Here is a 144,179-nt window from a genome sequence, read left to right as displayed (position 1 = left end):
AACGCAGGAGTGTCACGATTACTACCGGTCACGTTGTTTAAGTCGGCAATTTCGTTCGTAATACCTCGCGATACACTGTTCACAGTCTTTCGTGGCATTTTTGCTAAAGTCACAATTATTCACAAAAGAAATAAGCACAATGCAAAAACAACACACAAATACAACAGAGCAACGAATTGCCGTTGACCTGTAGAAAGAAAGTCAAAAGATTAGTAAAAGCGTAGCGCCAAATCCTAATTATACTTAAGCAAATAAGAGCAGATATCAGACTCTCAACGAAATACGATCCTGGACTGGGTGTCGCCAAGTGTAACCTCCCCACAAAAAAATCTACTGACAATGACAATTAAACAAAAATTAGCAATCTGACTCAAATATAAGTTCTTCACAAAAAATTAAAGTCAATTCAGTGATAAAAAAAAAATCTCAGTTATAATGATAATTCAATTAAACCGAAATATCGGTCTTTGGCCCTGTGCAAATCAGAATTAAACTCTTACCTCATTGTAACTGCCAGTCAAATTTCTGCTCTTATTCTTGCGCACGGCTTGGAGGAACTGCATTGCAAATAATAATATTCCTTTTTTTTTCGTGATTTAACTGAAATTTTTCTTTAACGGAAGTGGAATGAAATGGGAAGTGCAATTGAATAAATTTTGTTTTGTAAAAACTGCTTTGGAATAAAAATTATTATTGGGGCACTTGTTGGAGATTAATTACAATAAATAAACTTTACATTATCTGAAGATTACCTTAATTAACAATGTACCTCATTCAGCATCTTGACCAGAATGCCGACAGACTACATCACACAACCGCACTGGGCTGCTACCACTGACCGACCGCTCTGCATGACGACTACTAGCGTACTCCACGCAACTGAACAGAGCTACAGACTCGCAACGACTACTGACAGAGTACTCGACTGCATAGCGACAACTAGCGAACTGCTCGCAACACTCGCGCGGTCAAGCGCATACTCTCTGGTCAGAGACGCTGCAATGCCTCGCCATCGCTGCTACGTTACATACGTGTTTCAGACTGGACTCGGGAAGCTGATGTTAATAGTGCATTTAAGGTGGTAAAGGCGCCGTTATCAACACCTCACTGACGAGGACCACTTGGATTCCGAAATTAGTCATCTGAAGTATGTGTTCCGAAAGAACGGCCGCGGGTCACGTGATATCAACTCAGCGTTCTCCAAGTAAACGAAATGTGAAAATGTTGAACAATCACGTGATGAATATCCGATTGCACTCCTTCCCTCCTGCGGTGCTCCATGCCACAAAATAGGCAGAGTCTTGGGAGAACGATTTATCAGATTTACTTTACGACCTCCTAAGCAGATGCTTCGCCCTGCTAAGGACATTCTCGGCCCCAGGATTCCTGGGACTTACAACATCCCTTGCAAGTGCGGAAGCTATTACATTGGTCCGTCCATCAGCAACGTGCCCGACAGCTCTGCAGAACATCAGCGGCATATTAAAAACTGGGACCTGGAGAAATCTTCAGCTGCTGAGCACAGTCTCACAAGCAATCATAAATTATTGCTTGGCAAAACCAACGTTCTGTACTGAACTCTCAAATACTGGGACTCTATAACTAAAGGGGCTGTAGAAATAAGAATGTCTGTGAAAACCTTCAGCTCTGATATAATCTCAGCGGCGCATGGAAGCGAGCTCTCTATACAGACAAGAGCCAAAAGTTTCGCTACGGCGGGAGCGGTGACTCCACCAGCACATACGTTGACGCCAACTGCGACTGCATGGCGTAACTATTGAAACGTCCCCTTAGAAAAATTATTGAATTACTGTGCTGATAAACCTCTTACATTATTTGATTTTCAAACAGCTGAGCAGAACTGAACATAATACACATCGTCATCGTAGTATCATAAAAACTCAGCCAAATCTCAAAAACGTCGTAGCTTTCTGCAATAATTACAAAACCTAAAAAAAATTCTCTCCTCATTTCAATAGTGTCATCTACCTCAAATGTACTTTAAAAATCATAATCGCATACCAAATAAATAATTCAAAGCTCTCATAGTATCACAAAGGTTCCGAAAAGAATATGAATAGTTCACAAATTACAGACAAAATACCAATTCATAAGTGTGAAGTTATCCAACGGTGTAATTACATAAACATCTGTCACTGATGTAGTAAAATAAATGTTTGTCTCTCTGTTAGATAATCAGGTAGCTGTGTAATTCTGTGGTGGAGAAATATGGTACCGATGTGTAAAGTTGTATAAGCAAATACCACATTAGCTAGGGCTCCTTGTGCTTGCCAGACACATGGTACACAAAGTAAGCGTGTACCCCCCTGAGGATTAATGTAATTATACCCTCAGGTGTTACAGATTACAGCAATCGAATGAAATGTGTCACGGAAAACCTTTGTATCATTGTAATTCAAAAATCTTTAAAAATAAATGTTTTAAGTACAAAATTAATCACTCAAATACGTGTCCCTTACCGTTACATGTGCGTCTTTTGTAAGATAATTTTGTGGAAGTGCATAGTTATCGTCCTCCGAAATCTAAGTTCTACAGAGGTCAATGTACTTATCTCATCATAAACAAAAGTGAAATGCTATGCGTATAGATATCGTAGTTATTACGTACATTACCGTGACCAAGAAAGTACTACACTGTAACGAATTTTTGTGCTACAAAAGAAGCTGTCTCATTGTAGCTACACCACAAAAGTTACTACTAAAACATGTTTTACTTTCCAGAAGAATTCAGACAAACTGTGCAGATATAAAGCAGATACAGTACAAAAGCAACAATGTAAATTGTGTCCCACATTAGTAGCGTCGTGGTATAATCGTGTAGCTGTCAAAGAAACCAAATGCCAAGTCATCTTTAATCTCACAGAAACTACTTCAAATAAGGAATGTCTTTTCAAGTAAACCAAAATGTTGCATTAAAATCTCATTAGCAGTATATGTTCTAAGTATGTAAGCCTTATAGTCGTTACGTAATCGTGCAACTAACAAGCAAGAATGTACACACACAGTAACACTGTGTCCTCTGTTCACTATCACAATGCAGTGGTAATTACTGTCTAAATATGTTCCCTAGGTTCTAGACTGGATAGTTAAAATCAAAACATTGTAGCATGATGACAGTTTCTAAGTGTGACAACGCGTACTAGTAGTGTGAAGTGAAAAATTTTATGGCAAAGACTAAGTTGAAAAACAGATTATCTCTCAATAAACGGTTTTACATGTGAAATGTGGTGCAATCCTTTACTCTTCCTAGTACGCAGAGTTTCAACTTCAACGCAATTATCATGTGGTATACGTCGGATTCTGTAAGGTCCATTGTAAATCAGAAAGAATTTGTGACTCAAGTGTTTCTTCTTGTGTGACAATGAATGAGCTTTAATGAGAACTTTCTGACCAATATATAATTTCTGTGCATTTGCTTTACCGTGTAGTTTTCTCCTTTTGTCTGCTGCAGATTTTATATTTTTAATAGCCAAATCAGTTTTGTCTTTGTGTCGAAGTTTACGTGTATTCGGGAAAGGTACAAGCTCTGTGATGCTGTTCGGTGGTTCTTCATTCTTCAGTACAAGAATAGGTGGTAAAGCAGTGGAGTCATGAGGCATTTCATTCTGCCAATGCTGATGCTTTCTGTGACAATAAAGTCTGCAAAGCTTATTGATTTCTTTAATAATCCGTTCAGACGGGTTACAATGTGGTGAATACAATGAAATAAAAGCAGGTTTGATTTTACGGTTCCGAAGCATGCGTGACCAAACAGCAGATCTGAATTGCGGTCCGTTATATGAAATGACTTTACTAACGTGTCCAACTTCACGTAAGAAATATTTAACAAAGGCGTTGGTTACAGACCGTCCAGTCGCTTTACGTAACGGTATGAAAGAAACAAATTTTGAAGTAGGTTCAACAGCGACTAGAACGCACGAAAATCCATTCGATGTTCTGACAAGGGGTCCCAAGAGATCAACAGCAGCAAATTCTTTTAATTTAGAAAGAATGATAGGAAACAACAGAGCACGGTGTGAGATAGTAGATGGTTTAGACTTTTGACAAAGCTTACATATAGGTAAGAGTCTTCGAATTCTCTTCTCCATATTGTTAAAATAACAAGTTGTTCGAAGAATATGATAACATTTTCGTGGACCAAAATGTGCGTAGCTGAAATGAATGTACCAAATGAGCTTAATAACAAAATAGTCTGGAATGCAAAGTACCCATAACTTGTAATCAACAGTACAGCGTTTGAAGAGTATGTTGTTTCTAACCAGATAATAATGCCGAATCTGTGTGTGTGTCTTTTCATGCCATTTACTTTTGATGTCTTTCCAAATCGGATCTTTATCTTGTTCATGAGCAATGTTCTTTAAAGATGTAGTGATGAAGTTTTGAAAGACGACTTTCTGAATGTAAAGAATTCTGCATTTTTTTCTCGAGGTTGCCTTCTGTATTACTTTTCTCAAGCCCAGCCGGTGCGCGTGACAGTGCGTCCGCAACAATGTTCTCCTTGCCGGGAATGTAGACTATTGTGAAGTGGAATTCTTGCAACGTTTTAACCTGTCATGATTTAATTTTGAAGACATAAGAAATTGTAATGCATGATGATCACTGTATTCTTTTACGTGCTTACCAGAAACAAAGAAACGGAATTTGTTAAATGCCCAAATGATCTAAAGCTTCTAATTCAGTAACGGAATAATTTTTCTCAGGTTTTGTTAGCACTCGGCTAGCAAAAGCAATGGTTTTCTGAACAGTAGTGTCATTTTCTATGGCTTCTTGAAATAAATGGGCACCAAGACCGACTTTAGAAGATTCAAAATGGCTCTGAGCACTATGGGACTTAACATCTATGGTCATCAGTCCCCTAGAACTTAGAACTACTTAAACCTAACTAACCTAAGGACAGCACATAACACCCAGCATTCACGAGGCAGAGAAAATCCCTGACCCCGCCGGGAATCGAACTCGGGAACCCGGGCGTGGGAAGCGAGAAAGCTACCGCACGACCACGAGATGCGGGCGACTTTAGAAGAATCCGTGCTAAGGCAGAAATCTTGTGACAGATCTGGATGAGCTAGTATTGGCGCGTTAAGTAGCGATTCTTTCAAAGAACTGAATTCCAATGTGCTTGTTCGTCCCAGTTCCAAATAGTATTTTTTCCAGTGAGAGAACAAAGTTTAGGTGTAACTAGAATTTGCGTATTCAGAAAACGACGGTAAAAATTTATGAGACCTAGAAAACTGCGGACTTGTTTTTTTGTGTATGGAACTGGAATGGCTCTGATTGCTTCTAACTTCTCAGGATCCGTCTGAATGCCTTCAGAAGAAATAATATGTCCCAAAAACCTCACCTTTGACCTACCGAATTCAGACGTTTCCAAGTTAACTGTAATTCCAGATCCTGCAAAAATACGTAACAAATTGTTGAGGATGCGATTATGTTGTTCCCATGAAGCTTGTGCTATTAGAATATCATCCACATATAAGGTGATGCGACGTTTTAACAAATCAGGTAATATGGAATTTAGCGCGCGAATGAATGCTGCCGAAGATATGTTCAAACCAAAAGGAAGTTTCCGAAATTGATAACAAATGCCGAAACAAAGAAAAGCGGTGTATTTTCTAAATTCTGGATGAAGTTCGATCTGATAAAAGTTGGACCTGAGATCAACAGATTTGTGAGTCCTTTACGCCATCGTTTGCGGCCTGTCTGTTTCAGGAATGATGATAGTATTCATTTGTCTCGAATCTAAGACAAGCCTGATCGATCCATTTTTCTTCTCAACAACTTGTAATGGATTGTTGTATGAGCATACTGCTGGCTCAATAATGCCCTCGTCAAGCATAGATTGTATTTCTGTTCTAACACGGTCCCTATAATGTGCTGGATTTATGTATGGTCTAACTCAAAATTTAGTATGCTCACGAACACGAAATTGGTGTTGATATCCCTTGTTTGTTCCTGTTTTGTGAGTAAAAACTGTGGAATGTGCTTGTAAAATCTCAAAAAGGTCCTGCCTATCAGTGCCATTACAGTTCTCAATTGTTTGAATTTTATTCTGAATTAACTCATTAGTATCTAATATGCCGTCGATATCATCCCTGTCAGTACTTGCAGAGTGATTGTTAGTGTCTAGTTACATCGAAAATTCTCTCGTCATGGTTTTTTAGAGAATCTTCAAATTTCAAAGCTATTGACTTACTTTCTTTCTCTAAACTTATTTCAGTATCGTGAAAGTTTAAGATTGCTTTGTATTCATTCAAACAGTCTACTCCCAATATAATTTCCGTCGACACTAATGGAACAATGAGAAAATTCGTAGAGAAGCTGTGGCGTTGACAAAAATATCTAAGTTGGTTTGTTGGCGTATATCTACTCTTTTTCCAATGATTGTACCTTGTAATTTAATCTTACGTAACGGAACTGTGGGGCAATCGTTCGATTTCTTGCATTTGCTAAAGGCTGTTTCCCTAATTACTGAAATGGGACTGCAAGAGTCAAGTACTGCCGTAAACTTTACGTCATTTACTGTAATGTGAATCACAGGATATGCAATGTTGTTATATTTTACGTCGTGTTCCTGGAGTAAGATGTGCCTAATGTCTTCCATTCTTACGTAATTACTAGCCACGGCAGCTACGCCGTCAGTTTCATAAGTACGTTTTGTGGCAGCCAGCAGTGTGAGTCATTGCCTATTGTCTCTTTGTTGGCGCGCGTCGTTATTGAGATTTGGGGATCTAACTTCAACAAATTCACCTTGTCGAGAGCGCCGTGCCCTGTTTGAATCCCGCCAGTTCTGATCAAATTCAGGTCTGTCGTTTTGTTGGTAATTTACATAGTTTCTTTTTTGTCGGTCATGTGGTGGAGAATTTCTCCCGGAATCGTAACTATGTGGTGGACCATTGCGTCTGACGTTATTCTGTCTCCCTTGATAATAATTATTTTGCTTCCCATATTGCCTGTTTCTCTGATTGTCTCTCTGATAGTCATTACTGTGGAGAGGTGCTCTTTCCCTGTAATTGTTACTACACTACCAACGGTTGTCATTGGGGTGGTGTGTGTTTTGGTCACGATTGACGTTGTAAGAATAGCCTTGTCATGTCCAGTCATTATTTCTTTCATCATGGAATTGTGACGGATGTGACCTGTAATTGTTGTGCTCTTATTTTCGCGTCCCGCGATTATAAGTATCAATTTCCAGTTCTTGTAAGAGTCCCTGAAAAGCTTCAATGTCGTCTTTGCAACGTCCTACCAAAATAATATGTCGTAAATGTTCAGGCAATTTGATTAAGCAAATGCGGATGAGTTCTGAGGGGCTGTATGGGTTTGATAGGTAGTGATTCTTGTGCAACATGTCTTCAAAATATTTCACAAGACTGGAAAATTCAGATTGTTCGAAATGTTTCATCATTATGATGCTATGTTTTACTCGGTCTTGTGTAGCTTGAGACCAATATTCTGAGAGGAAGGCATGAAAAAGTTCTCCTTCACACTGACAATCGTGAATGACCGATCGCATCCACACAGCTGGTTCATTCTCTAAGTAGCCACGCATAAATTCTAATCTGTGCTCCAATGACCAGTTGGGAGGAAAACAATGAGCGAATTGATGAAGCCACGCTTGTGGATGAATGTCATTGCCAGAATTCTTAAATGTTTTGAATTTACGTGTAGTAATGAACAGCTTATAGTCAAACTCATCATGTCGGCGAGTGGCATATCGGTCATTGTTACGTCGTGTCGGCGGTTCCATCTCAAAATTCGGTGTACCTTGCCAATTTATTTCATAATTTCCGAAGTGCCCTGTGTTATTATTTTGTGGCTGTTCCGTATTTCTATGCCCCTCTCCCCATATTGGAGCGTGAGTGTCCTCTGAAATATGTAATTCTTGTATTACCTGTGTCAACTGATCTTGTACTTTCCGTATTTCTCTTTGGTGTTGCGTATTAATTTGATTCTGATTTTGTTTGAATTTCCTAATTTGATCGCACTCTTCTGTGTCATTAAAGACTACCGGTCTTGTGTCATTCAGATTATCATTTACCTTCGTAGATAAATTATTTAGCTGATCCGAAAGTTCGACCACTTCCTCTGATAATGAACTAATTTCCTCCATGTGTCTTTCTGAACCAATTTTCAGAGTATCTACTGTGTCCTTTAAGTTTTCCTGAGTTTTTGCAAGTAGCGTAACCAAATTGGTAGATGCAACTGAGTCAATATTAGCTCGCAAGGTCTCATGATTTTCATGAACAATAGTTTGCAGTTCTTATATGGCTGCTTCTTGATTCAGTAATGCATTTTCATGCCGCGAAAAAGTAAGTTGAAAACGCTCACAAATTTGTGTTTTTACATCATTACAGACTTTTTGACATTTAGATTCGATGTTATGCAACTCAGTAGTTAAATCTTCACGTGTTCGTGAAAGCGTGGTGTCTAACTTTTGAAGATTTTGTTCCATTGTGTCTAACTTTTGAAGCTTTTGTCCCATTTGTTGAATTAATTGTAATAACGATGCACTGGTGTCTGAAACATGTTCCTCAGTGCTATTCGGCAGTGCATTTGAACCGGCAATATTCGCATTTTGAAAAGCAGAAAATCTGTCTTGACTTATTTGAGAAAACGGCGAGGACACAAAACCTAAATCTTCAGTATTTGCAAGATTGTGTTTTGTCATTTCGGATTCCTGACTGCGCTATTGTTTGCGCCCGCTCCATTTCCCTATGCACAATTACCAAATTACTACTTTGAATGTCTGTTAATTTACTACACAGTAGTGCTCATAAGCTACGCTCATCGTCACTATTATTTCTCAGTTTATTTTGGAGCCTAGTGTTATGTTTTTCACATGCCATTTTTGTCACAATATTTCACACGATAACACGGAAAAGCACAATTTGAAGAGTAAAATAAGAAAACACATTAACATAGCACAGACAATAATATCTAGTTAATTGCAATTGTTTTACTGTACAACAATGAAAAACTACAACTACAAAGGAAATTCTCTCTATCATTACGCGCTAGCAATAAACAATAGCTATAGTAATTACACAAACTACAAGAAAAAATCAGAAGATTCCAGTGAGGTATCCTCGGGTAAGGGTTGACATATGAAATGTCCCCTTAGAAAAATTATTGAGTAACTGTGCTGAAAAACCCCTTACATTATTTGATTAGCAAGCAGCTGAGCAGAACTGACCGTACTCAGACATTTCGCTCTTTACCTATTCTGATCAACACTAAACTGACACACAATATTTTCAGCGCAACGCAATCTGACTTTCAATAATCCCTACATAACAATGGCCCTGACTATCATTAAACTATACCTTTCACAAATCACTTACCTCATAAAAATCTTCGTTACTCGAACTACTGCAATACAGCGAGCGCCAGTACTGCCACCTAAATAAAAGATTCAAACTACTGAAGGCACTAACTACTGATAGGCACAGTTAGCAAATGAAAGATTTTGATAGAGAACAAACAATGTATTTACCGTAATAGTGTTCAAAGGTCATAATATATAGCAGTTCATGACATCCAGTGTTACAAATTTACTGTCTCTGATGGACACACGTCCATATCATCCGCTCTCAAAACTCCGCCATCTCTCTTCCCACATCCACCACTGCTGGCGGCTCACCTCCAACTGCGCAATGCTACGCGCTGTTAACAGCCAACTGCCCAACACTACAATTGCAAATTCCAACAATGCCACCCAGCCACAGACTGCACACAGCACATCCAGTGATTTTCATACACAGCGCTACGTGGCGGTGGCGTTACCAATATAAGAACCTAGACAGCCTTCTTACACTATCGACCAATTAGAAGCCGTCTGTGGGCTATATAAGGCTACCACAGCAGTTGTTTTGACAGTCAGTTGCTCCTCCCGGAAACGATGGTGAAAATTCTCATAGGCTCGAGGCTTCATTCTGAACTGACGCAACAATAGTGCTGTCACGAAAGACATCGTTTTCATATAATAATTGTGCAATAGGAGGCTAAGAGCAGCTGGATGTTCCGTCTGTGATACTGCAAAAGATATTACAGGAGTACAGCCACTGTACGTGATTTGCTGGCAGTGGTGGTCACGAGAATTTGCGGTCGGTAGAAGACTAGGCCATGTGGCACTGCCGAGAGGTAGGACCAGCGTGTTCGGCATATGGATCTGGCGTGTCATACTGCATCCCCAGCAGGAATTTGAATCGGTCACTTCAAGGACACCTCCGATCCTGATGGCTTGTAGTGTGTGGTGTCAAACGCAAGCTCAGTGGAGGGCAGGAGGAGGTCTGTTATGTTTTCTGATGCAAGCTGTGCCTGGGTGTCAGTGTTGGCCGTGTGTTGGTTAGAAGGAGCCCAGTTGAAGGCCTGCAACCAACCTGACTGAGTGCTAAACACACTGATCCAAACCTGCGGTTATGGTTTGGAGTGTGATTTCGTATGACAGCAGGAGCTCTGGAGGACTCTCGTGGTTATCCCAAACACCTTGACCAAAAATCTATAGATCAGTCCGGTGAATGTACGTGTTGTGCATCCGTTCATGAACAGTATTCCCGGGGGGGGGGGGGGGGGGGGGGGTTCCAACAGGATAACGTCGCCCACAAACCGCTGTTGTAACCCAACATGTTTTACAGACTGTCGACATGTGTGGCATGGCCCTCTCGATCACCAGATCAGTCTCCAACGGAGCGCATATGGGATATCACTGGACGATAACTCCAACGTCATCCACAAGCAACATCAACTGTCCCGACCAAGCGTAACAGGCGTGAAACTCCATGCCATAAAGTGGCATGCGGCACCTGTACAACACTGCACGCACGTTTGCTTGCTTGCATTCAACATTCTGGCTGTTACACCGGTTATTAACGTACCAAATTAATAATTCTTAGTGTTGCAATTTTTTCCGTCATTGTATTTAGTGTACTCAAAATAGGCAATATATCATATCCGCTATCGTATCAACATTTCCAATTGTGTTTAACTCTTTGACATGTCTCTACCAACGCCGCCTGGCAGCGATTTTGTTGTTTTCGAAGCTTGTAGGGCCTTACAGTTGCCAGTAACCTCCTGAAATATGTAACATGCACACCACTCCATACTGGTCGTATGAAGCTTTACCACACGCAACGGTATGTGGTTCTTGTGAACTGCATATTTGTGTTTGCTTGTATTTTAACCAGCGCCACCGTGCTATTCTTACGTTCTCTCTCTTTCATAATGGTGACTAATCAACACGCATCAGTATATCAGTCACCTACCGTGCAATGAATGCTTCACAATAAGATATAAATTTTGAATCAATGTCCATTTCAGAACTGTTCCTTCATGATAACCATCTGACATCACGACGTTTGGCACCCACAGCACGATAATTTACTCTAACAGAACCTATTGCGGAGGCGCGGTTCTTTCCGTCTCTAAAGAGACGTACCGGCACCTACCTGTGAACATTGTCTCAGCGTATCATCGGTAGGGAAACCGAGCGAAACCTACTGTACTTTGACGTGAACCAGGCTGCAATTTAAGTCACTAATCTATATTTCAGGAGAAAATTTTTTCACTTAATGAAAGGTTGGAAATTTTGTCCTCAATTAATATACTCTGAAACTTAGGTAAACAAGTATCACTGCCAAGCCCGTGCTAGTCTTAACACAGTCACTCACTATCCCTTTCACTCACGTTAGCAAATTCATGGTGTTGCATATCCCGAAAACGTAATAGCTACAAAATTACTGATTGTTTTTGATTGAAAATGCTCACCAAATATAAAGTCTGTCGGTACCAAATGCAGTCACAGTTTTTAGCCACCGACTTGCTCAATACGCCACGCGGAATATATGTCTTTTTTCGTCACAAAATTCACTTAAAAATTCCGAAATTTCTACGCACCCATCGGAATAATTATGCCGTCACTTTACAACACTTTTGATGTATGAAACACTGCTAGATCCGGCAACTTATCATTTCCATCGAAACAATTACTACACACGTCTGTTTCAAGGCTAGGCTCCGACTCCAGTCTTGAATACTCTGAGTTTTCTCTACCAGCAGAGAAATGCGCCGAAGAATACTGCTTTACCGTTGGTCAGTTTACTCAACAGCCAATAGCAAAATAACATTCTCCCGCGTCAATCCGCGCTTTTCATCAATAACCAATCGCAAAATGGTAAACCTAGCGACTGCACTTTTTATCGACGTAATTATCTAATATGCTGAAGTTTTGCTTACGCATAAAGTTATCTACTATTGTTATTTATATCTGAGTTAACTATCCCTTTACCATAAACTTACTTTACAAATCCATTTTACAAAAATCCCCTTTGTCCATATCCACACTTCTTCGAAATGTTCCCACACTAAATACCACTACATAACTCGTTAAACAATTATCTTCATATTAACCTTCAACCATACTCACGCATCATTCATACTGCTAAAACATATTTATATCATTTTACATACACAAAAAGACATAATAACATTTTATGAAAATTCTAGAACAGTTTGAAACGTCCCCTTAGAAAAATTTATACATGAATGGGCTTAAACTGACACACAATATTTTTAGCGCAACGCAATCTGACTTTCAAAAATCCCTACAAAAGAATGGCCCTGACTAACATTAAACTATACTTTTCAGAAATCACTTACCTCACAAAAATCTTCATTACTCGAACTACTGCAATACAGCGAGCGCCACTACTGCCAGCTAAATAAAAGATTCAAACTACGGAAGGCACTAACTACTGATAGGGATAGTTAGCAAATGAAAGATATTAATAGAGAACAAACAATGTATTTACCTTAATAGTCATAATATATATAGCAGTTCATGACAAATTACAAAACTCCGCCATCTCTCTCCCCACATCCACCACTGCTGGCGGCTCACCTCCAACTGCGCAACGCTACGCGCTGTTCACAGTCAGCTGCCTAACACTACAATGGCGAGTATTACAACAATGCAAAGCAGCCACAGACCGCACACAGCACAGCCAGTGATTTTCATACAGAGGTGGCGTTACCAATAAAAAACCTAAACAGCCTACTTACATAGCCCCCATGCTCCCCACAAAAAATTTTACAAATTGTTTTGGACAGTGGACGATAATGATTTGATAAAATTTTTTTTATAATTACAATGACAAAGATATCAATTGCACACACTTATTGATACAATGTTGGTCAAAAGCTAAACTTCCTCACAGTCCATAAAGACAGTCCTAATCGTTCATCACAGTAAAATAGCAGTGTTTTTCTCAAAATCTGAGCAGTAAAAGAAAATTCACACGGATGTAGTGGATGTCCATGCAGTCTTGAAGAAGTAGTGTTGTCCTTCCAACGGAAAGACAGTGCTGACTCTCGACATGCAGACAAGTAATGGGTCACAACAGAGCAAACCCACAGCTGAGTCATTCGAAGTTTTGAAGAATATTGGTAGGTAGGTCATCACAGAGCATAGCCATTGTAGTCCTGGTAGAGATTACGATGTTGGTGGGCCACCAGAGGTGCAGACCCACTGTAGTCCTTGTAGGAATAATGGTATTGGTGGGTCATCAAAGATGCAGACCCAGTGTAGTCCTTGTAGAGATGATGGTATTGGTGGGTCATCAAAGATGCAGACCCACTGTAGTCCTTGTAGAGATGGCCAGCAGCCATCTGTTGTGACTGTGCAGGTGCACAATCACCATTGAAGAGTCTTGCGGAGAATATAGCAAGTCCATAAACCACCACTTGTGCACTCACAAAAGAATTTTTTTTTTAATTGTCCATAGAACCAGCAATGCTGTTATCCAGTCCCTTGCTGAATTATTAACACACATGCAAACACTAACAGTCCCTACTTCTCACATATTGTCCATATACTATGACCAACAGAAACGTGTGCAGTGAAATGGAACTTACAAGTTAATAATGTGATGAACTGGTGTCAATTACAATTATATAACATAAGAATACAATTACAAAGGTACAAAATACATCATTAAAGAAAATAACAATACAGATAACATTTGTAGTAACACAGGCTTTACAAAACATTAGAAATAAACATATACATCAGTGTTACAAAAATAATGACATAAGTACATACATAAAGGTCAGAATAACTTTTGAAACATCACCTTCACATATGAGCAACAAAACAGAATAAATAATGCCTCAACATCTTTACAAAGTAAATAACATAGTATTAGAAAAATTCTACAACATTGCTCTCATCAGCAAAACACATAAAGACAGGAAAAACACAAATACACAAGGGTGCACAGACATATAGAGGGATGTCACAAAAGGCGAGGACAGGGTTTGTTTTACTGCAGTATTTTGCATGGAGATCTCCCTTTGTTCATCATTATTCCCAAAAGTACTATCTAAGCCTGCTTTCTGTATTCTGTTCACTTCCTCTTTCAAAATAGTTTTTCTCCACTGTACACTACCTTTTTTTTGCCAAACAATTTTCTTATATCTTCTCAATGCATTTCTTCCAATTCATCATAGTTAGTTTCTTATATAGTCTACCCTCTCTTAAGCTAACTTAAATCTACTGAGCTCAGATGCTAAACTAAGGGACGAGGCAATGCAGCAGCACAAAACAATTAATACAAACAGCAATGATAAAAAATACAAAAGGCAAAGCAAGCAGCATAAATTACAACTAATATAAGGCACTGTGCAGCAAACAAGAAAAATAAATCAGTAGTAAGACTGGCTTAACAGAGTAATACAAAGTCAAATTCAGTAACACTATGCCTGGCAAACAGCAGCAATTAATGCTATAACATATACCTAAGCATGACAAAGCTCAAGCAGAAAAAATAGTACACTAAAGACAACAATGCAGATAAAGGAAATGTATAATCGCATCTTAATGTCTATGTAATTAAAGTGGTGCAGGAAGTTATTCTACCAAAAAAATTACCAAGTACTTGATAAGAAAATTATGAATGCAGTTCCTGTGAAGGTTAATGTCTTTCTGTGCTCCCTCATTTTTTTGAAAAAAATTATTATTTACTCGATCTGTAGAAAGAAAATAATTATATTAGTACATCCATAAATTTTATTGTAACCAACGCTGCAGTGCAGCTAGAAACTAGATATTAAACAAAATAGGCAAAGCAAGGCGTCAAACGTCATTCACTAGCCATATGGCATTTCATAATGCAGTAAATAATCTTTCAACTAGCAAGACAATAGACATAAAGTGTTTCTCATCATTTCATTTCAGTAAATATCATAAATTAAGAACTCTACAGTGTAATCATGTTTTCAAGTTCGAGCATGTCGTATTTGCGATGCTTTCTACAAAGGAATGTCTATAGCGAGGATAATGGCCTCCCTTTTTTTTTTTCACCTGTGCCTCTGAAAGGCTTTTTTCCAGGCGTCTGTCATACAGCTGCCTACATGATGCGTCGTGCCCACGACGCATTACGTGAAGGTCACTTTCTTGCCGAAACATTTACGACACCGAATTCCACTACAGTGACAGTCTCATATAAAGATATTTCACAGGTCGAGAATTTGCGTTGCAAATGTGTAGAAACAAAATCCTGTGAATATAACAGTGTTCAAAAGTTTTTGTCGGCATTGTGATACATTCACGCATTTACACACATTTCATAACTCTTAAAGTACGATTCTCGGTTTCCAACAACCTTTTTCACAAACCAGAGTCCCTAACAACTACTCATTATTCCTTACCTTATTCGTCGACACTTCTTCAATATTTCATGATAACAGATACATAGCATACTCAAATAACTCATATAGCATCAGCTTATTGATCATAAACATACCTCAACAGCATAATACATACCGTCGTCATAATAATAACATCATAACAGATCAATCACATCTCAAAATCGTCTTAGCTTTCTGAAAATCTTAAACCTACAAAAAATTCTCTGCTCGTTTCAAAAGTGTCATCTACCTCAAATGTACTTTAAAAATCATAATCCCATGCCAAATACATTATTCAAAGCTCTCATAGTATCACAATGGTTCCGAATAATATGAGCATTTCACAAAGTACAGACAAAATACAATTTCATAAGTGTGAAGCTATCCAACTGTGTAATTACGCAAACATCCGTCACTGATGTAGTAAAAAAAAAGTTTCTTTCTCTCTTAAATGATCAGATAGCTGTGTAATTCTGTGTTAGAGAAATATGGTAACGATGTGTAAAGTTGTATAAGCAAATACCATATTAGCTAGGGCTCCTTGTGCTTGCCAAACACATGGTAAGTAGGCGTGTACCCCCCTGAGGATTAATGTACTTATACCCTCAGGTGTTACAAATTACTGCAATGGAATGAAATGTATCATGGAAAACCTTTGTATTATTATACTTCAAATATCTTTAAAAAAATAAATGTTTTAAGTACAAAATTAATCACTCAAATACGTGTACTGTAGTGCTAAACTGTGCGGCATGTTGTAAGATAATCTCTGTGGAAGTGTCATAGTTATCGTCCTCCGAAAGCTAAGTTCTACAGAGGTCAATGTACTTACCTCATCATAAACGAAAGTGAAAATCTTTGCGTATAGATATCGTAGTTATTACGTACCTGACTGTAATCAAGAAAGTACTATAATGTAACTTATTGCTGTGCTACGGAAAAGGCTGTCTCATTGTAGCTATACCACAAACGTTACTACTAAAACATGTTTTACTTTCCAGAATAATACATAAAACTGTGCAGACATAAAACAGAAACACCGCAAAAGCAACATTGTAAACTGTCACTCATTAGTAGCGTCGTGATAGAATCGTGTAGCTGTTACATAAACTAATCACTGTGTCATCTGGTATCTCACATAAAGTACTTTAAATCGAGAATGTATTTGCAAGTAAACCAAAATGTTGCATAATAATCTCATTAGCAGTACCAGTATATGTACTAAGCATGTAAGTCTTATAGTCGTTACGTAATCGTGTAACTAACTAGCAAGAATGTACACACACAATAACACTGTTTCGTCTGTTCTCAATAACAATGCATTCGTAATTTCTGTTTAAATAAGTTCTCTTGGTTCTTGACTGGATATTTAACTTCAAACATTGTTGTATATTAACAGATTCTTAGTCTGACAAAGCATACTAGTAATGTAAAGTGAAAAATTTTATGGCAAAGACTAAGTTAAAAAGCAGATTATCATTCAATAAACGGTTTTACAAGTGAAATGTGGTGCAATCCTTTACTCTTCCTAGTACGCAGAGTTTCAACTTCAACGCAATTATCATGTGGTATACGTCGGATTCTGTAAGGTCCATTGTAAACTAAAAAGAATTTGTCACTCAAGTATTTCTTCTTATGTGACAATGAATGAGCTTTAATAACTTTCTGACCAATATATAATTTCTGTGCATTTGCTTTACCGTGTAGTTTTCTCCTTTTGTCTGCTGCAGATTTTATATTTTTAAGAGCCTAATCAACTATGTCTTTGTGTCGAAGGTTACGTGTATTCGGGAAAGGTACAAGCTCTCTGATTCTGTTCGGTGGTTCTTCATTCTTTAGTACAAGAGTAGGTGGTAAAGCAGTGGAATCATGAGGCATTTCATTCAGCACATTTAGAAATAAGTGTAAATATCTGTCCCAATGCTGATGCTTTGTGTGACAATAAAGTCTGCAAAGCTTATTGATTTCTTTCATAATCCGTTCAGACAGGTTACAATGTGGTGAATACAATGTAATAAAAACAGGTTTAATTTTATGATTCCGAAGCATGCATGACCAAACAGCAGATCTGAATTGCGGTCCGTTATCTGAAATGACTTTACTAATGTGTCCAACTTCACGTAAGATATTTTTAACAAAGGCATTGAATACAGACCGTCCAGTGGCTTTACGTAACGGAGTGAAAGAAACAAATTTTGAAGTAAGTTCAACAGCGACTAGAACGTACGAAAATCCATTAGATGTTCTGTCAAGCGGTCCCAAAAGATCAACAGCAGCAAATTCTTTTCATTTAGAAGGAATGACAGGAAACAGCGGAGCACGAAGGGAGATGGTGGATGGTTTAGCCTTTTGACAAAGCTTACATATAGACAAGAGTCTTCGAATTCTCTTCTCCATATTGTTAAAAATAACAAGTCGTTCGAAGAATATGATAACATTTTCGTGGGCCAAAATGTGCATAGCTGAAATGAATGTACCTAATGAGCTTATTAACAAAATCGTCAGGAATGCAAAGTACCCATAGCTTGTCATCAACAGTGCAGCGTTTGAACAGTATGTTGTTTCTAACCAGATAATAATGCCGAATCTGTGTGTGTGTCTTTTCATGCCATTTACTTTTGATGTCTTTCCAAATCGGATCTTTATCTTGTTCATGAGCAATGTCCTTTAAAGATGTGGTGATGAAGTTTTCAAAGGCGACTTTCAGAATGTAAAGAATACTGCCCAACGTTTTAACCTGTCATGATTTAATTTTGAAGACAAAAGAAATTGTAATGCACGATGATCACTGTATACTTTTACGTGCTTACCAGAAAGAAAGAAACGGAACTTGTTCAATGCCCAAACGATAGCTAAAGCTTCTAATTCAGTAACGGAATAATTTTTTTCAGATTTTGTTAGCACTCGGCTAGCAAAAGCATTGGTTTTCTGAACAGTAGTGTCATTTTCTGTGGCTTCTTGAAATAAATGGGCACCAAGACCGACTTTAGGAGAATCCGTGCTAAGGCAGAAATCTTGTGACAGATCTGGATGAGCTAGTATTGGCGCGTTAAGTAGCGATTCTTTCAAAGAATTGAATTCCAACTGTGCTTGTTCGTCCCAGTTCCAAATAGTATTTTTCCAGTGAGAGAACAAAGTTTAGGTGTAACTAGAATTTGCATATTCAGAAAACGACGGTAAAAATTTACGAGACCTAGAAAACTGCGGACTTGTTTTTTTGTGGATGGAACTGGAATGGCTCTGATTGCTTCTAACCTTTCAGGATCCGGCTGAATGCCTTCAGAAGAAATAATATGTCTCAAAAACCTCACCTTTGACCTACCGAATTCAGACTTTCCCAAGTTAACTGTAATTCCAGATTCTGCACAAATTTGTAACAAACTGTTGAGGATGCGATTATGTTGTTCCCATGAAGCTTCTGCTATTAGAATATCGACCGCATATAAGGTTATGTGACGTTTTAAGAACTCAGGTAATATGGAATTTAGCCCGCGAATGAATGCTGCCGAAGAAATGTTCAAACCAAAAGGAAGTTTCCGAAACTGATAACAAACGCCGAAACAAAGGAAAGCTGTGTTTTTTCTACATTCTGGATGAAGTTCGATCTGATAAAAGCTGGATCTGAGATCAACTGAAGACACACTTTCACACCATTAAGATTTTGAAGAAGTTCTTCCAACCTCTGTGGCCAGTCTGTTTCAGGAATAATGATAGTATTGATTTGTCTCGAATCTAAGACAAGCCTGATCGATCCATTTTTCTTCTCAACAACATGTAATGGATTGTTGTATGAGCTTACTGCAAGCTCAATAATGCCCTCGTCAAGCATAGATTGTATTTCTGTTCTAACATGGTCCCTATAATGTGCTGGAATTACGTACGGTCTAACACAAAATTTAGTATGCTCACGAACACGAAATTGGTATTGAAATCCCTTGATTGTTCCTGTTTTGTGAGTAAAAACTGTGGAATGTGCTTGTAAAATCTCAAAAAGGTCCTGCCTATCAGTGTCATTACAATTCTCAATTGTTTAAATTTTATTCTGAATTAACTCATTAATTTCAAATATGCCGTCGATATCATCCCTGTCAGTACTTGCAGAGTGATTGTTAGTGTCTAGTTCCGTAGAAAATTCCGAACTGTTGTCCAACAGAAGGTAAAGCCGATTAATTTCTTTGTCATGGTTTGCGAGCCAATCTTCAAATTTCAAAGCTATTGACTTACATTCCTTCTCTAAGCTTTTTTCAGCATCGTGAAAGTTTAAGATTGCTTTGTATTCATTCAAAAAGTCTACTCTCAATATAATTTCCGTCGACAATAATGGAACAATAAGAAAGTTCAGAGAGAAGCTGTGGCTTTGACAAAAGAATTCTAAATTGGTTTCTTGGTGTACATCTACACTTTTTCCAAAGTTTGCACCTTGTAATTTAATCTTACGTAACGGAAGTGTGGGGCAATCGTTAGATTTGTTGAATTTGCTAAAAGCTGTTTCACTAATTACTGAAATGGGACTGCCAGAGTCAAGTACTGCCGTAAATTTTACGTCATTTACAGTCATGTGAATCACAGGATATGCAATGTTGTTATGTTTTACGTCGTGTTCCTGGAGTAAGATGTCCCTAATGTCTTCCATTTTTACGTAATTACTAGCTACGGCAGCTGCGTCGTCAGTTTCATAAGTACGTTTTGTGGCTGCCAGTGGTGTGAGTCATTGCCCATTGTCTCTTTGTTGACGCGCGTCGTTATTGGGATTTGGAGACCTAACTTCTACAAATTCACCGTGACGAGAGGGCCCTGCCCTGTTTAAATCCCGCCAGTTCTCATGGAGTTCAGGTCTGTCGTTACGATCATACCGTCTGTCGTCATGTCGGTAGTCTCCATAGTTTCTTTCTTGTCGGTCACGTGGTGGAGAATTTCTCCCTGAGTCGTAACTACGCACTGGACCGTTGCGTCTAAAGTTATTCTGTCTACCTTGATAATAATTATTTTGGTTCCCATATTATCTGTTTCTCTGATTGCCTCTGTGATAGTCATTACTGCGGAGAGGAGATCTTTCCCTGTAATTATTACTACTCTGCCAACGGTTGTCATACGGGTGGCGTTTCTTTTGGTCACGATTTACGTTGTAAGAATAGCCTTGTCATGTCCATTTATTATTTCTGTCATCGCTGAATTGTGACAGATGTGACCTGTAATTGTTGTACTCCTGTTTTCGCGTTCCGTGATTGTCAGTGTCAATTGCCAGTTCTTGTAACAGTCCCTGAAAAGCTTCAATGTCGTCTTTGCAACGGCCTGCTAAAATAATATGTCGTAAATGTTCGGGCAGTTTCATTAAGCAAATGCGGATGAGTTCTGAGGGGCTGCATGGGATTGAAAGATACTGATTCTTATGCAACATGTCTTCAAAATATTTCATAAGACTGGAAAATTCAGATAGTTCGAAACGTTTCATCATTATGATACTATGTTTTACTCGGTCTTGTGTCGTTTGAGACCAATATGCAGAGAGGAAGGCATGATAAAAATCTCCTTCACTGTGGCAATCGTGAATGACCGATCGCATCCACACAGCTGGTTCATTCTCCAAGTAGCCACACATAAATTCTAACCTGTGCTCCAATGACCAGTTGGGAGGAAAACAATGAGAAAATTGATGAAGCCATGCTTGTGGATGAATGTTGTTGTCAGAATTCTTAAATGTTTTGAATTTACGTGTAGTAGTGAACAGCTTATAGTCAAAATCATCATGTCGGCGAGTCGCATGTCGGTCATTGTTACGTCGTTTCGGCGGTTCCATCTCAAAATTCGGTGTACCTTGCCAATTTATTTCATAATTTCCGAAGTGCCCTGTGTTATTATTTTGTGGCTGTTCCGTATTTCTATGTCCCTCTTCCCGTATTGGAGCGTGAGTGTCCTCTGAAATACGTAATTCTTGTATTACCTGTGTCAGCTGATCTTGTACTTCCCTGATTTCTCTTTGGTGTTTCGTATTAATTTGATTCAGATTTTTTTCAGTTTCCTAATGTGTTCGCACTCTTCTGTGTCATTAAAGACTACCGGTTTTGTGTCATTCAGATTATCATCTACCTTCGTAGATAAATTATTTAGCTGATCCGAAAGTTCAACTACTTTCTCTGATAATGAACTAATTTCCTCCATGTGTCTTTCTGAACCAATTTTCAGAGTATCTACTGTGTCCTTTAAGTTTTCTTGAGTTTTTGCAAGTTGCATAACCGAATCGGTAGAAGCAACTGAGTCAATTTTAGCTTGCAAGGTCTCATGATTTTCATGAACAATAGTTTGCAGTTCTTTTATGGCTGCTTCGTGATTCTGTAATGCATTTTCATGCCGCGAAAAAATAGGTTGAAAATGCTCACAAATTTGTGTTTTTACGCCATTACAGACTTTTTGACATTTTGATTCAATGTTATGTAACTCAGTAGTTAAATCTTCACGTGTTTGTTCAAGTGTGGTGTCTAACTTTTGAAGCTTTTGCTGTGTTTGTCTCTGATTTTGTTCCATTGTGTCTAACTTTTGAAGATTTTGTTCCATTATGTCTAACTTTTGAAGATTTTGTTCCATTGTGTCTAACTTTTGAAGCTTTTGCTGTGTTTGTCTCTGATTTTGTTCCATTGTGTCTAAGTTTTGAAGATTTTGTTCCATTGTGTCTAATTTTTGTAGCCTTTGTCCCATTTGTTGCATTAACTGTAATAACAATGCACTGGTGTCTGAAACATGTTCCTCAGTGCTATTCGGCAATGCATTTGAACCGGCAATATTCGCAGTTTGAAAAGCAGAAAATGTATCTTGACTTATTTGAGAAAAGAGTGAGGACGCAAAACCTGAATCTACAATATTTGCAAGATTGTGTCCTGTCATTTCGGATTCCTGAGGTAAGCTGTTGCCGACTGATCGATCGATAATGCTTCCCTGTTCACTAATTGTTTCACTGTCTACACCATTGTTTGCAGCCCGCTCCATTTCCCTATGTACAATTACCAAATTACTACTTTGAACATTAGTTAATTCATTACTCGGTGGCGCTAACACACTGCTTTCGTCTTCACTGTCATTTCTCAGTTTACTTTGGAGCCTAGTATTACGATTTTCACACGCCATTATTGTCACAATATTTCACACTATAACACAGAAAAGCACAATTTGAAGAGCAACAATAAGAGAACACATTAACATAGCACTGAAAATAATATCTCGTTAATTGCAAGCGCAGCTGCGAAATACTTGGTGCAAATCTACATGCATGCCACAACTGTTTTACTGTATGAAAGGCTGCAACTACAAAGGAGATTCTCTCTACAATTTCGCGCTAGCAATAAACAAAATCTACACTAATTACACAAACTACAAGAAAAAAATCAGAAGATTCCAGTGAAGTATCCTCGGCTAAGGGTCGACATATGAAACGTCCCCTTAGAAAAATTTATAAATGACTGGGCTTAAACTGACACACAATATTTTTAGCGCTACGCAATCTGACTTTCAAAAATCCCTACAAAAGAATGGCCCTGACTAACATTAAACTATACCTTTCAGAAATCACTTACCTCACAAAAATCTTCATTACTCGAACTACAGCAATACAGCGAGCGCCACTACTGCCAGCTAAATAAAAGATTCAAACTACGGAAGGCACTAACTACTGATAGGGATAGTTAGCAAATGAAAGACATTAATAGAGAACAAACAATGTATTTACCTTAATAGTCATAATATATATAGCAGTTCATGACAAATTACAAAACTCCGCCATCTCTCTCCCCACATCCACGACTGCTGGCGGCTCACCTCCAACTGCGCAACGCTACGCGCTGTTCACAGCCAGCTGCCTAACACTACAATGGCGAGTATTACAACAATGCAAAGCAGCCACAGACTGCACACAGCACAGCCAGAGATTTTCATACAGAGGTGCCGTTACCAATAAAAAACCTAAACAGCCTACTTACAAGTTTATGAAAAAGATTCTATTACTTTAGTGCACTCTAGTGGGCACAATCGAAACTAAAATCACAGTCCCCCTATCCAAAATTGTCCTCTATCGGCTGATACATAAACTACTTCAACATCTGTCACTATCCAGCTCTGAGACACATCTCCCACTTAACCGCCTGCAAGGCAGGATCGTTATACTGCGCTACGCCTATCAGCTGCTCATGGTAGATGTGGCCCATAAAAGCACCATTTTCTCCAATGCACGATGCTACAGTAACTAAGCTTTTCATTATTCTGTGTCTCTGGTTATAGGCTGATACTGCTACTGGAAACCGGGCCGACACTATCTACTCTCCAACGAGCAACGAGATGGTGCCCACGTATCACTTGGTCGCGTCGCGTGCTGACCGTTGCGACGCCACAAACACGCTGTCCGACTCCACGGCGCTGAACGTTCCAGTCCCCTCACCGTATCCCACTCGCCCCCCCCCCCCCCCCCCCCCCCCCCCCCGTCTCTCGCTTGCTCTGCGTGTCTCTCAACTGTCCGCTGCTCCACCGGCGTAGGACGGCCGTAACGTCGCTAGTAAAAACGCCCGTGCATAAAAAGTGTAGCAAGTGCCCTTTCGCGGAGCGCTCTGTCACAAACCTCTACATATGTCGATACCTGCGACAGGTAGTACAAAGGTGCCCCTTTGCACGGCACAAATGCTGTAGGCGCAGTATTACAAACAGCCAAAGCTTTAAATAAAGAGTCAATTTGTGTCCTGTCAAATGCAGGTGACTGTATAAATCTCAACATCGTTTCAAGTAAAACAGACTATTATAGTGTCAAAGCAAATTCTCTGATATTTATCACGTTATATCAAACTAGGACCTAAGAGTCATTAGCAGTGAGTCCTCTTCTAAGTTCTCAGTCTTCATCCGAAAGAGATCTGGATGAGCTATTATAAAGACATCAAATGTTATATTTCTTAGCAGATATTAGGATCTTTGTTCCAGTTTACAGACACAGTAATAAAAATCAAATCAACTGTAATTTTAGAAGTTTTATAAAAAAAATCATTTAATTTATAAACGCTTTCTAGCCAACGTACTGTCATCAGGATATTACAAATACGTATAGTTCATAACTTGCTGATGTGGTTTTGCAACATATGTGAAAATATGAAGATATTCACAAAGAAGACGATTATACTTTTAAACTCTTTGGAATGGAAAGTGGTAAGGAATTCAGGTGGGAGGAGCATACAACAGACCTACCGAAACACTTATACGGTTCTTTGCTTCCAGTGAGAATGTTGTCTGACGCAGGCACTGTAAAAAGACAAAGTTAGACATGTTCTTATTTTCATTTCGTAATGTAATATTTTAGGGTAACTCATAAATGCAAGTGAATGTTCTCCGCTTCTAAATACGTAGAGTACAATTTATTGGTGATGTGAATTCAAGAATGTCTTAGAGAATCAATTCAAAGACCTTCATACAGTAACTGCTGTTTCCTAGTGTACTTATTCCTTACTGAAATTTGCCTTAAAATAGCTTATTTCTCATTCAAACCAACAAATCAGTTCACAAAATGTCCGCAGCTCTTGGTCTTGCGGTAGCGTTCTCTCTTCCCGGGCACGGGGTCCCAGGTTCGATTCCCGTCAGGGTCAGGGACTTTCTCTGCCTCGAGATGACTGGGTGTTGTGTGTCTTTCATCATCCTCTCATCCTCCTTCACACGCAAGTAGCCGTAGTGGTGTTAAAGAGCTTGTGGAGCGGCGGCCGAACCACCCCGCGAGGGGTCTCCCGGCCACCAATGCCATACGCTCATTATTATTAGTTCTCAAAATCATTCCATGAATATCGATAATCTTCCAAGAGACCAACAAGATGCTTAACGTCACTCGACTTATTCCACAGAGTTATCCGTTGTTCAGAAAAATACATTTTTAACAAAAAAAAATTGTCCAAATGGCTCTGTACACCATGGGACTTAAAACATCTTAGGTCATCAGTCCCCTAGAACTTAGAACGACTTAAACCTAACTAACCTAAGGACATCACAGACATCCATGCCCGAGGCAGGATTCGAACCTCCGACCGTAGCAGTCCCGCGGTTCCGGACTGCAGCGCTAGAAACGGACGACCACCGCGGCCGGCACATTTTTAACACTGTAAAATGTTTAATTAGAAATGAAGTACAGTCTAAGAGGAGCCAGTCAGATGTATAGGTGGGCAGCTGTTCCTATGCCACTGATGAATCTTCTTGCGTAAACAACTGCTGTGCTTCATGTTAACATTTTTTAAATTATAATCTGTCTAATTCTTAGCTTTGGCATTGCTTCAGTGCAATAATGCCATATTTCAAGAATGAATTGCTGAATGCTTTAGCTTTTCATTACATTTGTGTGCGATGACCTTGGAAGTATCAGTGCATTTTAGTACATATACATAAAAATTTTTGGAGAACACTTTCAAATGAATAGCTGAATCGTAAACATCCTAAATTCTCTTCGAAAACTATATACTAATAACGCGATATTTGAGATGTGAGATGCAACCTGCTTTACATTCTCATGATATCTGTGTCCAATGAACTTGGAATTATATATGAATTTGACTATGGATAGAGTCAAATTCGCTGAGAGACTTTTAAATTGATGGGTAAATGAAAAAACAGTGTAACTATGTACTGAAGAAACGTTACCGTACACCTATTATGTACTCTATTTTTATTTTTCTGACGTGTTTCACATTATCGATGGTAATCTCTGTATGAACAGCAACAAAAGTTTATCCAGTACAAATAATCCAATCTGGGATATAAACAAACGTACTTCTCGTCTGTCATCCTCTCTGAGATGAAAAAGGAGACCGCATACGATGGCGGAGTGGAAAATGCCACTGTAGGGACGGAAGGCCCAAAGTTTTGTTTAGAGATAAGAGCAATCACTAATCTGTCGATATGGATAGTAATTTGTGTTCGTGAATGGGACAACGACTGACTGGATCAGCTCTTGTCATGACTTTTCGTCAGGAATACTCATCGGTGTCGGATAGGTTCTGAACATGATCCACCGATTCCGTTCCTTTTCCCAGAATACCGAGGAATTGGACTGTAGCAGTAGAACTATGACAGACAACACGGTTAACGCGTTTCTCTGCTTACTCTTCCGGTTATTCGTCAAATACCTTGGCCAGCAGTATCCCCGCATTTTCACCGCGGAGTATATTGTCCATCATGAAGCATGTATCAGGAGTTATCGTGTTTGAATTGCCGACAACGCCCCTTCGCTGAGAAAACAAGCAGCTGTTCCAAATTGATACCCATCATCTATACGGTCTATTACATCACTACATTGCAGCTATAAAACATAGAGCCCTCTGCTCAAGATACATATGACGAATTGGTCCTATAGCTGTATTGAAGATGCATTTGTATTTGAAGATTTTCATTTGTATTTGAAGATGCATACCCATACCAAAGCAGTCTCCCATAAGTTGCCGTCGTTAAAACTGTCTACCTAAATTACTACAGCGAAGAGCAGGCTACTACGTTAGCGTTACAGCCATTAGGCATATAATTCAAGTTGTAGCGGTTACACTAAGTATAGTAGTAGTAGTATGGCATTCTGCCTTACGGCAGGTCTTGTCATGGATTAAACCTCTTCCACTTTTGTCTGTCCATAGCCAATCTTTCCATTTCTCAATATTTGTCTCCTTTGATATTGTCCACCATTTGATATCTTCTTTTTCCTCTTCCATTTTTCCCTCCACCATTCCTCCTATTTCTTCCTCAATAAACAGTCCCTCTTCATACAATGTCCAATCCAGTTCCGTTTTCACTTTCTGATGACTTTCAGCATGTTTCTGTATTCTCCAACTCATCTTAATACTTCTTCATTTCTTACTCAGTCTTCTCATTTCACTTTTTCCATTCTTCTCCATATCCACATCTCTAGTGCCTCCAACCTTCTTTCATCTTCTTTCCTCAATGTCCAAGTCTCCGCACCATATAGTGCAACGCTTCAGATGTAACATTTAGCAAGTCTTTTCCTCAGATCTTTGTTTAGTGTTCCACAAAATAATTTCTGTTTCATCTTGAATCCTTCTTTTGCCATTGCAATCCTTTTCCTAATTTCTGCTGAGCAGTACATATATTCTATTATTACACTTCCCAACAAACTGAAGTTATTCATTTGCTCTATTTCCTCTCCCCCTATTTTCATACGGCATTATCTCCCCTTTCCTCCATTTACCATGCTAGTCGTTTTCTTCTTGTTAATCTTCATTCCATATTCTTCTAATTTTGTGTTTAGATCATCTAACACGTGTTCCATCTTTCTTGCACTCTCATCCATCAGAATCATGTCTTCTGCAGATCTTATATACACTCCACTCCGCAACCCCCTCTACAAACTCCTCTCCTTCCATCAAAACTTTCACTAAAAATTTCCTCCATATATATATTGAACAGTGTTGGTGGTAAACAACAACCTTGTTTTATACCTCTTCCCAGTTCAATTTCTTCACTCATCACACCTTCTATTCTTACTCTTTCTCTCTGGTTCAAACATAAATTTCTAATTAGCCGTCTATCCCTCCTGTCAACTCCATGTTTCCTTAGGATTTCCATCAGTTTTTCCTATCTGATACAGTCAAAATCCTTATCAAGATTCATGAACACAACTTACACCTTCCTTTTCTTCTCCATGTCCCTCTCCCCTATCACTCTCAGTAGCCCAATGGCATCTCTAGTTCCCACTCCTCACCTGAAACCAAATTGTTGATCTCCTATTACGCAGTTCAGCTTTCCATTCAGCCTTCTGTTGGGGGTCCTCAGCAAGACTTTGGCTGCATGCGATATCAGGCTCACTGTTCTACGTTCCTCACACTTTTTGGTGTTCTTTTTCTCTTCTGTAGGTATTAAGATACTTTCTGTAAGGTCCATTGGCCATTTTCTTGTCATATATATTTGATTACACAATTCAATCATCTCACTTTTCCCTTCTTTTTCCAATGAGTTTAACAGTTCTACAGGAATCTCATCAATTCCCAGTGCCTTTCCATTTTTCATCTCCTTCATAGATTCTACAATCTCACTAGTTAGTATTGCATTTTCTTTGTTATCATCTGCAACTTTATATTCTTCTTCTATCCCAAGGTCTTCTTCACTTTGTCGGCTGTCTAAAGCGTATAGCCATTCTATACATTCTTCTCATCTGCTGCCTCTTCTTCCTTTTGTCCATTTTTGTTTCTCTTTTCCCTGAATGTCAAATCCATTGCTTCTTTGTACATCAAATCATATTTTCCTTCTTTCTCTAATTTATCTATCTTGTTATACTTTTCTGTCAGCCATCTCTCCTTTGCTTTTTCTGTCCCCCTTCTCGATTCATTATTTAACCTCCTGTAGTTACCCTTCCCTTCTTCTGCGTTTACAGTTTTCGATCATCCAGCTTGGTCATCATATCTGGTGTTACCCATTCTTTCTTTACTTTTTCCTCTCCTTGACTCCAAGCGTTTCCTTAGCTGCCTTTGTGACCCCATTTTTACAACGATCCCATCTTCCGTCTGTGCATTTCGTTTCTTGTTCTTTGATCATGATTTTACAATATGCATTCTCTAATTTTTCATAATTTCCTTTGTCTTTCAGTTTCTCAGAATTAATGTGCTCTCTCTTCTGTCCTTTCCAGGTTCTTTTCAATTTAACTAGAACCTCATCAGTTACTAATATATGATCTGAATAACTTTTAATAATAAGTATAGCCCAGAGACCCTCAAAAGAAAATTTTATGAGTCAATTGAGACACGCATATTAATGTGACTACCACTCATGTTCAATGTCAAAGTGCAATAACCACGGCGGATGGCAGCACTAGCGGTGGAGGGTGTAACACTTATATCGATTAGAAGTAGGTTTATATTATGTAACTGTGTATCTGTAATTATGGAGTGTGAGTTCCTTGTTATTTAAAGTCATTGATTTGTGACAGGAAAATTAGAGTATTGTAATATATAAATGGAAAAAGCAAAATGATTAGTTAAAATCATAAATAATTATAATATGTGTATATTTGTAAGAAAGATAAAGTTTATTGAATTCTGGTTCATGCTTAGGGGACTTGTAATTGTCATACATAAAAGGCGTAGGGAAGTCCTTCCGCAACGAAAGTGGCATGGCGTGATTGTAAAAGGTGGTTTCGGCGGTTGAACTGGGCGGCTCCTTGGTGTGAATGTGGCTAGCTGTAGCACGGTACACTTCGATAGTGCCAAGAGAGGCAATTGGAATTTGCTTTGCAAAGGATTTTTCCCTCGGATGTAGATCTGGCTATTATTTGGTATTCTCGGCCAAAAGGAATGGCTCTAATATGTTGAAAATCGGACGCAAGAAGAAATTTTATAGAGCATTCGAACATCAACAGCCGTGAGTACAGTTAGCCGCCATTTCGCTTGGCACAAAAATTTCGCCACAGCTGTGTACATGGGCCTGGACCAGTTAATTTGTGAATGTAGTTTTAATAATAATCCAAATGCTATAAATCAGCGTCTGGAACCATATCTTCTATGCTGATGACGAACCTACGCAGGGTCGTTTCCAAAGTGCTACTAAACGCGAGTATTATGTTTTAAATGAAGAATTCTTGCATTCAGGTATTTCAAAATGGTTTTTTATGTCTATCAAATGTAAAAGGAGTAGCAAAAGTTAAAGTTAAAACCACAAAAGTGAAGTTAGATAGGATTTTGCTAAAGTACTCTTAGTCTATGGCAAAGTATAGTTTTTCAGGAATACAGTGCCAGATTGTGTAAATGTTATTGTCTAAAATACCTGCTTCACAGGTGACAAAAAGGGAAAATAAAGTAAGCTCGTTTAAAAATGGTGTGGTCTTGATTTCTCTCATGAATGACTCCTTTTTGGAAGTTAATTAAGCTCAAGGTTGACTCTTTTTGTCTTGCAAAATGAATTATGAACTACTCCAAGTGAAGTGAAGGATTAGCTTTGCTTGAATTAGTCTTTTCTACTGAAAAAATCAGTGTTTGGGTATACTAGTTCATGGGTCCCATCATATTCTCCATATATTAGAATGATAATTGGATTATTACTGCTGCTAAGGATAACTGATCTACATAGGGTAGTATAAACAGTGCATTTATAATATTATTTGTCTTTGGGTTTTCTTCAGGTCAGTTAAGATAGAAGCCCCTCATGTCCATATTTAGTTCTGCACTTCATACAGTAACATTTCAATATTGGTTGAAGTAATGATCTTTAGCGTAGCTGTTATTAGTATGAGCTTGGTGCAGATTTGCTTTCCATAATTACTGGTGCGTGCGTTATTGATAACTGCGGCTACACACAGTTCAATGTTCCCTGTGTCACTTTGTATCCCGTGCGCTATTCAAAGGGAAATATGGTTTTTACCACTTTCAGTAATTCCCAAGGTTAAAGTCTGTTTAGTTTTTCCGTTATTTTCACCGCAGTCAAAATTATAATCGGATACATTTGTCCGTTAGATACATGCACGGTCAAAATTCAAAATCGTCTCAGAGGGTCACGTTAGCTTGTTTCACGGTACGCTTATGCAACATACGTGGCAAATTAGTGTTATACGTGGCTTTTCCCGTGACAGAGCTAAAGGTTTCGTTGTTAGGGAATAGTGACGTATAACAGGCTAGTGTTATAAGAGTATATCAAATATGTCGGAGGGGACGCAGAAAACAGCTCAGTCGTTGTCATATTGGGAGAACGGAGCGATTTATCTGACGTCCAAAAGGGCGTGGTCATTGGCTTTCCGGCCAGTGGTGGAAACATTTCCGAAACAGCTAAGTTTGTAAACTGTTCGTATGGTGTCGTGGTTAATGTATACCGTGCTTGGCAAAATGGCTCTATCCAAATCCATCATCGGGTCAACTGTGATGTACTATGGGCCATAAATGACAGGGGTGAATGACTTCTGTGGAGATGTGTACGGGCGAATAGATGTGCAAGTACTGAGCAACTGACCTCCCGGGTGATCCAAGGGGCCACAGTGTCTCATCGACGACTGTTCAGCGAACATCTCCGCAGCAGGCGGCTTGTTCATGCATTTTTGCTGACTGCTGTTCATCGCAGACGGAGGACGGAATTTGCACGAAAGTACTGGAACTGGACGTCCACTGAATGGCGATAGGTGGCCTTTTCAGACGAATCAAGTTTAATACTCCATCGGTCAGATGGCCGTTGGTGCGTATGGTGTGATGCCTCTAAGAGCAAATGGTCGAAGCCGTCGGAGAGAGCGTTATGGTCTGGCGAATGTCTTCGTGGTATTCCGTGACTGACTTGTATCGTCATTCTGGAACGGACCAATAAAAGTATTTATCCCTCCTTGCGGACCATGTCCACCCAAACCAAACAGTACGTAACTGTTTGGTTTTCCTCAGCACGACGGCGTCTACCAGCAGCACAATGCAACACAGATCGCAATGTACGTGCGAGGCTCAAAGAGCGCTAGGATGAATTTGCGTTATTGCGCTTGCCACCAGACTCCCAGGATTTTAACCAAATCGAGAATGTGAGGGACTTTCTCGACCGGGCTGTTCGCACATTGATCCACGACCGAGAAACCTGGCGCAGCCGGCCACGGCCCTGGAGTTGGGACTAGCTTCGCAATCCTATCAGCGCAAAAAGTTGTTTTTCACATTCTTGACAGGTGGTCACATTGATGACAGGACAGTGTAATATCAAGTAACAAGAGACAAGGACGAATTTCGTGACCCAGCTGAATGTCGGACCACGTAGTAAACGCAGCGAAGAAATTCTGTTGCCTGTAAACTAAAGTGTAAGTAGGCTGTTTAGGTTCTTATATTGGTAACGCCACGTAGCGCTCTGTATGAAAATCAGTGACTGTGCTGTGTGCAGTCTGTGGCTGGTTTGCAGTGTTGGAATTTGCTATTGTAGTGTTGGGCAGTTGGCTGTTAACAGCGCGTAGCGTTGCGCAGTTGGAGGTGAGCCGCCAGCAGTGGTGGATGTGGGGAGTGAGATGGCGGAGTTTTGAGAGCGGACGATCTGGACGTGTGTCCGTCAGAAAAACGAAATTTGTAAGACTGGATATCATGAACTGATGTATATATTATGACTTTTGAACACTATTGAGGTAAATACATTGTTTGCTCTCTATGAAAATCTTTCATTTGCTAACCATGCCTATCAGTAGTTAGTGCCTTCAGTAGTTAGAATCTTTTATTTAGCTGGCGGTATTGGCGCTCGCTGTATTGCAGTAGTTCAAGTAACGAAGATTTTTGTGAGGTAAGTGATTCATGAAAGGGATAGGTTATTGTTAGTCAGGGCCATTCTTTTGTAGGGATTATTGAAAGTCAGATTGCGTTGCGCTATAAATATTGTGTTAGTTTAGTGTTGATCAGAATAAGTAAAGAGAGAAATGTCTGAGTACGTTCAGTTTTTCTCAGCTGTTTGAAAATAAAATAACGTAAGATGTTCATCAGCACAATCATTCATTAATTTTTCTAAGGGCACGTGTCATAAGTAAATCATCAAGGACGAAACACAATCCACTAGACAAAGAGAGTATTCTCCGCTAAGAGAAGTTTACCAGTACCATGTGGAATATTGGTTATTTCCGTTCACATTTGAAATTAATTGCATTTAATTAATTGTAGATCGCCTTTTTGGTGCTAATAAGAACAAAAAAGACTGTTTACGCCGATAAAAAGTAACCCCCCAAATCATAATCAACAAATGACCATAGAAGCAATTGGTAGTACTAGAAGTGGAAGCCTAACAGGGGTCCATGACTCAACTGCAATGTTACTGCACCCTCGAGGTCTATGTGCACAACCTCGACTTTTGAACTTACCTGTTCTTACTTGTAGCGCAATTGGTAGTATACTGTGCTGCCCCAAATTAACTCTGTGATGAATTACTCTAAGACGAAAACATGCTGGGAGATGTTGGTGCACCTGCGAATATGTAGCAAACATATCGGGTAAATTTTTAATATATTATTAGGGTCAGAGTCCTTCAGCTTGGTAATTGTACTAGCCTTACAGCAATTGTGCAAAGTCAAGTTCGTTTATCAGAATCACGGAGTTCACGCGACCGTAAATAGTATCAATCAATACAGCACCACCAGCCCGAAAGTAAAACTTGCTCTTATATGAATTAACAAGTTTAAGCTGCACACGACTGCTATGCTGTGCGGCAAATGATTTATGCTCTTTGCCAAGCAGGACTTACAACAACGACAGGAAGGTTTCGAATATGGTAGCAATTAATAACCTGGTGTTTACCGAGACACGGAAGGAATATAAGTGCATCATGAGGCCATGAGGCCATCAGAACAATAGAATCATAATGCTTATGCGGTAAACAAGTACATAGGCCATATCGTTCCACTTACCGATAACAGTTGGATTGATGACGTAGCACACGACATATGCTTTGTAACAGATAATCGTCAGAGGTTATGTAGTCAGTCACAAATCAAAGTATGCTTTATGAACACCAAAAAAGATTCGCTTCGTACATGATTGTACTAGAATAGACGTTGTTCTCTTGAGCCGAGACCGTGCTTATTATGCCACAGAAGTGGAAGTGCCCTTTTCTTACACGTTAAAACTCTTCCAACATCCACCGCTTTCTCTCTGAACAATGGCGCATCACCCTCAGTGTCGATGTTTTCGATCTGCTGCGAAATCAGAAAATGTACTTTATGAATACTCACGCTCCTCGTAATATAATGGTTCAACTCGCAAACTCCCATGGAGACACTGTCAGTATAATAAATGACATAATTTCTCCTTCTTCCTAACTCTGACAGAAAGCAATGATATGTGAGAACGCCTTACATTTGTCTAACAAATTACATTACTATTAAACACTCTCGGCTGTGGGATGGAATGGCAGACTGCAGGGGGTAACAATAACAACATCATTCACAGATCAAACCAATAGAAGCGGAAAACTGTGGTCAGAGGATAAACCATAGCAACTTAGTGAATCAGTGACGTGAGTGACAAATTATTGCCAGAAAATCTTACTACAACTGTCTGGATTACTTCTCAAAAATGGTAGAAGCATCTACTCGAAATTGAAAATTATTTACAGCTGCTAAGTTGATGTATGTAAAAAATGTAAGACCAAAGAAAATTCAGAATCTTAGATACTTTCAATCAGCTGCCAGCTGCATCAACAAATTGAAATTCGACTATTAAAACACAACTGGGTGAAATTGCTTATTATACATATTCAGGATAAAAGTTAACAGCATTAAGTGAGATATAACAATAATAGAATATTTAAAGCAATGGCTTGGTTGGTCAAGACTCCATATGAACACAGCATGTTATAGTCTTAGGTGGAGATTTCAATTTACCAGATATAGACTGGGACACTCAGATGTTTAGGACGGGTGGTAGGGACAGAGCATCGAGTGACATTATACTGGGTGCACTATCCGAAAATTACCTCGAGCAATTAAACAGAGAACCGACTCGTGGAGATAACATCTTGGACCTACTGATAACAAACAGACCCGAACTTTTCGACTCTGTATGTACAGAACAGGGAATCAGTGATCATAAGGCCGTTGCAGCATCCCTGAATATGGAAGTTAATAGGAATATAAAAAAAGGGAGGAAGGTTTATCTGTTTAGCAAGAGTAATAGAAGGCAGATTTCAGACTACCTAACAGATCAAAACGAAAATTTCTGTTCCGACACTGACAATGTTGAGTGTTTATGGAAAAAGTTCAAGGCAATCGTAAAATGCGTTTTAGACAGGTACGTGCCGAGTAAAACTGTGAGGGACGGGAAAAACCCACCATGGTACAACAACAAAGTTAGGAAACTACTGCGAAAGCAAAGAGAGCTTCACTCCAAGTTTAAACGCAGCCAAAACCTCTCAGACAAACAGAAGCTAAACGATGTCAAAGTTAGCGTAAGGAGGGCTATGCGTGAAGCGTTCAGTGAATTCGAAAGTAAAATTCTGTGTACCGACTTGACAGAAAATCCTAGGAAGTTCTGGTCTTACGTTAAATCAGTAAGTGGCTCGAAACAGCATATCCAGACACTACGGGATGATGATGGCATTGAAACAGAGGATGACACGCGTAAAGCTGAAATACTAAACACCTTTTTCCAAAGCTGTTTCACAGAGGAAGACCGCACTGCAGTTCCTTCTCTAAATCCTCGCACAAACGAAAAAATGGCTGACATCGAAATAAGTGTCCAAGGAATAGAAAAGCAACTGGAATCACTCAATAGAGGAAAGTCCACTGGACCTGACGGGATACCAATTCGATTCTACACAGAGTACGCGAAAGAACTTGCCCCCCTTCTAACAGCCGTGTACCGCAAGTCTCTAGAGGAACGGAGGGTTCCAAATGATTGGAAAAGAGCACAGATAGTCCCAGTCTTCAAGAAGGGTCGTCGAGCAGATGCGCAAAACTATAGACCTATATCTCTGACGCCGATCTGTTGTAGAATTTTAGAACATGTTTTTTGCTCGAGTATCATGTCATTTTTGGAAACCCAGAATCTACTATGTAGGAATCAACATGGATTCCGGAAACAGCGATCGTGTGAGACCCAACTCGCTTTATTTGTTCATGAGACCCAGAAAATATTAGATACAGGCTCCCAGGTAGATGCTATTTTTCTTGACTTCCGGAAGGCGTTCGATACAGTTCCGCACTGTCGCCTGATAAACAAAGTAAGAGCCTACGGAATATCAGACCAGCTGTGTGGCTGGATTGAAGAGTTTTTAGCAAACAGAACACAGCATGTTGTTATCAATGGAGAGACGTCTACAGACGTTAAAGTAACCTCTGGCGTGCCACAGGGGAGTGTTATGGGACCATTGCTTTTCACAATATATATAAATGACCTAGTAGATAGTGTCGGAAGTTCCATTCGGCTTTTCGCGGATGATGCTGTAGTATACAGAGGAGTTGCAGCATTAGAAAATTGTAGCGAAATGCAGGAAGATCTGCAGCGGATAGGCACTTGGTGCAGGGAGTGGCAACTGACCCTTAACATAGACAAATGTAATGTATTGCGAATACATAGAAAGAAGGATCCTTTATTGTATGATTATATGATAGCGGAACAAACACTGGCAGCAGTTACTTCTGTAAAATATCTGGGAGTATGCGTGCGGAATGATTTGAAGTGGAATGATCATATAAAATTAACTGTTGGTAAGGCGGGTACCAGGTTGAGATTCATTGGGAGAGTGCTTAGAAAATGTAGTCCATCAACAAAGGAGGTGGCTTACAAAACACTCGTTCGACCTATACTTGAGTATTGCTCATCAGTGTGGGATCCGTACCAGATCGGTCTGACGGAGGAGATAGAGAAGATCCAAAGAAGAGCGGCGCGTTTCGTCACAGGGTTATTTGGTAACCGTGATAGCGTTACGGAGATGTTTAATAAACTCAAGTGGCAGACTCTGCAAGAGAGGCGCTCTGCATCGCGGTGTAGATTGCTCGCCAGGTTTCGAGAGGGTGCGTTTCTGGATGAGGTATCGAATATATTGCTTCCCCCTACTTATACCTCCCGAGGAGATCACGAATGTAAAATTAGAGAGATTAGAGCGCGCACGGAGGCTTTCAGACAGTCGTTCTTCCCGCGAGCCATACGCGACTGGAACAGGAAAGGGAGGTAATGACAGTGGCACGTAAAGTGCCCTCCGCCACACACCGTTGGGTGGCTTGCGGAGTATAAATGTAGATGTAGATGTAGGTGACGTTGCAGTCAGGAAAGACGCTCACGCAACTGCCCGGGACAACTGCCCGGGATACAATGACCGGCTCGGCGCGGCGAGACAAATTAAAAGTCGTACAGACCGGAAAAAGAGCAATTCTGAAACCTATAAAAAACTAAAACTAAATTACACAATTACAGACCTATTAATACAGAAAGCAATACGACTTTAGAAGGGACCCAGAGAGAGGCGTGAGAGAGAGAAGTTCAGGATCAACTGACAAGGCTGGATCCTACGGAAGATATTCTAAATGTTGTCAGCGGCCAAAACGTTGACTTAAGTGTTAATGAAAAGGTTAAAGAGGCCACTTCATAACATGTCAGACAGAGATCGGCTTAAACAAGAGGCTTAAATATTTCGCCAACTAGCTCCAAATTTTTTGTTGTTGTTGTGGTCTTCAGTCCTGAGACCGGTTTGATGCAGCTCTCCATGCTACCCCATCCTGTGAAAGCTTCTTCATCTCTCAATACCTACTGCAACCTACATAATTCTGAATCTGTTTAGTGTATTCATTTCTTGGTCCGCCTCTACAATTTTTACCCTCCGCGCTGCCCTCTAATAGTAACTTGGTGATTCCTTGATGCCTCAGAAAACGTCCTACCAACTGATCCCTTCTTGTAGTCAAGTTGTGCCACAAATTTCTCTTCTCCCAGTTCTATTCAATACCTCCTCATTAGTTATGTGATCTACCCATCTATCTTCAGCATTCTTCTGTAGCACCACATTTCTAAAGCTTCTATTCTCTTTTGGTCCAAACCATTTATCGTCCACGTTTCACTTCCATGGCTACACTCCATACAAATACTTTCAGAAAAGACTTCCTGACACTGAAATCAATACTCGATGTTAACAAATTTCTCTTCTTCAGAAACACTTTCCTTGCTATTGCCAGTCTACATTTTATATCCTTTCTACTCGACCATCATCAGTTACTTTGCTCCCCAAATAGCAAAACTCGTTTACTACTTTAAGAGTCTCACTTCCTCCTCCATTACCCTCAGAATTATCCTATTTAATTCGATTACTTTCCATTATCCTCGCTTTACTTTTGTTGATGTTCATCTTGTATCCTCCTTTCAAGACACTGTCCATTCCGTTCAACTGCTCTTCCAGGTCCTTTGCTGTCTCCGACAGAATTACGATGTCATCGGCGAATCTCAAAGTTTTTATTTCTTCTCCATGGATTTTAATTCCTACTCCGAATTTTTCTTTTTTTTTCCTTTACCTCTAGCTCAAAATACAGATGGAATGACATCGGGGATTGGCTACAACCCTGTCTCACTCCCTTCCAAACCACTGCTTCCCTTTCATGCCCCTTGACTCTTATAACTGCCATCTGGTTTCTGTATAAATTGTAAATAGCCTTTCGCTCCATGTATTTGACCCCTGCAACCTTACGATTTTGAAAGAGACTATTCCTGTCAACAATGTCAAAAGTTTTCTCTAAGTCTCCAAATGCTAGTAACGTAGGTTTGCCTTCATTAATCTATTTTCTAAGACAAGTCGTAGGGTCAGTATTGCCTCACGTGTTCCAGAATTTCTACGGAATCCAAACTGATCTTGTCCGAGGTCGGCGTCTATCAGTTTTTCCATTCATCTGTAAATAATTCGTGTTAGTATTTTGCACCCGTGGCTTATTCAACTAATAGTTCGGTAACTCTCACATCTGGCAACACCTGCTTTCTTTGGGACTGGAATTATGTAATTCTTCTTGAAGTCTGATAGTATTTCGCCTGTATCATACATCTTGCTCACCAGATGGTAGATTTTGTCAGGGCTGGCTCTCCCAAGGCTAACAGTAGTTCTAATGGAATGTTGTCTACTCCCAGGACCTTGTTTCGGCTTAGGTCTTTCAGTGCTCTATCAAACTCTTCACGCAGTATCACATCTCCCATTTCATCTTCATCTACATCCTCTTCCATTTCCATAATATTGTCCTCAAGAACATCGCCCTTGTATAGATCCTCTATACACCTCTTCCACCTTTCTGCTTTCCTTTCTTTTCTTAGAACTGGATCTCCACCTGAGCTCTTGATATTCGTGCAAGTGGTTCTCTTTTCTCTAAAGGTCTCTTTAATTTTCCTGCAGGCAGTATCTATCTTACCCCTAGTGATATACGCCTCTACATCCATATTTTTGTCCTCTAGCCATCCCTGCTTAGCCATTTCGCATTTCCTGTCGACTCATTTTTGAGACGTTTGTATTCCCTTTTACCTGCTTCATTTACTGCATTATTGTATTTTCTCCTCTCATCAGTTAAATTCACTATCTCTTCTGTTACCCAAGAATTTCTATTAACCCTCGTCTTCTTTCCTACTTGATCCTCTGCTGCCTTCACTAGTTCATCCCTCAGAGCTACCCATTCTTCTTCTACGGTATTTCTTTCCCCCATTCCTGTCAATCGTTCCCTAATGCTCGTCCTGAAACTCTCAACAACCTCTGGTTCGGTATGTTTATCTAGGTCTCAACTACTTAAATTCCCACCTTTTTGCAATTTCTTCAGTTTTAATCTACAGTTCATTACCAATAGACTGTGGTCAGAGTGCACATCTGCTTTTGGAACTGTCTTACAATTTAAAATCTGTTTCCTAAATCTCTGTCTTACCATTATCTGAAACCATTCAGTATCTCCAGGCTTCTTCCATGTTAACAACCTTATTTTATGATTCTTGAACGAAGTGGTGCCGCGCGGGATTAGCCGAGCGGTCTAGGGCTCTGCAGTCATGGACTGTGCGGCTGGTCCCGGCGGAGGTTTCGAGTCCTCCCTTGGGCATGGGTGTGTGTGTTTTTCCTTAGGATAATTTAGGTTAAGTGGTGTGTAAGCTTAGGGACTGATGACCTTAGCAGTCCCAAAAATTTCACACACATTTGAACATTTTCTTTTTTAACCAAGTGTTGGCTATGATTAAGTTATGCTCTGTGCAAAATTCTACCAGGCGGCTCTCTCTTCCATTCCCTACCCCCATTCCATATTCACCTACTGCGTTACTTTCTCTGCCTTTTGCTACTATCGAATTCTAGTTACCCATGACTATTAAATTTTCCTGTCCCTTCACTATCTGAATAATTTCTTTATCTCCTCACACATTTCATCAATCTCCTCGTCATCTGCGGAGCCTGTCGGCATATAAACTTGTACTACTGTGGTAGGCATGGGATTGATATCTATCTTGGCTTCAATAATGCGTTCACTATGCTGTTTGTAGTAGCTTACCCACATTCCTATTTTTTTACTCATTATTAAACCTACTTCTGCATTACCTCTATTTGATTTTGTATTTATAACCCTGTATTCACCTGACCAGAAGTCTTGTTCCTCCTGCCACCGAACTTCACTAATTCCCACTATATCTAATTTTAACCTATCCATTACCTATTTTAAGTTTTCTAACCTACCTGCCCAATTAAGGGATTTGACATTCCACGCTCCGACCCGTAGAACGCCAGTTGTCTTCCTCCTGATAACGACATCCTCTTGAGTAGTCCCCGCCCGGAGATCTGAATGGGAGACTATTTTACCTCCGGAATATTTTACCCAAGATGACGCCATCAGCATTTAACCATACAATAAAGCTACATGCCGTCGGGAACAATTATGGATGTAGTTTCCCCTTACTTTCAGCCGTTCTCATTACCAGCACAGCAAGGCCGTTTTGGTTATTGTTACAAGGCCAGATCAGTCAATCATCCACACTGTTGCCCCTGCAACTACTGAAAAGGCTGCTGCCTCTCTTCAGGAACCTGTAACGGAACTGAAATGATGGTGGGCTGACAATAATTTGGAGCCCGCGCGTCGGAAACGGGCGCGCTGGTGTGAGACTGCCAGGGAGTGCACCCTGATGCCATCTATTGGCGAAACTGGGAATTAGCGCTGCCTGTCAGACAATGCACTAAGCTCTCGGATTCAAATGTATTCTTTTCTTGGTAATTATAAGTTATTACTGTATGATTTAATGTTATAAAGCGCTAGTAGTAAATTATTATGACTGGTATGAACTCCAGGGTAATAAATATAAATATTCTTAAATACTAAATGATTTCGGTGAAAAGGTGGTAGGGGAACGCCCCCACTCTTGGTGATACGAGCGTAGCTAGAGGTAGCTGGAGACACAGGGACTGAACAGTGAAATGGCCTGGGGAGTGTTGACGTGACCGGACGTGCGTAACTGTGCTCACGCAAAAGTGATAGTGCAACAGCGAAGAGGCGAATATCGTCGCCGTTTGTGGAGTAGAACACGATGAATGGTTGTCGAAGCCGTCTCTATGCCACTGGTGCTGATTGTAAGAGTTCCTGCGCCCAGATTTTATGGCGGACGTGCAGTAGCTTATACGAGTGCTACAGCTCGTAGTTCCAGCCGCCATTAAGGGCATGAGGCGTGAAGAGCTGCGTTAGCCACATGCATCTCACCACCAGCACCGACACGTCTACCCAAGGCAAGACTGCTTGCAATTGTTAAGTCGAACTTTGTATACATGTAAAAGGAGAATACCAGTTTTCTTTTATGCAAGTGCAGAGGACAGAATATAGTAATGAGTAAAATTACGACGCATGTTGTTCATTGTAAAGTGTAGTGACCTGAAACATAGTGTAGTGAATTCAGACTGAGGCCACCATCGCCTCTTTCATTTACAATTCTTTTGGTTGTAGAATACTTTAGCGTATAAGAATGTTGAAAAGAGCAGTGGTCACACCAGAATGAGTCGCCTATTTATAGTTACTTAAATTTTTCTGAGTAACCTTTCAAGTAAAGTCACTTAACTAATTCTATAGCAATTGTCCAAAGAGTAATATCCAAAATCATTAAATAAGTTGAAGGATAGAATTTTGTTAACCTAAGTTGCATAAATTGTCTTTGTGGGAATTACCAAGCCAACTCACAGGAATTGAGAGAGTATTTGCTTTGTAGAATCACCTAGAATGATCAGAAATAGTAATATTCAGAATTAAGTTTAAATTCAACTCAAGCCGTTTCACTTTGAAACGAGCCAAAAAATTGATTTATTCTTTTCTCCTTCAGAGCTGGCGACCGTAGTTATAAGTATTTTCAGGAGGATTCGACGGTAAGTCTGCTGCTCTCATCGTGCTGATAGGATTATCCACTGCTGCTAGCAGTGGTGATTGGATACATAAGCTCACTACCAAGTTAAGTGGGTCAGGTAGGCAGTGTTACCGTGTGAACTGTAGGGCACTGTAGGCCGTGGATCGAACCCGTTCAATCATCACAGCTCTTTGGGAAATAGTCCGGTTAGGAGTGTACTAATCATTAGGTAAATACTGGCGACTAACGGTCAAAAATGTATACGCAAGTGAATTTAGCAAGGTCCATGTAGCACCCAGTTAATGTGGTGCAATGGCGAGGGTAGGAGTGGAGTAAAAGTGAGCTGAGCTTGTGGCAGCTGTGCTGTCTTCAAAGATTAATAACGTGAATTCACTACTACCTCTTACCATTAGGGCTGAGCTATTTACGGTTAAAATACGTAGCAGTAAGCGCAAAGGCGTGACAGCTACAAGTCCGTATCGGCTTTATACATACGGAAGTAGGAAGCGGGTCATTCTGTCAGTGGAGGGGGTTAAAACAACCGAGTCAGTTGAGAACATACCCCATTTACTGATGGAAAGATTCGGCGGTTCGGTCGCATGTGGCGACCGTGACAGGACTTACCAAGTTTGTAGAATAATGGCTGCAATAAAAGTGTTTTATATAAACTTGTAGTTTCAAGAAAATTTTAAATTTAAAATTCTGTTGTAGACAAATATACCACAATTGGTAAGTTCAAGACGACAACCTGCAAAGCAGCAAAAGAAAGTCCAATAGTAGGAGTTAAACAAGTAATATTTGGTTTAATAAACATCTCTATTAGGCACGAAATACAGCAGCATAAGATGGAGTCGAATAGTAACAAGCAAGACGAGAACATTACAAGGTCAGACTCAGAATTAGGGACCATAGATACTGTTGTAGGGTTTGAAAATCCTATAGATGAATCCACACCCACAAAACAGGAGGAACGGGAAGTGAAACCAGAGGTAGTGAAAAGTGAACCCAATGTATCTGTGGATGCAAGTCACAAGGGAGAGGATATGGAATTAACAAGTTTGTTAAATAGGATGATGACGCAAATTCGAGAAGGGAATGCTAGTTTGAAAGCAGAAATGGCTAGTCATATATCACAATTGGAGGAAAACCTATCTGGTAATATAAAAGCCAATTTAGATATTTTGAATACGCAAAGCCAGCGTATCACAGAGGTAAACAAATCAGTAAATAGAATTAGGGCTGAAATAACAAATGTTCAGAGAAAAGTCACAGAAATAGAGAAAAGATTTGATACCGAAATTCAGAGAATAGAGAAATCAGTGGAACCTTTGGTTAGTGAAAAATTAGAACCGATAACTGAAAGTAAATTACAGGTGATAGTACCAGTTGTAAAGAAAGAGACTGTTAAGGAAACGGCAGCTGATATTGAAACACTGCGCAATACCATGTTGAGTTTTGATGCACGTGTGCGGGAGCAGGAGAATACACTGCGTAATGACATAAAATTGTTAAGTCAGCAAGTTCAGAATCAGACGTTTCTTAACTGTAGTGGTATCCCATTGGTAATGCAAAAATCGGAAATACTGAGTAGGGAGGAAAAATACGATCCTCAAAAGAAACAAGGTGGATGGCATCCAATGGATTTTATAAAAAATTGTGAACGTGTCTTACCAACAGACATGTCGGATAAAGAAAAAATTAATTTAGTAATAGACGCTTTAGCAGGTCATGCTAAACGTTGGGGATTGAATTTGGATATCGACAATTTGAAGTTTACAGACTTCAAAGAAAAGTTGCTTGAGGAATTCTGGAGCACACAACAGAGAGATAGGTTGTGGAGAGAATTCGTTGTCGCCAGAATGCCAGAACATGGGCGTGGGCTCATGAAAGAATACTGTGAAGGATGGTTCAAGTGTTTGGAGTATCTTAAAGATCGTAGATCAGAATCGGAGATTGTGTGGGAGTTGTGGAAAAAGCTACCTGACGATTCAAAGCGTTATGTAGGAGGCACTCATCGAACATTCGATGAATTTTTAGAAAAAATCGAGAATGAAGATAGGTGGCGTGAAACTAGAGAGTTTCGAGGTTTCAGAAATCAGAATGGAATAGTAAAAGGTGGTAGGAATGAACCGCAAATTAACATGATGAGAGGAAGAGGTCGAGGAGGTAACTCTCAGCGAGGGAGAGGACACTATCAGGGAAACGGGAAGCATTATCAAAATCAGGAAAACTAAATACCGCGCAGGTCAAGGGCCTAACGCGCGCGGAAAGAAAGAAATGGCCCAAATATAGGGAAGATCGGAGTAGTCAGTACTATAGTAGGATAGTGCGTCGTTCGCCTGAAGAGCAGTTACATAAACGAAACTTTGCGAAGTATAATGTAGGGATACAAACAGAGGAGAGAGAGCAGGGAGGAATTATTAAGGGAAATGAAGTAGGAAAAGAATATCGGTCGGATGTGAAGGGTCACGTGAATTAAATAAGTACAATTCGATGTCAGAGTGACGAATTGATGAAGGAAGAGTCAGAGAAGGCGTTGTTTGTCGGTACGGATGGCAACTGTGCAGAGAGGCAGGGGCAAGGGAGGAGTGATGTGACTTATGGTAAAAGGTTCGTACGAATAGTCGACGAATCGCATCGAGAAGTAATTAAAGAGGAAAGGGTGGATAAGAAAAAGGGGCATAGTGCAGAGACGCATGGCGATTCAGAAATTACCTCGTATGCAGAATATGTACATCAGCTCAAAAGCCAGCCAGCACAATTAGAAAGATCTTCCACTCAAGTGATTAGTTTGGACCCGAATATGACAGTGTTAGAGAGCCATACCGATTATGATGTGTACCTAGTGACAGCAAGAGTACATGACTGTGATGAAGATTCTTTTAAAGAAATTAGAGAAAGTGTATCTAACCAAGAGAAAGAGTGTTGTGATCCCTGTAGTACTGAAGCAAATGAGTTGAGTGAGACTGGAATTCCATTAGTAGGGGAAAATAATGAAAGTAAGAGTGGCGAATGCACTATCCAACAAAGGGAAAGTAGAGAAATGGATTATAATTTGGGTGAATTATTGGAATCCGAAGAAGGTCATATTTCTAAGGAGGAGGAATTATCGTCAGAATCATCAGAAAGCATCCAGGGAGAAAAAGAAGTAGAGGAAGTTTCCGATTCCGCAACCGAGAGTTCAGGCATGACAGATTCGAATGAGAACGAGATGACATTAAAGAGCCTAGACGAAGGACTATTGGAAAAAGCGGTGAAAGAATTTAGGATGAAAAGGAGAAAGAAACCTCCAGATGGAATGGTCAGTATAAAAACCGGAAAAATAATATGGCAAGACTTGGCGGTGGAAAAGGATTTATTATGGGAAGATAAAGAAAGTATGAAAGAGGACAATAGGATGCAAACAATCCTGACCATTAATGTATGTGGGTACGATTTATATGTATTGTTGGATACGGGTGCTCAAATAAGTGCTATTTTGCACGCACTTTTTGAGATGGTCAAAGAGCAACGAGGAGTAGTCATGATGCCAGTAACAGGTGTTAAAGTGATAGGGGCGACAGGGAAATGCAGTAAACCTGTTAAACATCAAGTGATGATGGAATTTAAGATAAAAAACAAGTTATTTTCGAATGCATTTTAGTAGTTCCAGAGCTCAGTGCCGAGATCATTTTAGGCATTGACTGGTTAATAAAACAGAAAGTAATTATAGATTAAATAATCCAGGGAAGTGGAGAGTATGTTGGCCGGAACAACACACTGAAGTGCTGATAGATTATGTTCACTTGGCATATGGACATTGTGGTGCACGGAAGTGTACCGATAAGTTAGATGAATGCATTACCTTTAACAACATGGCACGAAGGGTAGCACAGAGGATAAGATCTTGTGATCTATGCCAAAAGGCGAAAGTAACAAATGCAACTAATCAAGGGCCCATGCAATCAATAAAACCTAATGAAGTATTAGAAATAGTAGCAGTAGATATCTTTGGACCATTACCGAAAACCATGGGGGGTTTTGTGTACATATTTGTAGCAGTTGAACTTTTCTCAAAGTATATAAAGCTATATCCCTTGAGAAAAGCTACTGCCAGAGCTGTGTATGATAAAATGGTGTGTGATTATTTTGTGAAAGTAGGGAAGCCAAAGAGAATACTATCAGATAATGGTTTTCAGTTTTGCTAAAAATGTGGAAGGATGGGATAACTGAGAAACAGGTAGAAGTGGTACATAACTCAGCTTATCACCCATCAAGCAATGCTGCAGAAAGATATATGCGTGAGATAGGTCGGTTATTTAGGACGTACTGCCATAGTAACCACAAGAAGTGGGACATGTATGTGAGTGAATTCGAAGAAATCATGAATTCATTAACAAACGAGAGCACTGGATTTACTCCAGAAGAAATCCTGAAAAAGACGACAAGTAAAAGTCTAGTAGCAGACATACTAGAATTTCCAGATAGAGTTGAATTAGATTATGATAGTAAAAAGAACTTAGTAAAAGACAAGATGAGAAAACAAGCAGATGCGAGAATTCGTCGCCATGACGAAAAAGTAAGGAATCCTAAATTCAAAATAGGTGATCTCGTTCTAGTAAAAACACATAATAAGTCAAGTGAAATTAATAACGAGATCAGCAAATTTAAATATATACACTCCTGGAAATGGAAAAAAGAACACATTGACACCGGTGTGTCAGACCCACCATACTTGCTCCGGACACTGCGAGAGGGCTGTACAAGCAATGATCACACGCACGGCACAGCGGACACACCAGGAACCGCGGTGTTGGCCGTCGAATGGCGCTAGCTGCGCAGCATTTGTGCACCGCCGCCGTCAGTGTCAGTCAGTTTGCCGTGGCATACGGAGCTCCATCGCAGTCTTTAACACTGGTAGCATGCCGCGACAGCGTGGACGTGAACCGTATGTGCAGTTGACGGACTTTGAGCGAGGGCGTATAGTGGGCATGCGGGAGGCCGGGAGGACGTACCGCCGAATTGCTCAACACGTGGGGCGTGAGGTCTCCACAGTACATCGATGTTGTCGCCAGTGGTCGGCGGAAGGTGCACGTGCCCGTCGACCTGGGACCGGACCGCAGCGACGCACGGATGCACGCCAAGACCGTAGGATCCTACGCAGTGCCGTAGGGGACCGCACCGCCACTTCCCAGCAAATTAGGGACACTGTTGCTCCTGGGGTATCGGCGAGGACCATTCGCAACCGTCTCCATGAAGCTGGGCTACGGTCCCGCACATCGTTAGGCCGTCTTCTGCTCACGCCCCAACATCGTGCAGCCCGCCTCCAGTGGTGTCGCGACAGGCGTGAATGGAGGGACGAATGGAGACGTGTCGTCTTCAGCGATGAGAGTCGCTTCTGCCTTGGTGCCAATGATGGTCGTATGCGTGTTTGGCGCCGTGCAGGTGAACGCCACAATCAGGACTGCATACGACCGAGGCACACAGGGCCAACACCCGGCATCATGGTGTGGAGAGCGATCTCCTACACTGGCCGTACACCACTGGTGATCGTCGAGGGGACACTGAATAGTACATGGTACATCCAAACCGTCATCGAACCCATCGTTCTACCATTCCTAGACCGGCAAGGGAACTTGCTGTTCCAACAGGACAATGCACGTCCGCATGTATCCCGTGCCACCCAACGTGCTCTAGAAGGTGTAAGTCAACTACCCTGGCCAGCAAGATCTCCGGATCTGTCTCCCATTGAGCATGTTTGGGACTGGATGAAGCGTCGTCTCACGCGGTCTGCACGTCCGGCACGAACGCTGGTCCAACTGAGGCGCCAGGTGGAAATGGCATGGCAAGCCGTTCCACAGGACTACATCCAGCATCTCTACGACCGTCTCCATGGGAGAATAGCAGCCTGCATTGCTGCGAAAGGTGGATATACACTGTACTAGTGCCGAAATTGTGCATGCTCTGTTGCCTGTGTCTATGTGCCTGTGGTTCTGTCAGTGTGATCATGTGATGTATCTGACCCCAGGAATGTGTCAATAAAGTTTCCCCTTCCTGGGACAATGAATTCACGGTGTTCTTATTTCAATTTCCAGGAGTGTATATAATGGACCATTTAAAATAGTGTCCATACCCAATGTGAATGCTTATTATTTAGAGTACCCATTAACAGGCAAACGCCTGGGTGTAAGAAACATAGTGGATCTCAAAAGGTATGAACCACGAATTCTACCAGATTGAAAATAAATATATAAATAAATATTGAAGTAAACCAATATGTAAATAGTTTTGTTTCTTTTGTTCTATGTGAAAGGTAAATGTTCACTAAAATATCTTGCAGTATTCTAATGAAACTTCTAGTTTAAGTGGAGACTAAACAGACTGAGAAAGACTGAGCTTCTAAGAAAGCCTTAATAGATGTGTAAATAAGTGTTGTGGAAGAGGTAGAAAAGTGAGGAGGTAAAGTGAAAAGGACGGGCAATAAAGTAATAGGCGCATAACGTGTGTTTTACTTGCCTGAGATAAAAGAAGTGTATTTAAATTTTTTGTAAAACAGATGTTTAAAGTGTACTGTGTTTAGAAGTAAGAAAATTGGAAAGAATATATGCAAATCATTTATGTAATGTTTAGCAGGAAAGATAGAAAGAATTGGTGTTTAATTTTAAATAAGTAATATAAGTACCGAGGTGTATCAGTAAGAAACGGAAAACCCTTGGTAAAAAGCTTAACGAAAATTTCAGATTCATTATAGGAGAGACTTCTTATTGAATTATCACTGTTACATACTTCAATAAGAAGTGGGGCATGTGTAACGGAACTGAAATGATGGTGGGCTGACAGTAATTTGGAGCCCGCGCCTCGGAAACGGGCGCGCTGGTGTGAGACTGCCAGGGAGTGCACCCTGATGCCATCTATTGGCGAAACTGGGAATTAGCGCTGCCTGTCAGACAATGCACTAAGCTCTCGGAGTCAAATGTATTCTTTTTCTTGGTAATTATAAGTTATTACTGTATGATTTAATGTTATAAAGCGCTAGTAGTAAATTATTATGACTGGTATGAACTCCAGGGTAATAAATATAAATATTCTTAAATACTAAATGATTTCGGTGAAAAGGTGGTAGGGGAACGCCCCCACTCTTGGTGATACGAGCGTAGCTAGAGGTAGCTGGAGACACAGGGACTGAACAGTGAAATGGCCTGGGGAGTGTTGACGTGACCGGACGTGCGTAACTGTGCTCACGCAAAAGTGATAGTGCAACAGCGAAGAGGCGAATATCGTCGCCGTTTGTGGAGTAGAACGCGACGAATGGTTGTCGAAGCCGTCTCTATGCCACTGGTGCTGATTGTAAGAGTTCCTGCGCCCAGATTTTATGGCGGACGTGCAGTAGCTTATACGAGTGCTACAGCTCGTAGTTCCAGCCGCCATTAAGGGCATGAGGCGTGAAGAGCTGCGTTAGCCACATGCATCTCACCACCAGCACCGACACGTCTACCCAAGGCAAGACTGCTTGCAATTGTTAAGTCGAACTTTGTATACATGTAAAAGGAGAATACCAGTTTTCTTTTATGCAAGCGCAGAGGACAGAATATAGTAATGAGTAAAATTACGACGCATGTTGTTCATTGTAAAGTGTAGTGACCTGAAACATAGTGTAGTGAATTCAGACTGAGGCCACCATCGCCTCTTTCATTTACAATTCTTTTGGTTGTAGAATACTTTAGCGTATAAGAATGTTGAAAAGAGCAGTGGTCACACCAGAATGAGTCGCCTATTTATAGTTACTTAAATTTTTCTGAGTAACCTTTCAAGTAAAGTCACTTAACTAATTCTATAGCAATTGTCCAAAGAGTAATATCCAAAATCATTAAATAAGTTGAAGGATAGAATTTTGTTAACCTAAGTTGCATAAATTGTCTTTGTGGTAATTACCAAGCCAACTCACAGGAATTGAGAGAGTATTTGCTTTGTAGAATCACCTAGAATGATCAGAAATAGTAATATTCAGAATTAAGTTTAAATTCAACTCAAGCCGTTTCACTTTGAAACGAGCCTAAAAATTGATTTATTCTTTTGCTCCTTCAGAGCTGGCGACCGTAGTTATAAGTATTTTCAGGAGGATTCGACGGTAAGTCTGCTGCTCTCGTCGTGCTGATAGGATTATCCACTGCTGCTAGCAGTGGTGATTGGATACATAAGCTCACTACCAAGTTAAGTGGGTCAGGTAGGCAGTGTTACCGTGTGAACTGTAGGGCACTGTAGGCCGTGGATCGAACCCGTTCAATCATCACAGCTCTTTGGGAAATAGTCCGGTTAGGAGTGTACTAATCATTAGGTAAATACTGGCGACTAACGGTCAAAAATGTATACGCAAGTGAATTTAGCAAGGTCCATGTAGCACCCAGTTAATGTGGTGCAATGGCGAGGGTAGGAGTGGAGTAAAAGTGAGCTGAGCTTGTGGCAGCTGTGCTGTCTTCAAAGATTAATAACGTGAATTCACTACTACCTCTTACCATTAGGGCTGAGCTATTTACGGTTAAAATACGTAGCAGTAAGCGCAAAGGCGTGACAGCTACAAGTCCGTATCGGCTTTATACATACGGAAGTAGGAAGCGGGTCATTCTGTCAGTGGAGGGGGTTAAAACAACCGAGTCAGTTGAGAACATACCCCATTTACTGATGGAAAGATTCGGCGGTTCGGTCGCAAACCACACGTTTGTCTGGCCTCTCAACAGATATCCCTCCGTTGTGGTTCACCTACGGCACGGCTATCTGTATCGCTGATGCACGCAAGTCTCCCCACCAACGGCAAGTTCCATGGTTCATACGAGTAAATACAGTGCGGGTGAATTTTCAAAGAACTGTTACTATTAACAGGCAGTCAGAGTAATGCGGCGTGCAGCTAATGGCCGTTAGGCAAGGGTAAGATGTAGACCCCAACAAGTACAACTCAGCAACATGCTCATATTTAGATCGTAGTTTGCTAAGAAGCATGAACTCACGATGTAACAAACGGTCAGAAAACTTGATCATATGCTGACGTAAGGCTGCTTATACTGTTAAAGAGGAAATATGTCTTAAGTTCTTAAAAACAGCCACGATAAGACGTCCATTACGGCCTGTACCGCAATACCAATTAGATAAGAAGAATAGTAAATGTTCACAAATTCAATCGGTCATAGTAGAATCTGGACCAGGCACAGCATTTGACCTCTCATGATGGAACGCCTTGCGGACCATTTCACAATAACTGCATATTATTTAACGACCGTAAGGTCCATATGAAAGGTCAAAGTACAATGAAGAGCCAAAGAAACTGGTACACCTGCCTAATACCGTCTAGGTTACCAGCGAGTACGCAGAAGTGCCGAACAAGACGTGGCAAGGAGTCGACTAATGTCTGAAGTAGTGCTGAAGGGAAATGACGCCATGAATCTTGCACGGCTGTCGATGAATCCGTAAGAGTACCAGGGGGTGGAGATCTCTTCAGAACAGCGCGCTGCAAGGCATCCCACATATGCTAAATAACGTTCATTTCTGCAGAGTCCAATGGCCAGCTGAAGTGTTTAATCTCAGAAGCGTGTGTCTGGAGCCACTCTGTAGTAATTCTGGACGTGTGGGGTATCGCATTATCCTGCTGGAACTGCCCAAGCCCGTCGGAATACACAATGGACATGAACGGATGCAGATGATGAGACAGGATGCTTATGCACGTACGGATCTAGACGTATCAGGGATCCCACATCATTCCAACTGCACATGCCTCACACCATCACAGAGCTTCCACCAGCTTTAACAGTACCCTGCTGAGACGCAGGGTGCATTGATTCACAAGGTTGTCTCCATAGCTGTTCACGTCCGTCCGCTCGATACAATTTGAATCGAGACTCGTACGACAAGGCAACATGTTTCCACTCATCAACAGTGCGATGTCAGTGTTGGTGGGCCCAGGCGAGGCGTTAAGCTTTGTATGGCCTTCGGCTCCGAAAGCACATATCGATGATGTTTCGTTGATTGGTTCGTACGCTGACGCTTGTTGATGATCCAGTATTGAAATGTGCAGTAATTTAAGGAATGGTTGCACTTCTGTCACGTTGAAGGATTTTCTTCAGTCTTCGTTGGTCCCGTTGCAGCAGGATCTTTTTCCGGCCGCGGTGGTGTCGGAGATTTGATGTTTTACTGGATACCTGATATTCACGGTACACTCGTGAATTGGTTGCGCGGTAAATTCCTCACTTCATCGCTATCTCGGAGATACTGTGATCCATCGCTCGTGCACCGACTGTAACACCATAATCAAAGTCACTTAAATCTTGATAACCTGCCACTGTAGCAGCAGGAACCTGGGAGTATGAATGCAGAACGATTTCAAGTGGAATGATCATATAAAATTTATTGTTGGTAAGGCTGGTACTAGGTTGAGATTCATTGGGAGAGCCCTTAGAAAATATAGACCATCAACAAAGGAGGTGGCTTACAAAACACTCGTTCGACCTATATTTGAGTATTGCTTATCAGTGTGGGATGCGTACCAGCTCGGGTTGACGGAAGAGATGGAAAAGATCCAAAGAAGAGCGGCGCGTTTCGTCACAGGGTTATTTGGTAAGCTTGCTAGCGGTACGGAGATTTTTAGCAAACTCAAGTGGCAGACTCTGCAAGAGAGGCGCTCTGTATCGTGATGTAGCTTGCCGTCCAGGTTTCGTGAGCGTGCGTTTCTGGATGAGGTATCAAATATATTGCTTTCCCCTACTTATACCCCCCGAGGATATCACGAATGTAAAATTAGAGAGATTCGAGCGCCCACGGAGGCTTTCCGGCAGTCGTTCTTCCCGCGAACCATACGCGACTGGAACAGGAAAGGGAGGTGATGACAGTGGCACGTAAAGTGCCCTCCGCCACACACCGTTGAGTGGCTTGCGGAGTATAAATGTAGATGTAGATGTAGAAGTGATATAACAACTACGTCTTGTTGTGTAATATAGGCGTTGCCGGCCGCAGCGCCGTATTCTGCCTGTTTAAATATCTCTGTATTTGAATACGCATGCCTATACCAGTTTCTTTGGCTCTTCAGTGTGTTAATCAATTGAGGTAGGGTTCGGACAGCACCTCCGCAACAAAGCACCATCACGGCACAATGTAAACAGGAGTCTCAAACTCACCGTCCAAAACAACCGCCTGCCCTAACACAGCGCTAAGTGGCCACTTCCTTCACGCTGCAGTCCTTCCAGGGACTCTTTGCTACTTGGAGCCCACCTTTCAACCGCCGAGGCTCCGTTGTCGCGTCCCGTATGCCCGAGCGGGCAATGATGGCTGCACAGCGGAAGAACCGACAATCCGGAGATCGAAGCGAGCCGCTCGGCTAATTAAGACGGACTAATTTTTCTTTCCGTTCTGCACTGTTTTGTGCTCTTCCTTCAGGTTGTAGCTGAGGGGGTGTCCATCCTGCTAGAGTTTCGTAGCCTGGCCTTCCAGACTTTCACATGCCGTAGTCTCAACTCCTGTCATGACGACTCGCGTTTTTTGTGAGCACGCAATCCCTCCTGTATTACAATGGCATCTTGTGGCTGCTGTCAGCTTCCATGAATTGGAATTATTGCATTCGGTTAAAATTCAAGTGTCTCGTAAACTCAAACTTAGAGACAAAGCGATTTTCACAATTTTAATAAAAATTATTATTACCTGCAATGTTTCTACCTGCTCCCTTTTCTTAATCATTATTTTATTATACTTGAGATGAGCGTGCCCTTTTGAGATGATATACCACTGCCACATCTCACATTAACTATCAACCGACAATAAATTTTCTGAAATTGTACATCTGGAGTAAAGCATCTTTAACTGTTGAGACACTGGAAAAGAAGACTATTTAAGAGTTTTAGATGATGTGCTACAAAGTGACGCAAGCTCACAGATAGGGTAAATGAGGAGCTGCTCAGAAGAATCAAGGAATACATGTCTGTGTTGAAAACACTAACTTCAAGAAGCGGTGGTTCGATATGATATGAAGTAAAATAAGAATAACTAACTTCCATAGCAGTAGAGTGAGCCACAAGGTGTAAAAATTGTTGGAGACGGAAGATACTAGGATACTGGAAATAAATAAATTTTGACGTTTCGCATAAGTTGAGAAGAATTGCAGAAATGATCAAAGGTTAGTGCGGCGACTGGGAGTTGATCTTCAGCGTAAGTAAATGTAACGTGTGGTTCATAAATGAACAAAATAATCAACACTTGTGGTGAGAAATCACTGGTAACAGTACAGCCGACAAATATATCTGAGTAACCATCCAGAACTACCTGATGTGGAACGACCACATTAAACTAGTTTGGGAAGCGATGCAAGGATGAATACCAGGGAAATGTAACTCATACGTGAAGAAGTACCTGACAGAACTCTCATCTGTTATCACACTGAGAACCTCGACAAGTTGGATTAATAGCTGAAAATAGACGTTTGATAGAAGATGGCGGATTTATTCACCTTCCTTAACATAATTTCAAGATTGCAACGGTGATTGTCAGGAATAACGATCCTTTCTGCTATCAATACGAAGGTACCGCTAAGGAAAAAGTGCGTAAATTCATTTGAAGGGCTAACAGTTTGACGAAATAACCGACATTCAGGCAACTGTAACGCACAAGTTGAACATCCAAGAAAGAACTTCTATGACAGTTTTACAGTGTAGCATTAACGTTTTGCGCATTGTACCTTAGAGACTATGTGAAACACATGACGCATTAAAAACACCATCTTAGCGTTTCTCCGATTTGTTACTCATCCACTCCCGACAATGTTTGGACTGAGAGGGTACACTTTCATTAACGCATCACATAACCGCGATGCCATCTTAATAAAAAGCGTCAAAGCTTTTTATGTTTATAATTAAGGGAGATAATTGCTTTTAAAATCAGTCTTTTGATATAAGCGAGTGACTGCGTCTGAGATCGCTCTTAGGTTTCAGATACATATTTTAACGGTTTTTGTGATAATATTTACTATATAAGTGACGTATTAGTGGTTCCTTCATTCACCTCTCCCTTTCTTGTGTTGTGACCTGATATTTGTGAGTGTTTCGTATGGAGCAACTTAACCTCTTGCCTGTGTTTACATTCCGCGCTGACCAGTTGCAGCTGTAGCGGCGCATCGAAAGCTAAGTACTAATTCATTGTTTGTGTATAGTGGTTTATTTAGGAACTTTAGTAGTCTTCAACCGGTGTTCTTGGTCTTTTCTGGTGAAATAATTTCAGAAGAACCTTTTGGGAACTGTTTTCAGCTTCGTTACTGTGTCATTAGACGTTTGATTCTCTTTCGGTATTAGTCTTTTGTTATATTCACATTTGTTGTTTACTAATACTGTTAATAATAGTAGTTACTTTCCTTGTAGAGTAAGTTTGTGATTATTGTAGTCAGGTTTTTAACATCTTCTTATTGTAGTAGCGCAACTTAGAAAAAGTAAAGTTTTACCATGAGTGAGAAGTGTGGGCTTTGCCGTAGGTTCGTGAGTAGTGGATTGCGGTGTGAGACGTGTTCGAAGTATTTTCACTGGGGGGAATGCAGTGGGGAAGCCAGTGGGCATTCTGGTGAGATCCTCTCCTGGAACTGCGGGTTACGTAGCAAGAGTAAGTTGATAGAGGAGCAGGAGCGTAAGATCTGTGCCCTTCAGGTGCAGAAGATAAACGCGCAGGAGGAGCTAGAAAGGATGAGTAGAGAGAAGGGGGTTGGGGAATGGGAGCTGGCTGTTGGCAAGAGATCTGCTAGGAGAAGAAGATTTTCAGATAGTTTTACTATTGGTGTTTACAATAGATATGACCAACTGTCAGAGTCTAGTGGAGAGGAATCTCTAGTAGCTGTAGATATAGGAAGTATGCAGCAGACCTCAGTAGTTACTGGCACAAGAACAGCTGCAAAGTCGAAGAGGAAGAAGAAGGTTCTGGTGTTAGGTAGTTCTCATGGCAGAGGTGTAGGCCAGCAGTTGCAGGAAGTGCTGGGGAGTGAGTACCATGTCACCAGCATTGTGAAGCCTAATGCAGGGTTGGCTCAGGTGACTGTTAACATAGGGGAGTTATGTAGGGATTTTACTAAAGAGGATCAGGTAGTGATTGTGGGTGGGGCTGGTAATAGTATTGATAGGGATGGGGAGTATAACATCGATGGTGACCTGGAAAAGATAGCCACTCAGACTGGCAACACGAATGTGCATTTTGTGGAATTGTTTCAGCGTCACGATCGGCCTCATCGTAATACAGCCGTCAGGAGTAATAACATGAGACTTGTGGGTGCGCTGATGATAGAAGGCATGGGTCACATTTCAGTGGTGTCGGTGGAGCCTATCAGCAGGACGGGTTTCACTAGACATGGCCTGCACCTCAACAGGTATGGGAAGGAGAGGCTGGCAAAGCTTATAGGTGGAAGAATAGGTGGGGTTGGTGGGATCACTCATGGGAAAATTCCTGCAGTAGTTGGTGTTAGAGCTGCACCTTTTTTAGATTGACGTCAGCTGATAGGTATTCCTGCTTAAGGGAAGTCTCTCTAACAAGAGAATCACTTTTGACAAAGCTTAGGTATCCGAGTAATGAGGGAATTAGTATATTTCATCAAAATATACAAGGTATTAGAGATAAAGTTAGTGAACTGCTTATAGATGTTGACTCTGAAATTATTGGTATATCTGAACACTTCTTAAATAAGGAGATAATTCGGAGGCTTCCTTTACCAGGATACAGGTTGGCTGGCAGCTTTTCGAGGAGCTCTTTGCGGTGTGGGGGGGTAGCCATGTATGTGAAAAACGGCATCCCATTTGAGTCAATTGATGTTTCAAAGTACTGCACTGAAAAGGTGTTTGAATGTTGTGCAGGTGTGGTTAAATCTAACGGAGCTAAACTTCTAACTGTTGATATTTATAGATCCCCAGACTCCGATTTCACAACATTTTTGCTAAAGCTAGAGGAGGTTCTTGGTTCACATTATAGGAAATACAAAAAGTTAGTTATATGTGGTGACTTCAATATTAATTGTATAAGTGATTGTGCAAGGAAGAGGATGCTGGTAGACCTCTTTAATTCATATATTCTTATGCAAACCGTATTCTTTCCAACGAGAGTGCAAGGGAACAATAGAACAACCATAGACAACATTTTTGTTCATTCCTCATTACCAGAAGGGCTTTCTGTTAGCAAAAAGATGAATGGCCTTTCAGATCATGATGCACAAATTTCAACTTTAAAAGATTTTTGTGCTGCAACATGTGTTAAATATAGCCATCAGCTGTTCAGGAAAGCTGGTCCAGTTGCTGTAGAGACCTTTGTAAACCTTATAAAGGAACAAGAGTGGCAAGATGTTTACAGCGCTGATACAGTAGACGATAAATATAATGCTTTTCTCAAGACTTTTCTCATGCTCTTTGAAAGTTGCTTTCCATTAGAACGTTTAAAACAGGGTACTAGCACAAACAGGCAGCCTGGGTGGCTGACTAGAGGGATAAGAATATCTTGTAGAACAAAGTGGCAATTATATCAAAACGTTAGAAACAGTCAAAATCTAAATGCAGCAGCCCATTACAAACAGTATTGTAAGGTGCTTAAAAATGTTATTACGATGGCAAAAAGTATGTGGTATGAAGATAGAATAGCTAAGTCTCAGGATAAAATTAAGGCCATATGGTCAGTCGTAAAGGAAGTTGCTGGTCTCCAGAGACAGGTCGAGGATAGAGAATCAGTGCGTAGTGGGAATGTCCGTGTTACTGATAAGTCGCATATATGTACAGTATTTAATAATCACTTTCTGAAAATAGCAGGTGAACTAAATAGAAACCTAGTCCCAACAGGGAATCACATAGCGCTCTTAGAAAAAAGTTTTCCGAGACTGTTACCTGAAATGCTCCTTCATGATACTGAAAAGAGGGAGATCGAGTTAATAATTAAATCACTAAAGACCAAGAACTCTCATGGATATGACGGGGTATATAGCAGAATACGGAAGTATTGTTCTATGTATGTTAGCCCAGTTCTCAGCCATATCTGTAACTTTTCCTTTAGGAGTAGTCGGTTTCCTGACCGATTAAAGTACTCAGTAGTAGATTAGATTAGATTAGATTAGATTAGATTAGATTAATACTAGTTCCATGGATCATGAATACGATATTTCGTAATGATGTGGAACGAGTCAAATTTTCCAATACATGACATAATTAGGTTAATTTAACAACATACTTAAGTTAATATAACAACTTAGTGAAGCCACTTTATAAAAAGGGAGACATTGATAATGTTGACAATATTAGACCTATTTCTATGCCATCGGTGTTTGCTAAAGTTATCGAGAAGGTTGTATATACAAGGTTACTGGAGCATTTAAATTCACATAATTTGCTGTCAAATGTTCAGTTTGGTTTTAGAAATGGTTTAACAACTGAAAATGCTATATTCTCTTTTCTCTGTGAGGTTTTGGACGAATTAAATAGAAGGTTCAGAACGCTAGGTATTTTCTTTGATTTAACGAAGGCTTTTGACTGTGTTGACCACAAAATATTACTGCAGAAGTTGGACCATTATGGAGTAAGGGGAGTAGCTTACAATTGGTTCGCTCTTACTGTAAGAACAGAAAGCAGAGGGTAATTCTCCGCAATATTGAGAGTGGTAGTGATGTTCAGTCCCAATGGAGCACTGTTGAGTGGGGCGTTCCCCAAGGGTTGGTGCTGGGGCCTCTGCTGTTTCTTATTTATATAAATGATATGCCTTCTAGTATTACAGGTGATTCAAAAATATTTCTGTTTGTTGACGACACCAGACTGATAGTGAAGGATCTTGTGTGTAGTATTGAAACAGTAATAAATAATGTAGTTCATGAAATAAGTTCGTGGCTTGTGGAAAATAATTTGATGCTAAATCACAGTAAGACTCAGTTTTTACAGTTTCTAACTCACAATTCAACAAGAACCGATATTTTGAAAAGACATAATAGGCATATTATAAGTGAGACGGAACAGTTCAAGTTCCTAGGCGTTCGGATAGATAGTAAGCTGTTGTGGAAAGCCCATGTCCAGGATCTTGTTCAGAAGCTAAATGCTGCTTTATTTACCATTAGAACAGTATCTGAAATAAGTGACACTTCAACACGAAAAGTAGTCTACTTCGCATATATTCATACGCTTATGTCGCATGGTATTACTTTTTGGGGTAATTCTTCTGATTCAAAAAGGGTATTTTTGGCTCAAAAACGGGCTGTTCGAGCTATATGTGGTGGAAGTTCGAGAACCTCTTGTCGACCCCTACTCAAAAATCTTGGAATTCTGACATTGCCCTCACAGTATATATTTTCTTTAATGTCGTTTCTTGTTAGCAATATTAGCCTATTCCCAAGAGTTAGCAGCTTTCACTCCGCTGCGGAGTGAAAACCACATTCTGGAAACAGTTCCTGAGATTATTGTGCACGTACAGACGGACGCGAGATGCGGACTATACCGGTATGTGCCATGTCTTTTAGTTGAAGTTTGAAACATATGGGGTTCAAAATGGTTCAAATGGCTCTGAGCACTATGGGACTTGACATCTGAGTTCATCAGTCCCCTAGAACTTAGAACTACTTAAACCTAACTAACCTATGGACGTCACACACATCCATGACCGAGGCAGGATTCGAGCCTGCGACCGTAGCGGTCTCGTGGTTCCAGACTGAAGGGCCTAGAACAGCACGGCCACACCTGCCGGCCGATACATATAGGAGTGAGTTGAACAGTTCGCGGATCAAGTCACTAGGTCACATCACAAGCAAAGCTACTTCTCTGTGCCTATTCGTCTCTGATGTAACTTCCACAGCCATAGCTTCGTTAGCTTCTTTTACAATCAAGACAACACTGAAAACTTGTGGCCAACTTTCTATCTTCTCTTTTGTGTGCATAAACTGAAGTCGTCTTCTCGCGTTCCCCTGTGTATGCAGGCTAATCTCAGGAACTGCTGCAAGGACTTTGACCCGCTTTTCACTAATAGATACGATGACTAATGAAGAAGGGTTTTAAGTATAATTTTTAAATATTTCGTAAGTTTATCTGAATTATGATGAATTAAAATTTAGTTGTGAAAGCGACAGTATTGCCACCCGGCGAACAGCCGCCATAGCTCGAGAGGGCAGCAGTGCTTCGAGACTGCAGTATAGCATAGCCATATAGACAGGTTGGAGTTCAAGCCGGATACGCCAGTGGCAGCTGTTGCTTTATTCATCCACACGCAGGCCAAGACGAGATGACAGCCTCTCCTCCATTTTGGTCTGCGAGCAATTCCTCCTGTTCTCTGCCCTCAGTGGCGGCCATACGGACTGGCAATATGGAAGACTCTGCAACGTCGCACGCTCAGTCAGTTACAATTATGTGAGAGTTTGGATTTTGTTCAGCAAGCAAGAAATTCTATCCAGTTGCTCAGGATACGAACACATGTAATACGTCAGTAAAAAAAAAAAAAAAGTAGCATTGCAGATTTTTTTAGTAACTGAACTAAGTAACAGAACTGAGACCAAAAACAAGGATAGGGAATAACTTATGGAAAACACGTGGAAGAATGGCCCAACTTTATGCGTCAATTATTAACCCCCAAACAAGTATTTTTATTTAATGGCAATTCAGTCATCTTTCAACTGGCAGTTACAAAGATTCTTCCGAAATACATACACGTTGTTAATATTTTTAAATTAAATTCACCATGCATATAGAATTTGCATTATACATAAAATCACAAGTAGTACTGGATAATGTCAACTATGCAACACAACAGTGCCGTACTGAAAAATGTCTACTATGCAACACAATAGTGCCCCGACTACAAACATGTTGGCTGATCCATCAACAGCAGTTAAATAGAAATTCGACAATCATTGAACAAAAACATTAAAATGCATAAGCCACCAATGGTTATTCTGCTCTCATATAGACAAGATAATGGCCAACTGCCCAAAGTAGGTTACAGTACGCTTGTTCGCCCATTGCTTGGATACTGCTCAGCAGCGTGAGATCCGTACCAGATAGGGTTGATAGAAGAGATATAGAAGATACAACAGAGAGCAGCGCGCTTCGTTACAGGATCATTTACTAATCGCGAAAGCGTTACGGAGATGATAGGTAAACTCCATTGGAAGACTCTGCAGGAGAGACGCTCAGTAGCTCGGTACGGGCTTTTGTTGAAGTTTCGAGAACATACCTTCACCGAAGAGTCAAGTAGTATAATGCTCCGTCCTACGTATATCTATCGAAGAGACCATGATAAAATCAGAGAGATTAGAGCCCACACAGAAGCATACCGACAATCCTTCTTTCCACGAACAATAAGAGACTGGAATAGAAGAGAGAACCGATAGAGGTACTCAAGGTACCCTCCGCCACACACCGTCAGGTGGCTTGCGGAGTGTGGATGTAGATGTAGATGTAGAAATAGTAATCACATGTAAAACCGAAGCAACAGTAGTACTTCACTGACTGGCCACAAGCTTGTTCCACATAAATCACGTTAACTACTTAAATAAACTACCGGGCCCCTAAAATACAACGAAAATGATAATGACAATTAAATCATTAATTTTTTAAGGAAAACAAGGTAAGGAATGATGTGGCTCTACGCAGAATCGGAGAGGAAAGGGATATATCAAAAATGCTGACAAGAAGAAGGGACAGGATTATAGTACACTTGGTAAGGCATCAGGGAATAACTTCCATGTTATTCGAGGGAGCTGTAGAAGCTAAAAACTGAAGAGGAAGACAGAGATTGGATTATATCCAGGAAATAATTCAGGACGTAGGTTGCAAGTGCTACTCTGACTGAGATCATGAATTTGGCGCACGAGGGGAATTCGCGGCGGACCGTCTACACTCTTCACTAAGATTGCAAAATTATTTCTAGCACAATCGACTCTTTGCTGTTACTGTGACTCACTTGATTATTACATACATTTCTTTTACATCATATAAGATTGAAAATATGCAACGTAACTATAATCTGTGCGTGTTGTATACATAAATTACATCTTTGCAACACGAAATTACAAAAGAAGAAGAAAAATACACTTCAGTTAATTGATTAACTAGTGAAGTGGTTCATAGCGAAGCAGCTTGCAAGTAAATCATCAAAACGGCCAAGAAATAGTCCGTACAACCGCTATAGCAAGATAATTCTATTGATCTTACGTTAAACTGTTCCATATTCTGAATCCGTTCACCTTCTACAAGTAACCCTACAGTGTACCATAGAAGATATGTTTGCTATAAAGCAAAGGGAAACTCTGAATGCTTCTCGTTACAAATAACGTTATTTAGAATTGTACAGCCTGTTTCTGGTTCTGGTTCAAACACACAACTACTCCTTGTCCTAACCGAAGACCGTCATAAATTTTTACGAAAAATCTACGTCGGTTGTTTCAAATAATAAGATGCTAATAAAAAATTTACCTGCATCCTGCAATCTGTTTCACTTACTGTAGAACTTTCCTTTTCCAGCGCTATTGGCTGATATTTTAAGTTCATTTCTATTGGCTGTCTGCTCATCCGTCTGCTGTTTAATTGTTTTCTCTGATTCGTTTGGGCAACGACTCAGCCGGCCTCTGTGGCCGAGCGGTTCTAGGCGCTTAAGTCCGGAACCGCGCTGCTGCTACGGTAGCCGGTTCGAATCCTGACTCGGATATGGATGTGTGTGATGTCCTTAGGTTAGTTAGATTTAAGTAGCTGCAAGTCTATGGGATTGATGACCTCAGATGTTAAGTCCCATAGTGCTCAGAGCCATTTGAACTTTTTCTTTTTTGCTCATCCTAGAGTGGTTATTGCGTATTTATTAAACCGGGGACCTCGAAACGACGGAGAAGCTTCGTCCCCCGCCGTCGCCCTCATTGGTTCACAACCCCACAACAGGCTACAACACTCACCTCAGACCACCGCCCAACACCGAACCCAGTATTATTGTACGGTTCGGGCCTATGTTGTACGCGTACGTGGAGAAAGTGTTTGCACAACAATCGCCGACATAGTGTAACTCAGGCGGAATAAGGGGAACCAGCCCGCATTCACCGAGGCACATGGAAAACCGCCTTCGAAACATCCACAGGCTGGCCGGCACACCGGACCTCGACACTCGGGAAGCGGCGCCGTAGACCTCGCAGCTAGCCGGGCGGGCTACTCATCCCAGTACTACCAAAAAAAATCACTTGTGTCGACCTGTACATTATACTCTGTAATTGACGGCCCCTCACGGCTAAACTGTGGTGTGAACCTACACACACAACTATTACATAATCCGTCCCACTAAATTCATGTCTTCATTTTTATTAACTTTGTTATTTGTAACACACACACACACACACACACACACACACACAAACACAAACACAAACACACACAGACACACACATTATTATGACATTTAACTGTATCATGCATTTCGTATATGGTTAATGATGATTAAATGGTTCAAATGGCTCTGAGCATTATGGGACGTAACTTCTGAGGTCATCAGTCCCCTAGAACTTAGAACTACTTTAACCTAACTAACCTAAGGACATCACAAACATCCATGCCCGAGGCAGGATTCGAATCTGCTACCGTAGCGGTCGCGAGGTTCCAGACTGTAGCGTCTGGAACCGCTCGGCCACCCCGGCCGGCAATGATGATTGCTAACATTATTTTCGGAGAGTTACAGTTATGAATACAGTAAAAACCGTTAATTAAAACCAGCACCTATAAGGAAGCACGACAGATTTAAAGTTACAGCGACTGTATTCAGATGATGTTTGGTCTGTTGGGCGCTCAACTGCGCAGTCATCTGCATCCGTACGAAGTCCCAATTTTTACACAGTCCAGTTTTTTACACAGCCCAATCTAGCTACTGTCACGAATGATGATGATGATGATGATGAAATGATGACAACACGAACACCCAACCCCCGGGCAGAGAAAAGTCCCCAACCTGGCCGGGAATCGAACACAGGGCCCCGTGATCCAGAGGCAGCAACACTAGCCACAAGACAACGAGCTGCGGACTCTACATTCAGCGAAAATGTTTGTGACTGAACATGACTTTAGTACCTCTCTAGATGCCTTCACCAGGCAGATTGTTTTAATCAGCCCGGAAGCCAGAAAGGCGCGCACTCCGATGCGGATTGAAACGTTCCGTTCCGAAACAATCCTCGATGGTGTGGCTAAGCCGTTCCTCTCCGAAGTCCCACTCTCACTCGACTGCTAGTCTGGTGACGTATATGGAATGGACATCACTTACGTTAAGACTGACACAATGTAACGATGTAATCAAGACATAAAAAATAAGAAATGGCTCTCGCTTCGAGCTTGGGTTTCTAAATAACAAAAGATATTTATTCGTTTTGTAGAATTTTTATAACATTTTAGCGTACAATAAATGATTTATTTCTAACATCTGGGAGTGGTGGATCTACACTCCTGGAAATGGAAAAAAGAACACATTGACACCGGTGTGTCAGACCCACCATACTTGCTCCGGACACTGCGAGAGGGCTGTACAAGCAATGATCACACGCACGGCACAGCGGACGCACCAGGAACCGCGGTGTTGGCCGTGGAATGGCGCTAGCTGCGCAGCATTTGTGCACCGCCGCCGTCCGTGTCAGCCAGTTTGCCGTGGCATACGGAGCTCCATCGCAGTCTTTAATACTGGTAGCATGCCGCGACACCGTGGACGTGAACCGTATGTGCAGTTGACGGACTTTGAGCGAGGGCGTATAGTGGGCATGCGGGAGGCCGGGAGGACGTACCGCCGAATTGCTCAACACGTGGGGCGTGAGGTCTCCACAGTACATCGATGTTGTCGCCAGTGGTCGGCGGAAGGTGCACGTGCCCGTCGACCTGGGACCGGACCGCAGCGACGCACGGATGCACGCCAAGACCGTAGGATCCTACGCAGTGCCGTAGGGGACCGCACCGCCACTTCCCAGCAAATTAGGGACACCGTTGCTCCTGGGGTATCGGCGAGGACCATTCGCAACCGTCTCCATGAAGCTGGGCTACGGTCCCGCACACCGTTAGGCCGTCTTCTGCTCACGCCCCAACATCGTGCAGCCCGCCTCCAGTGGTGTCGCGACAGGCGTGAATGGAGGGACGAATGGAGACGTGTCGTCTTCAGCGATGAGTCGCTTCTGCCTTGGTGCCAATGATGGTCGTATGCGTGTTTGGCGCCGTGCAGGTGAACGCCACAATCAGGACTGCATACGACCGAGGCACACAGGGCCGACACCCGGCATCATGGTGTGGGGAGCGATCTCCTACACTGGCCGTACACCACTGGTGATCGTCGAGGGGACACTGAATAGTGCACGGTACATCCAAACCGTCATCGAACCCATCGTTCTACCATTCCTAGACCGGCAAGGGAACTTGCTGTTCCAACAGGACAATGCACGTCCGCATGTATCCCGTGCCACCCAACGTGCTCTAGAAGGTGTAAGTGAACTACCCTGGCCAGCAAGATCTCCGGATCTGTCCCCCATTGAGCATGTTTGGGACTGGATGAAGCGTCGTCTCACGCGGTCTGCACGTCCAGCACGAACGCTGGTCCAACTGAGGCGCCAGGTGGAAATGGCATGGCAAGCCGTTCCACAGGACTACATCCAGCATCTCTACGATCGTCTCCATGGGAGAATAGCAGCCTGCATTGCTGCGAAAGGTGGATATACACTGTACTAGTGCCGACATTGTGCATGCTCTGTTGCCTGTGTCTATGTGCCTGTGGTTCTGTCAGTGTGATCATGTGATGTATCTGACCCCAGGAATGTGTCAATAAAGTTTCCCCTTCCTGGGACAATGAATTCACGGTGTTCTTATTTCAATTTCCAGGAGTGTATATGTCATCGATAGAATGGGAAACCAATCTGAGCAACTGCTTGTGCACAGTCCTAAGGACACATTTGGGTGCTCATCGTTATGTAAAAGAATGTGCATCGTAGCAGTGATATGACAGTTGACGTTTTCATAAACTTGTTTTCTTATTCTGTCATTTCCATGTCTGTTATGCCAACCATTAAGAAGGTCACGAGTTAATGACATCCACGTTCTCAGAAAGCATCGCCCACTGGCTGTTTCACTCTAATCTGTCTTCCCTATATAGATATTAATGATAGCAGAACGTCAGCAGCTGACAAGTTTCGCTGTTTTCTTGATGGCCGTAGCGAGACAACGGCCACTACAGTTTGTCATAGTCACTCAAATTGTCTCTTTTCCCCGCCTAGTGAGGTCGACTGATTAATTTTTCTTTATTCTCGAGACCATCCTGACTGAGTGGCGAACAAGCTTTCGGCGAAATTCTTTTCATTGAAAGTAATATAAAGTGACTTTTTGGTTGGCTTTGATTGTATTCTGCTTCACAGATGATGCATGGCAGATTTAATAAGAATATCTACAGCTGGATTAAGATACATTTATTATGTCACGACCGGTTTCGTTCACTGTAATCATCAGGTGACACTGCCAAAAATCTTCGTTATAAATTCCCACAGTGTACTGCCAATACATGTCTTGTGACATGATAAATGTACCTTATTACACCCGTCTTCGATTGGTGATTGCCGAACCGCAATAGTTTCTGTCGCAGAAGTAACGAACACCTGAATTGAACAGGTATCAAAGGAAGAAGATCGCCCTTGCTCGTGAGGTGAACAAAAAGAAACCGAAAAAACAATAGAAAAGCTATGTTGATTGATATTTCTTTAATCTTGGATGCTTACGGTAATATACATCTCAGTATTCATTTGGTCGACAAATGTGAATCACGTATACGTCACTGAGGTGCAACACGTCATTTATATTTAAATTTGGTTGGTTTCATGGTCTTCATATCCCAATCACGTGCAATAACACCAACCAAACGTGCGAACAAATTGAAACTTTAAAGTTGCCAACAATTTGCGGCGAAATTCTGGTCTACCAGAGTTTTACGTGCTTTCATGTGCTCTAGAGATCTATTTCTTTGCACGGCAGTGCAGTACATTGAAAGACGTCTGCTACGCCGTGAACGACTTTCATCAGTGTATTCGCGGGCGCTACTACAGTCCCTTGTCAGCCTCAAAGATCTGTAGTCAACTATCTGTTTGCTAGCCCCGTGTATGTCTGGGTAGGATATAATTGGCATATCTCGACATCAAAAGCGAGCTTTGTCAGGCTTTGCCCGATGAAAATGTCGGGCAGAGTATGTATGTCTGTTGAAAAGTCACGCTGCCACAGCACAAAGGAACAGCTTGTTACTGATCCTACTGTTCTGACGACTCCATGTGCTATTTTGCCTCACAGTGAAAGGGTACAGTGCGGCGGCGCGGTTCTTTCCGTCCCTTTACGACGGACCAGGACCTATCTGTGAACAATGTCTCAGCAGATCATCAGCAGGAAAGCCGAGTGAAACCTACTGTACTTCGACATGAACGAGGCTGCAATTAAAGTCACTAATCTACGTTTCGGGAGAAAGTTTTCACACAAATGAAAGGTTGGAAATTTTGTACTCAATTAATATATTCTGAAACATAGGTGAACAAGTATCACTGCCAAGCCTGTGCTAGTCTTAACACAGTCACTCATAATCCCTTTCACTCACGTTAGCAAGTTTATGGTGTTGCATTTCCCGAAAACGTAATAGCTACAAAAATACTGATTGCTTTTGATTGAAATGCTCGCCAGATATTAAGTCTGTCGGTACCAAATGCAGTCACAGTTTTTAGCCACCGACCAGCCCAACACGCCACGCGGAATATATGTCTATTCTCGTCACAAAATTCACTTAAAAATTCCGAAATTTCTACACTCCCATAGGAATAATTATGCCGTCACTTTACAACACTTTTGATGTATGAAACACTGCTAGATCCGGCAACTTATCGTTTCCATTGGAACTACTACTACACACGTCCGAACTGTTTCATGGCTAGGTTCCCACTCTTCTCTAGAATGCTCTCAGTCTTCTCTACCAGCAGAGAAAGGCGCGCGGAGAATACTGCTCTACCATTGGTCAGTTTACTCAACAGCCAATACCAAACCAATACTCTCCCGCGTCAATCCGCGCTTTTCATCAATAACCAATCGCAAAATAGTAAACCTAACGACTGCACTTTTTACCGACGTAATTATCTAATACGCTGAAGTTTTGTTTATGCATAAAATTATTTACTATTGTTATTTCTACCTGAATTAACTTTCCCTTTACCATAAACTTACTTTACAAATCAATTCCACAAAAATCCTCTTTGTCCATATCCATACTTCTTCGAAATGTTCCCACACTAAATCTCACTACATAATTCGTTAAACAATTATCTTCATATTAACCTTAAACCACACTCACGCATCATTCATACTGCTAAAACACATTTATAACATTTTACATACACAAAAAACATAATAACACTTTATGAAAATACTAAAACAGTTTATGAAAAACATTCTATTACTTTAGTGCACTCTAGTGGGCACAATCGAAACTAAAATCGCAGTCACCCTATCCAATATTGTCCTCTACCAGCTGATACATAAACTACGTGCGCGTCCAGTCTTGCGGCACCATCTGTCACTATCCAGCTCTGAGACACAGAGTAACAGTACCGCCCAACATTGAAAATAGGTACAACATTCTTCGTTATTCTTGTCAGAACAACATATTTTTTGTAAGAATTACTCAATTTCACTTAATATACTGAAGCCGGATACCAGTGTAGGAAAGAAGGACAGTTTATTTATTATTTGATGACATGTGCACTCCCACAAAATAAATCCCTACATCCAATTTGGTGAGACTAATGAAATGAATGACTGTATGGTCGTCTGCTCAATGCAGATAGTGAATGTGCAATATATGATCATCTTTGAGACGGTCCTTTGGTCACCTTTGGTGGAACCAAGGAGATGCAATTTACCTGAACTTTGAACGCCTGAAATGTGGCTGAGCAATACGGTAGCATGGTGCTCCCCCACCTCGGCGGAGGTGCGAGATGACGTGAAGGACGGCCATGTTTCAGCACTCTGGCGCTGGATCTTCTGTTGGTAAGACCTTAGGTGTGCTCCGTAAAGACAAAGGAGTGGAGAGAATGGTATACATGCGAAATACTTAAGCCTGGTTTGGAATAATTTTCTCTCTATTTCAGGGCCGTGCAGGGTTAGCCGAGCGGTCTAGGCGCTGCAGTCATGGACTGTGTGGGTGATCTCGGCGGAGGTTCGAGTCCTCCCTCGGGCATGGGTGTGTGTGCTTGTCCTTAGGATAATTTGGGTTAAGTAGTGTGTAAGCTTAGGGACTGATGACCTTAGCAGTTAAGTCCCATAAGATTTCACACAAATTTGAACATTTCTTTCTGTTTCAGGAACTTTTGGGGGAGAATTAAATGAGAGGCAGGTAATATTAAAAGGATCGTACTAACCTTCGGAAGTGACCAACGGTCACAATGAAACCACATGTAGCAATAAGTTGAAATACTTGCGAGTGCTAGTACTAAGTTTAAATACTTGCGAGTGCTATTACTAAGTTGAAATACTTCTGAGTACTAAAGTTAAGCTGAATTACTGGCGTGTGTACCCTAAGTTGGAAATATTTTAGAAAAGGCGTGGGCAAGACTTGAAATTAGAGACGAACACTTCCACGTGGTGAGTACTGTGTGAGTCTCAAGAGACGAGCACTTCCACGTGGTGAGTACTGTGTGAGTCTCAATCTGTGTATGAGACAGAGGATAAAGAGAAATACTCGTACAAGGTATCAGTTGAGGAGTCGCGTGTGTGACAACTATGTTCTTACCATTACTTTGCGTGCTATGTTAGATTCAAACTCAAATACTCTGAGAGAGACGCAAGGTGAGTCGGCCGTCTATCCAGCAACGCCACTTGGCTTGCAATGCACAGGAAGACGTGCATATATCCTCCAGAGTTCGTAGTAGGAAAGAAAAGTTACGAAGTGGGACAGTGTCGTGTGGAACTGGGATGAATACTCATTGAAGTGGGAGAGCTGAAAGTGAAGCGATTCTAACGTTGTGACTATTCTTTGTGATGTATTCTATGTTGCAAGTGTGATGTATTTCATGTAATTTAAGTATGTGTTTGCATGGGAGAGAGGTTCAGAGGCAGTGGGTTATGCATATTCCTTTTTGTACCGCTCGGTCTGGAGTAAATTTTCGTGATGATGGGTGGGAGAGTCGAAGTGTGAGATATAGCAAAAGATCCACCATCCTGTCCAGAAAGTGCACTGTGGCGCTAGATAATTACGAGACCATAAGATAGAGAATCACCAATGTAAAGCCATGCCCACTGGGCGGAGTTTCTCATGTGTAATTGTTGTATAAAATGTAATGGTGTGTTTAGGTTATCTTTGAATCATAACAGAATTAATCGGAATAAAAAAGATAGTGAAAAGAAAAAGATTGGTGGCCTTGTTTTTCGAATAGTGTGTAGTCATGATACCCAGAATTTATAACGCGTGCGCCATACATATTCAGTGCGATGGTCACTTGTTGATCAAAGCCGTTGGGTAAGAAAGAAAATATGGTATTGCCAGAGCGTAGTGAACAATCAGAATTGTGTAAATTCCTAATAGTCAGATGTGCGTTATCTGTTTCTGTTGTGTAATATTGAAAGAGGAGAATAATTTGTAGCTTAATTGTGGGTACTAGAGCTCATAATCAGTCATTGATGTTACTCGAGAAATAAGAATATATCCACTCGCTTGGCACACCACTCATCTTGCAGGCCTGATTGATTGATGCCACAATATGAGCAAGGCATGTTGGTGCCTCTCAACAGTGTACCAGCATTGTCTCATAGTAGTGAAATGGACACATTAACTTACGTCAGTCTGAATGATAATGAGATCGTTACTGACTTTGTACATTTTCACAGCTTTTATATGATTAATTTAGTTGCTTTTCAGATCATAGGAAATCAAGATCCTTTTTCGTGATATACTGTGCAGTTTTATTTGGCGTTGGGAATGTTAGATCTTAGTTCACGTTGGTATTGTCTTTACAACATATGCCGAGCACTATCCATTTCTGACTGAATCATCCAAAGTTTCAGATCACTAGACCCAAGTTCTTTCCCTCTTAAGACGATATTCTAGCGATTAATAACATCATTTTTAATTTTTTTGTCAGTCATATGCTATGGGGACGTAAAGGCATATTGTCTGTTGAATTATATTTACCCATGCAGGGTGTTACCCTATGTGTGAACAATGAGCATAATAGCAAATGTGAGTACTCTTCATACCTTAAGAATTTATTATCATCCTCCCTGGTCTTTGTTCAATTAATCTTTTCACATACTACATGTCTCCACATGTTCCCACTGAAAATCTACGTCCCGAAATGTACCCCATTCGATTTTAATTGCATTTAAACCAGGGGTGAGGTAGCTTGACTCACACACCAACTTAGAAATAAATTACGTAGAATTATATTATGTAAGAACGTTGAGCTATGTAGGTAAGTCTATGTCACTGGGGAACTTCGAAACACGTGTCGGCGGAGATGGAGAAATCCTGATTTTTCAGTTATCTGCACAATTTGCAAAGACCTTCATGTTGCAGTAATTATATCTGCAGAATACAAGTTACTTACATGTTCAGTCAGTATGGGATATAAGGACTACAGTCGACTAAGAATTGTAGTTCTGTCCAGATAAAATCCGATTATCCTTGTTTTCATTCTTCAGTTGCAACTCCGAAACTTGGTCATCACAATCATTTTATGATTCCTTACATGTGGGTGAGATTTGATATAATAGGGCAACATTTCACTGCATAAAAAAATATTATAATCTCATATGAACCTCCTGCGGATTTTCAAATGTTTTCGTCTTCCAGGATTCTTTACTAGTATTCATATGATTTTTCAGGTGTTATATTGATTATTGGTTCAAACTTTATCGCATGCAATTTTATTTTGCCATAATTGGTTTGAGCAGCTTGCATTCATACATTAACCAGCATGACTGAGGCATGTGGATTTTTATGTGTAGTCTTACTAATAGAACATTGCAAACAGTTTGTTTTCCACTGTGATAGCGTTCTGATCAATAATTTGTGTGCACAAGATACAGATCAACTGCAGCTTTTATTATACAATGCAGAAGTACTTTTAAGTTTGAGTTCTACTGGAATTTGTAACTTTTTTTGGGAGTATTTTGAGTAATTTTTAGGGATTAACTGCATAATTGTAAATTTTTATTACATTTCCTATAATTTGCTTCTGAAAAGTTGTGATGTTAAGATATGCAGCAATCAGGCATCACTATTTGTCATAAACTTTCAAGGCTTGTGATCTTGAGATCACTGGTAGTTCAGTTAATTCTGAAGGGTAGATCTTTGTGGCAGATTGGATTATTACACAGTTGTAATAGGTTATGTTTGTTATAGGGTTTTTTTGTATGGGAAAAACAATTGTTTGTAATTGCTTTCACTGTTGGCTGTTGGTAATCTTTGATAAATGTATTATTCTGCTGACATTTTTATAATTTTCTCATGTAGAATACTACTTAATATTTTGGTTTAATTCACTTTACTGTTGGATTATTCAGGAGACGAGATTCTTGTACCAAAATTGGTTGCATTCTTTTGACTGAGTATATTAATGTTGTTAATGAAATGTAGAAACTTTGCCTTTGATATTCAAAAATCACTGTAGTACATGAGGGTATTTTGAATCATCAGAAGTGAACTTTCTTGGTAATGGACCAGGTGAGCGACTCTTAACTTTGTTATTCAATCTATCTACCTGTGAAGTTTGAATTTGGATACTGACAATTTGGATTTCATATTGTTACACTTTTCTACGGTCAGATGAGGTTTTGTGGTGTGATCTGATAATGTGAGAGGACTGTTGTATTTGTTGAGTACTTGTGAACATTCAATATACTGGGAACTGAAGCTTTCAAATATGTCTGCCATTATACTGATTATACTGGGAACTGAAGCTTTCACATATGTCTACCAATTCGTGGGAATATGTCAGTATACTCTGTTCTGATCAGTCATTTGTAAGCTAGAATTTTTTTCTGTTTAGCTAAGTGTGGGGTAAGTTTTGATTTATGTGGAACCTCAGTGTGAACACTGAACTGATTATGCGCAAGTGCAACTCAATGAACTTATACGTTTTACTTATTGTCAGTGACATAAGAATTGCTATATTGGCTTTTGTCATTTTACACAATAATTTTTTTACGAAGGGTCTGTTTAACAATGTTATGGTATGCTCTTGGATTATTTTGCGCCAATAATTCTTTTTCAAGTTTTGCTTTTATTACTTGAGATACAGTCTTTAAAAGTACAATTCTTAATCATGCTCTTGCGGGTCACAGCTCACAGTTTCATTATATTTCTGGTGCCTATAGAAAATAAAAGATACATATAATTTAGTACATTCAATTGTGGTATTCAGACTGTGGAGTCAAGTAATTGATAGTTTAATATTTTGGAAGCATGTGGCCATTGTGTTTCAGCTGATTAACCATTGTATTTATTCATGTATTGTGAGGCATAAAAGGAGCATTATATGGTTTGTGAATTATTTTACTTGGTGTTGAGTTTTGTGTCTGGATATGGGAGTGAAAATCATTTTGTTGAAGATAGAAATTTTTGTGTGTTTACCACAGTATGAGTAACAGCTTGTATTGTTTTCTATGATAGGTTAGGTGCCATCTGTACTTTCATATACATGTTGAATAAAGGTCAGTTTTCAGTTTTGGTAAAATTTCGATGTTGATTCTGAATCCACTATGTGCAGCTGAAATGGTACTGAGGTAGAATCACTTGGTGAATTCACTAAATTTCCCATAGCAAAAGTGTTCCAAGATATAGAGTTTGGGTTATTTGATTTTGTGGGGCCATTCATGTCGTGGTTGATTTTGTGGGAGGATTTTGTGGTATATTGATATCAGTGTGATACCAAGTGAATTATTTTTTCTGTGTTATTGAAATGTTTTCTTGACACAATGCCTATCTGAGTGGAACTTGAACATGGAAGTCTACGTTGAGTAATGAATTTTCTTCTGGGTATTTCCGTTCACTTGAGGTCGTGAGACACTACTGCAGGTTTCATCCATCTCACTGTACACGATTTCTACCTGGAGATTCCATTATTCATTAATCGCTAGTGTGATTTGTCTTGTCGGTATGGTTGCATACTTGGTGTCAGGAAATCTTACTCTCTTTGATGGGGTATATTTCTGGTGCTCTTGGGGTTCAATGTAACAGGTTCTACTTTCGCAGAGGAATAGTAAGGGTATTTTGCGTGTCATGGATACAAATGTGGAGCAAACTTGTTATTGACAACATAATGTGCGTATTCTCCAGCCTCCCTCCTTTAACTATCTTTTCTTTGAAGTCATAAATAATGCAGAGATGTTGCAGCTTGGGGATTCAGTAGAGTTGGAGTTTGGGCTAGGGGTTTTACAGACAAGGGACTCAGTTTAACAATAATTGATTTAGCATCTAACGTTTCAAGCAACAAATCAGAAACCATGTCCAGTATAACTACATGATTCTCTGCAGCCAAAAATCCTTAAGTAGGTCTGGAATAATGACATTTAAAATGAAGTTCTAAAACTCCAGGAATAAATTCATTCTGGACTTACACTGGGCAGCTAGGTAAGACCATACTAGTTTAAAATGTTAGGCACTATGTTCTCATCATACATGACAAATGGAAACATAAGAAGCCACACTACATTTAATATTATTTAGGATCTAAAATGTAGCATCTAACTGCACCTTTCAGTGCAATCAACACCGACACCCAACAGCTAAGACACCAGTTGCCGCTATCAGGACCAAGCGACCAGTCTAAGTAAATGGTTATCCAATTACATATACGACAATTCATTGATATAAGGCAATAGTAGAGAATACCTTAATCTGTATGACAGAATCACTGGTTCGATCAGAAGTGTTCGAGACAGAATAGTTCCTTAGAACCTGAACAGATAACTGATACTCGTGGCAACAAATACTCATTTGACCAAACACATTCAGGATGTGTACTAATCAGTTGGCCCTGATCTTTCATAACACACACAACCCCACATGCCTTGCGTGCAATAAACACAATAAGGCATTACTCAGCACACCCTGAATTCCATACAGATTCCGACATTCACTGTAAAAGCACTCAAACTGTACTCCCTACGAATTTCCATAACCATTCTGTCAACGCTACTGGAACGCTGAGTTTCCGACCAAGAGACGAAAGCAACCACTCTCCAGGCTATTGTCCATATGGCAGTTCTGTCTGTGTCGACGGTCGTCTCGTCTGGTCCAACCTGCACACCATCTACTTGAATCCAATAGACCTACCATGTCACTTCAGGAACTGACTGCCATTCATTTCCCATCTCTAAGTACAGTCTGAGATGCCAGAATAGGCCACCATCACAGCACTCAGTGCACTGTATTGACTGCCAGTATACCAAAATAGGCTCCCACCACGGACATGGCGGTAGCTTCTGGGATTTGCCAATGCTGCAATCGCTCTAGGGACTGCCTAAGCCTCCAACTTTGTCCGCCTCCACGGTCATGAATGCCTCTTGCTGACAGTCGACAATGCGCCATGGGCACCAACCATGGACCCAGTGCTGTCTTCCAGGAGACGTTGCTCATTTCATTTGATACAGCTGCTTACCCACAGCCATTGGTGGGTGTCCCAAGCGACTGTGTCATTCGACATGGCACAGTGTGTGTAATAATTTTCATATTTTTCTTGTGTGCAGAAGGTAAAAGAATGAACAATTTTCGGTGATTTTGTTTGATGTCCTGAAAGTTTAAGGAATGTGTTGGACTTTGAAAATTTTCTGTCGTCTGATGGTTTATACAGAATTCTTAAATTTTGAGTGTTGGACCGTTGGTTGTCCTTTCTCATTAGTGTAGACTGAATTAAGTCGATGATTAGTGAAGGTTACCTGGTGAGATTTTCCTATTTTTGGTGTGAATTTGTGGTGAACTCTGATTCTGGAGATTTGCCTGAGCTCCACTATGATAACTGAGTATACTGTTATGTTCTGAGGAATCATACATGCTGCAATCAACAGATAATCTCCTTTTGTGATAATATATATATATTCTTGTGCTACATTTATACCTTACTTCGTCGTTGTCTGTTATTTGAAACATAAATATTGTACAGTGGTTCTTCTTAATACTTTTATTCTCATTTATTAAAAATGGTTCAAATGGCTCTGAGCACTATGAGACTCAACTGCTGAGGTCGTCAGTCCCCTTGAACTTAGAACTACTTAAACCTAACTAACCTGACATCACTCACATCCATGCCTGAGGCAGGATTTGAACCTGCGACCGTAGCGGTCTCGCGGTTCCAGAGTGTAGCGCCTAGAACCGCACGGCCACTCCGGCCGGCATTTATTAAAAAATGGATAGAAGTTTTTCAAATCATTGACGGCCCAGGAAAGTGTTTAGAGAAATACAGATCTTAGGTCTTTATCATAGTAAAATTCAAGTGATACTCGTTTTCCTTCAATAATTCTAGAGAATCAGTGCATCGTATCTGATGATTATGTTGAGATAATGGGTAGTCAGCTGGAGAGTTATATAAGCATTGTTGATGTACACTGCAGGAAATAGCTTTGTTGGTGTTAGTATGGATGCAGGTTGCTCTGAAATGAATACTCCATTTGACGCTTCTATTTAGTGTGAAGTTCTGTTCGATTATAGTTCTGCTGCCCCAACACCAGTTGAGTTCAAACTGGGCAGGAAAACAGGGTCAGATGTCCATTAGACTCCTCGAAAAAGTCGTGACGAGAACCTAGTTTATATGTTAATGTATTTATAGGAGAGAAGCTTGAGACCAGTACACGAGGAAAGAAGATGAGTACAAACGAAGAGCTTGAGACTCAGTATATAACTTTTTCTTGTTGTGAAACCCAGTTCATGAAGATGGGCCAGAATCTAAACGCTATTGTGATAGGGGATGGCTGCTCACAGTAGGTAACAATGTGTAATACAGGAACCATGTATAAGAAAGACTTGCCAGCTTTTGAGGATTACATTCATTTTCTGTCTTTGTAAATAATTGACGTAGCATTTATTCAAGAGTGTGTTTAGAACATTTTGACCTTTCTCTCTTTTCTTCGCGTATTGTTCTCTGGATATAGGACTGAGGCAGCACAAAACCGACTGAAACATGATATAATTATGGTGCACAACTTTCATTAGTCTGACTTTATTAATCCTGTGCGCTTCTTTGAAGTAATGTTATTTAAGAACCAATTTTTAAACAACAGTTATAGCTCACTTGAGGCATATTAATCTCACTGGACTGAGAAAGCATAACCCTGCGGCATTTCAGAGTTTATTACAAGAAACTAATATGTGAGTAGGGTTGTAACTTCAGAGGAAAACAAGCAATATCCAGATTCAAGGCCCTAATAGAGTCATAATTATCATTTTGGGTACTAAAACTCTCACATGCATCTATTTGAAACAGAAAACAATAAGCACAGGAATGAATATGCAGTCGTAACTGGTCATGATAATTTTAGAAGTGGTAAAGGTAGTTAGAATCCAATGTGGATTAGCCATAACCATGGTAATTGTGGGGGTGATAATGACAGGTGACGAGATAGAAATTCAGGTCTGCAAACTGTTGAAGCCGATACAGCTAATCCTACAAATAATCGATATTCGTAGAGTCTGCTTGTGAGAGAACAACACGTACTGTGAGCAGCCAGTTCTGTAGCTGCAAGAACAATAAACGTAAGGGTTGAGCAGCTAAATGTACCACATTTTGAAGATAAGAGGGAGAAGTCATTAGACGAATATCAAATTGTTATCAAATCAGTAGTATGTCCATTTCTTGCAGCTGATCTTAGTGACGTTTTTATTTTATCAATGTGTACCTGACTTTGGATGTCAGGTATCTGCACTGAGTGAGTCCGCATTTCGTCTGTGTAATGGGATAGATTCTTGGCATTGGAAAGGGTGGTAATGACAATCATTTGAAAAAGTGCAGATTCGAAAACACAATTTGGTGTTGAACTTATGTGACAAGTTTGCAAATTATGGTGACGTAATGTAATATGATTGTAATACACTGGCTGCGAGTACCAGCGATGATGCGCTACCGTAACTGAGACGACAACGCCCTTTGCTGTGACGACAACGTTCTTTGCTGTGAAAAAAAGCATCTATGTGTTCTTGTAATTGTTGGAGACATGGAATGCCGATTGGACAATGTGTTTTTTTCAAGTCAGATAAGTATACATATTGACGACCAATTGACAGGACTGCTTGAAAAGTTAGGGAATTTGTTAGGGTTTGATATCATTTTCATGTGTGTATGCTGTTGGTTAAGAAGTACTTGATTATGTGTATTTCTGTGTTAAATACCCTGCCCTTGTTCGAGACAACAACGAGGACAGGAGGAGCCGGCAGACAGATGCTGTATGATTCATCTCAACAGACCACCTGAATGTCCTGGATGCAGGCAAGCAACAGCAAGTTCACCCGTCTGGAAGCTAGTACTGTCCTTTTCTGTAGAGTCTTCCTATTTCTATAGTTATGGATGTATATATAAAAATACATGTGTAGATTTTTACTGATTTTATATGTGTATTTTGAAACTACGTGGATCGTGTGAAGAATTTTTGTTTAGTGATCCGGAAAAGTTGGAGGCTTTTTATGCAAACACCAAGTGAAAACCATCTTCCGTCCTCCAAGCAAAACCAAGAGCCTACTTGGTAATGCCAAGGACAACGTTGGTCTACGCAAAATCAGGGGTTTATCAGATACCTTGCCAATGCAGTAGTGTATACATAAGTTAAACCATTCGTACCATTGAGGACCGATGCCAAGAACATCAACGGCACACTAGACTGCAACAGCCCAGTAAGTCGGCGATCGCTGAGCATTGCCTGTCGGAACTCCACAGCACTGATTATAACTAAACCAAAGTCCTGACACAGACTTCCAAACACTGGGTCTGTGTCATCAAAGAAGCCATAGAGATCAGAGTAAGGGAGCCACAAATAAATCGTGACAGGGGTTACATCTTTATCAAGGCTTGGGAACCCGCGATCACCCGGATTAAGAAGAAGAAGGATATTCCCCAGAGTGTACCGTCTTCGGGGGAGGAGGGAAGAATAACGAGAGCGGTGCCGGCAGACCCTCCTGAACGAGAAGACCTAGGACGCAGCGTCCAGACGGCGGGAGAACGGATGCTGTACCTGGACCGCACCGACTCATTGGAAGCGCCTGAGGGGGGAGCAGGAGAGAGATTGTCCTATATATAGCTGGCGCCGGCCCACCGCCCGTCAGTACATCAGCGCACCTGGTGATGGCAACGTGGTCGATTGCCGAAATATTGTGTCCTATGCACACTCATACCAGCCTGTTCACCCGAGATTTATTTCGTCAGCCTACGATAGCTTCCACACAAGAATCAATTGCAGTAGAACAAAACAAAGTTTCTACTATAGTTCACACTGTAGCAGTACAATAGGCAGGTGTCTGTGCTAAACAGAATGGGAACGGGAACGGGAACCGTTTGCTTGTTCAGTCACTGATGACTTCTGCTGCTTAACGAGACCGTCTTGGTCTCTTTAAGCAGTAGGAGGCACTAGTAACCGAACAAGCAAATATCAGGCTAACTATGCAAGATTATATTGCTATGGTTCAGTCATTGCTAACCAAACAAGATTTTGAGAGTTTGAAATGCGAAGTGGATCATTTAAGCATTTAGCAAAGTTATCTTGCTACGGAAATGGCAAATCTTAAGCTGTCCCAGGAGGAAGTTCCTGAGGAAATCTCTAAAATCCAAACCGAAGTAAAAGATATTACCGCAACCGTAGATTCTCTTGCGTCCAAATTGGAACTTGATAAATCAGGCCGTGTCGCAGTTATAGAAGAGAGGGTGACACAACATGTTAATAAACAACCGCATCAAGCTGTGCAAAACGTTCAACTGGCTAATGTATCGAATTCCACAAGGATAAAGTTTGATAGTGATGTGATAAGCCAACAATTTAGTGAAGAGTTCTCAAAGTGGAAAGACAGTATAACCAAATCGGTTGAAGAATGTTCCAAGTCAGTAAAGGAAATAAGAGCGAGTGGTTCTGATACACATGTCACATTTTCCGACTAACCGAAGTAAAATGTGATGAATTCGGCGTCAGTGATGAGTAGCCCGACGCCTACGACAAAAAGTGCGCATCTGATGTCTGACCCTATTTGTGGAAATATACTACCCAGAAATTTATACGCCCAAATGTTAATGGATGAGAAGCTCCTAAAGCACCGGCAGTTCCAAGCCTTCTGTCCGGAGAAGAAAACTGTTCACCCCGTCGGTTTCGTTCGCCGGTTCAGAGGTGTTTAAATCTGTGGATGGATAGACGCACAAAAGATTTCTTTGGTCGCTGGCTACGTATACGGGAAGGTAGTTTATGGTGCCTGGATGTTATGGAAACCTGTGGCACCTACGACGATTTCGAGCGAGCGTTCTTGAGTAAGTATTGGTCTAAGGTAATTCATGAACGACTGGAAAAAGAGGTTTATAATCCAGACCCACTTTCAGTCAAGAATGGGAACTTGCGTCGGTGCTTTGAGAAATACGTGTATAAAAATAGATATTGGGATACTCCAGTCCCACAGGTGGATATTTAGAAGATTATTAAAGTATGTAAGTCGAGATACGTGAAAAACTCATGTATGCCCCCGAAGACAATGTCGAAGACTTTCTTTCTGTCGTCGACATCATTGACCTGTTAAATGAAGACTTAAGAGCTGTAAATCATGGGAATGCGTCGTCGACTAGTGTAAACGAGAACTTTGCACATCACCCAGGTCCGAGAGGCAATAATAATAGTGGAGCGCAGCAGAGCTCAGGCTTCCAAACTCAGCATAACAAACAACAGCTGAACGGTGGCCAAAGATTGAATGCCGATGCGGTGCAGTTCCAACCTCGCTGGGCGAAAAATAAACCTACCTCGCTGGGTGAACAATAAACCTAACGAGCGAAGATTCAGCCAGATGCAAACCACGAATCAAAATAACCACAACCAACACAGAATAATCGGCAATTCCACAGGAATCATCCGAACTGGCAACCACAAAATATTAACCAGCAATATCCGAATGTAAATGACCGGTGACAGCAACCGCCATTGATAACGGATGTCACTGACGAACCCAGAACCTATCCGTTAAACTAATGACGACCGGATCATGCCCCGGAGAATCGGCCGGTTGTACAGTAAGAGACTCTGGCAAGAGAGTTATGTTCCAATGCAATGATGGACAGACACTACTAGATGAACTTACTCACGTAGTCCAGCATTGTACAGCCAAGCGTATGACCGTTCCTATACAGGCGATATATGCAGAAGTCTACGGCCATACCATTAAAGAAATTCTTGATACAGGTGCAAATGTAAATACAAACTCAGCAGCACTGTTTGAGAGGTTGAAACGACACCGGTAACTAGGTCTTTCCTGTGAGTAATTATAGGTGCAATCGGTACCAGGGCACAGAAGGTAAAGGTAAGGACTCTTACCGAATTGAGAATAGGAAATGTAGTGACTTTATGCACGTTCCTAATAATAAATAAATTACTAGAAGACTGTATTTTGGTAATTGAGAGTATCCGGAAGAAGGACGTAAGATTCGACTTCTCTGAGGGCTGTGATGAAGAGAATGTGTGTGTGGAGTTGATCAGAGAAGACTGTAACCACGGAAGATATTGTGGGGGTGGAACAATTAAGCCTGTAAGGTGTTCCAAGAAGAATCGGAAATCAAATGCAGAAGAGATTTATCAAGAATGCACATTAACTGCTGTTGTATCTCAAAAGACGTCTGAAGGTAACTGTCTGGACGATCGGCAGCGAAAACAATTGGCAGACTTATTGCAGCAGAATATCGATGTCTTTAGTGAAAAACGGGGTGTAGTGAAAGGCTATGTGAATAATTTAGAAGTGTGCCCACATAGAAAATATTGCCAAAGTTTTTATCCTGTACCTTGGCGTCTTCGACGGTCTGTCGAAGAAGAATTGCAACGAATGTAGGATTGGAAGTTGATTGAGCCATCCAGAAGCCACTACTGTAGTCCTTTATTGGTTGTCCCTAAACCAGAGGGCAAATTTCGACTAGTTTTGGACGAAAGACAGATAAATAAGATTATAGTTCCTGTCCACACTCATCCAGAAAATATTGAGCTTATACAGAAGTTTCATGGCAAGAAAAACTTCTCAACTCGTGACCTCAGAAGTTCTTACCGGCAGATAATGCTATGTCCTGAATCGAGGAAGCATAGAGCATTTGTTTATGCAGGGAGAAGCTACCATTTTAAGGTTCTTCCATTTTTCGTAAATGTTAGCTCTAGTGTTTCTATCCAGGCATTGGATGCTGTTTTAGGACCTGAACTGCGTAGTCACTTTACGTTTTTTGTCGATGATATTCTCATTGCTACATCTTCTTGGGAAGAACACATTAACCTCTTGGCCAGAGTCATAAATGGATTTAGTAAAGTAGGCGTGACGGTTAACCTGCAGAAATCTCGTTTTTCACTCGAACGGATCAGTGTCCTCGGGCATATAATAATAAGGGAATAATGCCGGATTCAGCAGAGGTGAGCGCCATCAAGAATTTTCCCACACCATCAAATAAGAAGCAGTTAAAATCTTTCACGGGAGTGACGACCTTCTATAGGCGATTTTTAAACAAACAGGTGATGCAGAGCCCTTAAACCAGCGTCTATGGAAAAACGTCCTTGGAGGTAGATAAATGACTGTGAAGTTGTGTTCCAGCTTATCAAAGACACTCTTGCAGATGCAAAATGTTACATCTCCCGGATATGACTTTGGAATTTGGTTTCAAGACTGATTCATCGAGCTTAGGTTTAGGTTGCTGTTTGTTTCCAATCAAGGACATCAATAACCAGCCGACGTTCTGTGCGATAGCTTACGCAAGTCACGTGTTATCATGTTGCGAGCGCTCCTACACAACCACAGAATTGGAAGCTTTAGCGGTTGTGTGGGCGTTTCGAAAATTCCATTATTACTTGTTCGGAGCACGCACTATCATGTACTGCGATCATCAAGCTCTCACATTCTTGCAACAATGCCAACTACTTCACTCTCATCTATCACGCTGGACATTGGCTTTACAAGAATATAGTTTCAGAGTTGTAAACGTAAAGGGAGAAGATAACCAGATCCCAGATGCTTTATCTAGACTACCTGAAGGTTTGGGGAACATTACCACTGTGGAACATGAGGGGAAGCAACATAGCATCTTGCTGATGAAAGATTTGGGATCCAGGAGATATTATTTATACATGTGTAGTAAACTATCTGACCTCCAGCAACGAGATGATCGTTGGTCTATAATTTTGAATTAACTGAGTCAACCAGACCAAGGTCAGCTCCAAAGATTTTTTAAAGTACTTGATAAAGTTTAGTTCTAGAGAAGATCTGATACTTCAGATAAATGGAGTGTATGTATACCAGAAGATTACGTGGAAAAGCTGATACTGCACACTCAGTATGTTTGGGGACATTTTGAAGTATTTAATGTCCAAGCTAGATAGGTAGCTATTGTTATTTTCCGAATATCAGGAGAAGAGCTCAGCAGGTTTTGAAGAAATACGGTTTGTCAGCTGACTAAGCCTTGAAATAAAGGTACACAAGATGAGACGAGATGGCTCTCGATCTTCCACCATAACCGTATCTATCACCGTGAGGTAGCGAATATGAGATAGCCAAGACTACTTGGTAGCTACAACAGGAAAACACAATTCATTAGCGGGAGAATAAAATAAGAATGTATTTATTACTTAAAAAAATGGTTCAAATGGCTCTGAGCACTATGGGACTTAACATCTTAGGTCATCAGTCCCCCTAGAACTTACGACTACTCAAACCTAACTAACCTAAGGACATCACACACATCCATGCCCGAGGCAGGATTCGAACCCACGACCGTAGCAGTCCCGCGGTTTCGGACTGCAGCGCCTAGAACCGCAAGACCACCGCGGCCGGCATTTGTTACTTAACTTTGTTGTAGTCCATGATCTGTTGGTTGGCAATTATAGAAGTCGCGACTAGACTTAGCGTCTGTAGAATTATATAATTGACAAGTCACAAATCTTGCAGTGACGAATTAATCTCTCGTAATCTTGAATGTCGAATCCGGTGAATTTGAAGACTAACTAGGTTGTCGACATGACAACCCAACTTAGTATAGTTGACTTTACTGTAGTACTATTACGGAACTTTACAACTGGACTACACAGACTTGATGGCAGCAATTGCTGACCGAGCTGCAGACGATGACTAACATCGGCGCTGGCTGACCACTGAGCGCGGCTACGAACTGTAGACTGGCACAACTGCACTACACTCCCGCTACACATGAAGTGGCCTAGCGGCGCCTCGCGGCGAGCGTAAGTACTGCGACTAGCTGTGTACTCTTTGGCTAGCACAGCCGTTCTTCTGTTCCGCTTATCGAGAGAATCGCATCCGGCGGATCGATCTCTCAGGTGGCGGTGTGGTCGTATGACTGACGACATCACAAGATGCGCTCCATCATTGCACATAAGCCCTTAGATATAATCTCTGTGGACATCCGCGGGCCCGTTCCGAGGGCAAGAGGAGGTAGCAAATACGTAGTTGGATTTTTACATACGTTTTCTAAGTGCTGTACCCAATTCGAACAGCCACCAGCATATCCGTTACAAAGAACTTTTTTCTGATTTTATTCCATCTGTTGGGAAGCCAGGAACGATTCTAACAGACAGTGCAACGAATTTCAAGTGTTATACTTGGAAGAAGGCTTCACGGGAAGCAAATACTACAATATGAAAAACGTCATGTTACAATCCCATCCAACGTGTATTCAGAGAGTTAAATTGTTTTACGAGATCTTACTTCTCAACGAAGCAAACCAAGTGGATTGATCTGTTGCAAGACTTCGCTACAGTCGTAAGTAACCTACCGCTTACAACTACTGGTTGCATTCCGGAAGAATTACTGCTAAATACCGAAGAAAATAACGAGTGGTTCAAGCATTACCTAAGATCACCTCAACATGAAAGAGAAAGCTCTTATGAGAAAGCTGAGACACGACGAGGGATTAAAGGGAAAACAATATTACATTGTTGAAGATTTGGTACTACTGAGATCTCATTCAAGATCTTCACTTCTGCAGAAGAGGAGCAAGAAGTGGCAAAAAATATACCATAAACCATGTGTTATTATAAAACTGCCACATCCAGGTTCCTATCTGTTGACGTATCCAAAGACATTGAAACTAAAGAATGAGTGCCCTCATCATCATCGTCAGTCAATTTGTAACGCCGGAAATGCATATCCTCCTATTTCCATCTATTGTACTATTATTTTTTTCCTTATTATTGCTACCTGAATATATGATATTTCTGTGTCTTCACATATTGTAATTGTTTTACTATTTGTATATATATATTTATCCATTTATGTCGATGTATAATTGGTTTGTTGTGTAAAGATTATTTGTATTTTTACGCTGGGTCTTGCCTAGGGAAAACTGCTATCGAACGATTACATCGATAGGTCGTGTGAAGACTCAAAGTGTGTAGGATCTTTGGTAGTGTTAACTCTGCCGCGTGGAGCGCGGGCTGAGCAAGTGAGAGTCTGGCGGGAGTAGCGAGTGGAGCAGGTGTTGTGTGACGCTCCCGCGAGTTGCCGCGCTTTCGGGGTTTGGCAGCATGTAATTGCGCTCGACTCGCGATGATAGTTTCTGACATGGTGTCGCGGACGGGAAGCATTAGCTGGCGCACATCAAGAGCCCGTTTCGCCTGGTGACCGTGTCGAGAAGAAGGCGCGCCAACATCCAGCTTCTGCAACAGCGACGGCCGACAATGAGTGACTGTCGCCACCTCCTCGATCGACGGCTTCAAACCTTCAATCAACCAACAAGGAAGACTAAAAGCACGTAAAGTTTCAGAACTGTATGGCAGACCTCAGCTTTTCAAATTGTTCCATTTGCCTCGCAAAATTACAGCAACTTAGCATGAACCTTTGTTGCTCATTGTCCCAATTGCATTGCCAAGCAGGGTCCCTTCCTTTTCCGAAATGAACCCGAGTGTCGTTGAAATTCAAACGCCAGCATAATTCCATTTCACTGCTTTAATTTCAAAGTTCAATTCAAGCATTAGCTGGCTACAATAGTTAGATTACACAAGTACAAATTAAGAGTGCGAGTTTTGTTACCGTATTTTAGCTTACCTGTGACTGCAGCTCAGCTTGGTACGTACTAAATTTTACTATTGTTAATAGTTCAGAATCATTTAATTCAAGTTCAAAGTTAAATCTCTTGTTTCTAAATTGCGTAGAGTCAAGTTGCTTTTGAAATGATTGTTGAGGTAGTCCAAGACTAACCGTATTTTACTGGATTTCGATGTGCTTCAGAAAGAAAGCTCTAAATTAACTTTCGATTTTCCGGTTTTATTAATTCTTTTGCTAAATTAAGTCAGAGTGTAGCGAAATTTATTACTTCTGACAAACTTTCAGATTTCACACTACACGTGTCAACCTTCAGTTGCCACGCTTCTAGTGTTAATTATATGTGTAATAACCTTTCTTTTTCAGTTACTATAGTAATTGTCCTTAGGACTGGTGACCGTGATTTCCCCCAAATCTCAAATATCTAATTACCGCTAGTTAATTGTTAACGTAACGGCCGCACATTTACTTTCTTTATTAACTTTACCCCTTTTCAAAATTAATTTCCACCAGTTTCATTTGCATTTTTCCTTTCATTTAGATGTAACCCTTTCCTCCCTCTTTACCGATAGATTAACTTCGGTGACGATTGCTTTTCCCAAATTTCCATTAGGTACACGCGGTTTAATTTTTCACTGTCATTAAGGTCGATAAGTGAGGGGGGAGGTTACACGTGGCGACCTGGTGACAGGACAATCTTCGGATTTGAGGTTGTTCTGGACACGAATTTTGTATGTTGCAAATCTCGTAACAAAGTACTGGTTACGTACAGGTCGTTACGTCAGCGAGAATAAGTAGTGGGAGTAATCCTAATTAGATTTGAGATTTGGCATTTATATTGAAAAATATTAAAATGAGTGAAGGCAACAATTGCCAAAATTTGGTAGACTTGGATACGGAGCAATCGGTGGAACAGTGGGAAACGCGCACCGCGGTACCCATTGTTCAGGGGCAGGCGGCTAGCATGAAAGACGCGACCGCCGAAACGCAACAAAGAGCAGAAATGGAATTCCAAACTTTAGAAAATGTTTCGGAATCAGAAGTGAAAATCAAATCTGAATCCCTTGATGACGAATACGGGGGGACAATTAAAGAGGAAGCCGCTACGGAAGTAAAACCGGTAGTTTCCGGGAATTTAACTGATTTATTGAATGTTTTGATTAACGAAATCAAGAGTCAATCGGCCAAGCAAGAAGATCAGGCTGCCAAACAAGAAGCTCAGGCTGCCAAGCAAGAAGCTCAGTCTGAAAAATTTGAACGGATGCTAGACAATCAGAACAAAGCTATTAACGTTGTTATCAACAATGTTGGAGTTGTTAACACAAAAGTTGATAAAATCAAAGAAGATATTGTTGTAATTAATACCGAAATCGGTAATCTTAAACAGGAAATGATAGGCGTTCAGGCGGAAATTGCGAGCATAAATACTCGTTTTGATTCCGAAATTAGCAGAATCGAGAAAAGTGTAGGAGACGCAGTTGCTCCGATCATCGAGAATGAGGTGACGGAACAAATTCAATTAGTGAAAAAAGAGGATCAAAAGAAGGTGGAAACTTTAAAGGCTTTAGTATCCGAAGTAGATACCAAAGTGACGAAGCAGGCTAATACCTGCGAAGAGAAAAAAAGGGAAGTAGAAACGCTTGCGACAACCACTTGCCAAGTAATTACGAGAGTGTCGGAATTAGAAAAGAAACTTGACGAAAAACAGAGCTATGTGCCAATCTGTGCACATAGTTCGGAGTTGTTGACGAAAGAGGAGCGGTTCGACCCCTTGAAAAAAGGCGGTATACACCCGACGGATTTCATTAAAAATTGTGAAAGAGTTTTACCCAGATCATGGACTAATGAGAGAAAAATTAATGCGGTTATTGATGTGTTGGCTGGTGATGCCAAGCGTTGGGGCTTAAACCTCAACATTACGAACCTGACTTTTGACGAGTTTAAAAAATTGTTTCTGGCTGAATACTGGTCAGAGCAAAAACAGCAAAGTGTCTGGCGCGAATTTGTCGTATCGAGGCCTTTCGATGCGAATCCGCGCGGTTCGATGAAGGAGTTTTGTGAGGGCTGGATCCGCAAGTTGGAATATTTGCGTGACCGCCGCTCGGAATCCGAAATTGTCTGGGAACTCTACATGAAGCTTCCAGATGATACAAAACGCTACATAGGAAGCAATTACAGGACAATCAATGATTTCCTGGAAAGAGTGGAGGACGAGGACAATTGGCGCAATAATCGCGACAGTGGTAGAGGCCGTGGTAACAACAACGGGTACCACAGCAACCACAACAACGATAACCATGGGAATAATGCATACCGCAACCATGGCAGCAATAACAATAATGGTTCGGACCGTAATAACAATCGGTACAATGCAAATAATAACAGGAATGACGGAAACCAGTATCACACTAACGTGATACGGGCTTCACAGAATAGTAATAACGCCAGAGGGTGTGATCAGCGGCCTCAGCAGCATCCGGGGAACGTATCTGCTGGGACGAGACAGGGAAACCATTAGCCGCGCCGGTGAGGGGCCGACCGGGCGTGGAGAAATTTTGGCGGCCCAATAACAGGAGAAAACCCAGGTGTCGTCGTTATGAAAATTCCGTATGGAATAATCAACGGCGGGAGAGTGTGCCAGTGTTAGGAGAAAGGAGTGCGCCCACAAGTAGTAGATCAACTGTATACACGGCAGTAGAAAATACCTTCACTGTCAGTGAGAACAATTTAAGTAGTGTTCCGGAAATCGATTATAAAGGGGCAGCTGTAATACCCACAGCGGAACTGGAGATTGAGTTTAGGAATGATTCGCAAGTGTTGAAAGAAGATCAGATGTCGGATAAAACGTCCGTCATCGAGCGAGGGGATGCAGAGAGGGATGAGGTCTGGTTAAGGCAGTTCGGTCGCTTATACGACGAACTAAGAGATTATAGGGGCCTGTACGGGAGAAGTGTTTATGGGGAGCGCGGGCAGGATTTGCCGCGTCTCGTCCCGCAGGAAGATAGTGATTGTGAAGTGATGGAAAGTTCTGGCCCTAACCGGCAGACTTTACTAGAAGTAGTTTATGTTAATGGGGAGCACGAGCAAGATGCGTCGTGTTTCGTCCCGCAGGAGTTGAATGTTGAAGTAGTAACGGAAAGCTCTGGCCCTAACCGGCAGACTTTACCGAAAGTTGTAGTGGTAGAAGTAGCCGACCCATCCGACGCGAACATCCAGTTTAAACATTGCGAGAGTATTAAGGAGAAAGATTACGAAAATTTTAGTGATAGCCGGAAACGATTGGTAGAAAAGCACGTAGATTACAGCGTGTATGAGGTTAGAGCTGACGTTATACAGTCAGACGGTAGCAGTGTGGGTTGCGCAGATCCAGAGGAAGTAATTGCAGATACTACTGGGCACATGTCTCCAGATAGATTGGCAGATGAGATCAATCTGATTAAAGAGGAATCAACGAAGGTGACAATTAGTGAATTGATAGCAAAGCAAGACTCACTAGTTGACGAGTTACAGGAAAAGGTTTCGGTATTGGAGGCGACGCTACAGACTAAGCCTCAGGACAAACGTGTTGAAATTAAAACTGTATGTGAACAGAGGCTGAAAAAGCCGCCAGATAAACCGGATTTAGGATCAAAGCCGGATGGTTTTTTCTGGAATGACCTGGATATAGACGAGGATTTACTGTGGGAAAATAAAGAAACAGTCGAGGGAAAGTGTAGACAGGTAGTAGTGACTGTTAATATGCACGACCTACAACTAAACGTGTTGATTGACACCGGTGCAGAATTGAGTGCTGTATCTGGGAAAATATTTGAGTTACTGAAAGACAGACCTGGCATCGTAGTTATGCCAGTAACAGGAGTGAAAATTATCGGTGCTACTGGGAAGGCCAGTAAACCGGTCACAAAACAGATTTTTGTCAACTTCGAGATATGTGGGGCACGATTTGAGCAAGAGTTTGTCGTCGTGCCAGACTTAACTACGGAAGTAATTATCGGGTTAGATTGGCTATTAAAGTACCGTGCAGTGATTAACTGCGAAAGCAAAACTTTGACATGTATGTCACTAGATAAAACAATGATAGTTAGTTTTGACGAGGCAGGAGACGGTGTGCATAGGCAATACCAGCCTATAAACATTGTTAAGTGGCCGGATGACATTGACGTAGGAATGAGTTTGAACTGCCGTAACATGAGGAATCTCGGCATTGACAATAATGTAGAAAGTGAATTGGAAAGTATTGTAGACGGTGTGTCAAACGTAACACACGAACAAAGACGAGGCCGACTTTCCCGTACCTATTGTCATCACAACCATAGGGCATGGGGCTAATATCAAGCAGAATTTAAGAGAATTATGAACACCTTGAGACATGAATCGACGGGATTTTCTCCAGAGGAAATCCTGTTGGATGACAGAAGTAAAAGTTTAGTGGAAGAGATAATCAAATTCCCTCCACGGATTGACATTAGTATTGGTGTGAAAAAGGATCGTTTGTGAGAAGTAATGAAGCTAAAAGCCGATGCTCGCATACGTCGTCATGACGCTAAAGCGCGTTTGGCTAAGTTTGCAATCGGAGACGTAGTACTTGTAAAAGCTCATGAGAAATCGAGCGAGATAGACAATGAAATCTCTAAATTTAAGTTTGTTTATAATGGACCATATAAAGTCATTGGTATACCTCACACAAATGCTTATTGCTTAGAGTATCCAAGCTCTGGAAAGCTATTAGGTATACGAAACATAGTAGACCTGAAATTGTACCAACCAAGGATTGATTAGTACCACAGATAGGGTAATTTGTACAGTATGTAGGTATAGAGTGTAAGATTTAAGGATGTGCCATGTGGCGATGCTTTTGCCTGACCTAGAGGTCATTAAAGAATTTGTAATTAATAAGTAATTTATGTTGATTAAATGATTTAAGAGTTACTGAATATTAATCAATTTAAAAATCCAAGCTGCTAGTTTAAGTTTTCAGCTGAGTCACAGTAGATTAAGGAATGTAAATATGATTTTGTAAATAGCTGTAAGATTCCATAAATATGTGATTTACTAGTCATTGCCGATGTAGTTAGACGCTGTTTTAAGTTTCAGGCTAGTACATGCGTGTGATGATGGACAGTGTTGAGTTATCCACTGTGATAGTATTAAGGGACTCCTTGAGATTACTCGGGAGTGAGTTTTTCCTAAAGAATTCAGTGAAACGGACGTTCTGGAAACGCCGTCACAAGGGCGAGTGAGATCAAGCGTGCCGCACACGCGGGCGCAACAATACTGGCGAGGCGAGCCGCTGTCGGCTCTTGTGCCGCTGTTGGCTCTTGTGCTGCTGTCGGCATTCTTTGTACTTGCGAGTACGGAAGGCGGAATTGTTTTTCTTCCTGGACAGCTGAAAGAATTCTACTGTCAATATTTATGGTTTTTTCGATCTGATGTGTGTTATTTTCTTGTTTAGCGTTTAATGGACTCCCATGACGAGAATATTAATTATGAAAGGGTTATGTAAAAATGTGTATTCTATGTAATTAATTATTAATTTGCGTATTTTGATCTACCTGTTTTTATGACCATGTACTCTGATTAATTTTGTAAATAGTATTCCATTTCTTGATACTGTTAGGAATTTTGACGATTTTGGAATAGCTAAACCATTTTCTATATCTTCTATGAATTTTAATATGTTGTCAACCTGTTTTATTTTGTGCAAGATGACAGAGTGGAATAAGATTAGGAGTGTCTCCACTCAGTTATTATGGTCTAAAAATTGATTTATGGTTAATTAGACGAATGCTAAATTTTGTTGATGTTTTGAGCATATGCATTTCCGCTGTTTCTTTTTTGGGACATTTTCTGAGTCTGTTTACGTTACACGAACATCCTCAGACAATGTGGGGCACGTGTAACGCCGGAAATGCATATCCTCCTATTTCCATCTATTGTACTATTATTTTTTTCCTTATTATTGCTACCTGAATATATGATATTTCTGTGTCTTCACATATTGTAATTGTTTTACTATTTGTATATATATATTTATCCATTTATGTCGATGTATAATTGGTTTGTTGTGTAAAGATTATTTGTATTTTTACGCTGGGTCTTGCCTAGGGAAAACTGCTATCGAACGATTACATCGATAGGTCGTGTGAAGACTCAAAGTGTGTAGGATCTTTGGTAGTGTTAACTCTGCCGCGTGGAGCGCGGGCTGAGCAAGTGAGAGTCTGGCGGGAGTAGCGAGTGGAGCAGGTGTTGTGTGACGCTCCCGCGAGTTGCCGCGCTTTCGGGGTTTGGCAGCATGTAATTGCGCTCGACTCGCGATGATAGTTTCTGACATGGTGTCGCGGACGGGAAGCATTAGCTGGCGCACATCAAGAGCCCGTTTCGCCTGGTGACCGTGTCGAGAAGAAGGCGCGCCAACATCCAGCTTCTGCAACAGCGACGGCCGACAATGAGTGACTGTCGCCACCTCCTCGATCGACGGCTTCAAACCTTCAATCAACCAACAAGGAAGACTAAAAGCACGTAAAGTTTCAGAACTGTATGGCAGACCTCAGCTTTTCAAATTGTTCCATTTGCCTCGCAAAATTACAGCAACTTAGCATGAACCTTTGTTGCTCATTGTCCCAATTGCATTGCCAAGCAGGGTCCCTTCCTTTTCCGAAATGAACCCGAGTGTCGTTGAAATTCAAACGCCAGCATAATTCCATTTCACTGCTTTAATTTCAAAGTTCAATTCAAGCATTAGCTGGCTACAATAGTTAGATTACACAAGCACAAATTAAGAGTGCGAGTTTTGTTACCGTATTTTAGCTTACCTGTGACTGCAGCTCAGCTTGGTACGTACTAAATTTTACTATTGTTAATAGTTCAGAATCATTTAATTCAAGTTCAAAGTTAAATCTCTTGTTTCTAAATTGCGTAGAGTCAAGTTGCTTTTGAAATGATTGTTGAGGTAGTCCAAGACTAACCGTATTTTACTGGATTTCGATGTGCTTCAGAAAGAAAGCTCTAAATTAACTTTCGATTTTCCGGTTTTATTAATTCTTTTGCTAAATTAAGTCAGAGTGTAGCGAAATTTATTACTTCTGACAAACTTTCAGATTTCACACTACACGTGTCAACCTTCAGTTGCCACGCTTCTAGTGTTAATTATATGTGTAATAACCTTTCTTTTTCAGTTACTATAGTAATTGTCCTTAGGACTGGCGACCGTGATTTCCCCCAAATCTCAAATATCTAATTACCGCTAGTTAATTGTTAACGTAACGGCCGCACATTTACTTTCTTTATTAACTTTACCCCTTTTCAAAATTAATTTCCACCAGTTTCATTTGCATTTTTCCTTTCATTTAGATGTAACCCTTTCCTCCCTCTTTACCGATAGATTAACTTCGGTGACGATTGCTTTTCCCAAATTTCCATTAGGTACACGCGGTTTAATTTTTCACTGTCATTAAGGTCGATAAGTGAGGGGGGAGGTTACAAATTCAATCATTAAATGTGTCCTCTTCGAGTCGTGGATTCAGGTAGGCTTTCAGCAGTCCTCTCGAAGTGGAACGGTCTTGGGCAGTTCTCTACCAGGTGCTACCAGCGATTTCCTTGATACCTTTGTCCCATCTGTCCTGTGGTCTTCCTCAAGGCTTCCGATTCACTCTCGAACTCCACTCCAGTACTAGCTTCGTCCATCCGCTGTCTTTTCTTCTCGCGATGTGGCCAGCCCACTGGCATTTCAAGGAGTCTCTAAGATGTCCTTAACCTTCGTCACAGACCGGATGTCATGTGCACTTTTCCTATCCTTTCCTGCATAGCCCAGCATTGATCTCCCCATGGCTCTCTCTGCTGTCCTAATTTTTCCTTTTATAAATGACTTAAGTATCCATGTCTCGCAACCATATGTCAGCACAGGAAGAATCCATTGATCAAATACTGTTTTCTTCAAACTTACTGGCATTTTTTATTTGAATATTGTTGAATTACTCCCAAATTCTTGCCATACAAGCAAGATGTGCCGATAGATTTCTGGTCTTACATCTCCCTTCACTTTCGTAATCTTGCCAAGGTAGATATATTCACTGACCTCTTCTAATGGACTGTCATTGACTTTCATATCTCCAGCTGGGACCCAATTGTTGGACATTGCTTTTGTTTTGGAAAGGTTCATGTTGAAGCCAACCAACTGACATTCCGATGCAAGATCTGTAACTAAGTTTTGGAGCTCTGCGAAGTCAAAGGCAATATCATCAGCAAATCTCACGTTGGTGAAACTAGTTCCATTAATTCTAATTCCCTTACCTTCCCAGCTCAGCTTTGACATAGACATTTCCAGTACAGCCGAGAACAGTTTTGATTAGATGGGGTCGCCATGTTTGACACCCCTCATGATGCGGAATTCTTGAGTTGATTCGCCGAGATTAACATAAGCTAAAGGAGTTTCGTAGATATTGCTGAGCACTTCAGTGTGCGCTGCTCCCACTACTTGCTCATTCATTGCTTGGAGGAGACCTACATGGCTAATGGAGTCAAACGTCCTTTCAAAATCAACATTGATTTGAAAATGTTATCTAAATAGTTCTGTGTATTTTCTAAATATCTATATCATGATTTGTGTAACTATACGATCTGTATATAGTAGTTATTTAACTTATGTAATATGTTTTCGATGATATATGTAGATAATATTATGTCACCACTGTGTACCGTGAACTGGTGTTCTAAAATGAGTGAACTTTCAATCCAGATGTAGGGATATAACTATGTGATTTATTTGTGGTTACTTTCACCATGCTTGATTTTCTTGTCGGTTGTCAGTACTTGTAGCATAATCTGCATATTGTTCTCTTATTTCTGTAGGCTATTCCAATTTTTTACAAGTTTCTGATTTTGTATCTTATCATTAAGTGTGTTTCGTGCAATTTTTCCCTGTTCTTTTTTTTACATGCTGCTCAGGTTATGAGCATATATATATATATATATATATAGGACGTCCCATAAATCTTGACCACCCTAAATAACTGTTTGTCCAGATGCAAATCACAAAATGTTTCAAGCAAATGTTCTTTAGCCATCAGGGGGACGTCAATCAGCATGGTTGCCTTCGTTGTAGCTTCGTCTTTTACAAAGAAATGAACATCGGTACGACTTTTTGACATTTCATTATGTATTTTTTATTCGGTAATTCATTTCCTCTCCTAAAGACCTATTCGAAAACGTATCACCGTGTACCATTCACTGAAACACAACGTTATTAATTACATCACACAACACTGACTTTGAGCGTGGGATCACAAACTCATCCACTTGCTGGAGTTCTTAGAAAACAAATGACAACCAAGTAAAAACATAACACAAAATTGACTTTTACTCTCCCGTACCATCGCCCAAGGAGTAGAACGTTCAAAGGTGCTCTAAGTGGTGACCCTGGACACCAATATACTGGTGCTCTCGTTGAATGAAATAATTATTTGCTGCTTCCAGTGTTGCCTGCTGAAGAGAATTACAAGCAACCACCATAAGTTCCTACATGTCCTCTGGTGTTGTGGAATATCGCGATAGACAACGTCTTTAGTGCATCCCCAAAGAAAAAAGTCCAGAGGATTTAAATCGGGAGACCTAGCAGGCCAAGTAACTGTTTCCCCTCGACCAATCCAACTAGAAGGATACCTTCGGTACAGAACACGACGTGCATGCAAGGCATTATGTGCTGGACACCCATCGTGTTGAAACCACATGAGCATTCTGGTTCTTAGAGGCCCTTCCTACAGAGGAGGAGGAAGAATTCGTCAGAGGAAGTTGGCATACGCTGGGCCGTTTAGACTACCATTGATGAAATAAGGGGCAATAATTGTAGTACCAAGCATCCCACACCAGGCGCCTACTCTCCATTGACGCTGATGTTCCACGTGTCTAAGCTATCGTGGGTTGTCGCTAGACTAATAATGCATGTCTCTTGTATTTTGTTTGAGAAGGAACTTTCATCGGTAAATAGAACATTGGAGATGTTTTCGGGTAGGCGAGGATTTGCTGCTGTGTGTACTGACAGAACTGTACACGATTCTGGAACTCATTCCCATGTAATTCTTAATGTAGGTGTACATAGTAAGGATGGAACCGGTGACGTGTAAGAATACTATGTACACTGGTTTCAGGAGTGCCAATCTCGTGCTGAAGTTGGCGAATGCTTACATGTGGAGTCATAGCAACGGAAGCGAGAACAGTAACTTCGGCAGCTTCGTCTGTGCGAGTGCTATGACGATTGCGTTGTCTTGGGTAGAAACTTCCCGTTTCCTGAAGCGTCGCAATAAGACGAGAAAACATCCGTCGGGATGGTGGGTTCCTGTCAGGATATCGTTTCGCCTACCTTCAACATCAACAATAAAAGAAACGTTATGTCGATGCAGTTTGTAGGAAGGACAGCCTTTACTGTATGCCTACTCAAGAAAACAGTATTTAAAAGGACTAAACTACTGTACTAAATGTACCCGTACATAAGAAAACAGCATTGCAATGAATGTACTGCTAACTTAGATTCCCCATAGGTGAGTAACATTTCAAACTTCTCTTCGTAGGTGTATATTCTACTCACACAACTCTTCAACTGACAATGGTTGACGGAATGACGGGTGTGCATTCTACTTATGTTTAGATTTGTCCTCTGTCAACGTCAGCACGTGTATGTGTTCCATTACCCCGAGTACCTACACTAAGCGCTGGGAGCGTCAAGTCAATGTTGTGTTATGTAATTAATAACGTTGTGCTCCAGTGAATAGTACAATGTGATACATTTTTGAATAGGTCTTTAGGAGAGGAAATGAAATACCGAATAAAAAATATAGGATGCTATTTAAAAGAGTCATACTGCTGCTCATATCTTTGTAAAAAATAAATCTACAGCTCAGGTATTCGTGCTGAATGATGTCCCCCTGAGGGCTAAAGAACATTTGCATGAAACATTTTGTAATTTGCATCTGCTCAAAGTTATTTAGGGTGGTGAAGATAAATGTAACACAGATCAGGAACATTGTTGCTGTTTGACTGCAAAGGTAAAATTTGAAAATATTATTATATTTATAATTATACTGTAACATTGTGTGTTGTGTTTTGTCGCGATTACTATGTCTCATGCTAACTAGTGATTGTTTAGGACAGATCTCTTCGTTCGGAATTGTGTGAATCGGCTTCAGCAATATAAAGACAGTCAACATTGTTCCTGTGAGTTGTTTTAGGCCCGTGTCCTGTCTGACAATGAAACTTCGATGGAAGCGTTGTCGATTAACAGTGATGTTGCTTTTGTGGTGTTTGGCAGACTGGTGCTACTATGCAAAGACCGTGCCCCATCCTGCTCAATCGCTAGTACACATGTGACTGTTTGCACCAATCTTCTCTGAATATTTCCATTGTTATTTTTGAATGTAACTGTGGATACCACAGTCTAATATATACAGTCACGACACTCGCTGCTGTGAAAATTGTTACCATTTGACAGTTCAAGTGACACTAGCGCCCCTAGCGGCCAGAAAGCTCGCCTTCCTCTGACGGCAGATGCGACGTAAAAATAATGTTTGTTTTCAATTCGTTTTGTACGTAAGTTACAAAATAGTTACTACATTTTTGCGTCACAAGTGTTAGGAGAACAGCGAGAGACGTAAATGATCGTGAAATATAAATAAACAGAGCACGAACTATTGAATGAAGTGACATAAGCTGCAACATATTCTTGAAGAAATAATTAAGTAGCAGCATACAATCGCACTTATTCCACTGAAAGTAAGAGAATACACGCTGTGTGTCCCACATATCAAGTATGTAGATGCTTTTCCTTGTATAAAAATGAACCGACACATCACTTTTCATTACGTTCTGCTTTGCAGGAAGCTTTCTTCCAAAAATACAATTTCCATCTTATTCTTTGTGGTATAAGGTTATCTCAACAATAAGCATGACTGTTTTAAAACTTTATTATATCCCATTGATACATTTAACGAAAATAAAATTAAATGAATGAGTCAGTCCTAACACTTTAGCAACCCAAATGAGCCACCTTCATCACTTTTTTATTTCTTCTCTTGCTCCTGCAGACTAAGTCTTGATTCCTGAATTTAATAATGTAAAAGGCACTTGTAACGCATTTCCTTAAAAATACAGGCCCTTTAACACAATATGCAGTAAATATGTCAAAAATATCGTTTACGTTTTGGTAAAAATCTGCAGTAGCAGTAGCAGGTGATGATATGGTGCCACAAGTAACAAGTGTCTCAATGCCTGCTGCAACTGTATGACTCAACACACTAACTGCAGTGCTTACCTTCATTTTTGAAAATGCTGGCAGTTGGACGGCTCTTTTAGTGAGCTTTGGGGCCGACTTCTACTTCCTTTCACAATCACTTGAGTACAACTGACAAATGTCCTTCCATGAAGAAGTGCCAATCCATCCTTCATCTGTTGTGCAAATAATGTTATACCTGAATAAATGGCCACGTATACTTTTTGAGAAGTGTGGGGTGTCAGAAAAAAGCAGATCTTACTCCCTTCGTGTACTAAGCATGGATTAACTGGTGTGATACCCAGTCTGTGCCTCTACTCCACAAAATTCGAGCCTTGGTCAGTGACACATGTTTTTACAACCAAACCAATCTCTATGAGGTTTTTGACAACTTCAAAAAATATGCGCGTCAGATGGGTGGCTCCTACTGGTCCTTTGGAGAAATAATATACTAAGGGCTGTTTAAAATTTGAGAATATGCTGTTAATCATTATAACTAATGCAGTATTGGCAACCACAGATGTACGTATGAAACCCATGTCTTCAAATCCAATAACACGATCCCTAGAGCTGTCATATATCAAATTTTCCATTAGTGACATCTCATCCATAGACAAATTAACAATTATATCAGTTTTTGGTAACTGCTGCACTTTCTGCTTTAAAAGATGAAATATGTTATTATTTATCCCACAATTTAATTGTATATCTTCAACATACCTTTGTAAGGTACGTACTGATGAAAGGCTAAAACAATGTGATAAAAAACTGTATGCCTGAGTACTATAATACAACAAATTAAGTGCAAATAATTTAGTTTCATATTTACATTTCGCAACACGTTTTCCATTCTATGGTATACTGATCTGGCTTATCAATAAATTGAGAGCATCTTTTTTTAAGTACTTGGAACCAATACTTTTTAAATTGAGTATGTCATTTTGTATTTGTGTCCTGTGACGTTGTGGTTGCCGTTTATTCTTACGATGGGCACTTTTCTTGTCACGTAGTAATTTTGTACGAAGTCTAATGATTTGCACGTTTTCACATTTACACGATTCTCCAACACGCGAATAATTTCACGTAATATAAGCATTTCATCTTCAAAAGATGTCTGCGTTGCAGATTCCGTTGTTAGTGATTTTATATATGTCTCTCGCGTAGGAACACTTGTGGTAGCTGCTTCTTCTGGGTCAGGAGACAGTTTTATTGTTTTAGCAGTAACACTTTCACGTTTGTATGGCAATTTTCTCTTCATCGTCACTAGTTGTGACTTATTCGGCACGCCAAATAACGTAGGAACTGCATTCCATAACAATGTCTTCTTTACCGCGCTCATGAAATGGTTTGACTCGAAATGTAACGCACAAAACTTTACGTTATTCATCTTTTGCAGCAGGTCCTGTCTTCTGCTATTTATTAACCATTTCTAGCTCCTAAAAAAGAAAAAGAAATTCAGTAATTCAATACAGTTTAGAAAAACATTGTAAATAAAGAGCGCCCTAATGTGATGTTTCATACCTCTCAGGGTCCTTAGGAAACCTGAAGAATGACAAATGTGGTGTCTTCTTCCTATTATTACTGCAATTGATTGCGCTACATGCGCTGCCTTTCGTAAAAACCATGTTAAAAATGAATATAAACGATACTGTTTACATTTACTGAATACCGTATTCAGCAGCGTAGCTTCTCCACCGCTTGGGGCGCTGTTGTTGCGGTGCATAAGAAAAATCAGCGAGAGTGTCGCGACTGTATATATTAGACTGTGGTGGATACTGTGGACAACGTACCTGGTGTTGCGAAGATATCTCAATGTACATTTCTGACCATGTAATTTGAGGTCATGAAATGTCTCTACGGAATGTAATATGATTGTAATATTCCGGCTGCGACTACCAGCGATGATGAGCTACCGTAATTGAGACGATAACGCTCGTTTGCTGTGACGACAACGCTCGTTGTTGTGAAAAAAAGCATATATGTTTTCTTGCAATTGTTGGAGCTATGGAATGCCGATTGGACATTGTGTTTTTTTGAGGTCAGATAAGTTTACATATAGACGTAGTGTGAAGTGCAGAGGTCAACTTGTAATCGCAATTATCAGGAAAAAAATTAATTTTTGAAAAACTTTGACCATGAATAGACAAGGTCATGCTGAGCGGCTGGAAAAGCAAGAGGGTAGGAAAATCATAGGAAATAGATGGGTTGATGGACAATGGCGAATGAGAGCAAATGAGGACCTGTACAGCAAGACAGAACCTATCACAGCATCGATTAAGAAGAGACTATTGTTATTTTACGGTCATCTCGTGAGATGGTCAGTGACCAACAGACAAAAAGTATATGGAGTTTCATCCAATCTAAGAAAACAAGTATAAGATGGTCCTAAAAATGTGAAAAAGGGTTCAGGCAGACTGGTATCTTAGAGAGAGAAATTCCTGACAAGACCAAATTTAGAAGATTGGTGGACAACTATCGAGGTTTTAAAATATCATCAACGTCCAAAAGACGGAGAGGACCATTATCTGAAGAGCATAACTGGCAGGAAGTCAAAGCTAGCACAAGAACAAGACCTACACACTAAAATGAAATTGGTTGTTACCACGCAGTCCATAGAGGCTCAACTCGATAATAATAAAAAAAATGTTTTACGAACTTTTATTCAGTGTTTGATTTCCGGTCCTTCATAAAACGATTTGTATGTTTAGCAATACAGCGTATAGTGATTTTTTCGCAAATTAACAATACTGGGCGAATCTGCTACTACCAGGGTCCGAACGACGCGCAATATTTCGCCGACAGTTTGTGTGTTAAAGACGTACCCTAAGCGACGAGTTTGCTTGTCAGAAGATATCGTACTACCTCTGTTGTTCAACCTTCTCATTCTGAAAGTGTTTCCAGAAAATCTATCGGTAACTGTGAGTACTTTTGTGACCAAGAGAGATGGCGTTTTCATCACGAGTTCTAGCGGTTTTTTCCGACATTGCCTGGCGTTCTCTGAGAACCGGAGAAACAGAAACCTCCGACCGCCAACTCGTCCTGTGTCTAACCTTTTCTCTCTTTACAGCAGCCATAAAGAAAACATATTCATCTACAGTCAATTTTTTTTAACAGACTTTTTTGTATTAGGCAGATAATATTTTTTAAAAATACATGCATCTACGAAAAAGAATCAAATGAGAGTTTAAATCCAGTACCTGTCTTATCTGTGTCAAAGGTCAAGCAAGTTAATTAATTTCCTTTTCTCTGCGACGTAGCAGACTCATTTTATATTGAAGTAATTTTAGGGGTAGATTTATTATCTACGCACAAAACAATATTGACCTTGGGTTGTGGTAAAGTGAGGTTAAGGAACAGAGTTACTTCAATTGACGTTTGATGAATGTGTGATGAGACCAGGAATTTTAAATCATTGTCTTAAATTTCTTGCCATATCTCAGTTGTCACTCGAAAAAAATTGTGTTGAGAGTGAGGACAGTACAGAAGCAGTTCTATTAATGGTTTTCCCAAGCTTATGAATAATTAACGAGTTCACTTCTTGAGTAGTACTAAAGGCTTCTCTTTCCAGTTTAAAGTTCCTTGTTTGGTTGTGAAGAAAAAATAATTTATTTCCATGACCTGTAGCTTGGGTATCTAACTGGCATCTTTATACATCCTGGCACACCTCATAAGAGTGCCTCAAAGCCTTATAGTGTCAGTGTGAAAAAAAAGTGTTGGCCAATGGAGACGTGTAGCAAAAACCTGATACGTATAGGTGGATGTAATGTCAGACTTACAAGGAAACCACGCCTGTCACTGATTTCGTTGAAATTTACAGTATATGCAGGGCTTGGCATTATATGGAAGAGGCAAAAGTGGGATTTCCAGATGACCACGCGTTCTGAAAATATGGGAATTTCGGAGAGTGTATGGCGAGGCATGAGAGACGCTTATCTCAGCATCGTTTTCAGACAGCAGTTGTCACACCAGATAACTGTAATGCAACTGTCCTGGTGTCTAATCTTCATGTAGAAACGTTCTTCCTTTTTTTGCAGTTGTTACGTTATTAGTACTGCACGTAAACTGAAATAATGCTTAATACATTGTATTCACTAATAATTTAATTAAAAACTGTGAATTCAAATTAATTTCCAGGAATGTAAGGGATAGATAAGAACTTCGTATATGAAATTCTTTTATTATTTTATAGCTGATGATGCATCACTGCAACTAATCGTTTGCTTGCTACTCTAAAGTCAAAATTAAACTAACGGAATTTAGAGCCCTCTGCACTTTACTTACTATCCCTTCTTGGAAAGTTATTTGGCCATTCCTCGTGAAAAATGTAAGTAAAATACTTTCTCGGAAATTATTTGCATTCCATGATATTTATTCCTTTTCCTTTTAGTACCTTTTACAAAGAAGAAAAATACGATTCATTGAGCATAATTTCGGTTTATTAGCAGCTTCAGTGACGTAAAATTCGAAAATTAAGTAAAAGAATTTCCGTGGAACATGACTCCACGACCCTTGGGGTACCGCTGTGTACCTTTTCCTGCACGCCAACTGACCCATATAAAGAAACACTGTCTTTTCTAAACGTTGGCCACCTGGTTTTCCCACTTCCGCCGCTTTCATCTCTGTCCAAGTGATGCATATTCTTTAAATATAGACGAAATCGGTGACGATAAGTAAGTGCGTCGCCCTTGTTAGGTGAGGGCCTATGTGGTTGTCAACTATATATGCACAGGGCAGAAGCTCCCTAGAGGGATTACACTTGGTATGGAGTCTCATATCCTTTTTACATTCGGACCATTTTCTGGTATCTAAGGTACGATTGCCACAGTATATTTCATACTTTCAGACTTAAATACCGGGCGAGGGAGGCTAAAAAGTAAACCTTGTGCAAGGTTCAAGCGTCAAACATTTATATCAACGGACGAAGGCCGAAATGTTGAAAGGCTGAAAAGTAAATATAAAAATAACTGGGAACAGAGAGAAATTAGATATAGCTGAGGAGACTGTAGGAAAGAAGAATAAATATACGAACAATAGAAGGCTCCCTGACTAGAATGAGGACCATGGATGTTAAGAACAAAAAAAGATGCTTGTTTAAAGAATCTTAATACAACTGCAAATTTAAAATACGGTATCCACCGAAAACAAATATGAGTTTATAAATAGCAATAGCTCAGAATAAAGCGGAGAGATATGCCCTACAGCTTTATATCTGCGATGAGACGTGGCTAGGCTATTTGTAAAACGTAGGGGTTGGGAAAGAAGAAAATACTATAACAGCTCAGTCAGATGTGAACGTAGAGCAAAGCTCCATGAGTAATAGGAAGTGCCCAGGAGAAGACAAATTAAATTCAGTATTTGTTAAAGATACCCACGAAAATTTGAAAATTAGGTTTCTACGTTTCATAAATGTATGCTGGAAGTAAGGCCATGTTCCAGGCGGTTTGCAGTAATCTTTCCTGTATTGTAAAAGGCAGACGGGAAGACTGCAATAACCATCGAGGTATAAAAATATTCAGCCATGGTTATAAAATTTGTGAACAGATATTCACCAAAAATTTAAATGTTTTAACTCAGACTTTTCTACTAGAAGAACAAAATCGTTTTATACGGGAAGATCCTGTACAGTTTGTGTTTTCTCTATAAACCAGATCACAGGAAAGCATACAGTATGTAATCTTCCAAGGCTCCCTGACTAGAATGAGGGCCTTGGATGTAAAGAAGAAGAAAAGATGTTTATTTAAAATAGGTTAACAAAACTATAAATTTAAAACAGGATATCCATGGAAAACAAATAAGAGTATTTGTTGATTATGGTAAGGCCTTGGTCCGATCGGTGAAATCTAAGTAACGGGAAGTTGTAGGAGAGTATGACATTCCTCAGCCTTCAGTAAGGTCAACTGAAGGAAGCCTAACTGAAGTGGAAAGACTACTCTTAATCAGCAATTAGGTATTATTATGTGATCAAGAATAATATTTTGCTTAAACGTAACGAGCCAGATATTCACAGCGGGCTGTGTTGCGCAATTATGCTCACAGTTTACTATCAGCGAAAAAGTTTGTATCGAAAAACAGATGACATTGGATCAAAATTCCGAGACAGCGACGGCTGATCTGGTTACTGAGTAGGTGCCACTATTTCGCCGCAGTAACTACCGAAACAATCATGATAAAGAGAGGTATCACATATTTTCGTATTTCATACGACACATATGTTAGCTTTAAGAGCACTTCCTACGAGCTGGGTTGCACCTTGTCTGTATGATTCGCAGTATCTTAAGAGCGAACTATACATCACTGGGGCGGGTTTGAGACGATAATTTATCAGTGTGTTCTTTTTCTAATCAAATTAGATGAACGAATGAAAACTTTGTGCGGAAGACAAAACAGAAGATTTTTGTAGAAAATATGTAGGCTACATAAAAGTTAAAAGCAGAGAGCATATCAATAAAGACCTTAGTTACGACATGTTTCGTCCGATAAGTTATTACTTCTTTATTACATAATTACTCATTGTGCTTGGAATGAAACATTTCGTTTTATTCACAATAAGTTAGGAAAAATATTTCTTCACTCCGCCGATCGTCTATATCGCTTTCGAAATAGTCATAGAGCACACCGACTACATTTGTATAGTTCAAGATGCTATCATACAAAAGTTTATAGAAAGAGAAAGTCGCAACACGATCCTATGATAATACAAATTACTAGGTACCACGTACTGGCAGCTCAAAAATATGGAAGCAGCAATAACTTGCCATAGTTTTTACCTCTTCATTCAGTTTTGTAGATCAAAGCTCGTTTCCTGAGTTTGTCATGGCTCAATGTGCAGTTGTTTACGCAGGCCTCGTTCTTCGACGTAATGATAACGTTCCCGAAAGTCACCCTCTGGCATTCTGAATTATTCATGGTTTCCGCTTTTGTGCTCTTCCTCTATGAAAATAGACTCAAGGCACGCAAGACGACTCATTATGAATTCAAGCTTTAACAGGGTAACCATCTTCTCAATACCTCATCGAAGTCGAGGACTGCGTTAGCAGAATCTACAGTCATACCGCTACGTTTCGGAAAAGAAGTCAAAACTGATAAAACGCATCAAGTTGAAAAACGAGCTTTCTGTTGGTAAAATATTGCTAATCTGCAATAATAGGCCTTGAATTGTATTATTTATGAAATATCATGTCTACAGACCTCATAAAGTCACTTTTTTAAATATTGTTCTCTTTTAAGAACGAATGACTTAATCATTTACATGTTTTCTGTGGTCTGCGCTGCTATGGGATACATAAAATGTGTACCACCACAAAAATGCATCGAATATAATTGTTAACAGAATATCGTACTAAATGATATGAACTGAGTCATTTAGAAGCCAATTTTTGTGAAATTACCTACGCGAATGTTACTTTGTAGATAAAATGTATCATGATGATGAGGATGATGATGATGATGATGATCAGTGTCTTAGGGCGCTAAATAGTTAGGTCGTCAGCGCCTTGAATGACATATGTAGCGAGGAGAGCGGTGAAAGTTCAATTAAAAAATAACAATAACTTTTAAAACTAACTCTCTTCAGTAGACTCATATTCATGAGAGACCAACCATAAAATACACATAAAATGCAATATGACAAGATAAATCAAGGCTAAAATACCAATAAAGGCACACTGAAAAAGGTCGAGATTATTCTGGCTTGATGGAAGAAATAAAGGGTGACTAAGACATTTAAGACAACGAAGTCTCACACCCAGTATTTTGGAAGGGAGTGCAGACTTCACACAAAACCTTAAAACACGAAACACACTTACCTCACTATCAGTCACTACATCTCCCACTGTTACATGGCCTTCCGGGTCACGTATGAGGGAATAGGAACAGCGAACAGGAGGTGACAAGGACCAAACCTCCTCGACATGTGCATCACCGAATACATTACCTGGAACCTTATGTGCCCAGCAGAAAATTATTTAGCTTATCCTGCCTTTACAAGAGTAGGGGTGTGTTGTGGATATCTTGCACAATCCTATCAGCAGAGTACTTCTCATATAGCGAAAAGGGCTCCTTGGTAATCTAAGCAGACGAGAAATTCCTTGCCACTGCGCCATCTCATCCGCTCCAGTGCCCTCAGGATAACAAACACCGCAATGTAACCGGAAAACTGTCCTGAGAGCCATATCCTAAGAACAAATTCCAGGAACATTACGGGACAGCCGAACACGGTCTCCCTGATTAGACGCGTAGGTGTAAATACAAATAAATGTAAAATCTCGTAAAATGTAGTTTTAAAAATTTAATCTGGGATACAAGTCTTCCTTCACCTATTCAGTTCATAATACTGGTCCGAGTCCCTGCTCAACGTCTGACTTTTGACTTTTATGTCCTCGACATGCAGTTACAAAGCTTACCCTCGCACTGATCCTATACAGCCCAGCCGACCGTGGACGGTTAGGGAACAGAGAATTCAGTGGTGGAGGGGCAACGGAGATGGGTTCTGGAAATTTTGGAACAGAGATAGCCCCGTATGGTTGGCGTACCACAAGTAAGGACGTCAAATAGAGGGTGAAGGCTCGCCAGCTTCTGCACACGGGCCGATAACTGGACTCGTGCTATAAACCCCTCGTGACAGCCTAATACCTTCTCTGTGTACCATATCCAACATTAGGCTGTGAGGTATCCACATGTACGTCGAGCCCGATTTTGTAATGTATTTCATTAAAAAGCAGAGCGCAGTTTCAGTTGCCGTGGCACTCTGTTAAAGGTAGAATGTAAGCCTTTAAGCTAGAGGCTAGCTGTGAGAATTCAGCTGTTGGCTTATGGACGCAGCACACTACGGTTTTGTAAGGTAATGAAACTTTGTACATTTAGTTTTAAGTATGCAGCAACGAAACTGGCTTTAGGAACCAAGTTTTGCCATCAGATTTAATGTATAGGTTGATTAGGTACACCAGATTTGTAATATTTGTGTGTTTTGTAATCCTGATACAGAGAAGTTAACTTTTGGAACCTATGTTGCCAAACGATGTCATACTTTTTTCTCATGTAGCAATCCACGTATTTTAATTACGCCAGTAAGTGAAAACTGTAGAACAATTGAGAAGTTCACTGATTTTGAAGTTAATGTGAAATGTTTCATATTAGATATTGCGGAGGAGAAACTTTATTTTGAATACAATTTTCGAACTGAAGCATTCGGTCTTAGCATATCCCGTTAACAGTACTTTATCCTCTTCCACGTCGTGTTTGTTTAAATCCGATGAGTATTTTTTAAAAGAAATGATTTTTCAATCAGAGTCAGAAAAATATTAATGTGCCAGAATCAGAGAAGTATTAATGTTTGCGACAGTTTCAAAGCGGGCAGCATTGCATAGCACTGAGCGAATATCCAAAACTATTACTGTTTAATTTTTCTTTGTATTACAGTAAAACTGATTAAGCACACCATTTGCTCAACAACAAAACACAAAGTAAATCTGGATAACACAAAGCTATTTTTAATAAAGAAACTAACACAAAATATATTCTTAAAGAACGAAAGAAAGTTACACTTGGTGACAGTTCTGCCAGTCTTTCGCTTTGTGAATTCTTTGATATTAAAATAGTCACATAAATATATTGTGTAATGTAAGATGCCGCCCTAACCTGTTACGGTTCCGGCGCGTAATCTCACAATTAAAGATACCGAAATGGACGACTTTTCGATTATTTACAACAATGTTGAGAATATACTTGGAAGGAGAGACAGCATTGGTCGTATTTTTGTTTTTGTTTTTTGTTTTATTAAACGCAAAATCGATTTTCGGTCACTTAGTGACCATCTTCAGTGCTGTAATATATAATTTAAATTGGTAGGCACTGGTGTCAACAAGCTTGTTGACACCAGTGCCTACCAATTTAAATTATATAATACAGCACTGAAGATGGTCACTAAGTGACCGAAAATCGATTTTGCGTTTAATAAAACAAAAACATACAACCAATGCTGTCTCTCCTTCCAAGTATACCCATTATATGGTCGTGGTGCACAGGACACTCCATGGAGTCGCCAATCAGTAATGTTGAGAATGATAGCGACCACTCTGCGTTGAAATAATTGCAAAGCACCACAGAAAACGTGAGTTCGGTTTAAAAAAAAAATGAACAAATTCCTGACATTATAATTTCACCCGCTAATTTGACCAGTAATCAGACGGTAGATTCCGGTATTGCGAACGTCGCTAATCTGCACATGGCTGATGTGTACAATTCAAGACTTGATTATTTAACGAAAGAGGTCAATGATTTACCAACTTTTCATAAGGTCAATCAGAATTAAAATAATATGTCAGACGATACAGTAGTCTTCAGTCCACAGTCTGTTTTCAAAAACGCATCAGAATTTATTAGCGGCAGTTATGCAGATAATGCAGTAAACGAGACGTCCATGATTGTAGATGATGTCTCCATACCACAAAACGCAACACAGGTGACACTGGACGCATCAATTGAAAAGAATACGGAAGCGATGCTTCAAAATCTCATGTGAATGAAGGTTGATCTGAATACTCAGTTCAATTAACAACTGTCCAGCATACGAAGACAACAAGGTGAAAATTTTCCAGCATCCAAGGAAAACAAACTAACAACTACACTCAGTTCAATGAACAATTTGCCAGCGTACATGACGAACTTAAATCGTACACAGAAACGACTGATAACCGCTTCAAACAGGGGAATACAGATATGAAGGCGAGTCTTTGCGATAAAATTGAAGCGATAGCCAGGCAATGCGCATAGATTACCAAACCTTTGAAAGATGACATTAATGCTTTAAGATATCAACACAGTGAAGCCTATAAAAGGCTTACAGATGAAATCCAGTCAGTTAATGAAACAATACAGCAACAAGACTCGATTAGAGGCACGTCTTTAAGTTTACACTGAGAACTCAGAAAAGCAATATAGAGACGTTATCCGTAAACACACACAGTAAAAAAAATGGTTCAAATGGCTCTGAACACTATGGGACTTAACTGCTGAGGTCATCAGTCCCCTAGAACTTAGAACTACTTAAACCTAAGTAACCTAAGGACATCACACACATCCATGTCCGAGGCTGGATTCGAACCTGCAACTGTAGCAGTCGCGTGGTTCCGGACTGTAGCGCCTAGAACCGGTTGGTCACTCCGGCCGGCCACACAGAGTAAAACAGTTGTTACAGCTATTAGCAATACAAAGGCAGGAAGTATAACAACAGTTGCTCACTAGTCTTCCAAAACATGTTGACGCTAGTTAGCTACTGTTACAGACGAGTTTAACACAATAAACCAATCGCAGAACCAAATACAGACAGACGTAACTGATTTCAAAAGCACTGTTGACACACGAATCAAAAACGTTGCAGTAAAGTGTACGAATGACAGAGTCGTTAAGCTCCCATCTTGAACAAATAGAGCTGGTGCAGGATCCTAACACAAGTAGAGCAGATTTAAAAAGTATGAACAGAACTACACGCAAATTACAGAACGCAAGTAGACGCTTTGGATTCAAACAATTTCACACACAATCTTAGGCTCTTGAAAATCTAACCGAAAATAAATCAGACGACGCAGCTCCCATTCCGTTCACCGAATCTCAAGTATATCAGTACATGCAGCAAACATTAAACCAGCTTGGAGCACATAACAGTTCGCTACATAGGAAAGTTAACACTTTACATGAGGAGGTAGACAATATTAGGAAATTTTCTCCACGTAATCAGTTTCAAACTGACGTGCCACAGCAACAGTCACATATTTTTCAGCTTCAAAATAATATGAGCAGACTACAAATAGTTCGTGACTTTGGTACAGACCAGTCTTCTCACAATCTGTTTTTTTACGCCGCCGAACCCTCTCAAAATCTATAACACGAGGGATTCGACTATAAACATTTCCTATCTGTAAAGAAATTAAAGGTATTTAGAAATAACAGCACAGATCTGCATCCCCTTGATTGGGTGCAGCAATTTTCATTTTCGCTGCCACTGAACTGGCCAGTGACACACAAGCTCGAATTTATCTGTAGCTTTTTATAGGTAGAACCTTCGATGCGAATGAGACCCATAGCAGGGCAATATCATTCCGTTGAAGAGTTTCAAAACGCATTTATAATTGCCTATTGGTCGGGAACGTCTCAGCGAGCCATTAAAGACCAACCAATTAGTTTATCCTATTTTGAACACTCCAGTTTTTTGAATATATGGTTCAGCAAAACCAGTAACTGAGCGAACCGTGTGGCCAATCTGCGCTCATATAATTATGCATCTCAAAACTTCTGCCCTTATTATGAGTTTCCGTTCTCACCGGACAGCAAAAGGAAAGCATTTCAGCTTTCAGGGACATGTTACAAATACTGTAATCGGACTACTCTTATGTCAATAAAAACTTTAATAACGGCAATCAAGGTAACAACCCATTCAGTTACAAAGAGCAATCCCTCCTATTCCGTAGAAAAAGATATTAAAGATTTGGTTCCAATAACGATTATCATGGACATGCTAACAAGAGACAATATTTTCATAACCAGTGTATTAAGCAGCAGCAATTATATCAGAATTTCGACGCCAACAATCACAGTTTACAGCCGCAATTCTTGCCGCAACCGTAGCAGCCCGAAAATATCCTACAACAATACGTTCGACAAGACGAAGGTCAATATGCCAACTCCCAGATTTGCCAGTACAGCCCAGTCCAGTAATTTTACGCAACCGCAAGGGAATAATTTCTCCCACAAAAACCAATGGTCACAGTTACATCAAATCGATCAACAGCAAAGAAATTTTCACCACAAGCATGGAATCATCAACAATTTAAGCGTAATTTTGTCAACAGCAACTATCATCACAATCAGCCGTAGCAGTCTCAGTTCTTTCTTAATGAATCCAATATTCGTTTCCATCCACCGCGGCATTCTGCAGACCAAAACAACGGTTATTGTTGTTGTGGTCTTCAGTCCTGAGACTGGTTTGATGCAGCTCTCCATGCTACTCTATCCTGTGCAAGCTTCTTCATCTCCCAGTACCTACTACAGCCTACATCCTTTTGAATCTGCTTAGTTTATTCATCTCTTGGTTTCCCTCTACGATTTTTACCCTCCACGCCGCCCTCCAGTACCAAATTGGTGATCCCTTAATGCCTGAGAACATGTCCTACCAACCGATCCCTTCTTCTAGTCAAGTTGTGCCACAAACTCCTCTTCTCCCCAAATCTACTCAATACTTCCTCATGAGTAATGTGATCTACCCATCTCATCTTCAGCATTCTTCTGTAGCACCACATTTCGAAAGCGTCTATTCTCTTCTTGTCTAAACTATTTATCGTCCATGTTTCACTTCCATACATGGTTACACTCCATACAAATACTTTCAGAAACGACTTCATAACACTTAAATCAATTCCCGATGTTAACAAATTTCTCTTCTTCAGAAACGCTTTCCTTGCCATTGCCAGTCTACATTTTATATCCTCTCTACTTCGACCATCATCAGTTATTTTGCTACCCAAATAGCAAAACTCCTTTACTACTTTCAGTGTCTCATTTCCTAATCTAATTCCCTCAGCATCACCCAATTTAATTCTACTACATTCCATTATCCTCGTTTTGCTTTTGTTGATATTCATCTTATACCCTCCTTTCAAGACAACGTCCGTTCCGTTCAACTGTTCTTCCAAGTCCTTTTCTGTCTCTGACAGAATTACAATGTCATCGGCAAACCTCAAAGTTTTTATTTCTTCTCCATGTACTTTAATACCTACTCCGAACAATTATTTTGTTTCCATTACTGCTTGCTCAATATACAGATTGAAAAGCATCGGGGAGAGGCTACAACCCTGTCTCACTCCCTTCCCAACCACTGCTTCTTTTTCATGTCCCTCGACTCTTATAACTGTCATCTGGATTCTGTACAAACTGTAAATAGCCTTTCGCTCCCTGTATTTTACCCCAGCCACTTTCAGAATTTGAAAGAAAGTATTCCAGTCAACATTGTCAAAAGTTTTCTCTAAGTCTACAAATGCTAGAAACGTAGGTTTGCCTTTTCTTAATCTTTCTTCTAAGATAAGTCGTAGGGTCAGTATTGTATCACGTCTTCCAACATTTCTACACAATCCAAACTGATCTTCCCCGAGGTCAGCTTCTACTAGTTTTTCCATTCGTCTGTAAAGAATTCGCGTTAGTCTTTTGCAGCTGTGATTTATTTAACTGATAGTTCGGTAATTTTCACATCTGTCAACACGTGCTTTCTTTGGGATTGGAATTACTATATTCTTCTTGAAGTCAGACGGTATTTCGCCTGTCTCATACATCTTGCTCACCAGATGGTAGAGGTTTGTTAGGCCTGGATCTCCCAAGGCTGTCAGTTGTTGTAATGGAATGTTGTCTACTCCCAGGGCCTTGTCTCGACTTAGGTCTTTCAGTGCTCTGTCAAACTCTTCACGCAGTATCATATCGCCCATTTCATCTACATCTACCTCCTCTTCCATTTCCATAATATTGTCCTCAAGAACATCGCCCCTGTATAGACCCTCAATATACTTCTTCCACCTTTCTGCTTTCCCTTCTTTGCTTAGAACTGTGTTTCCATGTGAGCTCTTGATATCCATGCAAGTGGTTCTCTTTTCTCGAAAGGTCTCTTTAATTTTCCTGTAGGCAGTATCTACCTTACCCCTCGTGAGATAAGCCTCTACATCCTTACATGTGTCCTCTAGCCATCCCTGCTTAGCCATTTTGCACTTGCTGTCGATCTCATTTTTGAGACGTTTGTATTCCTTTTTGCCTGCGTCACTTGCTGCAATATTTGTATTTTCTCCTTTCATCAATTAAATTCAGTATCTCTTCTGTTACCCAAGGATTTCTACTAGACCTCGTCTTTTTACCTACTTGATCCTCTGCTGCCGTCACTATTTCATTCCTCAAAGCTACCCATTCTTCTTCTACTGTATTTGTTTCCCCAATTCCTGTCAATTGTTCCCTTATGCTCTCCCTGAAACTACGTTCAACGTCTGGTTCTTTCAGTTTATCCAGGTCCCATCTCCTTAAATTCCTACCTTTTTGCTGTTTCTTCAGTTTTAATCTACAGTTCATAACTATTAAATTGTGGTCAAAGTCCACATCTGCCCCTGGAAATGTCTTACAATTTAAAATCTGGTTCCTAAATCTCTGTCTTACCATTATATAATCTATCTGAAACCTTTTAGTATCTCCAGGGTTCTTACATGTATACAACCTTCTTTCACGATTCTTGAACCAAGTTTTAGCTATAATTAAGTTATGCTCTGTGCAAAATTCTACCAGGCGGCTTCATCTTTCATTTCTTAGCCCCAATCCATATTCACCTACTACGTTTCCTTCTCTTCCTTTTCCTACTGTCGAATTCCAGTCACCCATGACTAAATTTTCGTCTCCCTTCGCTACCTGAATAATTTCTTTTATCTCATCATACATTTCATCTATTTCTTCATCATCTGCAGAGCTAGTTGGCATATAAACTTGCACTACTGTAGTTGGTGTGGGCTTCGTGTCTATCGTGGCCACAATAATGCGTTCACTAAGCTGTTTATAGTAGCTTACCCACACGCCTATTTTTTTATTCATTATCAAACCTACTCCTGCATTACCTCTATTTGATTTTGTATTTATAACCCTGTATTCACCTTACCAAAAGTCTTGTTCCTCCTGCCACCGAACTTCCCTAATTCCCACTATATCTAACTTTAACCTATCGATTTCCCTTTCTAAATTTTCTAACCTACCTGCCCGATTAAGGGATCTGACATTCCACGCTCCGATCCGTAGAACGCCAGTTTTCTTTCTCTTGATAACAACGTCCTCTTGAGTAGTCCCCGCCCGGAGATCCGAATGGGGGACTAATTTACCTCCGGAATATTTTACCCAAGAGGACGCCATCATCATTTAATCATACAGTAAAGCTGCATGCCCTCGGGAAGAATTACGACTGTAGTTTCCCCTTGCTTTCAGCCGTTCGCAGTACCACAACAGCAAGGCCGTTTTGGTTAGTGTTACAGGGCCAGATCAGTCAATCATACAGACTGTTGCCCCTGCAACTACTGAAAAGACTGCTGCCCCTCTTCAGGAACCACACGTTTGTCTGGCCTCTCAACAGATACCCCTCCGTTTTGGTTGCACCTACGGTACGGCTACCTGCATCATTAAAGCGCACACAAGCTTCCCACCAACGGCCAGGTCAATGGTTCATGTGGGGGGGGGGGGGGGGGTAAACAATCGTACAGTACATATAATTGAACCATCGCAGCAGTAACCTCCTGCCACCAACCAGCCCACTAGTAACGCATGACTAGAAGCTACCGACGCTGTCCAATCGGAAAACGTTCAATTCAATTCCTCTACTCATAATTCCGTCCAGCAGAACGTCATAACCTTTGACTACATTAGGGACACGTTATTACAAGAGAGACAGCAAACTCAAAAGAATATTTCTCATCACGTAGTTGAAATTAAAAATGGTTTGTATTTATTTTCTGCAGTGATAGACTCTGGTTCACCAGTAACAGTGATAAGACAGCATTCCAAAAATGTAACGTTGAAAATTCCTGTCCTACCTTTCCACTTGGTAAGACGAAAATTCTAGGCGCAATCTCTAACATGGGAGTACATGTGAAACTGCAAACCCACCCATCTTTTCTACTTGATGATTACACATTTCACGCTAATGTTTGGATCGTTCCTCTCTTAACAACCGATGTCATCATTGGGATGGACTTCTTATTCGAACATGATGCTGTTATCAAGTTTAAGAAGTCATTGCTTGTACTGAAATCCGATACGCAACAACTATCTGTCACATTTAAGAATACTTTGTCAGCTGAGGAGCAAGACATTAACAGAATAGAGGTCATTTCAGCATCTAAGAAGTGGCACACAACATTCTTTACAGACACGTATTTCCATAGTAACAATATCTCTGAGGAATTAGTTCATGACATTGTGCAGATGATTAACAGTGAGGTAAATGAATGTAAAGCTTCGACCGACGAAGAGCGGCCATAATTGCAAGATATTCTTTTACAGCACTATGAAGTCCAGTTTTGTTTATCAATTTCAAGTAAAACCTCATGATACATTCAAGGCAAAACATTACTCCATTCCGTTCATTTATAGAGATCAAGTCAAGCAAGAACTTTAGGCTGTGTTAGGCCAAGGTATCATTGAACCAGCCGTTAGTCAATATATTAACCCTCTTCACGTTGTTGACATGAAAGATGGCTCACTTCGTCTTGTGTTGGATTCGCGTCAGATCAATCAAATCATCATTAGTGAAACCATCGTCCACAAGTGCTGGAAACACTCTTACTAAAATTTCACGGAACGTCAATCTTTGTCTATTGTGGACCTAAAATCTGGATTTTGGCAAATTCAGCTGCATCCTAATTGCAGAAAAAACACTGCTTTCGCTAACTGCTATCAATTTTGTAAATTGCCTTTTGGTTTAACGATTAGCACCGCTGCTTTAATCTGTGTGATGAATAATATTCTTACAAATGAATTGAAAGACAGAATCACCACTTACATTGAAGACATTCTAATAGCAGAACCTTCTTCGTAGGAATTATTTTCGTCGAATGCTCTCGCAAAATTGTCTTACAGGTGTAACCGCGAACCTCAGTAAATCTCATTAAATTTCTAGCTCACGTAATTTCGGCTGAGGGCATTACACCCGATCCCGACAAACTACAAGCCATCCGTGACATTACAGTTCCGTCTACCAAGAAATAACTTCGCAGCTTCTTCGGTTTGATCAATTTTTTGCGCCGTTTCATACACCACTCTGTACTAGATACCCCTAGATTGAGTCATCTTGTAAAAATACTATCTGGTCATGGGACGACCAAGCACAGTCTCAGTTTCTCAATTAAAAAAGAATGCCTTTATAATGCTCCTCTTCTATCACGTCCTGGCCCGACAAAGAATTTTTCGATTGCTGCAAACAGTTCCAAGACTGCTCTTGGTGTCCATCTATTTCAGGAAATAGTGGAAACCTCACATCGGCTGAAAGAAATTATTCTATCACCGAACTCTAATCATTAAGTGTTGTTTGGTCTTTCACTAAATTTCATCTCTATATGGCAGGCACACAACAGCATACACAAAAAATGGCTCTGAACACTATGGGACTTAACTGCTGAGGTCATCAGTCCCCTAGAACTTAGAACTACTTAAATCTAAGTAACCTAAGGACATCACACACATCCATGCCCGAGGCTGGATTCGAACCTGCAACTGTAGCAGTCGCGTGGTTCCGGACTGTAGCGCCTAGAGCCGGTTGGCCACTCCTGCCGGCCACACAGCGTAAAACAGTTGTTACAGCTATTAGCAATACAAAGGCAGGAAGTATAACAATTGTTGCTCACTAGTCTTCCAAAACATGTTGACGCTAGTTAGCTACTGTTACAGATGAAATCCAGTCAGTTAATGAAACAATACAGCAACAAGACTCGATTAGACGCACGTCTTTAAGTTTACACTGAGAACTCAGAAAAGCAATACAGAGACGTTATCCGTAAACACGCACAGTAAAAAAATATGGTTCCAATGGCTCTGAGCACTATGGGACTTAACTGCTGAGGTCATCAGTCCCCTAGAACTTAGAACTACTTAAACCTAAGTAACCTATCACACACATCCATGCCCGAGGCAGGATTAGAACCTGCGACCGTAGCGGTCGCGCGGTTCCAGACTGTAGCGCCTAGAACCGCTCGGCCACTTCGGCCGGCCAGCATACACAGATCACAGAGCTATTCAATTTCTTTTATCAGCTAAATTCACACATGGCAGACTCAGTCATTGGGAATTTTATGTACAGGAATTGGCTTTTACGATTGTCCACATCGCAGGTACCCAGAATACTGTAGCAGATTCGCTTTCTCGCTCACTGTGCAGTAACCAGCAAGAAATCGCCTCTAAATCTAATTTCAACATTCTCTGTATTAAACAAGCAGCTTTGGAAAATTTTATTTCAGCATCGTTAAAATACATGGCCAGAGAGCAGTGCAAGGAAAACGTCTGGAAAGGGATCAAACTTCTCTGGCGTGATACGAGCCAGACAACAATCAGAAATTACTACACGGTGCACAATAATATTCTGTTTCGCCGCGCTCGCCGTGACAGCGATAACTGGACACTTTGCATACCTGAAAAACTTGTCAATAAATTAATCTGCTATACACACTTGAGTTACGACCATTACGGTACTTGCAAATGCTTTTTGATAGTACCACAGAACTGTTATTTCACAAACATGGAAAAGCGTATTCGACGAATCTTGGCGACTTGCAAAATTTGTCAAAAGGTTAAATCTTCTACAATACCCCACATTGCCCCTCTGTAACCCATTGCACCCAAGAGATTAAGACATATGGCAGCTGTTGATCTATTTGGACCCATTCCACGAACTAATTAGAGTTCAGTTATATTTTCGTTGCTGTAGAACTAACTACGAAATTTGTATCTTTCACTCCTACACGAAAAGCCACTGCTACCAGTGTTCCTAACGCTTTCACTAAATACACACATCAATAAGAGTTTTGCACCTCCCCATTTCCCAGAACTCCTGAAGATAAACGTTGACTGTGGATATTGTATCACATACTCGGTTCCTTTGACTGTTCAGGGATGTCACTAAACCAGCCAAAATATGTCAACAACCATGCATGAGCAGCCCCTGTTAGGTCCGACAGCCGATCAGTTCCATTAATTGCACCAGGAAGGACGTACACGGCTCGTGTTGTCTGTAGTTCAAACATGCCTAAACGGTCAAAACCGTGGTTCGATCGCGTTCGCATTGTTATTTTGTGCCAGCAAGGCCACTCAACATGGGAAGTGTCCAGGCGTATTGGAGTGAACCAAAGCTATATTGTTCCGACATCTGGAAGATACAGAGAGACAGGAACTGTCGATGACAAGCGTCGCTCAGCTCGCCCAAGGGCTACTACTGCAGTGGATAACGGCTACCTACGGATTACGGCTCAGAGAGCCCTGACAGCAACGTCACTATGTTCAATAATGCTTTTCGTGCCACCACAGGACGTCGAGTTACGACTCAAACTGTGCGCAGTAAGCTGCATGATGTGCAACTTCAGTCCCGACGTCCATGTTGAAGTCCATCTTTGCAACCACGACATCACGCAGCGCGGTACACATGGGCACAACAACATGCCGATGGACTGCTGAGGATTGGCATCACGTTCTCTTCACCGATGAGTGTCGCATATGCTTTCAACCAGACAATCGTCGGAGACGTGTTTTGGGGTGGCATTATGTGGGGCCGACGTACGCCGCTGGAGGTCATGGAAGGCGCCGTAACGGCTGTACGATACGTCAGTGCCATCCATCGACCGATAGTGCCACCATATCGGCAGCATATTGGCGAGGCATTCGTCTTCATGGACGACGATTCGCGCCCCTTCGTGCACATCTTGTAAATGACTTCATTCAGGATAACGACATCGCTCAACGAGAGTGGCCAGCATGTTCTCCAGACACGAAGCGTATTGAACATGCCTCGCATAGTTTGAAAAGGGCTGTTTATGGACGATGTGACCCACCAACCACTCTGACGTGTTTACGCATAATCGCCGTTGAGGAGTGGGACAATCTGGACCAACAGTGCCTTGATGAACTTGTGGATAGAACACCACAATGAATACAGGCATGCATTAATGCAAGAGGACGTGCTACTGTGTATTAGAGGTACCGGTCTCTACAGCAGTCTGGACCCCCACCTCTGAAGGTCTCGTATTGTGGTACAACATATAATGTGTGGAGTTTCTTAATCAATACAAACGGCGGAGATGATGCTTATGTTGATCTCTATTCCAATTTTCTGTACAGGCTCCGGAATCTCGGAACCGAGGTGATGCAAAACTTTCTCTGATGTGTGTTCAGAAGGTAATCTTCGACAGTGGACCGCAGTTTCGATCAGTAATGTGGAAACGCACACCCCAAGCTAGAAATATTACACCCATTTTTATTTCCAGATACCATGCTTCTTCTAACCCATCAGGGCGCATCATGAAAGAGATTGGAAAACTTTGTCCCATCTACTGTCACAATAAACATATTGATTGGGACAAACACATTTCAGATTATCAGGACGTCATGAATTCCATACCAAACGACTCTACCACGCTTTTGCTGCATCTTGTATTGAAAAATATAGATCCAACTTATAAAATTAGTGAAATTGTTTCTTTTCCTACTACATGAAGATTACGTCGTCACGACATTATTGACATCCCACTTAACAATATAAATCGTGCAGCACAGCGCCGCAAACGACAACAAAACCAGGTGAGTAACCTCCAGGAATTTCGCATAGGACAAAAAGTAATGGTACACACTCACTGCCTATCCAACAGAGGAAAGCATCGTTGCAGTAAATTTGTACTTGTATATTCTGGACCCTTTAGGATACGAAATCTGCCCCATCCTAAAGTGGTTCACATTGAAACTTTACGAACGAGAAAATAGCGAGGCAGTCATCATATCAGATACGTCAAGCAATTTATGGAATAAACTGAACTTTGGTTCATTTCACGTATCTCGTTAGAATTTTAATGATCACATACCACATCTATTTAATTTTTCGCCTTTTAGCTTTGTACGAATCTTTTTTCCTATTTTGCAGGAACTCTGCTAACTGCCAATATTTATACTGCTGGCTTTCATACATACTTATTCCGATTTACGTATGAGTGTACTTAATATGACTCGACACACATCTTTTTTACGTGATACATTTCCCATGCTTACACAAATTCTGTTGGTACCTTGTTTTCACGTTTCGTTGATTATTCAGCATTTTATTGGGTGTCGACGTGCCCGGCAGAGAGAATTTTGCAGGTCGGTTCTCTTACCATAAGTTGAGGCCTTGCATATTTTTCTGTTTTCATATGGGTGTACATGAAAATAACAACTGAAAGAGACAACATTTATTTTAACATGTGTCTAGCGGATCACATACCTTGGGTGGTCTGACTACTGCTAACTGTAACTCAAACATTATTTTTATATAATAACAATTTGTGTCCTTTTTCTATAGAGCCTCTATATATCTTATGTTCATTTAGATCTGATGCAATTTTGTCTTTACTTAAACCATTAAATGTGCCATTTTTATGATGTTATGCCACTCCATTTTGCCATTATTGCACACCCTAGGAAAAATAGTATTACACCTGACATTTATGCAATTGTCAGATGAATTATTATTTAATTTTTTGTAAGATTAGTCACACATTGTACTTTGTAATGTTTCTATGTTTCATTTATGCCCAGTCTTGTGTTCTAATTTGCTATCTCTCTTATACTTGATGATGTCACAAGTTTCCTTGCTTTTACCTATGTAGATTTAAGAATACATGTCCATAACATGACTCTTCCATTTTGCATATTTTGTAGAATCAATCTACCAAAGTCTCACTGAATCTAAACGAGACATTATGCTCGTAAATAGATGCATATGAAAGTGCAGGAAAAGCAGTACATAAGAAAACATGACATAAGCAACTTATATGGAATGAAACACCGTTGACACTTGTCGCATTGTTTCCTGGCAGACCTTCTGTAGACATTTTCCTCTTAGTATACTGGGTAAATTAGGCAGATTGCCTGTAAAGATTTGCGGTTAAGGATTTTTTCGCATTTTGTGTTAGGTATAAGATTATTGGCTCTGAGCACTATGGGACTTAACTGCTGAGGTCATCAGTCCCCTAGAACTTAGAACTACTTAAACCTAACTAACCTAAGGACATCACACACATCCAAGCCCGAGGCAGGATTCGAACCCGCGACCGTAGCGGTCGCACGGTATAAGAGTATTATTTAATGAGTGTTCATACACTGAGCTGCGCCAATTTTGGAATAATGATGGAATGTTTATGTTTAACAAGTGTTCATGCCATGAGCTGCACTCCAATATTAAGTATTATACTGACATATTGATGATTCTTACTTAATGATATTCTATGATGTCAATATATATTTTGCGTAAGTTGTGTTTTTCCTAAGAAAATCTGTCTTGCCTTGAGCCAAATAATTGGAGGTGTTTATGGGGGACTGTCACAGAAGCTTTACACCTGAAATTGTTTTTCACCATATCTTATGACATTGGTTATGATACTGCCTTCTTTTGTTAGGATGTATGACTGCTTTTTTTTTTTTTTTTTTTTTTTTTGTTTCCGGGTTCTAAATCTCATTTACAGAATCCAATATTTCTGCAGTTCACTCTCATGTTTGCATTTTTTATGTCTTCATTTCCTGTAATATGTTACATTTACCTAAGAGGTTGTAGCCTCTCCCCAATCTTATTCAATCTGTATACTGAGTAAGCAGTAAAGGAAACAAAAGAAAAATTCAATGTAGGTATTAAAATCTATGGAGAAGAAATAAAAACTTTTATGTTCGCCGATGACATTGTAATTCTGTCAGAGACAGCAAAGATCTTCGAACAGCAGTTGAACGGAATGGACAGTGTCTTGAAAGGAGGATACAAGATGAACATCAACAAATGTAAAACGAGGATAAAGGAATGTAGTCGAATTAAGTCGGGTGATGCTGAGGGAATTAGTAAAGGAGTTTTGCTATTTGGGGACCAAATTAAATGACGATGGTCGAAGTAGAGAGGATATAAAATGTAGACTGGCAATGGCAAGGAAAGCGTTTCTGAAGAAGAGAAATTTGTTAACATCGAGTATAGATTTAAGTGTCTGGAAGTAATTTCTGAAAGTATTTGTATGGAGTGTAGCCATGTATGGAAGTGAAACAAGGACAATAAATAGTTTGGACAAGAAGAGAATAGAAGCTTTCAAAATGCGGTGCTATAGAAGAATGCTGAAGATTAGATGGGTGGATCACATAACTAATGAGGAGGTATTGAATAGAATTGGGGAGAAGAGGAGTTTGTGGCACAACTTGACTAGAAGAAGGGATCGGTTGGTAGGACATGTTCTCAGGCATTAAGGGATCACCAATTTGGTACTGGAGGGCGGCGTGGAGGGTAAAAATCGTAGAGGGAAACCAAGAGATGAATAAACTAAGCAGATTCAGAAGGATGTAGGCTGCAGTAGGTACTGGGAGATAAAGAAACTTGCACATGATAGAGTAGCATGGAGAGCTGCATCAAACCAGTCTCAGGACTGAAGACCACCACACACACACCTAGTCACTTAAGTACATTGGTCTTAGAACTCCTGCTTTTATGCTATGGCCAACATAGCGGTTCTTGACATAAGACGAATGACGATTGACTGTTAATCTTTTTCTTTACAGATAAAGTGCACTGCCCTTATCAATCATTCCCTTATTCTTCCCTGTAGATACAGGCATTGCCAGAGTATAGGTCACTTATATAGTTAGTTTTATGAAGCCGTGAGGGTGCTAGACAACCTATAAATATTGTTTCTTTACCTACATGATAAAATACTTCAATTCTACGACTCTATTTGCGTAATATGTACTCCTAAAGGCCATACAGAACCATACATTTAAATAAGATTGCTATTTATGCACTTTGTTCTTGAAGAAAGCCATGCCGAGTAAGTGGGAAAGCAACCTAGCGCGTCTGGTTGACACTTTCTTTTCAACCGATTTAGATATTAAGATTTGCATACATTCACGTACTAGGCCACTTGGAGGGCCAATCATTTTATATTTGTTAAGACCAGAATTTATGTGTATAGGAAGGTTACTTGGAGTCTCTGATTGATATTTTCTGTATAGTTGTTTTAGTTATTAAGATTGTCATGTATTCCAAGGAGTCATTGAGTTCTTGATTTTACTGTTAGGTTTTCTTAAGTAATTTTGTCACAAGATTGCAAAACAAGGCCACTGAGAACCAGCATTCTAATTTTCATGACATTTTATGAGGAGTTTGTGTAAGCATTTACGTCAAATGGCCATTTGAGACCCAGCAACTTTAAATTTACACTACAATTTTAGGTAGCTATGTACACTTGCATGCTCTATACTGGCCATTTGTAGCCAACTTATGACCTTCCATTAATCTGTATACTTGATATAATGGCCACATGGAGCCATAACATGAGTATTTCTTATTACCTTCTTAAATATTTTTTCGGGATGTTTACTATGTAAAATGAGTTTGTAACCATCTCACTATTTTTCTAATACATCTAACCACTGCTACATGCATTATGTTACGTATATAGGCCGTTGTATGTCATTATGAAGGATTATCCATTACCAATAATATTTTGTTGCCTTGTTTGCTTAAAGATTTATGTCTTGTTTATTTACTATGTATGCTAGCATTGATATACTCACAGACCGACTGATGTCACATTTCCTGAGAATTATTACACTTATAGGCAGACTGTTGTCACACTTCTCATTACATTGCATAGAACTGACATGTCGTAATGTACAGCACTCTGGCTTAATCCAGTTTATGATTTTATTGGGATATTGCATCTTTACTGGTCACTGTTCCCACATTTCTTAGAAGTTTTCATGTTGCAACACTCATTATAGGCTGCATTTATTACGATATGTTCCACTACATTACTTGTCTTACTGCTACCCACCTTCCATCATCCTACTTCCTCTCTTTGCTCATGGCATTGGAGATATTGGATATCAACCTTAATACTTCAGTGCGGCTATGCACAATATGGATCAATGAATAATGTTCAATTACAAATGTAGTGATGATGATGATCATCACAATACTGATATACTGAGAACAACCAACTTTGGGTGTTGGTAAATATGGTGCCAGGTACCAACTGTACCTTTGTACAGGAATGTAACTATGGTAACCAGTTTAGTTATTCTTGGACATGGACCAACCTACTATGGTTAATGCTGAGACTGCAAGGAATTGGACTTAATAATGCAGCGATGTCTACATGGTTATAAGCTTTAGCCATACACCACCTTTTCCTTAACCATTTTCCCATCATTTTTTTGACAACTAGGGATATATTTTACTCTTAGTTTCACTAATGTCATGCATCTTCTAGCAGCATGAATTTCGAATGTTTTGTATGAGAAGACCAGACTTTAAATTTACTACTTATGCACCAGAGCACCTGCTTGCTCAAGAGCGCAATGATTTCTACTGTGTTTAGGATTATACTCTAATTATTATATAATAACTATTATTCACATCGTAAATTCTGATGTAAAAAATATTACCCTACGTTCGGTGTCAATTTAAACAATATTGCAAATTTAACAAACCCTGCTGGACGCTAATGTGAGGGATCCACTTGTATGTGGAGCCCGATTTTGTAATATATTTCATGAAAAATGACATGTAATTGATATCGCATGTAGAAGAGATTATATCTTTGACATCGGTAAACCAAAGATGTTGCCTGGGTGACAGAATTGACTGTAAGTAGGGTTACGCAGAGTGCAGTAGCAGTTGCCATTGCACTCTGTTAAAGGTAGGATGTAAGACTTTAAGTTAGTGGGTAGCTGTTAGAATTTAGCTGTTGGCATATGGACGCAGCATAATACAGTTTTGTAAGGCAATGAAATTTTGTATATTTAGTTTTAAGTCTGTAGCAACGCAAGTGGCTTTCGCTAATTTAACACTATCGTCCCTTCAATGTAGAAACCAAGTATTTGTCATCAGATTTAATGTATAGGTTGATTGGGTACACCTGAATGTAATATTTTGCGTGTTTTGTAGTCCTGATACAGAGAAGTTAACTTTTGGAATCTATGTTGCCAAACGATGTCAGACTTTTTCTCATGTAGCAATCCAAGTATTTTAATTATGTCAGTAAGTGAGAATTGTAGAACAATTGAAAGTTCACTAATTTTGAAGTTAATGTAAAATATTTCATATTAGATATTGTGAAGGAGAAACTTTATTTTGAATACAATTTTTGAGCTGAAGCATTCGCTGTTAGAATATCCCATTAACAGTACCTCATCCTCTTCCACGATTTGTTTGTTTAAATCCAGTGAGTATTTTTTAAAAGAAATAGTTTTTCAATCAGAGTCAAAAAAATAATAATGTGCCGGAATCAGAAAAGTATTAATGTTTGTAACAGTTTCAAAGTGGGGAGCATTGCACAGCTCTGCCAATATTCAAAATTATCACTGGACATTTGCAAGGTTATTTATTTATCAACTAATCTACTGACATTATTTGCATGTAGACATTCTAGGGCCAGCATTGCACTTCGCTGTACCAAGATTGAATATTTTTGTGCTTACTGTGGAGAGAACAGACTATCTAGATTACACCTGTTGCGACTCAAGAATGAAGGAAAATGTATTTCATTGTTTATTTGCATAAGGAGTTTTATCAGTTTATTCCACAGGGCCATAGAACGCGGTGCTCACGAGACTGTGTAAATTTCAGAAAGATGGATTTCATTATGGTCATCACATGCTGGTTTTCCAGATTAGGTTTTTTAATTTTTCTTTGGATTACAGTAAAACTGATTAAGCATACCATATGCTCAACAACTCAACACATAGTACAATAAATTTGGATAACACAAAGTTATTTATATTAAAGAAAGTTACACAAAATATATTTTTTAAAGAACGTAACAAGGTCTTGCTTATCTATAAATCCGACCTCGTATTCAAGCCAGAGTCGCATGAAATCTTTATAAAGTAGGATCAGATGTATTCTGTTGGCTCCCCAGGACCTACGAATGACACATTTGAGAATGTTTAAGGCCTTGAGGCATTGTAATATCATTTGTTTAAAGTGAGACAGCACCGTTAGTCGTTTATCATAAGTGAAGCCCTGATATTCCACATTTTCCTTAAAAGTGAGTACAGTTTTCCTCAGTTTTAAAACATGTAGATGAAAAAGCGAAAGAGAGGACTTACAGAGAACACCAATTTTTTCTCCAACGAGGACATGAAATCTGTGGTGTTTGCCCATTCCTACAATCACCTGATCGCCGTATGCAGCTGTTGAGTGACTGTTGCAAGGTTGTATGATGCACACAAGGCGAAGAAGTCGTTCGCAAACAAGGAACACCATGGGACTGCTTACCATGGAAATATAGTGTTTAGCACAATGGCGAACACCGTTGCACTGTGTTCAGCGATGTCATTTTCCAGATTAAAATGTTTAGATAGGACATTCCCTACACTTTACCTAAAATACCAATCTGACAGGATGGACTGTAGAAACTGGGGAGATGTTGTAAGGTGGCAGGTTGAATGAACGTTAATTTCGCATCTTACAAGAGATTTTACACGTTGTAACAAGTAGAAGAATATGTCTGCTGACATACTTCGGTGGCAGTGAGCAACTTTACCTACCAAAAAGCACAGTGGGTAATGCCAAAAGGGATTACACTTGATTCATCAGTATTAACACACCAAACACAAATCCAGCATGTCAATGAGGAAAAGGTGAAAAAAAGCTCCTGGAAGAAACGTTTTAGTTTGGGGGCAGACGCGATTTGCGCTGTCACGGCCTGCATACAATGGAACGCCTCTAACAGGGGTTGGTGACCCACAGCGAGAGAGACAACGAACGCTCTGGACGATACAGCGAAGGGAGCAGGTTGCGGCCAAGCACTGCCAGGGACGGAGAAATTCTTTAGAAAACTGCCTTGGGGAATTCCCAGATGGATACAAACTGACCAGCGACGCTGTTGATTCTGTGAAAGACCCGTGGTATGCTTATGATGTACGCGTGTAGCTTGTAGCCGTCAGGAGCGGTCACAAAATGTCCGATTGGCTGAAATAAATCTGGATGGAGTAAAAGGAGCGATATTTCGACACAGTTTAAAGGTAGGCCCTTTGCGATTGGCAGCGGCCGTTTCCACAAGATGAAAGGAACGCTCCCATTGGTCTGAAAAAGCCGTGACGTGAAGCAAGGAAGGACACAGGTCTGGGACAGTTTGCTACGGAAAACAAAATACCGAAAACTTCGAGGACTCTCCTCTGAACCAGTGCCAAGTGTGGAACAGGGCGCATCACCCTCTGTACGACGCCGAAAGAGGAATTTTTGTTTGAACACTGTATTCACTTTGGCTGACACTCAGCTGGTAATTAACTGAAGAGTCGTTGAGCTCCAATAGTCGAGAAACGATAAAGCCACGTAGTTAACTGTTCGTGCGAGAAGTGAGAGGGCATTGAAGTATACACGCTGCTCCATCTATACACGTATATCGCCACATTTTCCAGACTAGGGATTAGTGCATATTTTCTCGCCTAAAGAGAAACATAAGACTGTTTTAGCTGATAATATCAGTTGAAATTTTGATTAGCTTTTTATAGGATTTTCAGATGGCGAGAGCAGCCATGCAGCTGACAGCCCATCACAGATAAATGTAAATGCCGTTCGCAGAGGCGTAAAATTGTTGTATCACGGGCTTGTGTCCACTAGGAACTCGAGCAACCTTGAGTAATCTTTTGCTCATCTTGTCACAAAAACTAACCACCCTTCATAGACTTGATTGTCATCCTAACGAGTACCGACCTTAGAACCAGAATCAGAAAATTTATCGTAATATTGTCCAACTCCACTGTCTAGAAGTAGGAAAAATCTTGTAGAGAACCTTCTATCTAAATTTGATATTGTTGTGCTAAGTGTTCATTCTGCTAAAGAGGATGTTATGCGTTATCTTGACAACTGTCCTGAAATTGTCATGTCACAGTCTATGTAAACCCGTGTGGTTCTTTAAAAACAATATAGGAATAAAACAAATATAGTACAGCTAAACACCGATGTGCTCTGTCACAGAATTAGGGTCCACACCTAACCCCAAAGAAATTATTCTAGTGGTGCTAACACAGTCACAGGATGTTTTTGCTGATATCTGACGGACGTGAAGCGATTGGAGTGTCAGAACGTCTACAGAAACTGTACTCGTAGAACTGCAACAAAACACTGCGCCTCCTGATAGTAGCGTAGAACTTTCCTACCCGAAGAATTAACCGACAAGGGAACTTTGTACAGAAAATCTTGTTGAGTCACTGCATTTGGTAGGGTCAGGAAGTATAGTGGCATGTGATATGACGTGAACCTGCACTAAGCTCGATGTAGTGGTGACTTTATTTTGAGTAGCCACGCTGGGTTCCTGTTAGCCATCCGCTCCAGTGTCTTACGTATGTAGGTCGTCATATTCACACTACAACCGTGGTTCGTATGATTCTTCTGTGGTGTTAAAACTGATACTGAAGTAGCTTCCATCCACTTTTATGAAAAAACTGTAGGAGGAGGGCCCCATCGAGGTCTGGTTCAACAGCTTTAACATGCTGTATGCTATCAGGTCATGATTTAGCACAGTGTCGCAAGCTATGGACAACGCAGGAAGCAACTTCTGTAGTTAGCGAAAGAACGGTTATATTCCTCCACGTTGATGGAAATCGCATCCACCTACTCCTCTGTCGCTCGATAATGGCGGAAAACTAGTGTCACCAGTATTGGACATAGTCTTTTTATAAGGTTGAGCGAATGTCCAGGGAATGCTAGGAGGGACACCTGTTCTTGTACAATTGTTTTGGCGGTCGTGAGTTTCCTCTGAAAATCCTCCCAATGGTTCAAATGGCTCTGAGCACTATGGAACTTAACATCTATGGTCATCAGTCCCCTAGAACTTAGAACTACTTAAACCGAACTAACCTAAGGACATCACACAACACCCAGTCATCACGAGGCAGAGAAAATCCCTGACCCCGCCGGGAATCGAACCCGGGAACCCGGGTGCGGGAAGCAAGAACGCTACCGCACGACCACGAGCTGTGGACCTCCCAATGGCTTCCCATACATTACTTTCAGGTGAGGATCTATTGATGGAGCTTAGGAACTCTTCCCAAGACCTCTTCTTATCCTCTTGAATTATTATCCTCGGCTTTCGCTTCGACACCGATCCTCACAAGCGTCTTCTAACCAAACTGCGTGCCTACGGAATATCGCCTCAGTTGCGCTACTGGATTCGTAATTTCCTGTCAGAAAGGTCACAGTTCGTAGTAATAGACGGAAAGTCATCGAGTAAAACCGAAGTAATATCCGGCGTTCACCAAGGAAGTGTTATAGGCCCTCTATTGTTCCTGATCTATATTAACGACATAGGAGACAATCTGAGTAGCCGTCTTAGAATGTTTGCAGATGATGCTGTCATTTACCGTCTTTTAATGTCATCAGATAATCAAAACGACTCTAGATATGATAACTGTATGGTGCAAAAAGTGGCAATTGACCCTGAATAAAGAAAAGTGTGAGGTTATTCGCATGAGTACTAAAAGATATCAGCTAAATTTCCATTACGCGGTAAGTCACACAAATCTGAAGGCTGTAAATTCAGCTAAAGATTTAGGGACTGCAATTACAAATAACCTAAATTGGAACGATTACGTACACAATATTGTGGTTAGAGCAAACCAGAGACTGCGATTCATTGCCAGAACATTTAGAAGGTGCAACAGGTCTATTAAAGAACTACTTACACCACGCTTGTCCCGCCCTATTCTGGAGTACTGTTGTGCCGTGTAGGATCCGCATTAGGTGGGACTGACGGATGACATCGGAAAAGTACAAAGAATGGCAGCTCGTTTTGTATTGTCGCAAAATAGGTTAGGTAGTGTCACAGCCATGACACGTGAATTGGAGTGGCAATCATTGGAACAAAGTCGTTTTTCGTTGCGACGGTATCTTTTCATGAAATTTCAATCACCAGTTTTCTCCTCCGATTGCGAAAACAATCTGTTGCCACCCACCTACATAGAGAGAAATGATCGTCACGATAAAATAAGAGAAATCAGGGCTTACACAGAAAAATTTAAAGGCTCGTTTTTCCTGCGTGCCGTTCGATAGTGGAACGGTAGAGAGACAGCTTGAAGGTGGTTCATTGACCCCTCTGCCAGGCACGTTATTGTGAATAACCGAGTAATCACGTAGATGTAGATGTCACTTGAGAGGCTGTAAGGTTCTCATGTGTAGGGCACCCATTCGACCTTCGCATTGTCAGCGTCCCGTCCCTGGTTACAGACTGACACTCACCAGTCCATCAAGGAACACACTGCCGTTTAAGAGTTCCTAATGCCTTGTGGACAGATGCCTCAGCGGATTAGTGAATCACGGATGTAATGTGATCCAGCCAATCCTGTACACTTTCACACTGCTGAAAAATAACTAGTTAGCTGTAAGGCATCCAGTTAGCCTCTCTGAAAAGCAATTTCAGCTGCCTCCTATCTGAACTACCCCATCTGGCATATGGATCCAGATAAGGTAGTGGTCGTTTTCATGAAGGTCATCATCCAACGAGCAGACATAACGACATTTCTATAGCCATAGGCGAAGCTGTAGTGATGCTGAAATTAGTAGCTTGACCGTTGGTCTTCATTTGTCATAGTTTCAGTTGGTGTGAGACCTACCTGTGGGGGCAAGTTGTTCTAGATCCCCATAGGACACTATGTGTACTAAAATCTCCTAAAATGCTAAAGGGATGGCGCACTTCAACAATAAACTGTTTGATTATCTTATTGTCAACCATCTTATTTCGCAGCAAGTGCTTAGAGCACACCAAGACTGCGTTTGGTTTTGCACATACAAGTGCCATTACAGAAGGACGTGGTAGCTTCTGATTGGGCGGACGTTGTTTGCCTTGAATTATCTATTTTAGTGACAGGTTTCTTCACCAAGTAAGCAATGGAGGTGGCATAGGCTCGGAGTTTCGTCGACTTATATTATTCCTTGGATTCTGGTTAGAGACCCACTTCGCAGCTTTTCTTTCTTGAATTTTTCATTCTTTAGCATATACCAACTGGGTGGCTTCTAGTGTAACTGATGCAGGTAATTAGAGAAAGGCAGTAAGTGACACGATCCACATTTTCGCCTACACAACTCAATGTTGTGGGCGCAAAACGCTGGCGTTTCTAACACCTCCTACGACGCGGTATGTGGGGTCTGTAGCAATATCGTCAGTGTTATCATCAGTGTGTACCTGCATTACTGAAGACGCCCCCAATATATTTTAGTTCCCAATGCTCTCTTCTACATCATCTATCTCTCATTTTCAGATATTTTATTTTTAATATATTCCGCTTCTGCCTCATTCTTCCCAATAAATGCCTGGAAAATCGGATTACAATCACGCTCTACTTCAGCTATCTCTTGTTCATCATCCACGGTTTTGGTTTCAATATTTTTATCCAAGTATTCTACCTTTTCATTTCCAATACTTTCTGAGCCATTTCCTCTTGCAAACATTGTACATTTAACCTCTTAGCCGCGCGGGGTAGCCGAGCGGTCTCTGGCGCCCTGTCACGGTTCGCGTGGCTACCCCGTTGTAGGTTCGAGTCCTCCCTCGGGCATGGGTGTTTGTGCCGTCCCTAGCGTAAGTTTGTTTAAATTAACTAAGTAGTGCGTAAGCTTAGGGACCGATGACCTGAGTAGTTAGGTCCCATAAGATCTCAACACAAATTCCCAGATTTAACCTCTTTAAATGTCTGATCTAATGTTTCACCTAGCTCCTTTTTTCACTCATTTACGTTTCTGCTAACAGTTTCTACCAGTCCATTTAGTTCTTCCTTTATTATTTCTACCATTCTTCCATTTTCTCCTCCTATTTCTTCTGCAATTCTTTCATTTTCTCCTCCAATTGCTTCTGACCCCTTTTCATTCCCTCCTCCAATTTTTTCTGTCCTTCTTCGTTTCCTCCTGTTATCTTATCAGCCCATTCAGTTCTTTCTGTCCCTCCTCCACTTTCACTAATACCAATTCAAATATAATTTCTGATCCTCCCCTCCCATCTGCTTCTCTTTTGACACCTAGCTCCTATTTAATGGCTAATTGTGTTTCTACCACTGGTCCTGTTTTTCTACCACTTGTTCACATCTCCATGTCTGGAAACTAGGCACACATTCATTCTCATCATTTTTTTAAACTCAGTGAATACAGACTGATTAAAACAAATTACCCTTTCCAATTACGTTCGTACTTATATACGAAAATTAACAGATTTCGCCAGGACAACACTAAAACGACACTGTCATATCACAACAAGGTGATATGTGGTGATAACGGATCGGAGGGTATTACAAAATATAGCTGTATGATCCAAAACAGCACCTCTCGAACCTCGACTGAGCTAGAGCCGATCCTGTTCCATTACTCGATCTAACAATATTCCGTTCCGTCTCCCTTAAATGTATCACACCTGGAAATTTTAAGTTAGCTGCAATCAGAAATACTCTACCTTTCTTCAGTTTGACAGTTTTCACACGTATGAATGAAATGTTGAACCAAACTGAAGAAAGGTGGAGTATTCCTGGTTCCATTTGACTTGAAGTTTATGGGCGTAGTGAAGTTATGGGAAATGGATCGGAGTATTTTCAGTCAAAGTAATGAAAATCGGTCGGTTATAGCTCAGTCGAGATTCGTGAGGTGCTGTTTCAGATGATGTAGTTATATATTCTATAAAATATGCCAAACTGTAATCGAATGGGAGACCATAAATTTAGAACTGTGAGTACTAAAGTCTAACAGACATTGTGATGTCGGGATAAGTTACGCATTGTTGAGTGAACGTGTTTTATTTTCGTCGGTGCATGTAGATGCAGTAAATGACGAAGTTCTACAAACATCTAACATTGCTGGTGATCAGCAAGGTGCCAACAATTACTGGCTTATATGCTCAAGGATTGTGGGTCAAAAACGCAGACGTCGACGACTCACCAACAGCATCTGGTAAGTAAAGATTAACTTATAACACAAAAGCTCAACTCATGCGAACTATTGCTGTAAAGAATTTTATATTCAACTCACTGATTTTGCTAACGATAAGTTACCTTCTGATGGTCATTGTATTTGAAATAATTGAAACTGCACTTAACGTTGAACGGAATTTTTTCAGTATCTTCTAGAATTAAAGATTAAAATCACTTTTGTTCAGAAATCAGTTGGTTTTAAGATGTAGTTTGGTTTATTTCAATAGTGATCTAATTATTGCAATTATCAGCAAAGATACCAAATTTCTCAGTCGCTATTTCTTGTTCATTTTTTAATATATACATATTTACTATATTTGTGGATGTTTATCTGCATTTTCATGTTGTCTTGCTTTTTGTGTATGAATGATCGTCCTATGTCGATCAAATGCACACCATTACGTTAGAGGGCAGTAGCTCATCGCTAATTGTACAGTGAGTTTCATAAAATATATTATCAGGAGGAAAAAATTTTGGGCAACGTGTCTTGATTTCCCTTTGTCATTAATATCCATCAAGTTATGGCTTAGTTACTAGACAGGATTGAGTAACACTGCATATGGCACATGATTTAAGTTAATCTACTTGCATGAGATTTCTAGGGATACGTAGCAATGGTCCTCTACTTTTAGTAGATGAACGCAGCTATTTGTAGTTAGATTAATATTTGAGGGGCTCTTGTTTCGCCAAAGATAAATGTTACATGCGTCAGAGCTATATTTGGTAGGACATATGAAAACATATGTGAAAAGGGGTTAAGGAACTCACAAAAAATTGAAGTATAGAGGGCGGTCTTAGTACAGTGTTAGAGGATTATGAATGGTTACAATTTGTACCAGGAGCAAATAAAATTATTATTACAAATAAGAATTAGTCCAACGAGATATCATAGACGGAATCAGAAAGCTTATTGTCAATGTGTATCAGCTGATGGAAATCTATGACACCATCTGCAGGATGCGTTGGAAAATAATTTTTTTGGGGAGGATGGGGTGGGAAGGGAGAGAGTTTGCTACGTTTTTGTCGAGGTAAAGACGGGCATAATTACACAAAGACTTAGCTGGAATAATAGGAACAGCAGCAGAGATGGAGAACATAGAAACAGTGACCCGAATCTGTGATAATAGAGATACTTTTTCCACTGGCGTCTGGGGTTACCATTGTGGGAGGTGAGGAAACGTACATAATGCTGTTAGCTACCGTGTACGAACTGTGGAAGAGTAGGGCATTAGAAACGAGACCGAGTGTGGGGTAAGATGGAAAGGCATGTAGCAGAACAATAACTTATCGTTAAATTAGCGAACGAAAACATGTGAAGAGGTGAAATTTTGCTTAAGTGGCTTAGTGTATGGAAGAGAATATGGGTTTTTATTGTACACAGGTCCGCAGGTGTCTGCGGCAAGTTTGGACCTTGGGAGAAGGGATGGAGGGCGTGGGTGGGGGGAGGGTGGTGGTGGGGGGGGGGGGGGGGAGAGAAGCTTCAGGCCACCATAATATAACGTATTTGTAAGTGGCGTTGATGTACTTTCGTTTGGCTCAGGGATGTTGAACTTTTTTAGGTATAATACATTTCCAGGGATGTACAGAAGTTTTTCATTCTATAGATGATTACTCCTGTGCATTCTCAGTGTTGTTCCTGTATGAACTGACGTAAAAATTACTTCGGACAGTGTGTAGTGGTACTTGATGGGACATCGTTTCATGTGAGGGAAACATTTGTCAATGCCACTCTGTCACTAATTTGGTCTCTCACGCAAGATGACCCAGTTGGACTATAGGCCATTGGTGATTAACTCACGTGATAAAATACTCTAGGTTATGTGACACTACTTTAGTTGAGCATAGTAACTGATTTTCTGGTAAACATGTCTCATCACCAATACTGCTTGGCTACACATCATTCCATGTTATTGCCTGGTCCACTAACATGTGATTATGTGCCTGTCTAAAATACTGTCTCATACAATGTCGTTGGGACCACTACATGAGGACTGAGTTTTGTTTTCTTACGTAATACTCCATCATACACTATGAACTGTGGTGTGCTGCAAATGGATTACTGTCTTCTTCAGCTGCTTGCACCTTCCGCCACCCTTCCGTGGCGTGAGCCACTCTTCATAATACAAAACCGACTGAAGTGATTTGCTTTCCTATTGCTCTTTCAGGGTAGATCTATTACCTCATGATCGAACTCGCTTAGCTTCAGTGATCAACAAATTAATCTGATTTATGGATCCTATAACAGCAACATGCTGCATGATTACTCATTAGTATAAATTTCCTACCATATAATACCACTTAATGTATAATAGGCCATTACGAGGCTCAGTATTTCTTTCTCCATTGTAATTTTTCTTCACTTCATATAACTGATGTGAGGCATAGCTTACCAGACACTCTGCTACATCCGCTTCTTGGATTAGTACACAGCCAAGGACTGCTTGCATCACTTAACAATACTAATTCCTTTTCCGAGTCTGCCAAAAATTAAACATGATCAGTTGTCAACAATTCTTTTAATTTATCAAACGCACCCTCACACTTTCATATGTTGTTCCATATCCTTTGCAAAGCAGCCGGCCGGGTTGGCCGAGCGGTTCTAGGTGCTGCAGTCTGGAACCGTGCGACCCTTACGGTCGCAGGTTCGAATCATGCCTAGGGCATGGATGTGTGTGATGTCCTTAGGTTAGTTAGGTTTAAGTAGTTCTAAGTTCTAGGCGACTGATGACCTCAGAAGTTAAGTCCCATAGTGCTCAGAGTCATTTGAACCTTTTTTCGGTTTTTTGCAAAGCCAGTTACGTCATTCATATATACCATACATTGCCTGATCCTCACAAAACAGGCTAATAAGTGCTGAAACGAGGCTGCCACATTCTTTAGCACAAATGGCATACATTCATATAGTTAGTGTGCCAAAGGGACCATAAGTGATCCTTAGAGCCAGTTGTCAGGTGCTGTTAATAAGTGGTGATAGACAGTCCACTTGCAAATTACCCTGAGTTTTTGTTATCTGCGGAATCAGATAAGCATCTGTGCTCAGGAGAACTTTAAGAAACCTCTAATCATAACAGAACTGACATGGTTTCATGCCACCCACACTCTTTTCCTGGAACGAATACCACTGATACATTCCTAAATAAAACCTTCCAGCAACTGTCGATTAATAAAATACTTCACCACCAGTATGCAGTATGCAAGCGCGATACGGAACAATATGTAAACAACGGTGTGTCTTGTGCACAGTGGACTTAATTGAACAACCATTGTATTCCACCGCAAAAATTAGCAGAAGCTAGTAAGTTATTTGAAGCATAGTGTCGAAGTAAGATATCTTTCCAAAGTTGTTCTCTTGTTTATTGAAATGCGAAAAGCATAAAGGGAAAAGTAAAACTCCAAGACACGGGGATAAAGGTGACACGGTCCATTACCCTTTCACCATAAGAAAGATAAATGGAAGAAAATGTCACAATGAGTCATTAGTTCATTATTTCAAACACTAAGGCACTGATTTATATGTGTGAAATAGCTGATCTCAGGTTAGAAAACGTTATCGTAAATATAAACTGACAGATATTGTAATTAAAAGTGTTTATAAAGGTCTTCAAACAGTTTGGAGGAACTACAACACCTTTTTTACTATTTAGGCTGTTTTATGTACGCTAATTATCGCACACTTCGGTGGCTACATTTTGCAGCAATATCTTTACAGATCGAATATTACAATTTGACGAACAATATCACAACGTTGTCTCTTTCTAACCTTCGTGAAAAGAGGCTGGTGTTACGATAGCCGACCTGCATCAAAGTTGTGGTTGCTCGGCGGCTGAATTTCCGGGAGTTCGGTAGTGCATACAGCTGGCGACAGCTGATAAACAACTAGTTTTTTATGAATCAGCTGAATAAATGTTGAACCAATGGCCTTGGATTTAATCAAAACATTCTAGCACAGAAATGACAGTTATATGAAGGAATGAAGTTAGAGAGATTAGTATTTAACGGTCAGCGACAATGAGGTCACTGGAGAGGGCATAGTTATTTATTACAAATAGTCATGAAGACCGGATTTTCACAACAATTTCACAAAGCAGTCAGCAAAATTAATAATGCTGCAACATAAAGCGTAATGGTTAGTGGCAGCATCGTGAACGGAGTCCTAATAGCCTACAGGAAAAGACTGCTACTAACCGATGTTGTTATTTGCCATTACTTTAAAATACTTCCTGCTGATTGAACAATACTCATTGGGTGCAGATAGATTGTCTTCATATAATATGCCGATTATGTGTGCGATTTAATCACTGTGGCGCTAAAGAAATGGGAATGTCCACTGAATTTTTTTCCGGGCATTCTGAAATGGAAGGCTGACATAGAGAAGTGCAAGCGGCCGTAGGGATATACTTGACGAACAGAGTGGAATTAGACAAAGCAGGCTGGGAAAAGGACATTGTTACTTTATTACAGTAAAATGTATACAGAGGTTTATGTCTGATGCAGAACGTTAAATTGCAGAATACGCTCTAATGATAGTATACTAGTTGCCCAGAATAATGTCATTGTCTTCAGAAAGTAGTAAAAGTACCAATGCGGCAACGGGATGCATTCTGTGGATGGACTTAGGTGCCAGTTCAAATACGCTGACCCTCGCAGGAGAGCCTGGGAGCGATAGTTGTGTTTCCAAAATACACTGCTCAGGAACATGTGATTTCATGACACTCTCACACAGCATGTGCAATGAAAACGGTAATAACCCGAAACCAACGACCCCCTCCTCGTACATTTACATGAACAAAGTAAATTACAGACTCAAGCATTTTCAGGCGCCCTTCACTGATTACTGGGACTTAAAAGAGGAAGGCGAAGTAAGAACTTATAGGTCGACGAGATCTAGAGGACGCTGAAAGATTAGTAACATATAGATGGGATCTAGTCTAAAAATTGAAGATTTGCGTGTCAGAACGTTTGCCTAAATGTTCACACAGGTATATTCCTCTCGTAGAGGTACATTGTCTACGGCTATAAATAGTGTAATACCCACAAATTCGCAAATGAAAGCTATACATTTATGTTACAGTGATAAATGTTTACATTGTCAAAATAAGGGCGCAGTAGACAGTAAATTTACCTTTACTGCACCGGCTGGAATATGGAATTGTGCTAATAGTTGCAATTTAGTAACTAATCGCACAAGCGTTAACAACTTACGAACAGAATTTCTCCGCACACTGGAGATGATAAAATATGTCACTGTGACTTAGACGTCATGTTATCTCCAGGATGGACGAAGTGGACAAATATTTCCAATAGAACTACATTGAAATTTCCTGGAAGATTAAAACTGTGTGCCGGACCGAGACTCGAACTCGGGACCTTTGCCTTTCGCGGGCAAGTGCTCTACCGACTTTTTTGTTTGATTTTATTATTTTAATTATTTTTTTGTTTTACCAGGAACAGGGTAAATGAACAAAAGATCTTTATTGGTACAAACTTAAATACAACAGAAATACCATCCTTCCGGCGAAAATAACACAAGACATTATACTCGTACAAGGCGAGCAATTTTTTTTTATGAACAAGGTGTAGCAAAAAAATTATAATTGTACTGATGTAAGCTAAGAGGTGTGCATTAATATACAGTGGAGTGAGGGAAAAACTAGTGTTTTCTGGTATAGTGCATAAAAGAAAGGAGGCACGTGTCCATGCGCCTACTCCACTGTGGTTTACAATGTAGAAAGTAGCGCAGGGGTCTCAGATGTCAGCAGGGGGGGGGGGGGGCGGGAGTGCTGTCGGTTTGTGGCACCATCCAACTGAGCGGGGGTGACGTAAAGATCGCATGTAGGTAATTGGCGAAGAAGGCGCGGTAGCGCAGTCGGTGTTCGAGTTCACTGTGGGCGGTTTGTAAGTACCGCCAGAAATTAAGGCGTGATTTGTCGCCATCATTATACATGTAGCTGATCGTCTGTTCCTTGACCCATACAATTGCATGATTTTTGGTGGCGGGGAAATAAGTATTCTCAGAATGGATAAAAGTCCATGGGTCAATCGAGTCAACGAACTGTCGGGCAAGTTTCCGGACGTCACTGGTGGCAACACAAGTCAGTTGATGGGCATCGTCATCCACGAGGTGGCAAATGGAACAAAGTGGAGAGTCCTTTAGTCCGATGGTGTGAAGACGATGATTTGTGGCGAATTTTTCATTTGCGACTTGGTACCATGTTGCCCGGACGTTGGAGGGAAGAAAAGGCTGGTGGATGTGACGCCAAACCGTGGGCCACCGCGTGGACGGATGTCTCAGTTTGATATTGTTGCTGGATATGGAACGAAGGAGTGGGGTGTAAAAATCTTTAGGTCGAGGAGAACGCGTGGTCGGTAAGTGTGTGTGAGCGTAACTGAAGTCGACGATGAAATCAGAAATGTGCGTCAGCTGGTGCGTGATGTGTCCGACTGGTACTGGTGGTGTTATGGTCGCGGGCACAAGAATTTCCAGCAAGCTGCGCGTAAGGGAGGTGCCCCCGTGCCACTGCTTGTGCGTGGTGGACATGTACAATGACGCCGCGCGGAGTCGCACTTTGCCTAGGCCAAGGCCACCCGCTCGCCGGGGGAAGGGTGAGCGAGTCGTAGCCGACCTTAAAGAGCGTACCGGCCGTAAGGAAGTATCCGAAGGCAGGCTGGAGGCTGCGTCCAATAGTTGATGGCAGCGGGAGGACCTATGCAATGTGGACCATTCTGGACACCACATATTGATTGAAGTATTGGACACGTTGTAAAGAATCGAGTCGTCGGAGAAGATTTTGTCGCACCGTCGTGCGGATAGTTTGGAGTGAACGTCGAAAATTGATGGCAGCGGAGCGACGCACGATGGAGGTGAAAATGATACCAAGGTATCGTAGTTTTTGTACACACGGGAGAGGTGCTAAGTCGTCGTGTGAGAGGCCGCGTCCAATGGGCATCGCCGCGGATTTAGCCACATTCATGTTACTGCCCGCTGCAGTGCAGTACGTTGATATCAAATCAAGTACCGCGTGTGTTTTACTCCGTGAGCGGATCAAGAGGAGGAGGTCGTCCGCATATGCACAACATCGAAAACTGTGCAATCGCAGAGTGAGACCAGAAAGGTGGCTCGTCAGACTCCCGATGAGTGGCTCCAGGCTTATGGCATAAAGTAGGGTCGAAAGTGGGCAGCCTTGCCGTACGGAACGCCGGATCGCCACTGGTCCCGCCACACGGCCATTAACCTGAATCAACGATTCGGCGGTGCCGTACAGGCGCCGGATCACGTCGATAAAGGCTGGTGGAAAATCCATGCGGTACATCACTGAGAACAGAAAAAGATGCCGCACTTTATCGAATGCGCTGTCAAAATCAATGGCAACCACTGCGGCGCGGAGTCTGCACGCCGCTGCCAGTGCAATTAAATCGCGACATTCTCCTGTGGCCGTTTGTACATTAACTGAGCCGCCCGGAGTTGTCTGTACCGGGGATAGAATGCTAGGCAGGACTTTGCTGCATCGCGTTGCCAGTAGGCGTGTAAAAATTTTACTGTCTGCGTTAAGCAGAGTCAGGGGACGGTAATGTGCTGTCGTCACACCTGGTGTCGGTTTGTGGATGGGTATAATAATTCCCGTGACGAAGGACGGCGGTACGGCGTTCCCCATCGTCAGCAGTTCATGAAACATCGTTGTCCTCCGTGACGCCATTAGTGTGAAGAAAGCGCGATAAAATTCTATCGGCAATCCATCGACACCAGGTGACTTATTCAGAGCACCTTTTTTGATTGCATCATGGATTTCGTCACGCGTAATGGGCTCCATCAGCTCGTCCGCTTCGTCGCTGGTGAGGATGCGAGTTACGTGTGGTAACACAGACTCCTCAGCGTGGTTGTTGGTAGCCTCCTCCTGGTACATTGTGCGGTAGTGGTCGACAAAGGCACTGACGATTTCGGCCTGGCAAGTGACGTGCTGGCTGCGACAGGTGGTGATCTCGGTGATGAGTTGTTGTCGTCGATGTTTCCTATCGGAGGCGATATGATGCATGGTCGGATGTTCTTGTTCTGCCGAATCTTGACATCGGGTTCGCACCATAGCTCCCTGCAGTCTACGGCGTGTCAACGTTACAATTTGCGCCTTAATCCTGCTGCGTTCCCTCTGGGTGTCGGGAGTGGGCGGTTGGGCGTCCAGGTCGCGGAGAACGGCGTAGAAATAGTGGGTAGTGTGCCGGCGCCACATAGCAACTTCCTTTCCATACTGAATCAAAGTATGTCGAATGGCAGGTTTGGCACATTCCAGCCACCAGGTGAAAGTCGTGCAATATTTAGGTAAGCGACTTTCACAGGTGGCCCATGTCTCGGTAACACGTTGAAGACATTCGGGATCATGAAGATGGGAGATGTTTAGCTTCCACGATGCACGACTACGCCAGACCACTTGCTTGGGGAAGAGAATGTTGCTGATGTAAGCACAGTGGTCCGAAAAGGCCAGGGGCCAAAGTTCTGCACCTTGGACTGCAGGTGTGAGTTCCCGAGAGACGTAAATTCTATCAAGGCGGCTCGCGGAGTGACACGTCTGGTAAGTATGTCCAGGCGCGTCGCCGTGCTGAACTTCCCAAGTGTCGCGAGGCAACAGATCTCGGACGACAAGACGCAGTTCTTGACAGGTGTTGTAGTGGGGCACTTGATCTTTAGGATGCAAGACACAATTAAAATCACCCCCAAGCAAGTAATGGTCGCAGCGTCCAAGAAACAAAGGAGCGATTTCTTCTGAATAGAAGAGTGCCCTGTCGCGTCTGCGGGTGGAGCCTGACGGAGCGTAAATGTTGACGATACGCGTCCCCATGACGGTGACGGCCATGCCTCTGGCAGATGGAAGGTATGTGATATCGGCCACTGGAATGCCTTCTCTGGCGTAGATGGTTACGCCGCGTCCCAGGTGGTCACCAGGAGAAGGATAAGTGTTATATCCCGCCCATATCATCTCTCGCAGCAGTTGAAGTTTCACGGGTGAGCTAATGGTGTTAGTGTTGATCGTCGCTATTCAGTAGGTTCGGAGCCGTACCCCGCCGTGGAGGGGAACTCCACCGGCGGAGGATGAAGAGGGGCGAGGAAACGACGAGTCGTGCCGTACGCCAACTGACGGCGTTATCAGCCGCGTAACGAGGCTTCCGTCTTGGGTAAGTCTATCCCCAGCGTGTGGTCCGGGCCTTCATCGACGTCGTCACTCCACGCCATTGAGGGCGTTGTCGTTGCGCTGGCCGTACGTTCCACTTCGGTCGTAGGGGTGAAGGACGTCTCGGCGGCAGTCGCATCGGTGGAGTCCATTGGTTCACGAGCACCTGGGCGAGCCAGTAGAGTAGGCATCGACACAGCCACAGTCGCCGTCATGTTGTCGTCATTCGTGTCGTCGTGCAGGTTCTCTGAGGCCTCGTCGGGTTGGACGGCCTCTGGAGCATCAGGGGGAGGTGATCCGTCTCGTTCCGAGACTGTACGGCGCCTCCTCTTGCGCCTCTTAGGTGAACGTTGTTTGCGGTTTCGTCCCTGTGTCGGAAGACGGAAGGGAGTCGTGTCGCTCTGAGAGGAAGGCCGTCGCGGGAACGTCAAATGAAGGGGCGTCCATATGTTCAGGCGGGTGGGTGTCGGAAGTCGTCGCTGTTGGTAGTGGCGCCAGAGTAGCGTCAGGCGTTGAGCGCTACGTGTCAGCCCCGGCGGTATCCGTAGCAGCTGGAAGGGTCACCGGTACGTGGTCCTATGGGCGGCGGCCGGTGGGGGTAGAAGAGAGCGCTGATGCGTAGGTGAGCGGTAAAACCGTCGTCGGAGCCGGAGGTGCCACGGTAGCGGCTGGCAATTGGGTGATTCGTCGCTGAAGACACTCAGATCATAGGTGGCCTTCTTTGCCGCACCCGGAACAGGTCTTGGGTTGGCCGTCGTATATGACAACCGCGCGGCACCCGCTAATTTGCAGGTAAGATGGCACGTGGCGATGGAGGTCGATGGTGATCTGCCGTACACCGTTAAGAACGGGGTACGTTTGGAATTGCGCCCAGCGTTCGGCAGTGTGGCCATGTACAGTGCCATAGGGGCGGAAAGCCGCGATAAGGTCTTCCGCCGGAAGCTCGAACGGGAGTTCGAAAACTCGTATGGTGCGCATTCCTAAGCCGGCATGGTCGACAGTGACCGCTCCGACATTGCCGTCGGCGTGGCAAAAGCGTAATCCATGGTTGGTGTCACGAAGTATTCTTTCACATACCGCGTCATTGACGACTTTCACGTACACAGTACTGCTTAATATGGACAAATGGATGCCCAAGATGTCGGTAGCTGGGATATTAGCAACGTCGTGTAGGAAGCGTTCCACTTCCAAGGCCTTTGGTCGTGCGTAGACGTTGCAGAAGTTGAATCGTAAAGTTGATCTTCGAAAACGGTTGGCCATGATTCTAGTGCACGTAAGCGACACGTAAGTGACGGCCGCGGAAATGTAAACAACAGCGAGCGCGCGCGCTCCGCAGGCGGAAACAACAACACGTCCGCACTGCACGGCGGCGAAAGCCGGACTGAACTGAGCTACCCAAGCCCGACTCACGCCCCGTCCATACAGCTTT

The 144,179-nt window shown here is 41.0% G+C and overlaps 1 protein-coding gene across 1 annotated transcript; it reads left to right on the top strand.

Annotated features, from left to right (window-relative positions):
* Positions 1 to 43,278: 43,278 nt before the first annotated feature.
* Positions 43,279 to 139,052, top strand: LOC124789062. Its single transcript, XM_047256354.1, has 3 exons — positions 43,279 to 43,995; positions 44,934 to 45,734; positions 139,038 to 139,052. The coding sequence occupies exons 1-3, from the start codon at positions 43,279 to 43,281 to the stop codon at positions 139,050 to 139,052; spliced, it is 1,533 nt and encodes a 510-aa protein (XP_047112310.1).
* Positions 139,053 to 144,179: the final 5,127 nt, after the last annotated feature.

The sequence above is a fragment of the Schistocerca piceifrons genome, chromosome 3 (genome assembly GCF_021461385.2).
Source record: "Schistocerca piceifrons isolate TAMUIC-IGC-003096 chromosome 3, iqSchPice1.1, whole genome shotgun sequence".
NCBI lineage: Eukaryota > Metazoa > Arthropoda > Insecta > Orthoptera > Acrididae > Schistocerca > Schistocerca piceifrons.
The sequence above is the reverse complement of the archived record's forward strand: the minus strand, read 5'-3'. Positions and strand labels throughout refer to the sequence as shown.

Excerpts from the sequence above, each read along its gene's own strand:
- LOC124789062 (XM_047256354.1), top strand. The coding sequence starts at position 43,279 with ATGGAGTCGAATAGTAACAAGCAAGACGAGAACATTACAAGGTCAGAC. Across the intron at positions 43,996-44,933 it reads ACTGTAGTGGTATCCCATTG|AGTGACGAATTGATGAAGGA; the intron begins GTAATGCAAAAA and ends ATTCGATGTCAG.